Source organism: Astatotilapia calliptera, chromosome 10 (genome assembly GCF_900246225.1).
Source record: "Astatotilapia calliptera chromosome 10, fAstCal1.2, whole genome shotgun sequence".
Taxonomy (NCBI): Eukaryota; Metazoa; Chordata; class Actinopteri; order Cichliformes; family Cichlidae; genus Astatotilapia; species Astatotilapia calliptera.
The window spans coordinates 3,278,994-3,423,172 of record NC_039311.1 but is presented as its reverse complement, the minus strand read 5'-3'; the positions used below and the strand labels follow the sequence as shown (position 1 = coordinate 3,423,172).

The following is a 144,179-nucleotide window of genomic DNA, read 5'->3' as shown; positions in this document are numbered from 1 at the left end:
GTCAGTGTCCAGGACAAAAGGCAGGGCGGGGTCAGGGGGGGCAAGGACTGGGGACTCTGTCAGCAATCTGCGGAGGGTGTCGAACGCCTGCTGACAGTCCTGGGTCCAGATGAAGTCACGGTCCTTCTGCAGCAGGTGGAAGAGTGGTGCGGCTATGGAGGAAAAGCCCTTCACAAACCTCCTGTAATAAGATGCCAGTCCTAGGAAGCTTTTGAGCTGTTTCTGGTCTGCTGGTGTGGGCCACTCGGTAATGGTGTGAATTTTTTCCTCCAAAGTGCTGATGCCCTCACGACCCAGCTTGTGGCCCAGAAACTCCACCTCCCTCCTCATGAAGTGGCACTTGTCGGGATGCAGCTTCAGGCCTGCAGCCGCCACCCTCTCCAACACTTGTCTCAGGGCATCCAGGGCAGCATCAAAGGAGCTCCCGTGCACTAGAAGATCATCCAGGTAAACCAGACACCGTTGCCGTGGGACGCCAGCCAGCACACTGTCCATGAGCCTCTCGAAGGTCGCAGGAGCGTTGCAAAGGCCAAAACTCAGGACTTTGAACTGCCATAGTCCCCTGTTAGTGCAGAAGGCTGTCTTCGGTCTGGATTCCGGGGACAGTGGCACCTGCCAGTAGCCACTCCGCAGGTCCAGGGTGGAAAACCAGGAGGACCCGGCTACTAAGTCGAGGGACTCATCAATCCTGGGAAGGGGGTAAGAGTCTTTCTTCGTCACTTTGTTGAGTGGTCTGTAGTCCACACAGAAACGCATCCTAGGACTTTTTTTCTTAGGCACCATCACCACCGCGGAGGCCCACGGGCTATCAGATGGTTCTATGATGCCCGCCTTCATCATTTCACACAGCTCCCTGTCTGCAGCCTCCTGATGAGCCAGGGGCAGGCGGCGGGGGCGCACTTTAATAGGCTGGGCATCCCCGGTCTCAATGACGTGCTCTACCAAGTGTGTCAAGCCAACATCACTTTCTTTCAGGGCAAAAATGTCACTAAACTCTTTTAGTACCTGCCATAGACTCTCTTGCTGCTGTGGAGTCAGCCCCTCCCAGTTCTTTGACCAGATACTCCTCACTGCTGAGAGCCTCTCCTCCTCCTCCTCCTCCGCTCGCTGTTCTGCTGGCGGGTCTGCAGGGGTCTCTGCGGTGGAGGTGGACGCCGCGGCAGATGCTGTGCAGACCGGGGGAGGAATAAGCGGCACCTTCTTCCCATCAGGGAGTACGAGGAGGCCTTTGCCTAAGTCCAGTACACCACCAATGGCTCGTAAAAAATCCAGCCCAAGGATGCAAGCGTCCTGCACGTCAGCCACCCAGGCAGCATAAGACACACCGAGGTCCCCCACCTTGAACTGGAACACTCCCTTCCCTCTCATTGGGGCCAGATCACCGGTCACAGTCTTAAGTTGCACGTTAGTCGGTTGTACAGCAGCTCCGGTTGGGACAATATCGGGTCGGACCAGCGTTGCATTGGATCCCGTGTCCAGCAGGGCCGTACAGGACACCCCCGCAATCGTCACTGGAACATGGCAAAAGCCGCCAACCTGGGTCCAGCCCACAGTGATGGCCGCACCGGGTGGAGGTGGCGGTGGTGTGGGGATGTCGTTCTCCCAGGCCCGTGTACTCCCGCCTACACGGGGCCGTGGGCGTTTCCCTGAACCGCTGCAAGCTTGGGGCACTGCCTGATGAGGTGTCCGACTTGTCCACATCCCCAGCAGCTCTGAGGTCGGCGGTGTGGGCCAGCCCGAGGGGAAGGCGACTGCAGCGAAGCTGTCTGCACCAAACTGCACAGGCCCGCTGGCGTCTCCATCTGTTCCACAGGTGCTGACACAGCCCTCACCACGTGTGCGTTGTCAGCGCCCCCAGAGGATCCTGCAAGCATCTCCCTCTCCAACGCTAGCTCCAGGGCTGCACTGAGTGTGGCCGGCCGAGCAAGCTGAGTTTGCATGCGGAGCTCTTTAGGGCTCAGGGCCTGCAGGAACTGGTCCCGAGCTAACTCCGCCTGCACTGATGGTGGCATGCTGTCATACGCCCTCCGGCAAAGGCACTCGACTTTATGGGCCAAAATGCGGAGGGGCTCACCTGGCAATCTGTGTCTGTTGTGGAACTCCGACCTCAGCAGCACTGGTTGGTTATACTGCCCGAAGCGCCTCTGAAGTGCTCCGACCAGAGCATTATAATCTCCCCTCTGCTCCTCGGTCAGCAGCAGCAGGCATGCAGCTGCATCCTCACACAGGCACAAAGCCAATTGGAGAGCTTTATGTTCCTCAGACCAGCCAGCTGCAACAGCTAACAGCTCGAACTGTGCGATAGACACTTCCCATGGCATCTTGCCGCTGAACTTAGGCGTTTTTATATTCGCTGCAGCTTGCTGGGCGCCGCCATGTTTGTTTACATCACGTGACGGCGCGCCAAGCGAGGTCGACTCCTTCCCGCCGGAATCGCGGCCGCTGTGCGAACAGTTCCCGAGCCTAGTCAAACCTGGAGAAAATCCAGCCTCGGCAGACAGCCGCAGCGCCGTTTCCCTCACTCCATGGGCAGGCGCGGACGAACCTCCCTCTCCTCCCTCTCCTCCGTCTCCTTCTTAATCCTGCCCGGCAACATCCTCGTCTCGTAACGGCAAGCGTCGCCGGCAACAGGGTCTCGGGCGTTCTGGGGTTCTTTTTTCTTTCTTCACTTCTGACACCAATGTAACGTTCACAAGAACCAGACGGTTGGGGTCTCAGTTTGTCCGTGGGGTCTCAGTTTGTCCGTTTATTCGGCACATAAGCCAGGTTGTGGTGCCAAGGTTGCTGAGGTCAGCTGTGCTGGGAGCCTGCCATGGGAGCACTGGCTCTGGCCACTTTGGGGTCTCCAAGACTCTTCGCCGCCTCCGCCAGGGCTATTACTGGGGTCAACAGCGGAGGGATGTGGAGGACTTTTGCCGCAGCTGTGATGCATGTTCCTCACACAAAGGGCCACAAGACCAGTCCCGGGCTCAGCTTCAGCAGCAACCAGCAGGAGCCCCAATGGAGCGAGTAGCTGTGGACGTCATGGGCCCATTTCCTCGCACAGACAGAGGAAACCGCTATGTTCTTGTGGCCATGGACTATTTTACCAAGTGGCCGGAAGCATACAACATCCCAGATCAGGAGGCTGAGACGGTCGCTGATGTATTAGTGGAGGGGATGTTCAGCCGCTTTGGAACAGCAGAGACCCTCCACAGTGACCAGGGGCGTAACTTTGAGTCCAAGGTATTTGCTGCCATGTGTGAACGCCTTGGGACTAAGAAAACCCGCACCACCCCACTTCACCCCCAAAGCGATGGGCTGGTGGAAAGGTTTAACAGGACGCTGGCCCAGCAGCTAGCCATCCTTACCTCAGAACACCAACGGGACTGGGATTACCATCTTCCCCTTACCCTCATGGCCTACAGGTCGGCAGTGCAGGACTCCACCCAATGTACGCCTGCCCTGCTCATGTTAGGGAGAGAGCTGAGAACTCCTGCAGAGTTGGCTTTTGGGAAACCCCCGGACGCGCCAGAGGCACCACCGGGCCGGGACTACGCAAGGAAGCTGCAGGACCGGCTGGATTCTGCACATTCCTACGCCCGAGAGCAGCTGGCGAAGGCAGGCCTGCGCCAAAAGAGGAATTACGACATCACCACTAAAGGGAGGCACTTCCGTGCTGGGGAGCTGGTGTGGGTCTACAGCCCAAAGAGGAAGAAGGGACGGTGTCCTAAACTGGATAGCAGCTGGGTGGGGCCTTGCAGCGTCCTAGAGCGAGTGGGGGAGGTTGTTTACAGGGTGCAGTTGCCTCCTAGGGGGAGGATAGTAGCGCTGCACAGAGACCGGATGGCCCCCTACAGAGGACAGTCCCTCCCCTCCTTTCCAGAGGGACGTGTACAGAGCGTCCATGACCCTGCTCAGAGGGGCCCCCGACCGGGGCTGCGTTCCCCCCCTCGGACTCTTCACCCCAAAGCCCCGAAGCTCCGCGTCCTCCTCAGGGGCTCAGGAGGTCAAGGAGGGAACGTAGGCTACCGCCCCGCCTCAGAGACTGTGTCGTTCCCTCGGGGACGAGGAACTTATTGCTGGGGGGGCAGTGTAACGATGGTTAAGTGTTACTGGACAGTGACATGTTGGTTTTCTCTGCACACTGTTGTTGTTCCTTTAAGATTCATGTTTGGTTGGGCTGCAGGAAGTAGTGAGGGTGGTGTACAGGAAGGGGTGGGGGGACCTGGTTGTTCTGTGTGTGTGCCAGGCTGAAGAGAGGTGTAGTTCGAGAGCGCTTCCCCCTGAGTTAACAACCCGCTGGCTTATGTGCCGAATAAACGGACAAACTGAGACCCCAACCGTCTGGTTCTTGTGAACGTTACAATATATATATATATATATATATATATATATATATATATATATATATATATATATATATATACACATACTACTATATATCACTACTGGAACTTCAACATTATGCACTCCACACTGTATATAAATGCCACTTGTTTTGCACATATTCAACTCTGTATATTTTATATATTTTATTATTATTATTATTATTATTTTATTTTATTTTTTTACTATTTAATTTGTAAAAATGTGTATACACACACACACACACACACACACACACACGTAGGAAAATATTTAGTATACACATCCAGAAATGCATACACTATTATATATTGTACATATATTTATTAGTTTCAGGTTGGCCATTCTTGTATTTTGCTCGTTTGTGTTGTTGTGTTTGCACATCTCTGTTGCTTGTGGGGCTCGCACACAAGAATTTCACTCGCATGTGCTGTGCCAGTGTGCCTGCACATGTGATGTGACAATAAAAGTGATTTGATTTGATTTGATTTGATATACAGTGTTGGGGAGTAACGGAATACATGTACCGCCGTTACGTATTTAAAATACAAAATATGAGTAACTGTATTCCGTTACAGTTACCGTTTAAAAAGGTGGTATTCAGAATACAGTTACTTTGTTGAAATAAATGGATTACACTGCGGTACTTTCCTGTTTCATATTGTCGCGGGTCAGGACTGTTTGGGTTTTGTTTGACAGCTACGTTCTGTTGTTCCAGGCGGCAGCGTTACGGTTGCCATGGTTACAGGGCAACTCTCTCTCTCTCTCTCTCTCTCTCTCTCTCTGCGACTGCGTGTTTCCTGGGTGAGAGAGCGCCTTTTCGTTGTTGTTGTTATTGTTGTTGTGCTAAGCTAACAGGCAGAATGCTACAAGCATAGCTCTAAAGAATGTAGCATCATGGGCAGTGTAGTCCGTGTTGCAGGGAGAATGGACTGCCATACACGTTATGGGTCTGTGAGCGCGAGGAGGGAGAAAAAGGGGAGTGGAAAGGTACGAGTTGTCATCGAGGAAAAACGGGAGCTGGAAGCATGTAAATATAATAATAACCACTGCAGCCAAGAAGAGTGCCTGACGAGCCCAGTTGTAAGTAAGCTATTAAGACTCGACTGTACACCGTGTTCGTGTTTTCCTCCGAAAACAATAAGTTCCGTTGGAGCAGCCTTTCAACGCCTCTCTCTGGCTCTGGCAAGAAAAGTTGACCCACACAACAAAGTAAAGCTATTTTTCGGCTACGAGCTGACAGGGACCCCGCCGTATTAGGCAGAGGTCCCTTTACTACAGTTCGGAGTCGCGGACCTTCAGTAATAGTAATAAATCACACAGCAATAGTACATTCACGTAGTTGTAAGCAGCATGATAATATATTAATGTAACACTTTTACCACCGGCTCGTGTGACAAGACTCCCCCCTTATGCCCTCGGGTGCAGTCTTGACTCTACTTAAACATTCTGTGATAAAAGATACATCTCGAAAAATAAATATCAGTCTAAGGTTCATATGATTCTCGTGTCTACACAGACAAGCGGAGGCTAAGGAAATACACTTAACCGATTAAGGCTAATACATGTGAATACTCAAATGATAAGACACCATGCAATAAACCCAACACAGGATCTCAGGGTTAGAAAATGTATTAAACAATTGCAGGAAATTCACATCCAACCCTTTTTTTTTCTTCATGAAAAAAACACATATACAAAACATACAATAAACCCCCGGGGGATAGATTTTAGTATTTTTTCCCTTAACCTGTCCAATGTTATTCTTTCCCCAGAGTGCACTCTTAGTTTATTTTTGTTGTTGGCGCGCTTTAGTTGGAGCTCTTAATAATAACAACAATACCTCCGAGTATCCGTGATGTCTCCACCTCCTCCGATGAATAACTCGCTCGTTGTGGTAGCAACCGTCTCCACTCGCGGCAGCGAGCAACGAATCTCCGGTTCCTTAGATAGCAGCAAATCATCCACGGTTAGCGACTCTCAAACTCCGTCTCTTCGCTCCGGCGGAATCTCCGTTAGCCAGGACCGTGGCGTTAGCCTAGCTCCAGCTAGCCAACGTAGCCAAACGTGCCTCGTGCTTAGCCAAGCACAAAAGATACGGGAAGCCCGGCTCAAACGCTCCGAATGATTACCGGGAAGTCCGCAGACGGGTGATATGTTGTTGCCGAACAACTTTGGTGACATAAGCAGTCCCGAAGTCCATGCTTCGTCTATGCCATTTTAGTAATCCTCCTTTTTTTTCTCCTCTCTTCCTCCCGAGTCTCTTTCCCCCGGAAGTCATCTGCAAGTCATGACCTCTCGTGACGTAGCATACAAAACAAGTTACACTTCTTCTCTTTTAACAGACATTCACATTCCATGAAATTATGGTTTTTTAACGTAACTGATTTTTTCACACACTATTTATGCATTTTAATACAAACATTTATATCACATATCTATACCACTCTTAACCTCACCATGAACCGTTATTTTCTCTTCGACTTATTCTCATGAAAACAAAATAAATACCACTGATATTTATCAGAGTATTACACTCTCCCCCCACCAAAGAAAAGCATGCCCTCATGACTTTGTACCTTGAAAACATAAACCATTATGGCACAACAGGTGAGTAAAACACACAACTAAGCAAAGATGGGTGTGCCTATCCATTTATAAAAACAAGAGACATATTTCACTGTTGTGGCGGCTACCACACTGGGATGACCTGGTTCATCATAAGTTAACCTCAAAGGAGCCCTCTTCAACCGCTGAGGTCTGGCCTTAATGTCAACATCAAGATTAGTCTCAGAGTTAAATTCAGTGTCCTCTTCTTGCAAGAGAATGTCTTCAGGCAGTACTTTGTCTTTCCCTGTCTCCTCAGGATTCTCGCAAGTATCAGGTGATTTGGCTTCGGTGATCTCAACAGACTCAGATTCATTTACACTGTCCGTCTCAGGTTCCTCTACACATTCCTGTGTTACTCCCAGCCCAACTGTTTTTGGTTGTTCAGCTACGTCACTTAAGGAAATACCCAAATCCAGACTGAACGGTTCCAGAGTATCACTATCCATGTTGCACCTGAGAGGTTCAACAGTCAGATCACAAGTCCAAAATCCTCATCTTCGGAGTCAGTGTACTCTTTCTCATCTTTATCACTGGGCGTGACTCCTTCCCTTTCAGAGTCTTTATCTGCCGTTCTCTGCGATAGTGTCTTTTCCTTTCCAGGCTTGTCTGTGCATTCTTTCTGTTTCCTCCGTCGCAAGACTCTCCTTGTAGGGGTGAGATCCGTATGGGATGCAGAGTCTAGACATATCCTCTCCCCAAGAGGCAGTAAGTGATTTCGATGGAGGATCTTGATTGGTCCATCACCATCTTCAGGTTTCAACCGGAACACTGGTAGGTTCGGCATCTTGCTTTCCACAACATATGGTTTTGACGCCCAGCGATCGGCCAGTTTATGCTTCCCCTGTAACCCGAGGTTTCGTAGCAAGACTCTGTCTCCAGGTAACAACTGTGCGAACCTGATTCTTTTGTCATACCGCTGCTTATTGTTCTCATTCTGTTTGGCCGCGACGGACTCTGCTAGTTCATAGGCAGCCTTTAACTCCTTCCTCAGGTCAGAAACGTACTTGAGGTAAGTTTTCTGTGGTGTGCCATCACTAGAAGTCTCGAAACACAAATCCACAGGTAAGCTAGCTTCACGCCCAAACATAAGGAAATAAGGAGAGAAACCTGTAGCTTCATTTGGAGTGCAATTATAAGCATGAACCAAATGAACGACGTGCTGACGCCATTTTTTCTTTCTGTTCGGTTCCAGGGTCCCCAACATGTCCAACAACGTCCTATTAAACCTCTCGGGTTGAGGGTCTCCTTGAGGATGATAGGGCGTCGTTCTTGATTTTTCAACTCCAAGCGAACTCAACACTTCATGAACAAGACGACTTTCAAAATCTCTGCCCTGATCACTGTGCATCCTCCGTGGCAGTCCGTAATGAACGAAATACTTCTCCAGCAACACCTTTGCAACCGTAGAGGCTCTCTGGTCTCTTGTTGGAAAAGCTTGAGCATAACGAGTGTAGTGATCGGTAATGACCAGAACATTTTCTGTGCTGCTCGAATCAGGCTCTATGGACAAAAAGTCCATACAAACAAGGTCGAACGGTCCCTCACTTTGCAAATGCGACAAAGGTGCAGCTCTCTTGGGTAGAGTCTTTCTTTTTATACACCTCTCACAAGACTTGCAATACTCTTCAATCTCTGACTTCATCCGAGGCCAGTAGAACCGGTTTCTTACCAAGCCGTATGTCTTGTCGAGGCCCAAATGACCTGAGTCATCGTGCAGTGATTTCAGTACAGGGACTCTATACTTTTCTGGTAGTACCAACTGAGAACAGCGTGATTTTCCTGGAGGAGTTACAATGCGATACATCACTCCTTTCTGCATCTTTAACCTGTCCCACTCTCTCAACAGCAAAGAGCAAGTTGGTTGCTTGGTCTTGTCAACTTGGTTACTATTCCCATTACTCAGAGCTGTCCACACTTGTCCTATGCCGGGGTCTTCCCGTTGAGCGGTCGACAACTCAGCAAGACTCACAAAAGGCATATTCTTAACACTCAAAGAAGCCAGATTGCAATAAGCTTGTGGGATAGCTTGTGGAGAAGTGCCAAAAGAGTCAATGGCTCTTCCGGATCGCGGGTTTTTATGTTTCATCACCCCAGACATTTGACACAAGGCTCTCACTCCTGCTGCAGGAACATCGTCCCACTCGGATTTGGATATCGACCCCGATTGTGGCCGGCGAGAGAGAGCGTCAGCGTCAACGTTTTGGACTCCTGCTCTGTACTTGAGACTAAAGTCATATGTAGACAGGGCAGCAAGCCAACGGTGACCCGTCGCGTCTAGCTTGGCAGACGTTAGCACATATGTCAGAGGGTTGTTGTCTGTCCTCACCTCGAACTTGGTCCCGTACAGATAGTCATGCAGTCTGTCCACTACCGCCCACTTCAGCGCCAAAAATTCCAAATTATGGGCTGGATAATTCTTCTCCGAAGGAGTCAAACTCCGACTGACGAAAGCCACAGGTCTCAATCCTTCGCCTTGATCCTGGTACAGCACTCCTCCTAGCCCCTCCCGGCTAGCGTCTACATGTAGCACATAAGGTAGCTGAGGATCGGCAAAGGCCAACACAGGAGCTTGGGTAAGTCGTCGCTTCAGCTCCTCAAAGGCTGCCTCACATTCTCCGCTCCAGCGACCACCAAAGGGCTCTGCGGGGTTAAGGTACGGACCATCCTGTCTGCCCTTTACTTTCTTCTTTGCAGTTGAAGGGTAACCAGACAACAGTTGGTTCAATGGGTGAGCTACCTTGGAGTAATCTTTCACGAAACGCCGGTAGTACCCACAGAATCCAAGAAACGACCGTAATGCAGTCACAGTGTTGGGTCTTGGCCATGCGGTTACAGCTTCAGTCTTCTTTGGATCAGTAGACACCCCGTCTTGAGATATGATGTGCCCAACGTAAGTCACCGATGGCTGACAAAACTGACATTTATCCAGTGACAGCTTCAGTCCTTCGTCCTTTAGACGGTCAAGCACCTTCAGCAACCGGATCTCATGCTCCTCAAGCGTGGCTCCAAACACAATGAGATCGTCGAGATAGACCAACACCTCAAGCAAGTTCATGTCTCCAACAGTTTGTTCCATTACCCGCTGAAATGTAGCGGGAGCCCCTGTCACTCCCTGTGGCATTCTTTCAAATTGGAAGAATCCAGCCGGGCAAATGAAAGCTGTCTTTTCCTTGTCGGAGTCTGCCATGGGCACTTGATAGTATCCACTCCGAAGGTCAAGCACACTGAACCACTTGCTTCCACTGAGACATGCCAAAGCATCTTCAATTCTTGGCACCGTGTATTGGTCGGGAGTGGTGCGGCGGTTTAGGGTCCGAAAATCCACACACATCCTTATTTTCCCATTCTTCTTTCTCACGACCACAATGGGTGAGGCATAAGGACTGCGTGACTCTGTAATAACACCAGCAGTTTTTAGCTGCGCTAGATGCTGTCTCAATGCCTCCACGTCAGCAGGCGGCAACCGACGAGACCTCTCCCGAAATGGTTTGTCCTCTGTGGTTTTGATAGTGTGCTGGGTGCTCTTACTGCATCCGACATCAAACTCATGCAGAGAGAAAACTTCACTCCGCTCCATCATTTCTGTCACCAACCTTTCCTTCCACTCCTTAGGAACTGGTGAGTCTCCAAAGTTGAAAGAAAAGGGGCTCAGCTTCCCAGCGAACTCGACTTCAGACTCTTCTCTCCCAGGTAGAGATGACACAACGTCGACTGGAAACAGATGAGCTATTGGTGTCCCTCTGGTCAAGGTAATTTCCCGTGCTGACATGTTTCTAACTAGAACAGTAATTCTTTTGGCCGTCACACCAGTGGAGGTCTGCAACTCTGGTCTCACCAGGAGGCAATCGGGAAACCGTGACTCATTCGCAGGGTCATCAGGTGAGTCTACAAGGATTGTCTGAGTGCCCAGCACTCCATGAAACTTTGGTGCCCCAGCCACTTGGGCGACTCCCCCAGGCCGTATGGTGACAGGTTTGGCTTGGGTGAACCACACCGTTCCCCTCTGGTTACTGTCAGCATCAGGTGGTAACACTGAGATCTCACTGAAAACTTTTCTGAAGACTGGGTGAATGTGCATGGATCTCACAAAGTTTTCTCCTCCCTTTTCCCTGCAGTGGCTAAGCAATCGCCTCACAGTGGGTGTGTTGGTGCCAACAAGCAGGGAAACTTCACCTCTCACAACTGGGTCGGGACATACCAACACAAGTGCATCAATGGTCTCACTCACACCTACATCTGCTTCCAAAAACTCCAGCCTAAGTGACAAATAGCCATCATAAGGGTACTCGGCGGAACTGAGACCCCATATCGCCAACGTGTCGATAGACGTCAATGGCAGGTGTGTCAAATATCTGTCGTAGAAGGATCTGTACAGCAGGGTTACTTGAGAACCAGAATCGAGTATGGCTTTAGAGTAGATGCCTTCAATCTGTACCGACACTACAGAGCTAGGGCCCACTAAGCCTGCAGGTACAGTGTCTTTCACTTTTCCCTCTAAGGTGCTGCACTTGGTGGAACGTTTTACAACCACCGGGATGCCAGGCCGTTCCTCTTCTGGACCCCGCGGTAGTTTCCCGATTTCTTTGTCAGTTTAATGAGGCGCTTGTTGACTTTGAGTAGGTTTTCTTCACCTTCACATTCTCTCTTAAAATGTCCATCCTCCCCACATCTGTAGCAAAATATTCCAGGTTTATCCTCTTGATAGCCAGACCTTTGTGGGGTAGCATTTCTTTTATAAGGTGGCTTGGCAGGGACTTCTGGTTGTGAAATCTGGGTGTCTGGATGTGATGCAACCGTAGCAGCTTTATAACTAAGCATCTCAGCTTTCATGACACTTAACTCTTTTTTCAGCTTTGCCACTTCAGGATCAACTTCTTGTTCAGGTGCCGACTTAGAAATAGGAGTTACAGACTGTGACATTACTGGGTTCTTACTATCGTTTCTGCTTTGGAGCATGTCCTCTTCCTCCCTTACTTCTTTTAGCAACTCACTGAAAGAAGGGGGTTCTCGCAGCTTGTGAGTCATACGAAGACGAAGTGCAATCATGTCTTGTTGCAGTGCTCCCCTCACAACCTGCTCCATCCGTAATCGATTCATGTCAGACAGTGCCACGCCTCCTTTTCTGAAAATACAGTGCAGCAGTTTATCCAACCTCAACAAGTAAGTAGACAACTTTTCGCCCACATTTTGGTAGGTATGTCTGAACTTCACCAGAAGATCGGACGCACTCTCAGTTGTTCCAAAAGCCGTCTCCAAAACCTGCATGTAGTCATATGAAGTTGCAGTGGGCTGCTGGACTCTCAAGAATCTTACAATGTCTGCAGCTGGACCTTTCAGACTTTCCACTATTCGCTGTTTCTTTATGTTGTCACTGCACTGCCACTCATCTAGCAGATGTGTTGTCTGTTCTGCCCAGGCATCATACTCTTCCTCCCCATTGGGCGTAGGTTTCACACCAGAGAACATGCGCAGCTTACGATAGCTCTGAGAATCAACAGATGTGGTGTTACATTTATCCACTAAGGAACTGATAGCATGTATCAAAGCCGTGTTCACATCAAGGGGTGAAGGCTGAAGTAAGCCACCAACGTCAGTAAGAGTTTTACCTTCCGCATTCAGGAATGACATTAGCTTAGATTGAAACTCATCATTTTCTGCAGGAGCAGTGAGCACATGAGCTGGCCATGGACCCGCCTCCCCAGGAAGTCCAACAACATCCGGTACGGTTTGATTTTTTAAGTCAGTTGAAGTCTTGATCAGTACCAACTGTGTCTTAGAAGCTACATCAAGACAACGGTCAACTATCTCGGATTTTCCAAATACTTTGACCTGGCTCAAGGCCGATAGCAGAACTGCATCTGTGACATCGGGGTCCACATCACTCAAAACAACTGCATGTCCATAAGCTAACTGCTTCCTTTTGCACCAAGCTTCAATTTCAACTGCTTCCATTTTTCTTTTTTTTCTTTTTTTTTTTTAGCTCAAACAGTGAGAGATCTCACAATAAATGTAACCACACTTGACAATAAAAATAATTTCCTTAGCAATCTCAAAAAAAATTAGTTCCCTCTCTTTGGTGAATGACGGAAAACCAGGTCAGTCATAACAAAATTACATACGATCCCGGACGAGCCCCCAAAAATATAACACTTTTACCACCGGCTCGTGTGACAAGACTCCCCCCTTATGCCCTCGGGTGCAGTCTTGACTCTACTTAAACATTCTGTGATAAAAGATACATCTCGAAAAATAAATATCAGTCTAAGGTTCATATGATTCTCGTGTCTACACAGACAAGCGGAGGCTAAGGAAATACACGTAACCGATTAAGGCTAATACATGTGAATACTCAAATGATAAGACACCATGCAATAAACCCAACACAGGATCTCAGGGTTAGAAAATGTATTAAACAATTGCAGGAAATTCACATCCAACCCTTTTTTTTTCTTCATGAAAAAAACACATATACAAAACATACAATAAACCCCGGGGGATAGATTTTAGTATTTTTTCCCTTAACCTGTCCAATGTTATTCTTTCCCCAGAGTGCACTCTTAGTTTATTTTTGTTGTTGGCGCGCTTTAGTTGGAGCTCTTAATAATAACAACAATACCTCCGAGTATCCGTGATATCTCCACCTCCTCCGATGAATAACTCGCTCGTTGTGGTAGCAACCGTCTCCACTCGCGGCAGCGAGCAACGAATCTCCGGTTCCTTAGATAGCAGCAAATCATCCACGGTTAGCGACTCTCTCCCGAGACAACTCTCAAACTCCGTCTCTTCGCTCCGGCGGAATCTCCGTTAGCCAGGACCGTGGCGTTAGCCTAGCTCCAGCTAGCCAACGTAGCCAAACGTGCCTCGTGCTTAGCCAAGCACAAAAGATACGGGAAGCCCGGCTCAAACGCTCCGAATGATTACCGGGAAGTCCGCAGACGGGTGATATGTTGTTGCCGAACAACTTTGGTGACATAAGCAGTCCCGAAGTCCATGCTTCGTCTATGCCATTTTAGTAATCCTCCTTTTTTTCTCTTCTCTTCCTCCCGAGTCTCTTTCCCCCGGAAGTCATCTGCAAGTCATGACCTCTCGTGACGTAGCATACAAAACAAGTTACACTTCTTCTCTTTTAACAGACATTCACATTCCATGAAATTATGGTTTTTTAACGTAACTGATTTTTTCACACACTATTTATGCATTTTAATACAAACATTTATATCACATATCTATACCAATCTTAACCTCACCATGAACTGTTATTTCCTCTTCGATTTATTCTCATGAAAACAAAATAAATACCACTGATATTTATCAGAGTATTACATTAAGTAATCCAAAGTATTCAGAATACGCTACTGTCATTGAGTAACGTAACGGAATACGTTACAGAATACATTTTGGGGCATGTATTCTGTATTCTGTAATGGAATACATTTTAAAAGTAACCTTCCCAACACTGTATATATATATATATATATATATATATATATATATATATATATGTGTGTGTGTGTGTGTGTGTGTATATTGAACTGTTGCACCTTTACCACACTGTAAATAAATCCACTGTCTTCTCCAAAAGGAGTCCTGCATACGTGTCCTGTTTCTGCTGCTATCTTGGAAATTTGGAGCCAGAATAAGATGATCAGGTAACACTGACACACCTATTTAGCATCCATCAACTATAAGGATGCAATGACATTTTAGAGACTTTAATATAGTGTACAAAGACTACTGTGATGCACAAAGGCCATTGATTTTTGGTGTTGGGTTCTGTAAATGAGTCTGGTCATGCATAATCAGAGTCATGGAGAGTATTTGTGATTTATTATTGTTGACAGCATGTTGAGAATACCAATATCTTTGTGTATAAACCACATTTTTACAGACAAATCTAGAGGTCTGCTTTGAAAACACTGATGCGCCTTGTTCAGTCTGATCTCTCTATCCTCCTTTCAGAAACGAGCTACACCAGCTCCGTGGAGGAATGCACTTTTCAGAGAATCAGTATTAATGGACTGCATTGCATTGTCTCTCTTGACTGCCTGATGCTCAGAAAAACTTGAAACCTGATGTAGAATATTTGAAGGCCAAGAGCAGTGCCAAGTTTTAGGACAAACATCCAGAGGCTGCTGAGAGATAATGGCCTGTTGTTTGTTGCCTTGTTTGCTGCCATATTCCCCAGCATCCGACCTCCCTCTTTATTGTTTTTTTTTTTATGCGGGGGATAAAGCAGCAGGAGCTACGGGATGCAAAAACCACAAAAGTAAATAAATAATAAGATCTTCAGATTCTCTCGGTGTAAGTTCAAGTATAATCTTCCGGCTAGACTTGTAACACAACGCTTTATGATAATGTCTGAATCATCACTCTGATGTCCCAGTTTACTCTGGTAAAAAAAGAAGGAATAAAAGCCAGAGTGCCCTTTTACTCTTAATTCCCGTCAGCACTCCACCAGCATGAGTAAAAGGTTAGGATGACCTGCATTAGAGAAGAGGTACGCCTGCATTACCAACAAAAAACCTTACATACAGACAAAAACAAGGTCAGTAGAAATTTAAGAGGTGCCACTTTAACTAAGTTTCAGGCATAAATCATGGTTAATGTGTTAATTGCAGCATAGCATTATTCATCCTCACATTCCAACTTCCTGACTTCAAAGTGACCTCTCTCCTGCAGCACTTTCTGAAAGGTTCTAAACAAATTTCTGCTCCATGCAGACACCACAGATGGTGCTAGGAACATTTGGCTTCTTACCTCAGAAGGTAAATGATTAATTCTTCATCTTAACAATGATGGCAGTGATGTAGTGTTCAAAGTTCAACAACCTGGCACTTACTCTAGTTGCTGCCCCAGTGCAGTAACTATCTGGGAGAAGTAATGGGTTCTTTGTTGAGTTTTGAATTTAAAAAGTAGTCATTCCACGTTGTTGTAATGTGTAGTCCTACTTCACACGTAACGAAAACAAATACTGTATATACAAAGTAGGGCTGGGTATCGTCACCGATTTCTAGAATCGATTCGATTCCGATTCACGAGGTCCCGAATCGATTCGATCCAGGATTCGATTCAATTCGATTTGATTCAATTCGATTTGAATCTGGGAAATTTTGCGTCAGACACTCAGAAATATTATAATTCAGATCAGTACATTTACATATTTTTGTATCTATAAAAAGGAAGCTGACACTTTCCAGACTTTATTAAAGGAGTGAGCATCACAGCAGATGCCTTTGTGTCAAAGCAGCTGAAGATAAAACACAGAAAAACATGAAGGCGATTTTCCTGGCCTGGATTTTATAAAAATATTCTGCAGTACATCAAAAACGAAAGAAAACCATTAATCAACTTATGAACATTACCTCTGACGTTACAGCGGTTTTATTAGAGACACGGTTAAGCGTTTTGCATTTTGCATAATGTTAAAAAGTTTACATTTGTTCAGAAGCCTATTGAACGGCAGAAATTAGGTTTTCTTTTCAGAAGTAAGTAAAAGAAAAAAAAACAGCGGCCGACAGCGCTGTAAACAACGGTAGACTTGTGCGTAACAAGCAAGCGAATAATGCAGAAAACAGATTTTTAGACGGGAAACTGTTATTGAAGTACAGAGAGAGAGAGAGAGAGAGCTCTGCATGAAGTATGATTTTATCATGGTGGAAGCAAAACAGCAAAAGTCAGAGGGAATTCATGACGATGTTTTTGTGAAGCGTAGGTTGGATCTTCTTTTGCTGCTGGTTCGGTCAATATTGTTTGGAGAGAGATCAAACTAACAGCTTTAGAATCAGTGCAAAAAGGGCGTAAACACAAAGCGCGGACCCGCCGAAACTTCAGAATCAGCGAGCTGTCAGCTTTCAGCCCCGACCGTGTCCGTGCCGTCGGGTGAGAAAGGCCACATCTCACTGATTCTGATCCGTCGGCGGGTCCGCGCTTTGTGTTTACGTCTTTGTGCAGAATCCGTGTACCTGCTCTCATTTACTGTTTTAAATGTTTGGTGGTTGTTGAAATTTGGTGAGGTTTAACCTGAGATTCTGGCGTAAATAAATTTATATTAAACCAGGGGCGGAGCGTGGGGGTGGCTTACGGGGCTTAAGCCCGGGTTGTTTTGTCAGAAGCCCGGGGTATTTTGGAGTGTAATTTTTTCATAGTTAGATGCCTGGCTGACAACTGTATAAAACAAAAAGTACACACAATATTCGAAGCACATAGTGCACACTGTGGGAATTTACGACTGTGCGTGAATCCCCCCCTGATATTGGTATGATCCAAGCTCAGGCACTAAGCGACTGAGCGAGGGGGCGGGGGGAGCTGCTGCCCGTGAGTGCGCTGTTGGAGAGACGGAGCCAGCCATACTAAGGAGAGCTTAAGTTTGAGCAGGTACCAAAGCAAATCATTCGTACCGTACAAATAATGTAAATATGACGGTGCATCACGAAAGATTGATATGAAACTGATCACTTGACCAATATTATTTTACTTGCTCTTCAAGTGAATCAACAAATGGCGAAATGAAAAGCCGAACAAATGCTATTTTTTTTAGAGAGTCTTAGCTTACGTGTGTTTATTTCATATTTTCAGTTCTTACCCTCCCCGACTAAATCGGTTTCAGTTATGTACTGAAATATAAGAATGGACATTAGAGGGTTCTTTCAAAGAAAAAACTCAGGTAAATGTTATTTTATATAGTATGCTTTGTATGTTCAGTATATTTCTATGCAAAACAAGAGGGATTTCAGTACACAGCAGGATATTCACATTTGTAACCAGATATTTACATACACTTTAGGGAGAAAACATAAAACATTTTTACTGTACAACATCAATTTAGAGTAAACTTTTGTTTTAGATAAATATTGAAATATATTTTGAATTAGTTAAATGTCAGAATAAAGAGAGACAGAGCTGTCTATTTTTTATCACTTTCATTAAATTTAGGAGTACATGTACACTAAGTTTATTGTTAATTAATAAGAAAACTCCAGACGATTCCATTCTGAGCTGAAGAAGCTTCTGATAGGTTAGTAGAGTCCATGTGAGTAAATTGGTGGCACAGCTATAAGGCAAAACACAGAGCCTGTTTCTTTGACATGGGAAAATCAAGAGATGTCAACCAAAACACCAGGAAAAGAATCGTGGAGCTCCATAAGTGTGGCTCAATTTGAATACAATTTGGTGCCATTTGCAATTAAAAAACACAGACAGTTTCTCTCTTTACTCTTAAAGTTAACAAATATGTTTTTATATTTATCAATCTAAAAAAATAAACATTTAGTCTGATTTGATGTTACAATTAAAAAAGTGTTTGTGTTTTGATCTGAAGAGTTTGTAAATATCTGGTTTCAACTGTATATTTGATGATTGTCAGCACAAAGAGGGAGAGAGAGGAGCAGAGATTGAGATGGAGAATGAGGACAGAACAGAGATGAACAAGAGCAGGTGAGACACACATGTTAGTCAAATGGTTGCTTACTAAAAGTATCACTGTATCATAGGTACTCATGTATCTCGTACCTAGTGTTTCTTTTTAGGTTTGCTATTTTTCAAATTCTATATTTATTAAGTTCTGCAGGCTTGTTTGCACAACAAGGCTAAATAATTATATAAACTTTTCTCAATCTAAATATTGTACTTTGGTAGAATTAAATAAATAAGTGTAGTGCAGGTCTATGATGATTTTTAGTGCTACTATCATCTAGTTCTGATTGTGGTTATGTCTTGGTTAAGTCCTCAGTAATCCTGCTTTTGAACTGTTGTAGTCCTGTTTTAATTCTGGATCAGTTCTGCGTCTGGTTGAATTGGGGTTTAGTCCCTGTGTCTTGATACAGCCCCGACTTCGTTCTGTCTTGCTGCTCAATTAAAAAACTAGTTTAAGGTGTCCTGCATGTGTGATATATATATTTCCCTATATGAAGTCATTCTTTTTTGAACAAAACTCAAAACAGAGCCTATTAATCTTTCAGTCATTTCTACACCCCCCCCTCAAAAAAAAAAAAAAATCCCACATGCATACTACCCTTTAGGGCTAAGCCCCGGGTGTTTCAAATGTCTGGCTCCTCCTCTGTATTAAACAATCAATTCAGGATTTTAATGAATCGATATCACGTTATCCAAGCCAGAATCGATTTTAATCGATTTTAATCGATTATCAAAACCCACCCCTAATACAAAGGTATCCTCTTAAAAATTAGCTTGTTTTAGCTAAGCTAAGTTTTAGCTTACCTTAGCAATGCAGCTGCACTTTAGGGAAATGCCCCCAAAAAAGAATGCTAAGATGGTGCTCTTCACATATCATCACAATAGCTTAGTGTGTTAGCGTGCTATCCATCCATCCATCCGCTTATCCTTTTCAGGGTCGCGGGGGGGCGCTGGCGCCTATCCCAGCTGTCATAGGGCGAGAGGCGGGGTACACCATGGACAGGTCGCCAGTATGTCGCAGGGCCAACACACAGGGACAGACAGACACTCACACATTCACACCTAGTGACAATTTGGATTATCCAATTAACCTATCCCCACAAGCTGCATGTCTTTGGGAGGAAGCCGGAGTACCCGGAGGGAACCCACGCAAACACGGGGAGAACATGCAAACTCCACACAGAAAGACCCCGGCCTGATGTTGGAATTGAACTCAGGACCTTCTTGCTGTGCGGCAACAGTGCTAACCACTGTGCCACCGCGCTGCCTGTGTTAGCGTGCTAAATATTCCTAAATTAAGGTGTTAGCATGCTAACTATCTGAGTGGAAAAGACAGGCCCACATATCTGTTTATTAATGTAGCTGTCTAACAAAATACTACACTAAAACACTTACCAAAAATTTTAAATGCAAACTTGTATGGTCTGTACTTCACAGAAAGCAACATTATTCATGACACAGTTCCATTAATAATTCAATTCAGTTTTATTTACAAAGTGTTGAATCACAACAACAGTTGTCTCAATGCGCTTTGTGTTGTAAGGTAAAGATAGAAAAACAAAGCTTACAAAGACAATAAATAATAAAATAATAATCCAGTAATTACATAAAGTAGCTATAAAAATTAACAAAAGTTGCTCATTTAAAAAATAAATCTGTGGATGGATAGATGGTAAAATCATTCACCGTCATTTCCAGAGCTAATGTTACACAAAATGCTTAACAGTTACCAGGTGACGTTGATGACATGCATGCACAGTGTGAAACATGGACGTAGCATCCAGACTGGAAAAATCGAAACTAATGTCGAGGCACCTAAAAAGCTGCAATCTGTGAGAAGCCCTCTACAAAAAGACACAGAGTCCTGGGTTTAAAGCTGATACTTGACTGCTAACTCATGATGTTAAGTTGTCCACCATTTTGTAAGTGTTAAAATGTAAGATCAGGTAAAGTGTTCAAAATTGTGCCTTTTGAAAGATGTTGGGTGCAGCACTGAGACACAACTTTTACTTCTCTCTTTGCATGGCACAGCTCAGCGAGCAGTGAGGGAGTGTTTACAGACAAACACGAGTTGGTCTACAGGCAACTGGTGCAAACTGCTCGTAACCAAAGCAAACGCTGGGAGGTTTTTGTGCAGCAGCAGTCAGGGAACACATATATTTCCCTAGCAACCGGTGGTTGTGTCTCATCCAATAAGGTGTACAACTCTAAAGCAGTGTGTGGATGATGTCACATGAACAGAAGTCAATAGAGAAACAGCTGTCTGACCTGATCGCTCTAAACACGTTCATGGACTCACTCACTCTAGAAAATAGACAAAATGAGTTCATAAATCTAAGTCGTGTTTAAAAATGGAGGATTATCTGTGCTATGAAACTGTATGCTTATTGGCTAATGAGTTATCAATGACGAGTAGGTGATTTCACACTCACACCCAGCTTTTTTTACAACCAAACAAACAGTGATGCTGCAGTAGATCCATTCATCTTTTATACTATTTATGACATCGGCCCCAAACCTTTTTAGTGCCACGGACTGGTTTATGTCTGACAATATATTCACAGACCTGCCTTTAAGGTGTCACTGATAAATACAACAAAATAAAACCAGTACCGGTACCAAGAAAAAGAAGATTTATTCATAACACACAGGAAAAGACCCGGGGAAATCGAGTTAACGATATTTTCCTCTATAAACTTTAGCTGACTTTTACAGTGGCCTATTTTGTTAATGGCATGAGTTCTTAGGGGTGTCAAATTATCGCGTTAATTGCGATTAATTAATTACAATGCTATTTAGCGCGTTATGTTTTTTAATCTCGTTAATCTAATTTTTAATCTCTTGACGTCATTGATTTTGTATGAGAGTTGCTATGTTATAAAATCCGTTTTTATGTGCTGGGCTCCTTGTGCTTGACTTGTTGGGGGTGGAGTCACGTCGTGAGGTCAAGGTGAGAAGTGGTGATTAGCTTACAGTGTGGATATGGAGGCGCATCTGAGAGTTGTTGGCCCAATGAACGGGAAATTTGTATTTCATAAACGCCCCGACGGCACCATTGACAAAGGTAAAGTGGTCTGCCTAGAGTGTAAGAAGGAGTTTGCTTACCACCGAAGCAGCTCAAGTTTGGCCTATCACCTCAACGCAAAGCACCCAGCCGCGAGTGCAGCAACAGCTAGCAGTGAAGACGTTAGCAATATAGCAAGCCAGAGCAAAGCTTTTCACCAAACAAAACTAGAGAATACCCCTCGTATGAGCAAGTCTGCGACCGACAGGCTGACTAATGTTATTGCCAAGTGGATAGCGATGAACTGTAGGTCGATAAATATAGTAGAGGACGAAGGATTGACAGAGGTGTTGCAAATTGCGTCCAATGACCCGTCATACAAGCCGCCGTGCAGGACTACAGTAACGACCAAAATCAGCAAAATGTACGACGGCGAAAAGAAAAACAAACTTGAGATTTTGGCGGAGGATTCTCCCAACTGTGTTGCTATAACCAGAGATCACTGGACCTCAGCTGGCAACCACAGCTATTTTGGGGTGACTGGACACTTTATTGATAGTGAGTGGAACCTCAACTCATTTGCACTGACCGTCATGAGAACAGAAACCAGGCACTTTGCTGATAAATGCGCCGAACAGTTCCTCAAGGTAGCAAATGACTGGGGTATTGAAAACAAGATATCCACCATTGGCACAGACAGCGCAGCAAACATGCTGGCTGCTATGAGAGCACTTCCATATGAGCACATCGCCTGCAATGCTCACATTCTCCAGAGGACCATCACGGTATGTCTCGATAGCAGTGGTTTTGTCGGTGTACTGGCAAAGTGCCGCAAGATTGTTGGTCATTTTAAACAAAGCCCTGCGAGTACCACAGAACTTAACCAACAACAAGTAGCACTCGGAAAGAAGAGCGATCAACTTATACAGGATGTACCCACCAGGTGGAACTCGACTCTCGCAATGGTCTCACGCCTCCTATGTAACCGAGAGGCTGTCCAGGCTACGTTGGACCAACAGAACCACAGGTTGGTCTTGCCAACCGAAGCTGAGTGGGCGAAACTGCAGAGGCTGGAGCTCCTGCTTGAACCATGCAAGTAAGTTCAAATAAACACCTTCCCATTTTAATTATATAAACTACTGTTACATGTGTAAAATCAAAATTAATGAACATAACAAGGAACTTTTAAGGACAATTAAATTGGAAATCAGTTACACTTTGATTTAAATGAATCCAGCTAGGTTTATTTAGCAAACCTCTCCACCTCTGCAGGTATGTGACAGAGCTGCTGGGTGGTGAGGCCTACGTCTCTTGCTCTGTAGTGCTGCCTGCTTTTCGCCATCTGTACCGTGTCATGGACATTACTGATGATGATCCTGCCTACGTGGTGAAGTTCAAGAATGCCTTCCAGAAGGATCTGGCAGCACGACGAGCTAATGGCAACGAGATATGGTTCGAGGTGGCCACAGCATTGGATCCACGGTTTAAGGATTTGAAATGTCTTCCAAGAGAAAAGAGGGAACAGGTAGGACAATAAGGTTAAGCTGGACTAATGAGTCCAATTCATTATCAAATCAAACTTTTATTTATTATATGGAACACAAAGTTCTTTACAAGATTAAATAAAATTTAAAAAAAAAGCACTTAGTTTTAATCACAATCATTCATTCATTCATTCATTCATTCATTCAGGTGTGGACCATTCTGGAGAATATGCTCCAGGCAGCAGAGCCCAGAAGAGCAGATAGTCTCCAGCCCTCCACAGAGGATGATGGACCAGCTCAGAAGAAGAGGAGGAGCGAACTCCTTCTGGGGTTTGACTCTGACTCAGAAGATGGAATTGAGTCTGGAGAGCTGCAGCGCTACAGAGCAGAACCCAGCATCAGTATTGATGACTGTCCCCTGCAGTGGTGGTATGCTCACTCAGGAGTCTATGAAAAGCTGTCAGTCCTAGCACAAAAGTACCTGGCCTCCCCAGCTACCTCTGTACCCTGTGAGAGACTCTTTAGCCTTGCAGGCCACATAGTGCAAAAGAAAAGGGCAGCCTTGCTTCCAGAAAATGTTACCAGGCTGGTGTGTCTTAGCGACTGGCTGAGGAAGAAGAAATGAGACACATGTGGTCAGCATAGCTGCTGTGTCATTTGTAGCCTACTAGAATAGATTGCTTGATGTTCAGCACTTTTTTTTGTGATGGAAGAATACTTTGATGTGCTAACTTGCAGCACTGCAATGTCAGTTTTATTTTTCATTATCTGAAGCAGAGGAATTTCAGTGCTGTATTGCTCAGAAAAGAGCAACTCTGATGTGCTAACTTGCAGCACTTAATTTATTTGATTTTATTTGTATTTATTTTTCCACTTATTTTACAAAAGAATACAACAGTATGTAAATGGTTGCATCTGTTTAACGTTTGTTAAACAATAAATGACTTTATAAAGTCACTTTCTTTGTTATATCAGTCTTTTGGTCTGCCACAATAAGTTGAGGGCTTTCCTCAGCTATTTTTAGGTGAGATTAAAAAAGAGATTAATTAGATCAATTAATTAAAAATCATAATTAATTAATCTCTATTTTTTTTTAATCTCTTGACAGCACTATGAGTTCTATCAAAAAAATTTCTCCCCTTTAGCATTTGGCATTTCCCCAACAATATAATGTACTGCCATAATCTACACCCAGTCAATAAAACAAAATTTTCTTAAAGCAAACATCAGCAACCCAAAATCAGCAGCCAACGGATTAAGTCTGCAAAGCATCCCCTTTCTCTCCCCAACAGAGTCAATTGTTTGCCCCCCTTTATTCGTGCTAACCCTCATTCACTCATTCACACGCATTCACTCAAAAGAAAAACAATTGTCTATTATTTTTGGTCTGGATTGACACGCGGCAATCCTTCTAGACCGGAACTCCAGGTTCCCACAGGTGGCCTTCTCCTCAGCCAGTTGTAATCTGGAAAAGGTCACCTTATATTTGCTCTCCCGAAAATTTTTTTAGCGCTGTTAATTCAATCTTGCAGTCCTGCCTACAAAAAATGAGAAAAAAGAGAGCTGATTATTAGCTCATCAAAACAGGTTTTCTCTAAGTGCACTGTTACAATTTTAAAGGGCCCAATTCTAGACATGTCCATGTTTACTAAAACTCCCTCTTTTTAAAATAAGAAAACAACCCAAACCTCACTGACACAATCAACCCATCACTCAAACAACAACCCCAAAGATCTACCTTAGGAGGTAGAGCCATCAGAAGGTTGGTTATCAAAAGTATCCTCGAGTAAGATAGAGTTGCTCAGAGTTGTTCCCAATGTGCTCATCTGTGTGTGAATGTTATATAGAGAGCACTCTGAGTGCTCGCAGAGTGGAAAGGCGGTCAAGTAAGAACCAGTCCATTTACCATGCTAAAATGTGTTTATGTGAGAAACTCATAGATGGCTTCTTTTCTTTTTTGGCTAATCCTACTACTATTACAGTCAAACAATGCATTTCTTTGACAAGGGACTCCAAGAGCTGTCTGACTCACTTTACAGTTGAGTCCTTAGTGAGAAATGAGAGAGGTGACAGGAACACCAAAGAAGCATTACCTAAACTCTTAAATGACGGGTTTACTGCATCATGTTGGGGACAGAGGGAAAATCAGCAGGACACCATGACAGGAAATGTTGGGCTTATTGTTGAATTCACTGGGATTCATCTTCTGAAATATTTCAGTTTCCATTATCTGTCAACACATTATTCTCATTCAGGCTTGCTGCAGATATCAGATGCACAGTATAACTTTCAGTGTGTCTTCTGTGGAGTGATTCGGGGTGTGATCCAACTTTGAACAACTGTTCACTTTACTTCTTTGAGTAAATACTCAGTAATCTGCAAAGTGACGGCTCACTTCATTTTCTCCTGCTGTGCTGATTGAGCGCTGATTCCCAGACAGTCCCAGCACTCCCTGCTCTCGCAAACACATCAGTGATGAGACGCAAAGTTAATGATATACATCTTTATAAGAGTATACACACAACATCAGACTGAAGAAGAGGGCGAGCTCGTTGGGAGGGTGTTTGCATAAAGAGGCATACTGAACCCAGCTGCAGTGACAAACAAACCCATTGCAGTCGGTCACGATTTAAAAAGGTGCATTACCGTCACCTGCTGGCAGATCACTGTGAGGAAGAGCAATGACAGGCTAACAGCGTGGCAGCAAGAAGAGCTTGTTCTTCTTCTGAACTTGTAAACACAGCGGTTCTGCACATTAACTTAATTTACATCTTTAAGCTTTTTGTGGTCGCTCAATTCTTCCCACAGCTGGGAACAATCCCAGCATGCTTGTTTACTCTCTGACACATTTAAAGCTAAAATGTGTTGCATGTCTTTTGTATGAACATCATAAAAGGAGCTGCAACAGCACCGCGAGTTGAATTAAGGAGGAGCACAGCGGGTTGACAAAACATCTTTTGTCAACTTCTAAGTTAGAAAAGTCATCTTAGAGCCGAGTCTGCCTGGGCTGACAAGCTACAATGACAAGCTGAAGCCCAGTGATGACTTTCCCCCATACCTTACCTTCTTCAAAGAACCAAAGAGAACCAAAAATTCCTTCCGAACATCCAATAAAAGAAAATTAAGAAAAGTCCAACCAAAACACAGCGGGGGCCTGTGCTATTCAAGATATCCTCATATTTATCTGGGTTAGCTTACCTTTATGCTTCATCCATCAGTGGTGAACCAGGGAAGGTTCGCCACAGCTCTAAGTTTCCTTGTGGCTCCCAGTGTAGTTTACTGGAGTCTCAACGTCTTAGAAATGGTTTGTAACCCTTGATCAATGCAAGAGAGATACATGCATAGTCATAGCTTGCTGTCTTCCCCATGAATGAGGTTAGTTCGGGAAACAATGGCACCTGGACTGATGTACGATATGGTCTGTCTTATTTTGGAAAAACCTCCAAATTGAATGAAAGCATGACTGAGGACCTGTCATTTTAGGAGCTTGGAAGAGCATTCTGTGCTCCCATTTGTCAGTTGTCATATGAGGCCAGTCTCCAATATCTGGCATGTCCTCTATCGGCCGTTTTTTCAGAACATACTCTGGCTACTGGTGTGGGATGAACTCATGGCAGACCTCTCATTTGCATAGCACGAACAAAATGCAGAAATAAACTGGACCGAGGACATAAACAGAGAGAAAAAGGAAAAAATAAATAAAACAATAACTAAGACAGAAAACTGAGATATTAGAGGGATTATATCATCAGTTCTTGTCCTGTCTTTGTGAGTGAATGTGGCGTTTTTAAGGTTACAGTAGTGTTGCTGGGTTTGATAAGATAAGATAAGATAAGATAAGATAAGATAAGATAAGATAAGACTTTATTGATCCCACAACGGGGAAATTTTTGCTCAGGTACAGATATCGGAAGGAAATACAAAAATACAAATAAGTACAATCAGTGAAAAAAGTAAGATAATACACTATATATAATGGTAGCACACACAGTATGTGAGTATGGTTGGAAATATGGAAGACATAAACTATATAGCTTGACATAACTATTGTACCACTACTATTCCTATTTATAGACATGTACACACACACATGTACACACTAAATATACATATACATACATATATACCTGCACATGTCCGTACACATGGAAGGTCCATTATGCATGAAGTGGTGACCGTGGATGTTCACAGTGTCCAGTGACTTATGACATCGTGAATGAGGAGTTATAGAGTCTAACTGCTGTTGGGATGAATGATCTGTGAAAGCGCTCCTTCCTGCAGCGAGGGTGTTTCAGTCTCTGACTAAAGGAGCTGCTCAGCCCACTCACATACTCATGCAGTGGGTGATGTGGGTTGTTCATGATGGATGTCAGCTTTACTAACACCCTCCTCTCGCCAACCACCTCCACAGACTCCAGGGGACGTCCCAGCACAGAGCTAGACCTCCGCACCAGTTTGTCATTATATTGAGCCTGTCATTATCACTCCTTATTACATAAATGAATCTTCTTCCTTTAAACTAGAGCATCTCTAGTTTGGTCATGTTAAATACTACTACAACTGTAATACTGTTATTATTACAGTTTCTGCCTTGAAAAGTGTGCCACAAGATGGTGCCAGAGCTCTCTGCAGACAGCAATGCAGGTCTATCACTCAATCAGCTGGCAGTGCAATGTTCACAACACTCAGGCCTGAGCGATAACACCACTGACTCTGTGTTATGATACCGATGACCGCTATTTGAAGCTGAGGAACATCCGATATGGAAATTTAGCATGCCTGACAACTGAAATGCCTTCTGCGAGGTTTGCAGACTATACATGTGTTCAGTGAGTACAGAGGTCTGCAGTGTGAGGAGCTGTCAGTCACATTCTCTGCCAGAGAAGACGTGATCATCTTCACACTGAATCTCGATGATAAAGCGCCTCCTTAACACACCGAGAACACAGCAGCTCTGTGTTATCTGTTCCAGCCGCTAATTCTGACACAAGTCTGTCCTCTCATTCAGTCGTTCACATCAGACGGAGCCGCAGTGCTGTACCCTCCGTCTCTGCACTGATGGATGAGCGTCTGACAGGCTGTAGTCTGAGAAGCAGCAGCAGTAACGCTGCGTGCAGGCACCAGTGAGCCTGTGAGGGACAGAAACATCTGTATATTCGAGCTTTCTACTCCTGCGGCGTGCTGCTCGGTGCGCGTGGCAGGACAGGAGGAGGTACACGCTCGCCTGGCTGCGTGGCGAGCCGTGGCCACCATCATTGTTGTGTGAGACTGTGAAATAAAGATGAATCAATACACTGCAGAGATACACTGTCTATAGAACATGCACATATAGGGATGTGACACACATGTGGACATATACATGTGTATGTGTGTCTTTAGTGCAGGAGTCTGTAGGAGTTTGCTGGCCTAAAACAAATGTTGTGATTTTATTCTCTTCTTGGTTGTTGCGGTCGTGGTTTTCACATCATTTTCAATCACAGGTCATTTTCCATCTTAGTAAAGCTGCCTTTTAGAGAGTGAAGCAGGAAAGAAAAGAATGGAAAAAATGAATGGATCAAATGGATTAAAATCAATTTTGTCGATTTATTTAAAAAAACAAAAATGGCCTCTATGAGGTGTCCCGTTCCTCCCTGGAGCTGCCTCAGTACCAGGCTGTATACATACATGAATAAAAGATTGCTTACTGCAGCACAGGAGAGGCAGGCCAGTGTTACGAACATCAAAGTGGAACAGTTGTTGCGCTTCGTGACATTTTGTAGAGTTTACCGTTTGAAGGATGCTATTTATTCTGAATGCTATATGCTCTGATTTCGATATGCAGAAGTGAAAATCTCACTTTGCCAGACTTTTTCAGGTCTGGCCCTGACCTGGTGATGGGACGCAGAAAGCCTTCATTTCCACACGTGTCTGCTCCACAGAGCCCAGGGTGGCTCATTTCGGTTTCTGAACTCAGGAGTGCCACTCAAGCAGAAACTGCCTAAGGCTTTAGGAATGAAATGAAATACAAAATGAGATGCTATAATGTTGTTTTAATTGTGTTCTTTATATCACAGTGTGAAAAAAGGCTTGTTCAGTAGAACCAAATTAAAAAATAAATAATAATAATAATAAAAGTCATTTATTTTTATTTATGTATTTGTATTATACCTGCTAGCAGCTTTGTAAGGCTGTGTACTGACAGTGTTCAGCAGGTATAATAATGTTGGCAGACATTTGTTTGCGTCTGATGTGTGTCATTAGACTTCTTTTCTCCATTTTTGCTTTATTCTTCTAATGCACTGTATTTTAGGTGAGACAATATTTCTTACTCTTTAATATCTATTTGATACGGAAAGATATATCTACTGTATATATAGCATTTATGTTCAGTGTTGTTTAGCCTGTGGAATAAACAACACTAGATAACAAAAGCAGTGCTGTTTAAGAGCTGTTAGCTGCTCCGCCAGAGATACAATATCACTCAGTGCCTTCATTTTAAATAAAACTGTTTGAGGCCCAAAGAGGTCAGTGTAGCTGATATTTCATATGAAAGCAGGAAGCTCCATGTCTGAAAAAATAAATAGAAATCTGAGAAGTAGAACTTTGTTTTTCTCCCTGCCTCATTAATCATCCTAATCACCACACAACCCCTCTGATTTACCCCGTGATCCGGAAATGGCACTAAACTACCTGTAAACATGGCTGCAGCGGCGATGTGCCCCTCACACACTGACACAACAGTACTAACAGTCTACTATGTGTCTCATGTGAAAGTCTCAGGTTTTCATGATGCTGGTGCTCTGTTGAAAGTTCATGAACATGGATAACTTCAAAATCTTAGCAGCTGTGTTTTTTAAGCTAATTCACTGAGTATAATAAATGTCAACCATTTGCTTGCACCACAGGAAAACTCAGGGATCACTAAAGTTAGTATGAGTTATACTCCGGGGAACCTGTGGGGAGGCACGCTGAAAGCACTGCTGCAAAAGTGGCACAAAGAAAGATTTGAAACTGTGTCTTCCAGTGATTGTGGCAATAATTATATTATTTACAGGAGTTTTGTAATCCCGCTCCTTAAGGGGGAAATAACTGTGTAAATGAAAATAATAATAAAAATAAATAAAAAGAGTCTGAGCAGTCACTTTGGAAACAATACACAAAAACTGAAAACCATCAGAAAACTCCAAAACAAACTTTTTCAGAAGAAAATGTTGTGTTGTTTACTCTGCTGCATTTATTTGATCGCCTGACTTCTTTTTTAAAAAATCATAATTTTTGCTTGTTAGAAACTGTGCCTCATTTTAATTTATCCATCAGTGTGTTTTACACGAGTAAAGCTGAAAGATGGTAATTTAGGTTCGTTTTCATGCAAAGGAAATTCCACCTTGTCAATTGTGATCATTGGATGTCCTTTCAATCATAATATTAGATTTTTAAAAAATATCGTAAATTATAGTTTGTTTGTTTGTGCACTGTGTATCTTCTGTGGAAATGAGCCGCCTGAATTGCTGCATCATCGCTTGATATTACTCAGTCCTCCTACCACTATAAAGTGGGTGGATTCATCATCTGAGCATAGATGCTCATGAATATAGTTTTGCAAACGAAGAGTTTGTGTGTTTTCGACCTCATTAGCAACATCTGAGAATTTTTTAACCCCTCAGTCTGAGTGTGAGAATCCCCGAGGCCACTTCCACAGACACAGTCAGAGGATTGTGATCGCATGCACAAGCATGTTTGTGTGACTCATCATCACAAATCAAAGTTGCGTTTGCGCTGAGCGGGCCTCGGATTCTCAGGCTCAGCTTTTCCGACCCGTGACCCGATCAGCATCGTGCACATGCAGAGGAGTGCTGCGCACGAAGCGACGTCAACTTCACCCGTGACTGAGGAGATGGCCGGTCGGAATAAAGGCTGCTGTGAGGCTGCAGTGACGCGGCGATTGCAGCTGTGTGTAAAGTAAGCTCCTTCACATGTGCGCTTGATTAGGGAGTTCATGTTTTACAGCGAGCCAAACATAGAAATGTAAACCACAAATGACAAATCCAGAAAGCTCAATGCGCTCGTGTTTTTGTCTCTTTTCATGTCAGGAAAAAAAGCAGAGAGAGAGAGACAGAGGTCATGCAGTTCTTTGGGTTTATTTTAGGTGGATGTATCACTTCGCTCCCCCCACTTACCATATTTCATAGTTGCTGACACTCGGGAGGCGCAATCGACATGTATGACTGAAACTCATTTCCCATGAAGCATTTATGACCCCAAAGCACGAAGCTCTGATTTACTACTTAACCCTTAAGACCTGAATGCAGCATCTCTGCCGAGAAGGGAATCTTTTTACCTGTGCTGGTTTTCATGGTTTATTAATAAAGAACCAGAGATTTATTTTACCCTAAAATTCGACTTAATAAGTGAATCATTAACAAAATAATATTGTTTTTCCAAGATGATGTTATGGCTTTTTTGTTAAGTGCATTTATGTGTGTGCTGTTTCACACACTCAAAAGATGTTAAAATGATAAAAAAAAAAAAACATCATCAGCAAATGAATCTAAAATGATCAATAAATGTGTTTCAAACCTTGGAGGGCCACTTACCGTGCCAGATCTCTTCCTGAGCTTCCAGCTGCAGCTGCTGGCTTTCATCAGCCAGTAGAGTTTGTCCAGAGTATAAATGAGCACTTCATTACTACATGAAGTACAAACTGGTAAATGTCACTGAACACATATATTAGTGTTTTTCTTTAACATCACTCACTATCTGTATGAGTTACATCTGCCTTCAAACGCACTGAGCAAGTTCTGAAACATAAGAATGCAGGAGAGGGCGGCTCCTCTGTGTACCCTGCAGTACCTGCCTAACACGCTCTGCCTCCCACCCAACATGTGCGGTCTTTGTTCGGTACCGAACACGTTTGATCCCGACGCTGCGTTCCACTGATTTGTTAACAATGATCAAAGATCTAAAGCAGGCCTCGTCCTCGCGTCTTTGATCATAAATTCATCAATTCAAGCTCTTTACAGCACGTTCCCATATCAGCCCTGATGTGGGACAAGATTAAACTCTCTGTTACACTGCTTACTACCATCTTCTGTCTTCATGGAAAATATTACATTTATTTGGCACCATCGACTCTTCACTCAGCTTTATTTCTTTTAATGAAAATTTTAAAAAGACTTCTTTTTAGTTCCTACTGAAATTCTGAATTCCTACTGCGAAATCCTGCAGTGCAATTTCAGAGAGTAAGCAACAATAGTGTTGCTTACAAAGAAAACAATTTCATTGGAAATTCTAGGAGCTGGGATGTGATTATGTCTGCAGAAAAATAACTAAATAAGCTCTGTGTGTAATTTTAGCATTAAGTTCTAGTGAAACTCGTGAAATTAATACATGAACTCTTAAAATAGACATTTGACACACTGGATACTAAACGATGCACTTATGTAACAAAAAAAAGGCTTTACTAACTAACATTCTTTCACGTTTCTATTGTGTGTTTAACTCAAAGCACGTTTGATCAGTCATCATATGTTCATCAGACCTGGAATCTATTAAACATTTGCGCGTCTTAACTCGGCTCTGAATGCTTGGTTTTCCTTAAAGTGCTGAAACTTTAAAACCAAAGTCGGCACGAGTGGAAAAAAGACTAACGTTCACACACTTCCTTCATGTTAATGAGTCCTGATTTAATCTTGGTGCCAGTGTTTAACTCCCAGGATCAGGGAGGAGATGCAGAAACACTTAGAGAGTGCTGGCGTGTGTAACAAAAGCCATAGAATATCTGACAACAGCTTTATAACAAAATTAGTCATGGCTAAGCAGAAAGCATGTAATCCAGTTAGAACAGCTTTTGCCACGAGCTCTTTTATTTTGAAAATGCACTTCACAAATTAAATCACTGCGCTGTCATCAAGTATCTGTCAGTAATGCGAGCTCCTCATCAGATACACCTTTAGAGCTGGTCCGTGCTCCTCGCCGCGCTCAGCCGTACCTCTGCAGGCCCGGAGCGCTTCGGAAAGACGAGTTCAGGCGGAACGTTTCTGCTCGGAGTTACGGCTGCAGGATGATGGGAGCCGATGTGACTCGCAGCCAACGGTGGCCCGGGCCGAGCTCCGTGCTTTGTTCCCAGATCGAGGGGTTAATGGCTTTCCGTACTGGGCGGTGAGGGAGGAGAGGCGCAGCTTTTTTCAGGCATTCTCTGTCGGAAAATTAGGATGCAGCCTCTGTTGTCATAGCCAGGGAGCTGTCTGCCACTTTCCCAGCAGCCCTTGGGCCTGTGACAGGGAGATGGATGATATCTGCAGCCTGGCCGCACTGCTCCCCAAACACACACACACAGTTTGTCTCTGTTTCACACACACACAAACACCTATGCATGCACACACACACACTCTCTTTCTTGCACTTTTTTCCTTCCTTATTCTCATATTGTTGGCTTCTCTGACACACACGTACAGAGTGCGACTGTTTGTGTAGTACGCCCCTCTATTTGCTGCCTTTGGCAACAAAACCAATATCCTACATATCACGGGGAATCAAAATCGCACAAGTGAAAACAATGAAACTGTTTTGAGGGAAACTGCAGGATTCCTCCGCTGTTTGCTTACATGGAGTAAAAATATTATATTTCGAAATAACCGAACACACGCAGCATAATCAACAGAGGTGTTTATTAAAATCAGCAGAAAGAGCAGACGCTCCAACATCTACATTTAATGCTCGTGAATTCATGAATTGTTCAAACTGTGTACAGAGAAGTGCGGGATATTTCATTAACGAGGAAAATTGCGTGGATGTGCTTTGCAAACGATGACTTAACTTGCACGGCTCAGCTCACAGCAGTAGACGCTTTAATTAAAGAAGCTGGATTTGGATTGCAGCAGTGTATACAAGTCCATGCCCCATCCCACCACCTTCGTCTTCTCCTTTCCTCCACGCCGTTCCGTTCTCATTGTCCTTACCTGCTATCCCACTCTCCACCGTGCTGCTGATGTTCCTGCAGTTGGGATGGAATCCAGTGGCCATGTCACCTGAGCGACAGCCGGTGCATACTAATGAGGAGCCGAGGGGGCGCGGGGCTCGAGTCTGCTCTTCTCAAACTGGCAGGATTAAAAAAAAAAAAAGACAGGGGAAAAAAATGTCTCCTTCACCACTTCACTTTAAATCCCCCCCTTCCCCCTTTTCTCCACACCTTTCTTCCTCCTCTTCCCTCTCATCACTTTGGAATAACAGAGAGAATGGGAGCTGTAAGAGGCAGACGAGGGTAGAAAAACAAGGAGAGGAGAAGGGACAAACAAGGCGCTGCAAGCAGAGGACAGAAGTGAGGGAAATGGTGACATGGGAGAGGGACGGGTGGAGAGGAAAGGAGAATGAGAGCCGGTAGGGAGCAGGGAGTAAAGGGAAACATCCATCACTGTTTTAAGTGACTGCAGTGGGACGGAGCTGAGTAAAAGGTCGCCTGGTCTCTTCCTGAGCAGAGTGGGCACCTGGGCAGAGCTGAGCGCCTTCCAAATGACTCCGGGCTAATTATCTCGCGCAGGCCGTCTGTTACGGCGGTCTGACACTTTTACTGACTCACTCGTCTACTGCAAGCAAAACAAGGCAGTCACACAACTAAACTCTCATCTGCTGCTGTCTGCTGGCATAATGGATCAGACTGAATAAGACTAGAAAAGTAAGGATTTTGTTGATGGTGTTGCAGATGCAAGTGGTATCTGTCTTACCTTAAAGCATGGAGAATGGCAGACAATTGCCGGGGCTCCTAGACGAGGAGAGATAATGATAGCAATTTAGCATAAATGTAGGAACACAGAAACTCCACCAACCTTCTTTTACACAAGAGAATCTGTGAAACGTTAAGCCTTTTGTACTGAAAGATACAAATCCATCCATGCAAACTCTGAAGAAACACAGTTTTATTATCTAAGGATCCACCTGCTCAGGGGATCAGTGGATACACTTGAGGACACACGAGGAATTCCGAGTCATGGCCTGTTTCAGCATGAACAGAAAGCACGCTGAACATGTGTCTGCTGGAGTTACAGGCGTAGGCTTAACTGAATCTTTAGCTACAAAAGCAACGACGTGGCTACAGAAGCAGGAGTTCCAGTAAGTGTAAACTCAAACTGGACATCAGTGCCAAAGTTACCACAGCCCAAATGTCTGGCAGCCAAGGGGTTAAAAACATTTAGCCTGCGGTGACAATGCCGGCTAGCTATAGGTCACATTCAAGTCCCAGCCACTGGACAGCCAGCCGGCAAGACAGAGCGTAATTATCCCAGCCAGTTACAGTTCAATAACTCCATCAAGCCGCTAGCCAGATACCAGGTTTCCCTGGCAACGCCTCCGAAGTGAATCGCAGATCAGAGAGAGAGAGAGAGAGAATGGCGAGAAAATACGGGACCCGAGCAGGGAGCAGGGCCAGGAGACACCCTCGAATACTGTGGACCTGCGCACAGCACAAACACTCGCAACCAACCAGGTCTGTGAGCATTCCAGTTGGCTAAGCCGAGACCTCTGCTCTGCCAGGCCGTCAGTCTGCTCCCTCGGAGCTTTGTTGTTTGCTTTTTAATCATCGGCCCCACTTTTCCACAATCCTGCTCCGTGCCCACGGGCCCGCCGCGAAAATCCTCGAGTCTCAGCACAGATCGCTTGTCCTTTCAACAGACAGCCGCACCTCCCACAGCACTTACTGTAATCTGTAATAGTTAATGGAGTTTATCTCCCGTCGCCCTGAGAATAATAAAGAAACTTTTGTGCTTTCCATGCATGAGGATAATTACATTACAAGTGGCACTATGATTTATACTCCTTGATTGAATTAAAAACAAAATTGAATAGGCTGTGTACAAAAATGTGTGTATTTCTCCATTATTTGTGTGTGTCGCTTTGTCGCTAATGCACTTCTACGTGTGTGCGTTTAGGTGACTGTCTGGCCTCCTGCCGCAGTGTCTGGAAACTCAGACACTCCCCCCCTCCATTCTGTACTGCCCCACTATCGGGCATACCTGATACCCCCCACCCCCAAACACACACACCTACACACTGACCACCACCACCTGCGCCTCCTCCCCACCTTGCTGCGATAAGAGATCCTCCAACAGGAAAGCCTGACAATCGAAAACAACCAAAAATCAAAAACAAGCCATCTAATTCACAAAATCCACCTGCTTTCCATGTCGCTCCAGCCCAAATCCTAACGTGCCGAATAAATGTTAATCTGGCCTTATTGCTTTTAAAGCTGAGCGACGCGGCGGCGGAGTGTGTTACATGACCACCTCTGAACAATGGAGCGTAATCTCTCACACACACTCGGGCCATCAGCTGGAGTCTTTAGTTTATCTCCACCTATTCAAGGTCTGGATCAATGTTTCCTGCAGGAGCTTGAAGACTTGGCGAGAACAGAAACCTCATACCGACAGCTGTTTGTTTAACACGAGTGCAGATAAAAGCGCATCGCAACATATTAATATACGAGATCTGCTGATCCGTGCAGCAATTTCAATTATTTCGCTTTAATCAGTCCAAACATAATATTTAACATCCTGTGTCTAAACCGGCACCAGGAAAAGTCTTTTGATTGGCTCGGCATAAACACGGTGCATAAACGTTTTGTTTTTTTTAAAACAGAAACAGAAAAGAAAAGCTAATATTGCCCCTCGCTGTTAGATAGTGCAACCTTGACAGACACTTTCAGATCTACTATAACTGCAACCTGATTAAGAGTTCATTAAAAAAAGTTTTAACAATTTGAATCAGCTCTTATTTTAAATTAACCCATTTTTTAAAGTCACACTTTATACACTTCAATAATAAGTAATAACAAAACTGACACTGACAAAATAAAAGACTTTTAATGAGGAACATATTAATCCCAAAGTGTCAATGTTTTCCCTCAGCACAATGCCTACAGGCTTGGATCTGTTCACTTTCAATAAAATCACGACTTTTACAGCGTTAAAGCTTTAGCAGCATTTTCCTGAACGACACTTCCTGCCTTCGCTGCTACGTCCGATGCAGTGTGTGATGTGTGATGGCAGAATCGAGATCAATTTAGCGGTAGCTCATTGAGAACTAGTTTGACTTTGAACAAAGTTTGTATTCCCCATTGAGCGCAGTTACAAACCAGCTGGGAGCTGATTTTTACGGGGTGATATTTATTGGATCCTTGGTGGATTGCTCTGAGCGTGCTGCTTTGTTACTGTTGGAGGGGGGTGGGGGGGTGGTTGTTTCATCAGTGGGCTCGGGTGCTGCCAGACTTTGCTGCGTGTCAGACAGACCCTAATAAAACTGTCTGGCTGTTTTGTGGGCACCAGCTCCGCTCTGCCTGTGCTGCGTCTGACTGCTCAGCACTTGTCGCACTGTGCCTGCCTGTTTGGTATTCATGGGGCATGGCGCTCCTTCAGCTGTTGCTGGGGGCTCTGTGGCATAGGCACAGACTATTAGTTGGCATCGGCATTGTTCGCTATGAAACCAAATAGGGAGACGAGAAAAAAAAACATAATTAGGGAGAGAGAAAGACTGGAGACTGGGAGAGAGTTGGAGAGGAGGGCATTAGAGAGAAAATCAATTGTTTTGAACTGTATTCCTAATACGAGTAATTTAGCAGAAATTAGGTTTTCAGAAAAGCATGCCGTCTTGGGAAAAACTGAAAGTTTAAAAACCAGGTCAAGCTGTAATTGTAAATGAATTCACACCTTTCTCTGGCACAAAAGGAAAAGAACCGATTTTTTTTTTTTTATGCAGACCTAATTTATTGTAATTGCACTTCTATAGTCATGTTTATAAGAGACGGGTCCAGTGTTTTCATTTTCTATTCAGCATTCAATCTTGTCCTTTTCTCTTTAAGAGCCTGTCTTAATGAATTACGATGTCTGTCTGCGCTGAGCTACGCCTCCCATTTAAATATTGATTGAGATCATTAACCAATTTGGTCGTTTCATCTCACCACAATCGCAGATTTCAACAGAAATATTCAGATGAAGAGAGCAACTCGGTTTCTGTTGACCCGATTCCACATTTTCAAAGCGTGGCCATAGGTTTTTATTTCACATACTGCATGGTATCTTTCTTTATTTCCCCTGATTTGAACAATCGGGACCTTTCAAAATCAATTAAATATAGAAAGATATAAAGTCATTAGAGTATTTTTTGTTTATGTATCTGGTTTATGTGCATACTTCTAACTAAAAAAAAAAAAAAAAAAGTAGAAGTGAATTATAATTAGAAGAATTATTTTGAGGCTAATGTAGAAAATTTATATTCTAACAGTAAAATATTTGAAGACTTTCTGACATCTGGCTGAGAAATGTATCAATTGATGAAGCAGATAAGTGAAATTATCAACTATGAAAAATGTAAAGAAAAAAATGTTTTTGAACTTGTGTGTTTTAGCTCTCCAGTGCTCACAGCAGCAGCAGATGTGGCATTAGTCCTTTTGCTCCTATAGCGTCTAGACTTATCAATTTCAGAGTGACTGCTCTGGTAATGGAGGATCAGATATATTGGCTGTGTGGAGGTGGTGACAGGGGTTAATCAACATGAGCCTGGGGTGTGGTGGTTTGGACTGGTTGGTGTCCTGTCATTTCTAATCAGATCATGTGTTACTAGAATTGTATTCAAACACAGATGTTGACACAAAGAGAGATTACGGTGCCGGTTGACAGCCCAGTGCAGAATCGATGGGTATTTTTCGCTTTAATGGCGGCGGTACTGGCACCATTACGAAAGGCGTCCTTCATGATTTTGGGGGGAAAAACAAACAAAAAAATTTCAAACAAGCGCAGCCCTGCAGATGCAGTCGCATCAGTGCTGCAGTTTTCCTTAACGGGTTCATATACGATGTCACGGAGGAGCCAACAGAACATAAACCCTTCACATATGTGCTTTTTTTTTTTACTGCGCTAAGCTATTTCCTTTCTGTGTGTTAGCCATTCTCTGCACCGTCCCATCCATACATGCATTTTTAAAAGAAAATCAGCCGCTGATTCTTTCCGATTCCATGTGAAACATTCGGCAGAAAGTCGATTGTGCCGTCCGCCCGCGTCCCAAGAGCCTAACCCGTGATTTTTCATCAAGAGAGCTCACAAGTTAGGGTCTCAGGGAGCAGGTGAAGTACGACAGAGTCTACAGAGGAGCCGCAGTCAGCTGCAGGGCACTGACACCTTTCTTTCTCTCTTACTCACTCACACACAAATGCACACACACACTCACACACACACACTGTCTCTTCGTCAACCAGTGCCACTTAAACGTACCAAATTTCTATCAAAAGGCACCAAAAGCTACAAAGTGTCTATAGTTTAAATATAGTTGAAACTATAGGCACAGGCTGCAATTAAAAAACAAAGTAGCTCTGCACAGATATATGCTCCAGCGTTCCTCCGTTCTTCCACTGCGGACAACTTTTTTTTTCTCGACGGCTTGGTTTGATTCCTGTGCACACAAAGACCTGCAAAGGTAGACAGATTTTCAGGCATATGTTTAAATACACTAAAAAACAACAAAGCAGCAGACAGCAGCAGTGGCAGCAGTAGGCTGCAGAGATGACAAAGAAAGACAAAGCAGGGATTTCGCCGGAGACGGCCAGACCTAAATGATCTTCGTGGCAGTGCCCAGACAGAAGCAGAAGCAGAGGCTCAGACAAACAGACAAGCCTGCACTGCCTGCTCTGTGCTAACTAGCCTTTGTGCTGAGGAAGGAAAAGCCCCCTAGCCAAGCAGCTGGGCTCGCCTTTGTCCTAAAGAGCATCAGCTGATCATCAGTCTAAATTTCTCGCTTCCAGGGTGGCGGGACCAGGACCTGGCTGGCAGACTCTGCTCGACTGATGGATGCAGAGAGCCACCAGCAGCAGCCTCACCCTCTGGCTTTCCATCACAGCAGCCCCTACGGATAGGTACGGTTAGACACTGAATCCAAAAAAATAAAAAACGCACGGCACTTTGAGCTGCTCAGCATTACACAGAATGCGGGTAAATTTCCAGAAAAATCATCTTTTCACAAAAGCAGTACGAACGAGAGAAGGGCGGGTTCGTCTTCAGCACAGGTACCGAAACTTGCCTCCCTTCCCATATTTCACTTTCCACTGCTGACTGCAATACCCTCGACACCAGACTCTACCACCTACCAGCCCAACTCTGCCGCCACAGCAGCAAGCTTGGCGATAAGTTATCAGTGTCAGAAGGCACGGCGCTTCAGCGAGACAATTAACTGGAAAGCAGCTCCAGCCCGGCCGGAGCCAAACAGTCACAATCCAGACCTTAGCTGCACTTAAAAATGCCAAACTGCAGTAAATGCTAAAGCAATACTGAAAACATTCCCATATCGTTTTCACCGGTCGTGTACCCAAACACACCAGTGAATGCCCCCCCACCCCCCCCCCCCCCCCCCCCCCTCCTCCCAATCATCCCACAACTCCTCCTCCTCAGACCAGGAGAAGAAAAAAAAGCAGCCGGATAGATGTCTCTGACTGTCTCCTTCTCTCTGGGGAACGCCAGGCAAAGTGGAGGCTTCCGGAAATGAATGCGCCGCGCCACCCGACGCGTTGCCTCGCATGCTCACTCTTCTGTCTGCCACCGACTACGCCTTTTGTTATCCGCCTCTGAGCTGAGGATGATGAAGAACAGAACGAGGGGGGGGGAAAAAGGGCAGTGGCAGAAGAAAGGAGGGGGAGACGGTGGGGGGCGGCGCGGGTGCCGGTAAAGGCTGAGGTGTCCGCGGGAAGCTGCAGCCAGACGCAGGTCAGTGAGGTGGGACGTCTCCGCCACCCCACCCCTCACCCCCACCCACTACTCCCCAGCACACAGCATCCCTCCTTTCCAATTGCATTGTCAGCTCCATCTCAGCATCTCAACCCCCACCCCTCCACAGCACCAATACCACCACCAGAACTACTCATTCTCCTCCTACCTGCTCATGACGATGGGACATCAGCCATGTCGTGACACTGTTATCTACACCCTCTACTTTTATTTTTCTTCCCTGTCTTCTTCTCTCTCGTACCCATCGCAGGTCCGACGCGTCACGCTGCCGTTGCCAAACAAACAACGGGATATAAAAAAATTAAAATGAGAAACCCCAAAACATTTGCTCCCTCTAGCTGCCGCTGCCGCCGGAACCCGCTACTTTGCTTTCACTCATCCCCCTCCCCCATCTGACCCTTGCACCCCAAGCCCTACCTTCTATTACTATCTCCACCCCACCCCCTCCCACCACCCATCCCCTCCCATCACTCCAGGTCTGTACCTGTCTGCTTGTCTGTTTCTCCCTGTCTGCAGCTGCTTGCCCAAAGTGAGATACTGCAGCAGGAGTCTGCAGCGACAGCCCTCGCTCTTTCTCTCCCCCCTCTCTCTCTCTCTCTCTCTCTCACACACACACACACCCTCCATCCAGCCTTTGCTGGTGAACACGTTCCTCCCTGTGCTGATCAATTTCTTCTCTTTTTCAGCAGCACACACACACACACGCGTGCACACTGCAGTGGACTGGTTGGCCGTGGTGGAGGATGCACTGTAGCTATCCCACTGTCTTGTAGCATCGGTGCAGCTGGTACAGTCACATCCAAACACATGCACAGCAGAGGTAGCCACTGACACAAAATTACCATCTCAGACAGAGAGCACACAAATGGCATTGCACACACACAACATAGGCAGCAACAAACTAACAAGACCCCCACACCCCAAAAACCAGACAGAGAACAGTGAGACAGAGTGACACTCCAGCTGCTTTGCTTAGCTCTCTCTCTCTCTCTCACACACACACACACACACACACACACACACACACACACACACACACACACACACACACACACACACACACACACACACACACACACAGCAATGTGGTCAGCACAAGCACGAACACAAACTGTCACTGTCACAATATTGTGACCGAGGCTTGACAGCAGCGAGCGGCAGCATAAGGCACACGGCTGTTTGAGTCAGACACAAAAGCAAATATTTGGTCCAAGAATTTCCTCATCGTTCTTGTCAAGTGTTACATTTTCAGATCATGCTTTTTGGATCCTGCACGATCACACGCAAAATACAGAAACGTGTCACTGTGCCGCCCAGCACTACATCTATGTCTATGTGGAAATATACATAATGGAGCTCAGCAAGCATAATTTCGAGTCAGACTGATTAACTCGAAGGGTCACAAAAACATCAAACCTACTTTCAGCGTTTGCCAGAATTCTTCACTGTTCGTAGCCAAAGCAGCATTTGGTCATTTTAATGTTTAAAAACCTCAACAATAGAAAGAAATGTGACATACATTTGTCTTTATGTAATTAAGATATTTTGTTTGAGATACCGAGGGACAAACCCGTAGAGAGTACATTTTAAAAATATGACATTTTACTCATTCTCATTCAGCCTGAACCAGATCTGCCCTCGACAGCTTGCGCTAATCTCAAACCTTAATCACCTTCAACACCGTGGATAGATTAGGGTTACGACCCTGTGCCACAAAGAGGGGCCAGAGAAAGAGAGAGAGAGGTCTGCAAATGTTATCATTGATTGATTATGCCCTTTAATTCAAATGGAAAGCATCAGCTTCCCAACTCTGCTGCAGTGCAGGAAAAAGGCTCTCACAGCAAATGTCACTTCATCAAAGATGTCAAATTCGTCTGTACCTTTCCGTCCTGCAGAAACACACAGAAACATGGCGAGCTAAGCGCCGAAGAGGTGCACAAGTAAATCCTGCTGCCAATGTCAAAATCGTGGCCAGGATGAAGTCTATGGGGGATGGTTGGTCCTTGTGGATCGGCTCGGCGATGGTGGCGGTGACGCAGAGACGGGGCGGGGGGGATTTTGTTGTATGCTACAGCCAGTGGGGCCAGCAGGCGGCCATATAGGTGATCAATCAGCTCCATTACAGCAGTGTCACTGCCGAGTCTGGAGTTATCCTGCCCATCACCCCTCCACAATACACGCAAACATCGCCTGTTTCTAGTCTAGACTGGAAAATAGAATCCCGCAGCGTGATGAAACTGGTCCATGAGAGTAAACACAGTGAAAAAACAGATGAGTTTCTGCTGTGTATCAGTGACATATTCTCAGATTCAGAATCAGGGCATGCGCATGTATAATACTAGGATGGGATTCACCTCCAATCAGAGGATGCATAAAGTTGTTTTGACAGAGATGAAGCAGATTCTGATACACTTGCTTTGAATTGCATCAAGACACAGCTTTTCAAAGCAACCAAAAATAGGATCGGCTCCATTGTGATTGGTAAGTAGCTCGCACAATGAGCCCAAAGACATTATGCAGCAGACACTCGCAATGACACTGTTCATGTTTCTACACTCAGCTCAGAATATCTCCATGCAGCCTGGAGATGCATATCTGTGCTGGCAGATGCCAGGCGAGCATTAGACAGGTATCCCACTGATGGAGTTATCTCAGTCAGCTGAAGCAGCACAGACTGGGACCATGGAGCAGCACAAGTAGGAGGAGGGAAAGAGAAGAGTGAAGGAGAAAGATGGAGGCTGGAAGGGGAGGAGAGCGGGCGGCGGGGAATATGTGATGCACAGCACCTCGCAGCCAGCCAGCCAGCCAGCCAGCGGGACATTAATGACGATCATGTCTTGTCACACTGCTGTCGGCCAGTCAGCAGATCTTGCCCTTGTCCCTGCCCTTCTCCAATCAATTGCATCGATCTGTCCCAGGGGTCAAGGGGCAAGAGCGTATCAATAGGGGGAGAGCGGCTGATGCAGCAGGCAGAGAGGGGCGCACTCCAGACAGATCGATGACACCCCACCCCCATGTGTCTGTGTGTGTGTCTGTGTGTGTTTGGGGGGCGGGTGAAAGTAGTTATGATTATTCATTTGCCATTAACCCGAATGCATTAAGGGAATATGTTTCCTTGGGAAGAAATGGTGCTCGAGGCTGCTCATTTTTATAGGGAAGTGAGATTTTATGAGTTGGGGAGCTAGAGTAGCGTTCTGGCCAGAACCGACAGCGTTCTGGTCTCAGACGATTTGTTACCAAGGTTTCCACCCATTGGTGACGTCAAAAGCAAGAAGCCAATCTCTGCTCTCAGAGAGATTACAGATGTAAGCAGCAGTTGGCTGATTTTCCAATGTTTTGTGCCTGAGTGTCACTGTCTGCAATACAACTAAACGGCTCACAGAACTTTGAGTATCACAAAGTGTATTAGTCTCGTGTGATGGGTCTCTTGCTTTGAATATACAGTTTCTCTGACATCGAAACAAAAATGCAGGACAATCTGCAATCTGATCACAATGTAAACATTGCATCCACTCCACAGGCGGTAACATAAATTCACTTTAGGGACTGTTTATTTTTGTTTTGAGCTCAGTGAGATTTATCTTCATATGGAGCTTTAAAGAGCAGCAGCATTTGCTAGCGTTTAGCTGAACACATGCAACAGGAAACAACTATAAACTGGCCAAAAAAGAAGAAAAATCATCCAAAATGAATTATTATTCTAGGTTTCAGCAACTTTCCTTATTGCTGGTCTAATACACGCACTCTTTAGGTTTCTGGCTGCCTTCACTGATGAAATGTAGAGCAAATGTGATGCTCCATGATTGGCTGTCTGCGCAGTGCTGCCAGCTCTTCCTGCTGTACATCATTTGGACTGCAGCACACCAAATTCAATCAAGGCAATCTTTATTTTATTAATTCTTAAAGTCATCTGAAGAACCTTGAAGTTCCTTGCCAGCGTACTTCTCAAAGGGGCTGTTATAGCAGTGGGGGCAGAAAAAAATTAATAAATCAGCGACCTAAACCGGCCCTATCTAATCCCATAATTTATTTGTTTAACCATCCCATAAATGAAGGCCCAGCTGGAACCAATGACCAGCTGGACAGAAGAGTGCTGAGGCAGCATGATTCTCAGCAGCAACGCTTTCCTCGACACATCTGGAGGAACGACTGAAGTTCAGAGGTGAGGAAAGATGAGAAAATCGCAGCTCTTGAAATAAACACTAGTGAGGCACATCTTGATTCTGCATACTCTGTTAAATTTGTAAGAGCTAAAGACGAAGGAAACAAAGTTTGCATTTGTGATTAAATAAAGAAGCTACATTTGGTGCTGCCTGAACTAACTCTTCATTCCAAGCTGACTGGCATGAGATCCCCTCTGCGTTCCTCAGCACACTGTCCACTTTTCAACACTTCTTCTGACTCTTCTTCCTGTGAGTGGGTCAGAACAGCAGCAGCAGCAGCAGCAATGTGAAACCCGGTGGTGTGTAGCTGAATAAGGAGGCGTGATCTTCCTGACAGTGGGATTACAAAATGGAAGATAAAAGGCCTTCTTTGGTTTCCAGGGATTTACCAGGATCATATTCCCACACAGAAACCTGTTTGATGACAGTGACTCTACCGGCCATGCGATGCTGACAAGGATCGCTGGATTTCAACGGTGTTAGTTTCCCTCCAGATTTAATTACTGATGATCTAAAAATAGCCAATTAATTCCATTCAATAGCTGCACTGATAGGAAACAGGTAAGGGGTTTTCCACAACTGTTCACACTGGAAGAGCAGGCTAACTTTGCAGACAACCCTTCAGCCAAAGAAATTCTTCAACATCTTAACATCAAATATTTCAGAGTGGAACAGCATATCTGGCTAAGCATGAGCGCAATTCAATGGAAACTCTGAGCATCAAACAATGAAAAAGATACAAGCTCGTTGGATAAATGACAAAGGTTGCAGAAGGGCAGCCTGCTCAGCTTCAGCTCCAAACATTGTAACATCTGTGTCATCAATAAAAAAAAACCCTATCACAATGATGAAGAACTACAGCAGAATTTACAACAAAGCTCCAGCTCGAGCAGGCAGCTTGCTTACATCAAACCGTCCTGAAGAGTAACAATCTCAAGCTGATCTGCCAGGCCGTTTTTCTCTTGTGTGGTGCTTTGGAGTCATTTTACAAGCTGTGGCTGAATGCCAGACACAGATGTAGTCTGACGCAGTCAGTCAGTGGACAAGTCCACAGTAAACAGAGACTCTAGTGTCGCTGAGGCAAGCTTCAACCTGAAACTGGACCTCATATCACAAATGCACATAGTATGGAACTGTGGACAATGTATCACAAGACTTGGCAACAACCTATAAACATCCAACTGCAATAATAGAGTGGGGCTGCGTTGGGTAGACAGTTTTAGGAAGTGTTAGGTGTGTCAATTAGACCTAACCTGAGTCAGCTGTTCAAAATATGTGTGCAAATGGCAATCACAGAGCATCTGCTAAATATAACAAGTCTGATTATTATATTTTATACTTTCTGTTTACAGCGAACCCTCTGTGTATCATAATATTTGGCACGCAGCACACATTAGAAAGACGCCACAGCCGTGTTGAATAAAAAGGCCGACGTGTAATACTAGGCCGCAAAGATGAAGCGGCGGTTTGAAACACGAGGCCATCACGGCGTGAAATAGGTTCCACCACGCAATTACACCTCAGCGAGTAGAAAGCACTTCAAAATAAGACAATATGGCATATTTTTATATTTTAGCACCCTGTTTAACTCATACTGAATTTCACAACTGTTTATAACTGGAGCAACTCCTAACATCTTTTATCAGGATTGAATATGTTAGCACTTAAAAGGAAGATGAAGACAAGCAGTAAGCCTGAGTACAATGTGTTCTAACTAGAACTCTAGCAGGGCCATAGTGAGCTGGCAGGCCCGCCATGAAACAAAAACCACATGTGAGCCAGAGTTACATTATTCTAAAGATCAGCATCACTTTAGAGGTGCTGCATGTTCAAACTGCAAACTGATGTCATACGTGTACTCCAAGGAAAGCTAGAAGGTTGTACAGTTAACTCCCAGGGTGTAATTCTAAACCATACAACCTACTACCTCAACCCGGATGCACACATTTTCAACTAGGGTTCCTCTCGTCTATGTACTGAATAAAGTCATCCTCAAGCCAAACTGTGTCTCATCACTATCACCACATTTCAGGTTTACGCTTGGAGAAAGATTGAATATTAATATATGGAGCAGTTTAAAACCTAAATTATTAAAGAAAAAAAAAGGTTCAAGCACGACGATCGCACCACAATGACAAAGACCCACAGAGGCGAGCTTGTGCTGTCAGATTCGCCACAAGATCGGATCTACGGGTTTGTGCCAAATGGTTATGGCCAAAGTAGCAAAATAATTCAATAAAGGACTAATACTGCCTCGCAGCTATAGCAACACAGGTGTAAAAAAGCAGGACGCGTGTGCTGAACACTGGCGTTCATGCAGATCACGGCAGTGCCAGTGAATACACCGCAGCTAGCAGCAAGACATTCGCCCCACACGATCAAAGTTCATCAAACAGATGGTGACAGCATTGTGGTAACTTACCCATCGTGGCTGCATCTTGCTCTGAGGATGGGTCGCTGGGCCAGTGGGTTCTCTAGGGTGGCCATTTATTTATCTAAAAACAGGAAAAGAGAATTGCTTTTAAATACCACACAATGCTTTGCATCTGCCAGGACCTGCAGCTTAATGCTACGATTCACTTTTAACAATGACTCTTATCGTTGTGAGAAAAGAAAAAAAAAGGTTCACAGTTACATGTCAGTAACTGTTCTGACAACATCACATCCACACGGGAAAGAAGAAAAACACAAACACAAATGTGTGTATATCGGTAAGTTTCTGTGCCTCAGTTTGGGAGTGTCATATGTCTCTGCAGTTCCCAGCTACAAAATCAAATCCATAATAATAACAATCTGCTGTGGACTTGTATCCCAAACTAGCCCACAGAATTGCCAGAGCGGTCCTCCTCCTGGCCAACAGCAATGTGGCTGTGGTGAGAGCTTAGCTCAACTTAGTCAAGACCGCAGATAGCAGAGAGCAGAGAGCAGAGCCTGAGAGGGATGCCAGTGTAATCAAGCATGCCACGGTCAGCTACCATTAACTGTGCCAGTGCCACAGAGCCACAAACAACAGAATATTCCTACGGCCGCAGTGCGACAAAGGAAAACCTGGAATAAGAGAACAGAAAATGCCACTTACCTACGTCTCTACTATTCTGTCAGACTTTATGTTTCTATCTTTCTGTATCCACACTTTCTACTTGGGTGTGAGCTATGCGCAGTGGGTGCTAGGACCATTGGTTTATTACTTTGCTAAATGGAGGAATGATGAAAAGACCGAGGCACACTTCTAAACTGAGCTCACTGAAATCACGGCTTCAGTTCAGCGATGTGCTGTCCGCCATTTTCTCCGAAACAAAGTAGAAGAGAAAAAAATTGTATAAAAATGATTTGCTGGCATCATTATTCAAAGTTTTCCCCTTTTCTCCCTCCGTGTGTGAGTATCTCTCTCCCTCTGCCTCGCCTGGCACCATCACAAAACCTTGGCTGGAAAGATCACATGATTTCCTACCAGAAAGCCACAGCATTCCCAGTTAGTATTCTGCTGACACTGTAAAGACATCTTTTGTCTAAATCAAAGCGTGGCCTGCCCCCTCCCAAAATCTCGCACCTTCTGGGAGGGGGTGGGGGGGTTAGGCAGTGTAAAGGGCGGTGTTAGAAGCCATAGCAACCTCTACCTGGCAGGCTGCCCAACACACGAGCACTGCGGGCTAATATGGAGTGGAGCAGGAATGCTTATCGCCTTCCAAAGTCAACTCCATGGGCGTGCTGGTTGCTTAAGATTTCAGTGCTGATGCCAGATTTTTTGTTTTTCTTGACAAAGTAAATAAAATTGTCTAGATACATGACAAACTGACGACACGCTCACACTGCACCTCCTGATTGAAATAAAGTTCACATGCTTCTGTTTTAAAACGCTATTCATCAAAATCATGTGAGCTCTTTCAGTAAACACAAACTGGATCAAATTCGACACACATCAAATAAAACACTTTATGTGGCTTTGCTGGAAAGTATTAAAAAACATAAAAAAGGACACTCGGTAGTATAAGGAATCTTCTGCAAACTTCTGCAATGATTCTTTCAAGCAGACGAGACGAGCTCTGTCTGGGATATAGTGTATCAATCGCTCATGCATCATCAGCAGCGTGTTTTCCTGTGCCGCACACTTCTGCAGTTTAGCCAGAAAAGTAGCCAAGCACAGTCAGGTGGTTTGTTACCGTAACACAAGCATATGTCATAGACCTGTGACTCACTAAAGAGAAAGGTATCCGCCAGAGACCACACTACAGTTCTGTGCTGAGAGCATCTCACACGCCGGCCTCCTCACTCAGCTTAACGCCAGACTGTTGAGCATCTGCCTTACTTGCTCAGCTCTGACTTCAAGGAAACGATCAGTGTAGCAATGACTCCCGACCTCTGTATTTTCAATCACCGCGTTACTTTAATTTAACACAAAATGTGGAGAAATACTTCACATTTTGCACATAATCTAAAACCTTCGTTTCCACAGTGTAGCAGTCATTCAAAGAAAAGTTCACCAGTATGGATGGATAAGACAGTAAGATGCAGCGGCAACATATAAAATATTTCTGTGCATATCTTAGCCTTTATTTAAATTATATGATGCTCATTTTCATAGTGGATTAGGACATCGTTTGAAGTTATAACTGTAGACCTGCTGCAAGAAAGGACAATTTCAAACTGGCATTAAAATAAAGAAGAAAAACAGAATCAAATTTAGAGAGGACAGCGTGATAAGAACACAGGTGGAGGAGAGGCACAAAACATTTGCAGATGCATGCAAATAAAAACACAAAACAAGAAATGATCTGTTTTTTTAATGTTACCCATTTCATATTCTCGTGACAAATGAGACCAAGTCAGAAACACCGCACTGACACGACGGTACAGAATAAACGTTGAGCAAACACTTCGATCAGGCTCCAACCGATAGATCAACATCAAAGATGCCGGCGTAATGGGATTGTAATGCCAGTAAGCAGTCTGTTCTGAGCTGAAGATTAATGTGTGTTTCCCCCCATTATTTGTCATCAAGAGCAGCCTGTAGCAAACAACTCACCTTCACTTGATTAAATCCCTGGAAACAGAAAGAAGAAGGACAGCAGCGTGCTACACCTGTTGTCTAACTTGTGCAACGCTATCATCAGAATCTAATGTGGTTACATTTATTAAATCATGTGCAGTCAACACCTCGCTGGTGCAAAACAAGCACACAAACGTCGACACTTCTCTGTCGACAATTCAGACTGTTCACTTAGATCTGACGGTGCTATTTACTGATAGGAAAAGGCGGCATCCTGATGTTCTTCTTGGAGAAACTGCTGTGTGCCGTTTTCATCTTTCCCCATAATTAGGTCATCTTTATTAACCACCACACAATATCCATTTCACAACTCTCTCACACATACTATGTTGTGGAAAGGGAAAAATAAGTGCACAGGTCTGCATAGCTACGAGACAGCTAGCTCTGCGATGTAGAAGAAAATGGCCATGCGGCCACCTGAGCGCCTCATCTGATACGTCAGCCACGCTCAGCCAAAACATTCCCCCAATGAGGGGGTCAGTTCATGTCCTGAAAGGCAGAAGGCCAGGGTCAAAGTTCAAATGAGAACCAGAGGGGTGGGGGTTTGAAGGACTTCCCTTGGGTATGGAACGTACCATTATGAACCAGACAGGGGTGGAAAAAATCAACACTGTCATCGACAATGCAATAAAGTCAGCGGGGGAGGAAATGACATGATTTACATGTGCGAGGATATAAGAAAGGCTGAGAAAAGCTAGTGTTTGTTTTTATCGAATGGCCTGTTATACACTGATGGGAACCCTGTTATACTGTGAAGGCAACATACATCTGTGTAGGTACACAAACACTATATCAGTGGTTATGACGACCAAACCAGACTCCACCTGAGACATCCTTTTGTGAAGGAAAAAATAAGCATTACATCTTTATAAGCCTGAAAATGTAAAAGCTGTGTTAAGCAGCTATTCATTTAGAAACGTGGCATTTTCAAAGTGTATAAAACACTATACATTTTGTTATCTTTACCAAAACTTTGCATACTGGCAGCCAAAACTAAGCAGGAAGATAATTTGTGCTACTTTATTCTCTGCAGGCACACCAGAGACAGGGGGTTATTTTTGGCTCAAAGCTCTTATCTCCATTAATTTAATGTTGCCTCAAGCCGTGACAGAAAAACAGTCAACAGGTTAATCCAGACAGAGTTTGTGCAGTTCGCATTAATGAAACGTACCCATCCAGCCACTTCATTGTGTCTGAGTATGAGACTTGATCTTGCCAAGGACAAGAACCCAATACAAAGCCCAAATATTGAAATCTAACATCGTGCATGGAATATTTTTGGATAGCTCTGTTTGCTGAGTGTTTTAGTATACTGGGAAAACACCCTGCACACTATTACTGGCAAAGAAAGCGAACAGAGTCGAGGCAGTACACAGGATTTACTTTTTCTCTGTTTCCCCTGTAGAGAGGCCTCATCTTACTGTGCCCTGCTCTGGCGCCTCTTTCTCAGCGTTCAGCTACAAGGACTGACAAAGGAATAAGATGACTTAAAAAAAAAGCCAATTAGCTGATATGAACAAGTGAATTAAAAGCAACACGGTCAGGCGTGTGAAACCTGCTACTGCTGCTACGACACAGGCAAACACATGTATGTGTAAAGAGTAATAAGAAATTCAGCTTAATTAGACAGAAAAGCCAAAAGAAAGAGTCGAGCACATGCTTCTGAGCATTGGGGCTTAACATAGCAGTTGCTCACAAACATGGGCTAACCTGTTTGGGATTACAGAAATACTGCCGTGTTACTATTAACTTAGGGTAATGTTGCTTTAAAAGCTAACGCAGCTTTTCTGTGCAGCCAGCCACGGCAATGACTTTGCCCGACCCACCTGTCTGTTGATCCTACTGCCTAGCACCAGACTAAACACTGAGATTTTCAAAATGGCTTATTGGCTGCAACTGACTAACAGGCAGCCAATCAGTGCGCAAGGAGGCATGGATGGAGGACAAGAATCAGTCAGTGAGAGCAGAGGAGAGAGGAAGAGGCTGTGCAGAGACAACCGAACCTCGTACAAACTCAAGAGGGGAAAAGAACGCAAAGGCAGAAGAAAAGCTCGACAAATAAACAGTAAATTCAAAGTTACTCTGTGACAGAGATATGAGTGGGGGTTTTTTGGGGGTTTTTTTTGCTGCAGTATCAAATGTTGATGCAGAACAATAATAAAGTAAAAGGGCATTTGTTTTCTGAATGGCACTGAATTGATTACCTGGCTTCAGACAAGGCTGCTATCAGACCCTGCGTTTACCATCGCTAACAGGGATCAATAGCTAATGAATTCCAAACGGCCAAGTTTCAGAAGCATAAACGTATCCTACACGACTGCATAAAGTAACCTCTACGGATCAATGAATATGACATCACGCGCAGCCGGAGGAATGCATCTTTTTAATCGACCTGAGGGTTCTCAAATTAATTCAAATGACAATTAAAATGGATCGGACTGCGTGGCACCTTCGTCCTGGAATCTCACAGAAGGTTTTTATTGTGCGTTTGGCTCCCCTCACGGCCCGCCCCCGTGCTTTAATTACCGCTGTCTCCTATCAGGCTGCTCAGATGGTAAAAACAATAGAGACACGAAAGGCTCGGGTTACCATTTACATACTGATGGAAAGAGCACTAAGCAAACGTGTTGTCATTCAAAGAAATACACTAATGTTTGAACCCTAATGGTCTAATCACTGATGAGCTGGTGAACATTTATGTGATTTGTCACAGATGTTGATGTCTATTAAAAATCCGGTTCAAAAAATCCAATCAGTTTTTAAAATACAGCCACCTTTTAAAATATGATTCACACAGTGTGAACAGCTTTAAAATGATTAACTTGTACTTCAGTACATTCTCTGATCATTACAGGCTTTTCAGAACATTTTAACATCGCGTCATTCATGTTGTCGTTCACTAGAAAGACGCTGTGTGCTATGATCTATGTGCTCAACATTAAAAAGCAAAGGAACATTTATATGTAGGTGCATTACTGCTACTAAGGGAAATTATCAGGCACAACATCGGTGCAGGTGAGCTATAACTGAAAGGACTCGTAAACAAAATATCCAAAACACTTCACCCTGAAGGAGACACAAAGGGCGACGCTGCTATTGTTTATTAGTTTAAGTTTGAGGTTGGTACATCTCTTACAGAGACCGTTCAGTCCTGTGTTGTAGTTATAGATGCTTCTTTGTGCCACATAATATCATAGAGACAGGTGTGCAAATTTCACAGAACCTCAGAACATTATATGGCACAAATAATTTTGCGCAGGCTTTCTCTAGAGGTGCAGACCGTAATCGACTACTTTAAGGATGACTTCTCATTTAGGAGGCAGAGAAAGCAGTTATCATAATGATACCTTTTCTCTGTGTGTCCTCACCAAATGCTTTCTCCAAGATAATCCCCCTGCACAGCCGCTCATTATCAAAGCAATCGTCTGACAATGGGAAGGAGAACACTGGAAATTACGGGAATTAGTATAGGACTATGGAAAAATGATTGGTGATTCAAGACCTTAATTAGGCCCTTGCAAAACAATCAGACACAATTAGGAGGTACCAGTCAATAAGCCGAAAACTCAAAAGCAAGAGGAGAGGAATTAATATCTGATGATTTTTAAATGGCTATTGGAGCTCAGATGACTTTCACTCACAGTCGGGTACCAGACAGTTGGAAGCCTTCACGGCTCTTATTGTGGCAAATAAAGCCGGGGACTAGCAGGTAAATCAGCAGGTGAATCAGCCCTGCCTTCCAAAGAAAATGACCATTAAGGGGTAATCGAGCAACATCTGAGTGGGTCCGGAAACATGTCGGGAATCTAAAGATGCCCACGGTGCACCTTAAGAGCAGCAAGGTCAAACAGTAGCTTGAAACCGTTACGCTCCAGAAATCCTACGAGAAACAGCCGCGTCCGTTTCTCTGGGTGAATAATTTCAAATGAGCAAACATTACAAGTTTCGGATTGTCATTTCCCCTCTCATAATTAACAACGCTCAAGCAGTTAATTACTTCTTGCCAAATAGAAAATAATGCCCAAAATATTATTATATCACCATATTTCTCATGACAATCCACCACAACAGCAAACGCTTGAGCCTTTGGTTTAAACCAAATTGAGTTTTCAAGATATGTGTGCATAGCGATGCTTGTGCAGTGCAGAACGTGAATACTAAAGTTAGTTAAAATACCTTGAGCCGACAAACAGAACCTCTCCAGATAGTTTGCTCACAATGAAATGTGGCTTACTGACCTAAACTGCTTCATAATCTCACAAAGAAAGTGAAAATCGATGTTTTGAACGAGTGAAACATGGCCGTGCATTTGAAAGACGAGAATTAAATACACATTTTAGCCTGAATCACTGCCTGAAAACAAAAAGATCTTTTACCAGTGAAAAACCACATCTGTGCAGGCTCTAATCAAAGAAAATAAAGCTGCCACAATTTATCTTTTTTAACAGAATGCAGTTGCTCATTCAGACAGAAAAGGCTATGCTATTAGAAAAAAGTCAGACTGTAACTGGCCAAGTATAACACGCAAAAGATGTACTGCAAACATCAGTGGAACTGACATCTGTAACGCTGTATTATGAACTGGATTTATTCTGCTTGGCCTCTATGATCTCCAGCACACAACCAGATCCTTACAGCACACGTTGCCCTACAATAGACTGCATGATGCTTCCATATATGTGTGCTAGATCAGGGCTTACAGCATGAAATCACATGCAGCTGGTCAAGACAATAAAGACAGGCATCTGTCCAAAGTTCATGTCCATCCACTGGGAATCAAAGCATTTGTCTTTAATTATCATTTTTCATTGACAACTTGGACAAAAGCGTGAGGTGTGCTGACACAGCCTGGAGGTGTGTGTGTGTGTGTGTGTGTGTGTGTGTGTGTGTGTGTGTGTGTGTGTGTGTGTGTGTGTGTGTGTGTGTGTGAGAGAGTTGGTGGAGGAAATTCTGCCGAGACCAGCTGAAAACACGTGGCTCCTCTCACCCCAGAGCCATGTCGACTTACAGGGTGCATGTCAGTCATCTGTGATTGCAGAGCAGAGCAAACGGGATGGGACAGCATGAGGATTATAAGGCAGCCTGGTGTTTCCACTGGGGTCTCCCCTGCTGGGTTACATGGTCCCAGCTCCCTTTGTCTGCTGTTAACCCGTTAAATCCCGCGGAAGAGCCCATTCACAAATGTGTCACACACCCCGGGGGTGCATTTTGTGCGGAATAATGATCTTAAAGGGGTTATACGGCATTGTCACTGATTCCAACTTACCCGTTAACCCCCCCACAGCACACATGCATACTTCCATTTGTTTCCTGGCGTGTTTGTGGTTTTAATTATTGTCAACTCTTAAGCTCTTAACACCACCTTCAAACAACATTCCTTAAGAGGATGTTCCACTGTAGTCAATCATCAGCAACAGTTACTGGTGAAACACAGCCGCTCTCTACAAACGCACTTAAAAGGGATTTTGACCACTGGATTTTCTGAGCACCCTTTAAACTCGTTCTTTTCTATTCGAAACTAGAGTGCAATATTTTAACAATACAGACACAGCAGCCCTCCCCTGCCGTTGTGCCGAGCATACTTTGCAGCTAACTGTGTTTGCGTTATATGTTGCGGGTTCACTGAGAGAAAGTGTAATTACACTGCAGTAATGCCCTCCATGATTAATGATGTGGGCCTCTGAAACCAAACCATCAGGCCAATGGCAAATTACCACTATAAAAATAAACCATGATGTGAACAGGTCAGCCAGGCCGGAGCACAAAATGTCTCTTAGTGTGTATTTATATATAGGGTATGAGCGAATAGGGAACGAGCTCTAGTAACCCAATTAGTGTTGGTCCAGTGTCAGAGCCCAGCTCTAGCAATGCTCCGCGGCTCTGCAGTCACACAGAAAAATGTATTTTCTTGAACTTTTTGAATTTAGATGAGACATTTTTGAGAGGCAGAGATGAGCTCGCACGTATGCAATTAGAGGGAGAAAAAAACAGCTGGAACATCACTTCTTGTTGAATGAAGTGCTTAGCTGGACCGATCGGGTCGAGAGCTTGAAAAAGAAAAAAAGGGAGAGAAAGAAACAACCATTTCTTTTTAATTGCTGTCGACGCTGTCACATCATCGCTGCTCCGCTAGGGCACGTCTTCCAAATGAATATGGAATATACAACCGGATGACCTAATCCTTATGGCGCAAACCCCTTTCCAGAAATAACCCAACTTTGGCTAAATCTCAAGAGCACATGCACCTATACTCCCAAAGGCTCTCTGTAGTCAAGTTCACATTTCTTGTCTAACACTGACTACGCTGCTCAGCACATAAACACATCTGATTAGTCCTCCACAGCCTCCTCCACTACCCAACAACTCCTCCCTTCCCACTTCTCAGATGGAGAGCACTTGACTCTTGCCTAAATTGAACTCTTATGCACTCTACTTTTTTGTAGTTTAACTGAAATGGAGTATTTCATTGAGAGCAAAGCACTTGGACTAACACCAACCAAGGATTCTTGTGGTTATCAGTTGACATTTGGAAATGACTGAACTGGTGTCATAAATACAACAATATGGCAAATATTTACCCATGTGCAAAGACACTTGTCAAATTAATTTTCTATATCTATTGAAGTCCCTGCCACAAGTAAAACCACTACCAATAAAAACTGTGGGAGAAAGAAAAAAATCATCCTGCTGGTAATCACAAAGCCTAAGGACACCATCTTTTTGCGTTTTGCTCCTTTGCCGAAAGCTGCAATCGGATCACGGAAGTGAATCCTTGAGCGGTGAATAAAGAGCTACCTGTCCGGACATCACGCTACACCCATCATTATCTCAGCTGTGGCAGTGATTTTTGTTTTCGATGATTCATTCGTGAGGTCTGAAATGGAGTTTCACACCTGTCAGCACATCCTTAAGTGGCTTCTGTATAAATTCCAGCATCCACACATTAAATTAAATGAACAAAACACAACCTTTCAGTGCAGATAATCCATCTAAGTTTATTGCACATTCAAACACATAATTAATGAGCCATTAAGTGCACAGACGTGGGCCTTTTTTTTCTTTTTAAGAGTATTAAATTGAAGTGTGCATGCATCTTAGCATCAATCAGATGGAAGGCTGACAAACAGCCCCATTCTTTTTTAATAACAATAAATCAAAGCCTGCACATGGCTGTCTCTCTGAGACAGAGATGATCAAAAGCAGAGGGTGAGATGGCCAAACATCATGTCTAATGTCTCAACAAACTGAGGATCAACTGTTTCCAATTAGGATTACAAAGACATATGAAAAAAAAAAACTGAACCCATCCACCCTGCTCTCCTTTGCACACATACAAAGAAAAATAACAATATACAAAGCATGTTTGTTGTGTTTAAAAGCTCTAAATTTAAACACTGAATCAGTTTCTGCGGGTCTCAGTTTGTCCCTTTTTTCCACTGCTAAACAAGATGTGAGTCAAATGCTCGCAATCGTACAAAGCTCCGTGCACCGTGCTCTGTGTTAGTTTTAATTTCTCATTTCTTTCACTGCCGTTTAATCCAGTCACATCAGCTCCCCGAGCAGGTGAAGTCAGCCAAAGACTTTCCCACGGTCTGAGAGCAAATCCAACGCCCCAAGCCCTTCCTGAGGGCCGGCCATCTGTTCATTCTGTTTGGAGTGTTTTAAGGGGTAAAGCGTCAGCTGCATGACCAAATTCAACGTTCCAACACAGCCCGCCTTCGTAAAGAAAAGCCCAAAGCATCCATTCAACTCGGCACACACGCACACGTGCACACGAGCACACAGACACGCACACACAGCTTGTGCCCAAACACAAACAAATCAACAAATAAACAGACAGATGTGACTCCTCACATTTGACTGGTTTGCAATCCAAAACCGTCACACACACGTTGTGCTAAAGTAACAAATATGCACATTTCACTAGAGCTGATTTGAATTTGAAATCACTGCCAAAAAAAAAAAAGAAAGGAAAAAAAAAGAAAGAAATGAAAACGTCTTTCCTGCGGAAGAAATTTAAAAAAGGTTATTTTGTTTCCATTTTTCTGCTGCTTTGGGAGAATCCTCATTAAGATATCGGACCATATAAACCTTGACCTTTGCTCCCTCTGAGGATAAATCATTTGTGCCACTAACTTGTACAAAACCACATCATTTCACCACCAAAGCCGCTAAAAACACACATCGGGCGCATTTGTGAAAATCACTGCAGCTCGCGGGAAAAAAGCAAACACCTTACTTTGAATTAGGATTTCAATCATGTGACGCATTTCTTTCTTTTCCAAGCACATGCTGCCACCCCCATCCCAAAGGCCCCCCCCACACACTCTTTTTGCACCCCTCAAACAGACGTGCTATCATTTTATTTCCACACTGAAAGAGCGACTCTGCCGCTGGTGGATGTGGTCCTCGCCCCGGCCTGACGCATTTTTAAAATGCGTGACATTGCCTCTGTGGGAGCATGAGAACGGAGCTTCCTCAATTGTAGGGTCCCCATACCCGGCCTGTAACCATGGAAGCAGATGCCTGCCCTCCCGGCCCTCCTTACCTCCTGTCGATCGCGAGCTGTGAGCTGCTTCGGCAGTGAAAAGAGGCTGTGCCTGCCTTTCTCCTCGCTCTGACCGAACTTGCCCCACTCCTCAAAAGGAGCCATTGAACAGGTCACTGGTCTAGACTTGTTTGCACGGTCCAGAGAGCAGCCTTGATGTAACCCTTGCTCTCCCCTCTCTCTCTTTCTCTCTCTGTTTGCCACACCAGCCGCCCAGCGACTGCAGACTGTGGAGGGGCGGCAGGGAGAGGTGGGTGGGTGGGGGGGGACACTGGAGACGTGGATTTGAAAAGGAGCCTGTCCGATTTTGCCATTGTGCCTTTTCATTCATCGATCGAATGAATATCGAACCTTCTGTCCCCGCGTGTGTGAAACAGATAGCTTAGCCAGCATTTTTTTCCCCTCTCTTCTCAGGTTTGTGTTGTGGGCCCAGAGCTGTGATTCCTTTTCTTAATACTTGTAAGAATATCTATCTATCTTTTTTTTTTTTTTTTTGCAAAGAAAATGTCATCTTTAACAGTTGTTGCCAAGTTTATTCCTGATGTGGTCTGGTATTTTGCTAAAGTGATGAATGCAGAAAAGAGCTGAGTTGCTTTCTTCACCCCTCACTGATCACTGGATGATCCAACATGCTTGATTTCTATAGTATTCTCTAGTATTATATTTATATTAGCGTGCTATGATTACAAATGAATTTTTAGTTATTAATTAATTAAACTTCTGCAAAAAAAACCTGTCTAAAAATAAAAAAAACAAAAAGGAAAATTGGTTGAATCGAAAAAATCTGCAACTAAAATTTATAAATAGACATAAAGCACTTAAATATTAATTGTTTAATGCAATTGCAACATTTGTAAAACAAATGTAAACTATTTACATGAATGACTCCAGTCATATGTAAAGGAACAAAACAACTATACAAAATAGAAAATTGAAAAAATATGAACTGCTCAGTTATATTCTGAGGAATTAGCTGTACGTACAAAATAAATAAATTAAGTAACACATACATTACTGCATTACTTGGCTCATTATTAGACCCAATGACAATATGATTTCAAGTCAAAACCACTCGACCTGTCAAGTCCTGGTAATTAATTAAATACAATCATTATGTGAAGGCAGCTAAAACGATGTGCTTTTATTAACGTCAAGTGTGTGTGTGTGTGTGTGTGTGTGTGTGTGTGTGTGTGTGTGTGTGTGTGTGTGTGTGTGTGTGTGTGTGTGTGTGTGTGTGTGTTTACATATTGAACTGCTGCAGTAAATGGTTATGGATGAGCATATGTGCACTTGACTGGGCCAAAGAGAGAAGGCAGTGAGAGGCTTGATGACAGTAAAAGGTGGCACGATCAATGTCAACATATCAGCATTGTACAGTCATATAAGGTGATTGTTGTGATTCATAAAGAAAAACTCATTTTGTTATTTCACATATGGATTTATGGTTTTATTTGATTATTTTTTATTTTGAAAGTAGAAAAGTAATTGTTAGATTTTTTTTATCTCATGTACTTATTTTACAATAATTTATTTTTGATTTAACATTATTAATAAGTGGTTTGAATTTATTTAATTGTGTTAACATCTTTTTTTTAAATATTTTAAATGTTTAAAAACAATACTTAAAAACAGTTAATGCTAAAAGAATTTTTCTAACTGCATTTAATTGGATAAAACATGTTACAAAAATTAAGTGCAGAAATGTACCACTTCGCATTGAATTTAAAAAGCAAAAGGTTCAGAGAGGAGCAGTTATAGACTACACGCTCCATGTGACAAGTTGCTATGTAGGGGCCAATCAAAGGGGGCGATGGGGGGAACAAAACAGGGCAGAAAATGAGCAAATTCAAAGGCAGGGGAAGCAAAGCAAAAGAAGCAGTGAAGTAAGGACGCAAAGGCATTGTGTTCGCACAACAATTGAGGCTGATCCCACAGCGACTACCGGGCCTTCCTCCGAAAATACCGCTGCTGCCAGAGCCCACATCCTAACAGCACAGAACCAGAGCAGCTGGAGGTCTCGCCCTGCTTGAAGAAAAATCTGCTTTCATGTGAAATTAAATGTTATAATTAAACAGACAAAAAAAAAGCAGTTTGCCAGCTGATTGCAAACAGTGCATCTCCTCTGTAGTCTGGGTTTCTATGATTAAAACTCAGTTCCAGTTTATGTTGTGACAAAAAATTAAACTAACAAGAATAACTCTTAAAATGTTGATTGAAACAAATAATAGCTGCTAACTGCGTGATAAACATCTCACTACAGATACAATGTTATAATTTCAAAATTATTAAATTGCTTTAAAAAAATTATAATTTATTTTCAATCTTATTTAGGAAACATTTTAAAAAATTACAAAAGAGTAAAATATGCAACATAAATTCATTTTCATTTAATTGTTTTTTACATTAAACATAATCTGAAAGGGAAGATAAACTAGATAAATAACATGAGACAAGGCCTGAAAATAAAAAGGACATTATTCATCCTGGATATGAAACAAAAAAAAAGGCTGCATGTAAAAAACAGAGCTGACTGATGTTAGCAGGAACAATGGCAGAGATGGGACCATGGGGTGGAGGGGAGGGGATTCTTCACTGAACCTTTATACGACACAGTGACGGGGACAAGTCGGCCAAATCTGCCACAAAGACAAGCTCAACATTCCCGTCTCATGTTACGCACTCACACGATCCAATCTTTAAAAAGACACAACAGAATTATGAAACAATGTGAAAATAAATACGTCAGGGAAGCCTTTTATATATTTTTCCTTCAAGTTAAAATATTTTTTGAATTCTTTAAATCAATTATTTCTGGAATGTGTGTCAAAATACCCCATGATGAAATAAAAACAGAAAAACATCTTTTATTCCTTTTGATCAAGTGTGTGTGTGTGTGTGTGTGTGTGTGTGTGTGTGTGTGTGTGTGTGTGTGTGTGTGTGTGTGTGTGTGTGTGTGTGTGTGTGTGTGTGTGTGTGTGTCTTCTCTATCATCTGAAATTATCCTCTCCTCTCTAATGGATCCAAAAGCAAATAATTTTTCCACTGTTCATATAGAACAACTGGCAGTAAATGAGACAATAAATAAATGCGTTTGATTTCTCTGCACCACACATTTACCAGCACACACTCAACCAAACAGCAGCTTTGGCAGATGTTTCCTGGAACACACAGGTAAACCAGCAACCCACCATCACCATCATCCTGCCTGGAATCGGTGGCAGCTGAATGCCAGAGTGCTGCTCCACCACGTCTGCTCTCACAGCTCATGATGAGGCAGCAGAGCTAACCAAACAACCAAAACCCCCTCGATCGCTGAGTGACCCTGTCAGATATTCCTGTAAGAGATTGTGACTGCAGCTTACATATCTAAAAAAAACTACCATTCACTTTAATGTCAGCTGTGCACAGGAGAACAGAAGCAATGAGGATTACCACTGTCATAAATTAAAGGTGGACTGAGGGAAATATCATATTATCTTGTGTGCTAGCTAATGCTATTCCTTTTAGGGTTGTCAAGGGGAGAAACGTGACCAATTCCTAGGCACTAAAATATCAGGTGATGGCAAAAACTTTAATAATTAACTTACAGAGAAACAAACAATAACACAAAGATTACACTGGATTCTATATAAACTGTAATAATATAACTTTAGAGAACAGTTACCACCTCAAATCTAGATTCTATCCAAAAGAAAGTGCAAACTCTGAACCGACTTCAGATGTGTTGTCCCTTCTCAGGGCCACAAAGTCTCCCTCCCTCAGGTCAAGCCCATAGGCTGTTACACAAAGCAGAGGGCATCATAATCTCCTCACCCCCCAGCAGTCAGTCCTGCTCAAAACCTACAACACTAAGCAGATCCACAACATTTTCACTCTGTCATCTATCTCACATTGTTTCACTACATTTTCACTGTGGGAGGGAAAAACAAACAAACTCACATTTCTTTTGTTTTTTAATGAATCAATCACTTTATTAATTGGGTGATTAAGTTAAAAATGTGCAGCAATTCGCTGGGCATGTCTGTAGGTCCCAGCTATGATCATCGTATATGAAAGGCAGCTGCTGCATTTGTCACAGAGAGGCTGGGTCTAACCTCCACTGTCACCAAAGTCAAACACTAAGCTTTCCAAGGTGCTTTAGAAGGTGGACTGGAACAAAGGGCCCCTCACCACAACCACTACCCAAAGCACTATTTAATTAGGTGTGCAGCAACAAATCCTCCCTATTCAGTGGCTGGACACTTGTGGTATTGGAGTGTAGTGTATCGGTGGTGAAAGCCCCATAACACTAGAGGAGTGTCCCCTCCCTCACAAAGACACACACTAACTCACTAATGCCTGTGTGTTAACAAGCCCATCGTCTGCTCCTCTAACTCTTTGTCTCTGAATGGGTGCTAATGGAGAGACAAAACAGCACGCACACACACTGAGGCCCTCCTTCAACACATTGCTCTTTTAACAGACAGAGGCTGGACCTTGGTGTTAAAGCGGACATGCCATGCTTCAGCAGGCAAAATATTTAACTCTGCCTAAATTTAACCATAAACTTGGAAAACAGAACAAAACGGCCACCAGGGAGAAAGCGAAGATAATCTAGCAGATGAAATGCACAGCAGCAGAACAAATACTTTCATGAAGGAAATTTAATAGCAAAAAAAGTTTAATTTCAGGTTAAATATTAAGCACAAAATTTTTTTAAATAAATGTTATTAATTTATCTTAAAGTAGGTGCTGAATACTTGTGAAAAAATCGTTTAATATCCTAATAAAACCGAGTAAGAACAATGAATCGGTTCTTTCTACTTTATCTACTTGATTTTATTTTTTTAAATGTCTATGTTATTGAAATAAGCCTAATTGCAGTTATCATATTTTAAAAACATTATTTAAAAAAAGAGAGAGACGATGCATTACTAAATGAATTAAAACTCTACAGCCACGCTTTCAGGGACTGTCTAGTTTGATAAAAGACAAAGTAACTCAGACCAGGGTTGAATATGGGTGGTGGGCTCTAATTCTTGAGCACAAAACCAGCATATCCACCGAGACAAATCTTGTTTGATGGATTCCTGCTGCTAGATCCAACTGCAATAGTTCGGTCTGGGAGGCCCATTGTACCAGACGTGCCCGGGAAGGAAACACACTCAAAATTTATTAGAAACGGGACTCCTCACATACAATATTAATTCACAGACAGCGTAGAAAAAGCATATTACCTTAATCCAACCGATGCCTGTGCATTTTCTCAGGGTTACAGTATTACATAACACAAAACCACAAAAACCTTAAAGCTAAAATTTTCTTTTCTTTTTTTAATGTGAAATATTTTATATTTCACATGGAAAATTATATTTGTGTTTTAACTGCAGCAACTCTAACTCTGCATTTATGTAAACAGACATCTATTTGTCCTGTTTAATTGTAAGATGTAGGGAAATATTGTAATAAAATATTTTAAGCATCTTTCATTGGCCCAAAACTAAATGGAAGCATAAAGTCAAACTTCCTTAATAATGCTAAAGGAGGCCCATCATCATGACATCCGTTTTGCTGGGAAAAAGAGGGTGAGTGAGGATTTAATAAAAAAGAAAAAAAAAGGATTTGCGAGAAAGGAAGAAAAAAAAAGACGAGCGTATTGCGACACTAACGTCTCCCTGGGATCTGGCGTGGCTGTCTGTATATGTGCAACACAGAGACAGTGACAGAGAATGAGACAGCGTTCTGTCTTCCTAAGTGCTCGAGTGTAACTAATTGTATGAGTACAATTATGAGCATCTGCTTTTTCATCTTTGGTGGAAGCGCGCGTGTGTGGACGAACACGTGTGCGTCGCAGCTGAAAATGTGCTCGGCTCTGCGGTCTTAGAGCAGAGGCTGGGCAGTGCCTTTAAGGCAGCGCTGGGTCAGTCCAAACACACTGGCAGCTATTCATGGCCCAATCAAATTGATGTGAGATTCTGTCCCTCATCTGCCCCTTATTTCCATATGAATGCAGAATATGCTAAAGCAAAAAAAAAGAAAAGAAAAGAGAAATCTACAAGATCCTTGTCCCATGGAGCCACTGCAGGGAAAACAGATTTGCAGGGAGAACTCTACATGCTCCTTTACTGCAGATAACAGGAATCGTGGCATCATAAGCACTTTTAGACAGAACAATAAAAAAGAAAAAACTCCTTTCACACACGCATCAATGCTCTCCTCACACACATTTCAACAAAGCCAAGGTCAATGCTGCAGTCTGTCCTAGCAGCTTATGAATCGAAAACACACACATATTCAGAGATGGTCTATCGTGAATGGACACAAACACGTACACAGGCATAAGAACAGATCCACGGAGGCTCCATCCCAGCCCCTCTGTGTTAAAGGCTTCAGCCAGACAAAGGGTTTGTCGTCAAAGACAAACAGCGGGAAGCATGGAAACGGCAATGAACGTGATGTGGAGACGGATGCCTCGGCGCGAAGCCACGTTTGACAAACGGCAGTGGCTTAAAAAGAAAAAGAGGAAAAAATGTGCAGATGTGCATACCCTGGATGTCCCGTGTTCCCTCTCTGCTACCTGGCAGGCACAGGTAAAGGCAGCTGTGTGAAGAGAACGCCATCACGTGTTTGTACGTATGTTTCAGACAGACGTCGGTCTCCTAACACACACCAGACAATGTCACACACTCCTATTGTTCCACTCCACCGCTTGGCCCGAGACAAACCCCAGTCCTGTCTAGCTGTTTAAAGGTGGGCTCAAGCTCAAAGCGAGGAGGCCATCTATTACCAGGAGGGATGAGGGGAGGGGAGTCAGAGACCCCCAAATAGAAGGTGAGGTGGGGTGTGTGTGTGTGTGGGAGTGGGGGTGTCTCAGTTGGCAAGGTTCTTAACTGCAGATGAGCACAGGAGCTCAAAACCTGCCACCTCATTCTGACGAGCAGACGATGGAGTGCCGCATGCAGCAGTCGGTCTGAAAAAGCTGTTTTTGCCTGAAAAAATCCAAAAATATAGAAAATCTGAACTTTCTCTGGGAGTTGGCTGCTGAGTCAGGGAATGAAGATGAAGCGAACAGACTAAACCAGAAATTTAACATCATCAGAATAAATGTCACAAAGCCTTTCAGACACATTTCTTGAGGTAAAATGCCTAATAGTGCAGAAAATTAAAGTAATCCTCACAACATTTAGGGCAATTTAGAAGATATTACTGGGTTTGTCCAGGCTCAGAAATGGGCCTTTGGGGCGCGAGTACAAATATACTAACAAACATATATGACTGGGGCAATGAGCTGTGTTGGCTCACTTATTTATAAGGCAATGCATTTCCTGTTATTTCTGGATATATAAAACAAAAATATATTTGTTAAGTAAATAAAAATACGCACACAAAAAAATACTAGTACTTTAACTCTGGTTTTCCTTTGCAGGAAGGCCGTGGTTTTTCTTTTTTGTTTTTCTAAAACAAAAATACAACCATTTATATGACAGAATAATAAACACCTAACATGTGCAGTATATTTGGCTTTATTCTTTAATTTAACTACAATTCCAATTGAAAAGATTTGATTTTATCTTTATGTTGTCATTTTTTATTTCAAGCATTAATGCAGCAAAAGTGCTATTTTTAAAGAAGATGTTTCTGTCTAATCATATTTTTGTAAGTTTAGGGAAAATATTTACGTAAATGTGAAAGAAAAGAAGGTTTGCCCATGCTGCTGTTTTGGAGTTGGCTCATTGTTCTGGCAATGTGAAAACGCTCAGCTGTATGATGTTTCAAGCGAACATGGCAAGGTTTAGAAAACAGGCTTTGTTTATGCGTGACATTACAGCAGTGATTTCTTTTCCATGCACACATCAGTCCGGTCTGGTTACCATCAGCCCAGCATCAGCCACCTGTGCTCAGGCTCTCCTGTATTTACGTTGTGATAATCACAAAGCGGGATCTCGACCAGATTGTGTGTTTTATCTACAAAGAGTGCCTCCTCGCTCTGGGTCGCAAAGCGTCACAGGACACTCGAACAGATTAAAAACACGGACTGTTGGTACAAGATTTCGAATCATCGTGTCAAAGCAGAATCAGAGGAAAAAGCAGAAACCAGAGTTTTTGGAGCAGGCAGGAACTTTCTGGCAGCGTCCCACAGGGCTGTTCTGCTCTCGACTAAGTCATAGTGTGCGACTCTCTCCAGCAGCTCTGCCAGCTACACAAACAGTGAGAGAGAGCATGACATCACCCCTCTATCATCCACAAGACACACTCAAGGCTCACAGTTCAGCAGGTTCAAATGCTCGATGCAGATGGAAGCAAAGAGGTCCTTCATATTATAGCCTGCCTTTTTAAAAGTCACCCTCTGCCTCCCCACTGTAAGGTCTGGCCTGCTTGATGGGTCCATTATACTTGCCAGTAACAGTAACATTGCTGCTGCAGCGCCGTACCATTTATACCAGCTCTGAGGGCACGAGTACTCACTGCAGTGTTCACCTGAACGATAAGCGTTTCCACTCAGACAAAGCTCCACATTATAGGAAGAGAAGAAGTCAAAGCCTCATCGTTTCAAACTGTGGCATCATCATCTGCCTCTGTATGGTCTGTGAATCTCTGAGCTTCATTAAACCAGCAGCAAAAACTGACACAACCGTACACTCGTGTGTTCACTCTGGTGGTGTTGGCAGGTTAAGAGGTTCACGGCTGAAACGACAACAAAGTGTGGCTTGCGACGGCAAGGGTGATGTCACTTTTGGCATGCTGCACCATTCCCAAGGGTGAGAACGGCAGGTACAGCGGACCCTAACACACAATGGAAGTCATTAGAAAGGGGCTACGTTACACTTTAGTTTGAAGCGATTCCCGTGCCCGTCTCTGCTTTCCCCTGCTAAAAGTCACTAAACTGTTGACGCACACCAGTTTGATCGTTTTAAATCAACGCTGGCAGTGCATCTAAAGGGAATCTCTCTGGGCCATAAGATTCAGCAAGTACTTGGAAGGTGTTACCTACTCTGTGGGCCCACTGCAGCAAGCACGAGCAACCTCAGCACCAATAAACACAGACACAAATCTTCCTTCCCCCCTGGGCAGCTCAGGCTAGAGCCATCAATTCCCACACGTGGTCACCACGTCTCCATTCAAACACATTTCATTAGACTCGCATCGCACTCTGCAGCAGGTAGCATGTGGCAATGATTTCAGACTTTGTCTGCTTTTAATAAACTGACCCCGAATGATGACTCGAACCAGTGTAGTGTTTGTTTTTGTAATGGTTGACTCTTAAAACGGGCTGCCATTATCACAATGTAAAACTGTCATGACCCTACAGTACATTTTTGTAATTTACCTGTAACATGTAAAACATCAGCTTCTCACAAGGAAAGTACGAGCTCGTCTAAGAAGATGGAAGAAGATTAAAAAAAAGAAAAACAAAGTAGTCCACCATGTGGCCCACAATCTATTCATTGCTCCTGTTTAATGTCTTTTGGATGCATAATCCTTTCAGTTTCAATTGCAAATTTAACAGTCCCCAAGGCCCAAGCACCAGACTGGTCAATACAAAACCAGACAACTAATTACCGAGCACACCGTGCTCTCCTATATCCCCTCCTCCTTTCTTCCTCCATTTTTCTCTCCCCAGTTTCTCTCCCTCTCTGTCCAGCAGCTGTGGGGTTCATGTACACAAGAGCAGCAGTCAGGCAGTATTAGGTTTCCACTTCCCAGATCTCCCTTAAAAGCCTGTCCCATAATGGTCCTTCAGCCACACAAACACGCATAAGGTTTCAAAAAACAAAAAAAAGGAGAAGAAGCGCAATAAGTGAATATGGAGACATTTAGTTGAGCTTTTTGGCAAAAAGATTTCTGCTTTTCTTTTCTAGCTTTTCCCTCCATCAATTTTCTTCAGTGATTTTTCAGTGAAATCTTTTAAAATTTGTTAACGACAGGTTAATTGCTTTGATCGCACTGTTTCCTTATGGTTGAACACCCCAATAGTAAATTAAATGTTTAGTGAGAAACAAAGACATAAATGTTCATAATGTCCAGCAGTTAAGCAGTAGCTTTAACAGCGTGTAATTACCACGTAATTGACACTCTGTTTTCAAGCAATAAATTAGAGTGGAACGTGACAAGCTGCTTAGCTCATAAAAAATACTAAAAGCTGACCTACGTCTCAGCTCTAAAGTGGTTAGCAAATATGGGAGTGTCTAAATAAATTAGTGATGTTAAAAAATCCCTTGGTGGTTATTTTAATGATAAATTATTTAAGTAAATTATTAATTCAAGCTAAATATACTGTATAGCCCAAATCTCTGAACAGCAGATTAGACAACAACTATACAAAGTCATACTAGAAAGGTAAAACCTAATGTTGTACTATATCCAAAGAAAACACAATTACAAAAACCTAGATGATAATTTGACACAATGAAACTGAAACACAATTTTGTTATTCTATATAAAAAAGATAACTGATGCCAATTTTTATTAGAGGTGTAGCATGATTATAGATTGGCTCGCCTTAGAACACACGTGTATGGTGCAGAAACACTCAGCTGACCATATGACATACGGTGCTTGTGCTGTTTTTAGTGCAGATGAGAAAGAAGTTATCCTCTGCTTCCCATGAGTAAATATCCCGACTGTGACAATGATAACACGGTCATGATAGCACTCTCAGCGCTAACCCAGCCTCATGTTGTGCTGTGTTGTGACTGCTGTCCTTTGCTTTACGGCCTTCCTCTTTAAACAGACCCACTCTCGAGGCTTTGATCATGACCCGAACGCACACCAGCAGCTCAGCGCTGCCCCTAATTTGCTGATGGGTTTAAAAAGTCCCTCAGTTAAGATCACTTCCCTTAGATAATGGGAAGAGCTGCCCCCCCTGTGACCTAAGCGGAGTGTCCTTTGTCTCACTCCTAATGTTTGCCTTAGCCCATTGTGTCTGCATTATCCAACACCTCCACCCCTCCTTGTACCACAGCTTTGACGCGACAACCCTGCTGCACCACAAAGAGGAAACGCTAAATGTATGGAAACCATTTCCCAGGGAGCCCCCTGAGCTCTATATGGACTCCCCTCCCCCAACAACCCCCCCACAGCACTTATATGCGTGCCCGCCATAGAGAGCACGGTGGTTAAAGAAGCCAAGCTGTTTAAAATAGTGCAGAGTCGAGGGGCTGGAAACACTAGACCTGACATATGCGCACACGCACATAAACACACGCAGACACACGTACGATGCCACAAAGAAGTCCCGCGACCCTTTGTCTGCACAGAAGAACGAACTCCTGTTGGCTCAAAGACAAGCAGACAAATTGCCAATGATCCTTTGACCCAGGAAATGGGCAACTGTCCAGAATAAAATTGCTGAAACACTAAATAAGATAATAAATATGTAAATTGGATTAGTGAAAGTACAAAGATGAGCACTTTTTCAAATAAGGTGTTCAAATAGCAAAACTGCAGAAGCAGTCTGGTGTGAGCACCTCACAGTAAGCACTGGGATGCTGTTTAATCAGCGTCCTAGACGCGGTCACTCCAACAACCGCCTTCTGGTATACAGTAGAAACACAATGTTTGACTTGTGCTCTTTTATTTCCCTCCTTACATTTGTGCAGCAAAGGACAGAAAATATCAAATGGGCAAAAACAAATGAAGAAAAAAAAACATCGTATCAATAACTAAAACCTTTTAATGGCAGGTATAAAGTGAGCTGGAGGTGAAAGGAATGTAAAATAATCTTGCATCTTTATATCCGTCTTTCTTTTGTTCTTCCTTTCTGCTAAGTAGCACAAAGGACAGCTGGGTAAGAAATGGATCACTGGTAAAGAGACACAGCCTCCATCACAGACATGACATCACCCCCTTTATAAACAACCCTTTGGGGGCCATTTGTGCCAGAATCCAATGCTGCATGTGTGCTCATGTGTATGTGTGTATCTACTCTTGCTTTGCTTTTTAGATAATATTTTTTTCACATCACTTTAAGTTCAAAGACCGACATGTTGTTCTACTTTTCTTCTTCATGTGGTAATAATAGGTTGAACTGAAAACTGTAACCATGGGTATTAATTTATCACAGCGAACAATCCCAAACACTAAACATCTGTGTTATTTTCCATTGGCAATGCTCAAGACTTCGCTCAGGTCATTAATAATTCAATAATGAGTGACTTATGACGCATATCATCTGTCATCATTATTGTAGTGTTGAATGACACTTAGCATCCTCCTGCACTTCGTGCTATTTGTCAAAGTAAGTTATGCTAATCGCCCATAAAGTCATGACTTTCTTTTACCATATAAGTAAAGAGTAAACAACCCCTATGACTTTCCTCAAATACTAAAAAAATATCCAATGACAAATTATTGCACTTAAAAATGAAATCTCTGTCCTAAGAATACGTCCTAACATGTGAACTAACAGTTTAATGGTGCATCATCCTCGTGGAGGGCTACATGTGCATTGTGTACTAAAGGAGAGGGAGTGTCAACTCTGTAAAACAAACAGACTTGTCAAACTGGCATGCATAAATAAGTAAACCTGCATCTCAGAGTTTGGGCACATGCTAAAGGACGGGAGAGTTTTACTACATCCAGCAGGTGACCTTTTTAAGAAACATAATGTGATGTTTGTAACATTAGCCAATCAGAGAAGCAGATTCCCACCTTGGACAGAAACTATGGTGCAAATAGAATAGAACAGAATGCAATAGAATCCGTTCATTTATCATTGAATGGGTGTACTAACAGTTGCACGCTCAAAAGCTTCTGCTGGTGCATGAAAGAGTGTGCCAGTCATTTTAAAAGTTTGGCTTTAACGGTGGTTCCACCCCAGTTTGCAATTGTGCTCATATGGATGATCGTGTTTTTTGGACAGTGTTATTGGGATGAGGCACGAGCCACCAGCTTGATTAAGAAACTGAAGATGTCTTTCTGTGGAAGTCACGATTGCACCAATCATATCAGTAAACACTGAGACGATTTGCTGGTAGTGTTTTGCCATCTTTACAGTCTGGCCAGTAGACCACATGGTCCTCTCTGCTGGGACTCACAGATGGAATATTTGGATCCCCGACCCAAAAAACTGGATCATGTATCAATAAAGGCATCCTAACCTGTTCTTTGCTTATTACGTGAGTAACAGTTAGATGGAAAGCTAAAGTAGAATGGTAAAATCTAGAGCAGGGCGATATGACCAAAAATATTTATCATGGTACACATTTGAAAATTTGCGATAACGATATAACTGACGATATAATTGACACTAGACAAAATACTTTACAACTCCACAACTTTATTAGTGCAAAAAAAAAAACCATCAATGTATTTTCACTTAAACAAGCAGCTGTTTTTTCTGTGCATTAAAGTTATATAAAAATTTAACAGTGCAAATGCAAATTCCTCGCTGACAGTTTAACCAAAAGGCATTTCAGTGGAAACTGGCCGACACATCCTCAGCATAACCATGTATAATATCCACACAACTTAAAAAGAGGTTATACACACACAATACGGTAACATTATGTTGAAGCGCAGTACGTATCACTCCGCGAGGCTCCGCCTACGACAGCCGTAATGCTCCGACAATCCATCAAGCGGTGCGGCTTCGTAGCTTAGCAAAGTCGTACTGAAACATTTGACAGATTTTCGAGCGCCGTGTACATAAAATCGTTTCGAGGTCAGTAAACACGACCAGAGTTCATACATAAGGCACACGGGATTATAAGGGACACTGTCGATTTTCAGAAAAATCAAAGGATTGATTTTAAGTGTGCCGTATTTTCCAAAAAACACGGTAATAACGACGGCCCGCTAGCATGCGCTACCAAAAATAGTGCTTTGTTGTGTATCTGACGGACGAAAGCTAAACCAGTTCCACACCAGTGAAGCTGCAGCATTTTTTACAAACCAGTTCTGGTTCATCCGTTTCATTCAACGATCCACTTTCGCTCTTATATTCTCCGTCGCCACCATGCTTTTTCCGCCATGTGCGTATGAAAACAAAAGCACTGCGCATGTGCATTTTACCCATATTCTATCGCCATATTTCATTTTCTTATCATTGCCCAACATTATACCGGTATTACCGTGAACGGTATGATATGGCCCAGCCCTAGTAAAATCTCTTTGAAACGCTGCAGTAGTTTGGAGCCATTTCATGCTCCTTTTTTTCTATGTTTGAAAAAGTTTTTTATTTAACTGCAAACTTTGGTCAAGACAGTTGACACAACCGAACAGGCTTCTCTCTCTCTCATTAACTTTCAGGGAGAGACAGCAATTACGAACAGAAGCTAGAAGGTCTTTGGTTCATTTTAACACTTGCAGGGAAGATTTTATTCCACTTAAAATAACAGAAAGTGTTGTTGTCAACTCAGTTAATATTAGTTCACTTCACCATGGAATGGATGGCAACCTGTCAAGGGTGTACCCCGCCACTCAGCCAGTGACAGCTGGAATAGGCCCCAACCCTCCTGTGCCCCTGAACTGGATAAGTGGTTAAGAAAATAAATGAATGGATGGATGTCAGCTCCACGCCCGATGTGTGTGTGTGTGTGTGTGTGTGTGTGTGTGTGTGTGTGTGTGTGTGTGAGAGAGAGAGAGAGAGAGAGTGTGAGAGACAAAAAAGGAAAATAGTATAACTACAAGAGACTCTCACTTTGAGCTGAAATGTGATAAATGCAATGATTTTTATGTTGTAATTACTTTTTAATTATTCCTGTTTTCACTTACTAATTTACTAGCAAATACAAATCCAGTAAGTTTTTATTCTTGGATATAAATTGTGACATATCAGATGATAAAGTTATAAAAGCAATAATTTTGAATTTTTCAGAGTCTCAAAATGAAGAAAACTACTATTAAATGCTTGCATCAGGAAATTGCCTAAGCCCAGATATCAGTATCATAACAGAAACGCTGGATTGGGCCTATTTTTGCAGTCGAATCGAGGCCAGTGTCACTAAGGTCTGCATTCAATTTGTATCTTGCTTTTATTTTGAAAGTTCTGATCAGAAGTGCTGTTTTTGGGACTCCTTTGTTGCTCGCTGCTATTCTTCATCTGCCATACTGTCTCTGGTTTACAATAAACTCTAATTAATGATCCAAGGAGTCATAACCAATCATGCTTTTGTCTACATCACACAGAGAAGGGAATGTCATTTAATGACGCAAACTTTATGACTTTAAAGCAGATATGCCAAGTTAAGATTGTTCACAATACATGATCGTCACATTGCTCAGGCCTAAGAAGCACCTGTAAAGCTCCTCTCTTCTCGGCCTTCGGGGATACGAACTCCTGCTCTATGAACAGCTGCATTGTTGGAGGAGTTATTTTGATCATATTTCTTCCTGGAACAGCATGAATTAACTGTACGCCACACTGTGTGCCTACATTAGTCAGCAAAATTCAACTAGAAACTGTCTCCTAGTTAGCCATTCTCAAAAACAAACAAACAAAGCAATGACGACTAAAAACTTCTTACTGTCCACACTTGCAACAGCACGAGCCTCCCTGAATTCAGCCTGGTGATATCCAGGCTTTGTTACAACAATTCATGTGTCAGAGGTAAAAACTGGAGCAGCCTGCTTGGTAAACAGAGACAAACAGGGCTTCCACTCACTGGTTTTACATGCACTCTAGTAATTTGATCATAACCCGAGTAAGACAATACTCACATTATTGGGACTGTCATACAAACATCTTAACAAAATTATCTTACTTGCATTAAGGCCGTAATCGGAGTAAGCAAAACTCGATTTACAGAAGTAATCGATTTTTAGATGAGCCTGACCACGTATAGAGCATATAGCACAGTATGTATACAGCTGCCACACGAGTCATAGAGTGAAGCACATGCAAGGTGCTGTGTTTGGAAAGAGAAGGAGCCAGGTGAGCAGCAGTGAGCAATAAAACACGGTTTTCAGGCAACATCACATAGATGATTACCAGCACACAGGTTCGCACAGGTTGCATTATGATGAGGTACAAACATATTTATCTGAAACATAAGGGAGACGTGGCATAGCTGAGATGAAGTCAGTGGGAAAATGCACAACAGCAAACAGGGTGGAAGACGTGGGTGGAAGGGCTTGTTTAAAGCTTTTAAACCCTTATAAGTAAGTGTTTGATCTAAGGATTCAACGAATGCAGTTCTTAATGAAAGTTCATTTAGCTAAATGCCCTCTGACAATTCAAGGTGGATGCTGAGTGGAAAGACTTAAGTTTTAGAAAGATTTTAGTATTTCATATTTATTTCCTGTTTGTCTCTCATCTTATGGATTTTAACAAACAAACAACTTAGGAACGTCGCAGACAATTACCTTAAAACCCTTGAAAATCATAGTAAATAGTACAGTGTGGCACTAACAGGCTCTGAGAATGACTCAAACACTACTTGGCAGGAATACTCAAATGTAAATCATGCAACTTCTCTCCTGGTTGAGTGGCAGAAAAGGAAACCACCTCCTATTTCCTGAACCAGTCGGATCCCGCCTGCGTTCTGGGTTTCTGTTTTCATCCTGAATGACACCTCTGTCAGTCACATGACAGTGGAAGCCTAACAGCTAATAAATCACTGCTGCTAACTGAGCTTTTCCTTTTCACTGCCTGCGCACAAGAACCAGGCTAATTTATAACTAGAACAGGCTTGCAGGAGAGGCTAAAATTGGCCCGGGGAGGTCAGGGAGGTTATCTGACGACATGTCGTTACTTGGCTTAAAAAACAGCAGTGGAGATTGCCAGCAGACATACTACTGGAAAACATACACAAATGCATCCCAGAGAGGAGTAGAGAGGGTTTCCGATTAGACGATGAACTGCACCGTACCAACTGATTAATAGTCATAGAAGACAACTGCAGTCTTCTTCACTAGCACTGAATTCTGGGAGCTGAGAAACTCAAGTAAAGTTTTTTGTCATTTTTACAAATCAGATTTTTACTTTATTATTTAATAAGTGCATTTTATAATTTGTAAAAAAAGAAAAAAAGTAATTTTAATCCAAAAATTCTGCCATTACCTCCTAAAAAGGGTCAAAAAATATTTCTGAGCACAGCTGGAATTTTTACATTATTTTAATATTTGTTCAAGCTAACACTGGGAGAGAAAAGCAAAAGCTGCAAGTGTGTAAAGAGCCATTCACCAAGAAGAAACCGATCGACAGCATCATCCTCAGTGCTGAGCAGTCACTTTAAGTTTCTATTTACTCTCATATTACGCTGCTGAAGCTGGAAATCCAACTTTCTGACAGACTTTTTTTCCAAGAAGATGTGCAGTTCTGTGCTCCTTCACAACACTATGACCCACATAATCAAAATAAAGAACCAGACCCTGCAGCACAGCTCGTGTGCATGCATAAAGGAGCTATGGTAGCAGCTAGGCTTCATCCTGCATACTATAAATTCAACTGTGTTCAGAGAACGCCATAAATAAATTAAAAGAGGCACATCTGAGGCTTTTAAAACGTGGCTCTAAAAACTACCTTTCACAGGAGAAATAAGCCCATTACAGCCAGTCGAGACACTCAATTCCCATGTTACTGAGATGTCTAATGAACAAAGGGAACGAGGGAGGCACAGAGTGAGGCGGTCAGAGAAACGGGTTCTGATTTCCTCAAAGAGTGAGGTCAAAAACCCCAAACTGCCAGTGAACCATCAAGGTGAGACACATAAATCACGGCTCTAAAGTTCAGTAGCTTCCTAAAATGAGTTTCTTGCTCAACTCAGCTAATTTCTCAAGACTCTCACAAACCACAGCTTTCTCTGTGCAAATGAGTGAAAAGGCTTACTTTATTAAACTGACACTTTACATAGTTTGTCAGACCCTTAAAGAATATTTGCACATCAAAAAAATTAAAGTAAAATAAAATGTGAATTTTAAATGATGCTAGTGATATATTTCATGTAACTGATGATTTACATTCAGGAAACAAGAAGCTTTTTTTTAACTGCACCAACATTTGTGAGTTTAAATGAGCTACAACATTACTTAAAATAAATAGGTAACAGTATTCTTTCTAAATTACAATTCAGAGGATTTTTTATTTCAAACTAAATCTTAAGTCCTATCATATATTATTATCAACTAATTATTGAGCAATAACATATCTCAAATATATAAATAATGTTAATTATTATAAATGTTGGTCCAGTGCTTCTCACATATGTGAAATGTGAGGTCCCCCTAACATTTCACACAATGGAGTTATTCGGGGGGCTCGCAGTAAAGTATTACTTTCCCTGTAACCTGCATTATTTATTCCTTCAACAGCACTACAACAAAAAATCTGAATTCCTCAAGCGCTTCGTCAAAGGCCGATGAAATGTGGATCGAAGCTTAGCCCACCGTATCCACTGCAAACTTAGGAACTTCTCTTTCTCTCTCTCTATGATTTTGTATCAAAACATTTGCTCATTGTCTCATTTCTTTTCTCTTGTTCATCACTTCGTTCCTGTAAAAGCAGTGACGGTGTAAAATACACGAGACATGAACAGTTTTGTCGGTTGGTGAGGCTGACGGTGTCTCAAATACTGTGCGGTGTCTCACAACTGCACTCCACCCCATTTAAAAAACAAATTTAAAAATTCCAAACTCATAAAAAAGTGAAGCTACTGAGCAGCTGATAAATTGAATTAGCTAAAATAAATGGCCTCCACAGCAAGCCTCCTTGGAGTCGAGCACGGGTCCCTGGCTACAAACGGACACATGTTTCACAGAGGCGTAACTAAATGACTAGTAAAGTTTTCACTACCATTGTTCTGTCCGAGCCGTTCTCTTTGACCTCTTCAAAATCCCTTCCCCCAGTCAACTGCCCCCACCCCATCTCTCCACCTCGCCCCCCCTCCCACCAAATAAAATAAAAAAATGTTTTAAAAATCATTAAAAATCATTGGGACACAAATTCAAAGATCTAGCCTCTCCTGTCACCAAATTAATTTAAGACTGACAAGAAATATAAGGAAAATCAGGCTTATTTTGTTAATACTTGGGAACGGAGTTTAAAGTCCAACTAAAGAAGTTAAAGCAGGCAACAAATGAATCAATAGAGCCATGAAGAGTGCTCCTGAGATTTCAGGCAGATGGATTCTTCTTAGGGACAGAACTTGTCAAAAGTGCTAAGAGGAAAGCACTTACCACACAGATCCTGACGTCCGAGCCCAAGAACGAAAGCTTCCTATCTTGTCTGTCTCCAATCCACTTCCATTTTTCTGAGTTACTATATTGCAACTCCCACCCCACGGAGAGCCGGATAGCAGAGAGTGCGACAGAGAGAGGGAGAGAGTCAAACACACACACACACACACACACTGGGGTGGGTCGGTGGGGGGGCTTAGTCCTGGTGTGGAGATGGAGGGGACCATTGCAGCTGTGCACTTCGTCAGTATCTCCTCAAATCCAATCCTCTGCTCCATGTGTGTCTGCAGCACCGCGGAAAAAGGCAACGGAAACAAAGTGATCCTCTTACACACAGCCCAGAGAGAGAGAGAGAGAGGGAGAGAGACGAACAAGGCGAGGAGCAAGAAAGAGTGCGAGAAACATACGCGGGGAAGGGTAGGGAAAGAAAACAAGTGAGCTCGTTTGAAGGCCGAGGAAGCTCGAGTATAAGCAGGTTCAAGTTTTCAGCGTTTTCTTTTACTTTGCCACAGAATGCCGGCCGAGTGGGAGGGAACAAGTGAGAGCTTCTAGGAAGGCAAGGAAATAGTGCATAATACCTTCCAGCTTCCTTCAACCCCCCCTTCTCCCTCCCTCCCTCCCTCTCTCCCTCCCTCTGTCGCTTTTCTCTCCCTCTCTATCAGTCTTTCTTTCAGTCTCTCAGTCCAGTAATAACCCTGTCTGTGGCAACCCCCCTCCACTGGGTGCAGGAATGCAAAGCAAGAGTTTCAAGAGGCCCAGTTAGACAACCTCAGAGTCACTGCACCTTGACCCGCAGGTCAGACGCAGGGCGTGTGTATATATATATATATATATATATATATATATATACACACACATACGTGTGTGTGTGTGTGTGTGTGTGTGTGTGTGTGTGTGTGTGTGTGTGTGTGTGTGTGTGTGTGTGTGTGTGTGTGTGTGCATGCGTGTGCACACATTAAGGGGTGTGGAGCTTTTAGTTGTGTCTGTGTGTACCTAAATCTGTGGGGCAGCTTTACCTCACAAGATCATATAACCATACCTGGACAGCCACTTGACAGAGATAATACTGGTGGACACTTACACCACTGCCGCAATCAGGGTAACACTTACTGCTGCTACATGGCAACAATGACTGCCTTCACTCAGCAAGATTAATTGTATTAAATTGTTCTGGACCTTTCCAAATGACCAAATAACTCAAATTAAAACATCCACTCGTGGTGCTCTTCTGAATTAATCTGAAGAAGCTGCTGTTTCTGGACAGCCCACAGTGTTGGAGTGAAGCACATTCAATCACACAGGTTTACAAAGGAGTGTCAATTTGGGAATTTATTTACACGTGTATGTCATAATTTCATCATTTGCTGTTTAAAGTTCACTCCAAATAGCAAATATCACAAACAACACACACATGCAAAATGAAAAAAAAAACATTAATGGGATCCCTCTTTCTTTTTTTTTAGCAATTCAAAGATGACATGAGACACGGCTGGAGCTGAAGTTAGCTTTTGTTTTTTTACTTTCAGATTACTGGCAGTTAAACAGACACACATACTCTGGAGTGGACTTGGTTTTGCTTGGACAGTGTGCTGAAACAAGCGTTTAAATCCCGCCAATCAGGCAGGTTTGCATCATTTGAATGAGACAAGCTGGTACAGTCCTCCAGTCGGTGCCCAGTATTGTCGCTGTCCTGCATGTTTAAAACCTATTCTTCTAATTCATTCAAGTGTTCCTATTAATACGGGTCCATCCTGCCCCCTCCCAGTCTATTTGCCAATCCCTCAAACGAACACAGTTCCCATAGCTTATGAACAAAAAACACTGCATACAGAAAGTTTACCATTGTTTGTTTAAATCATTAATGCAAATATTATAGATTTACTTTTGTTTTGAAGACTTCCATCTCCGTATGGACACCTTTTATCAATAAAAAGTACTAAAAGTCTCCATGAGCTGTTTGCAATACAGCTGTTATAATGGATAGTTAACAAGGAAAGTTGTGAAAAGCCTCTCACATACACTCAAACACATCAGTGATGGAACAACAAACGCTAAAAAAAAGGATCGTATCACTTACCAGTTGACATTTCATATTTGTGCATCAGTCTCCATCAGCAGAATAGCACTGACTGGGTGATGAAAGGCATACTTTACTTTATGCATCCACTTATAAGACCCATCTGTGCTCATATCACAAAGTAAGGTTTAATGAGGTTACAGGACCCCACATAAAAGGAGACGGCTTGCTCAATTGGACACTTGAATGCTTACATAAAACCCAGGTTCCATATATTTGCATTTCTGAAGAAGCTTGCATAACCATGATTTTGTTTTCAGATGCAAATGATTTGGTACAATATATATATATTTGTCAAGGTGCAGTGACTCTTTATATATATATGTATATACAGATAGATAGATAGATAGATAGATAGATAGATAGATAGATAGATAGATAGATAGATAGATAGATAGATAGATAGATAGATAGATAGATAGATAGATAGATAGATAGATAGATAGATATACACATATATAACCCTAAAAAGATTTTAGCTTTGCTGCTAACAGAAAAATCACCAGGTAGAACAGGAAGACACATGTCACCCTGTCACCCTGTAAAACACTCACTGCCTTCACTAAGTGCAGGCCAGTTGTGCTAATGTGCAGTCGCTTCACAAAGAGGCAGAAAAAATCCTGTTAGCGTGTGTGATGATAAATATTTAGAGATCGTGAAAATAAACAGATATTATCGCACTATATTTGAGTCCATTTTAGTCCTCTCGGGGCGACAATGAAAGCAGAAGAAGGATTTTAAAAGATTTCTGTTAAAGCAAAGAAAGCTGCTTATTAGTAAATGGTTCACAACGGAGACTTTGTGAGAGGGAGACGCAGCCCCTAAAAAAAACATTTTTAAATTCTAAATTTTTCTTATTTGGAGAAAAAAAAGTTTTCATAAACTGTCTCTATGTGCATTAGGGCTGCCACGATTAGTCAACTATTAAAATAATTGTTTGTGGCAGCCCTGATGTGCATGCAGTTTTAATGTCTTGGTTACCACTGAAATCAAAGTACATTTAGTCAATATTCCAAATACACACTGGCTGGAAGCCTTCCAATATGGCTGACAAGTGAGCTAACTATTAAGGACCTAATACAGGTTTAGTAAACCAAGAATATTTTCTTGTGAAACTTTGTAAATTTTAAATTTATTTTTAATCATCATAATAAATATTGACCACTTTATTCATGATAATTATTTCTGGATCTTTACCCTACAATATGAAGCACCTTGAGGGTGATGTTGTTGTGATTTGGCACTATATGATGACCAAGCTAATTAACTCCTATCATCAGTGCTAGACCACAGTCATTTTTAAAACTGTGAGCACAAGGCAGAAGAATAAAAAAAATGTGTTATTTATCACCATCTTCTGAGTAAAATGTAAAATACATTGTTACAGGTTACTGAATTTCTATGAAAAATGATATAAAATAATTTCTGTTTAACGCCTTTTCATGTGTTTTTGACCAGTGATGACTGTCTGGAAGATTCTGGTCTTTTGTCCAATTTGGTGGAACCACTTTGGGTTGTCTCTTGGACCTCATCCTGCCTTGACTTTCACTGCTTTCTCTGCATAATTTCATTCACAAACATCAGTAGCATTGTTCTGCTGACAGAATCATCATTCACCTAGAAACCAAACTGACAGCTGTGAGTCACGAACACTGAATGAATATCAAACAGAGCAAAGCTAGCCATCCTTTACACAGTAAACGGCTTTGGATTGTGCCATGTTACCTACAGATGTAAACTTCTTTGAAAATTATTTGTTGCCCCACAATTTTTCTTAATGGAAATTTAGAGCTGGAAACAGCTCTAAATGCTAACCACAATAAAGAAAGAATTAGGATAATTTGAACACAAACTTAAGGTAAGTCGTGTTTGACATAAGTACTAAAATTCCTATATGTGCCAAATAAAAGGATATTTAATATACTTGCCAGTAAATAATATGATTGGACGTTGGTTTAAATAGGTGACCATGGCTCAGGAGGTAGAGTAGATCATCTACTAATTGGAAGGTTGATGGTTTGATCCCTAGCTGCTCCAATCTGCATGCCAAAGTATCCTTATGCAAGATACTGAACGTGTGAAAGCACTTGTGTGATGCTACCAATGTTACCAATGTCCAGTTTCTTCATCCATCCATTTTCTTCTGCTTATCCAATTCACAGTTGCACGGGGATCAGAGCCTATTCCAGCAGTCACTGGGGTCAGTTTCTTCATATTGGAGTTAAAAATGAAAATAAAACAATTTTCTGCTGCTTTTGAATTTTCAGCCTCTTACTAAATGCTGGTCGCTCTTCTCTCTGCTAGTCCTTTTCAACAGCATGTAGAGCAGGACATTAATACATAGCCTACAGTTAAACCTTATTGTCCTATGGTGAGTCTGCCCAAACTGGATTAGCTTCAGCTCTAAATAAATAATAATAATATAGTAGCATTTTAGAATAATAGTAAAAACGCTGGGCCAAGTTTGAAGTTGTATAGAGCTGCATTGGGATTTTTGTTCTCCTTCTCCGTTCTTATTCTTCTTTTCACTCTGGAGGTAGCTCAGATATATCTCTAGCCTGCTGCTGCCCTCCACAGGTAACGAACAGCCACACAATTCAGTCAGTGTTTCAACTGCATGAGAAAAAGCAATAAATAGTCCCAATACTGTTCACATGCATGTGCTTCTGGAGGAATTTAAATTCATACAGCTCATAAAGCACGTGGGCTGGATAGATATTTACAAAAATATAAGATATGCTATTATAATTCAGATCCAACCTTACTGGGACTTAGTGAAGCTAAACTGTGTGCTTAACATTTTTATTCTCTCATTATCATTTTATGTAGAGCATGCTGAATTTCCTGCGCTAACATGGGCAGGAAACATCTGACAGCATCTGTTTGTTTGATCCTTAACGTGTGACGCAATCACTGTTAAGATTTCACGGCAGCTTGGAGGTGTTCAAACCTCTCACAGCCCTCCTCTGCTGTATGGGAAGTGTTTAAATACTACACGCAGAGCGAGTCCTGATCCATAAACAGTCAAAGGAATGTGTGGAGCAGTCTACACAGTCTGTCCCTTTGTTTCTCACAAACACACATTAGCAATATCTTAAAGTTTCTCTGTCCTTTTACTGAGCCAATCCAGGGTTGAAAGGGGGAAATATCCAAATGCCAATAAAAATGAAAAACTTACTTGTTTACATGAACGATGAGCTCAGCACCATGATACAGCAGAGATGCATCACTGTGCTCTCCATGCTGTGAAAACAACGACATTTAGTGAGGGCAGATTAGAGGATGTCATGTGTGGTATCTTAGTACAGTGCCTCAATTCACTTCATTCAGTATTCAGCTTTTAAAGTATCTCACACACTCAAACAGTGTGCGGAAAGCCGTGGGCTACAATCATTTATATATTATTCTTTCTATTTTTGTGGCTCTTGAAAATGACCGAGGACACCTGAGTTATACACAATAATGTTTGGTGTTCCGGCCTAAAAGAAAGTATGGTGTCAGGGAATTCATATTTTAAATCATTCACTAAAATCCCAAACATTTAAGGGAATGTGTGCCTGAATAAGTAAAAACACTGGAAGAAAAGATATCAAAAAACTCAAATGAAAAATATTTTGCATTTTTCCGGAACTTCTCAACCCTGTCTCCCAGTAAATTAAAGAAGCCAAAATCTTCAACATCTTCAACAAAGATGATTAGAACAAAACAGAAAGTCAAGACAAATTTCCTTTGTTTGATTAGACCAGAATGTATCTTTGACAAATTCAAGTCAAAAATAGCAGCAAATAGAAGGAAAGAAAAGTTATCTGATGAAAATGTATTTATTTAAAAAGATATTTTACTGCTAACAGCAGCTGGTTGAACTCACCCTGTAGTTTCCTCTGTTGTTTTCCTCCAAATGAGGGAGAGGAAGGATCCAAGGCTTTCTTGGCTGATGCAGCATTTTTCCTGGCAGCTTTGATGCTGCTTTTCATTGTAGAAATGTATGGCCTTTGCTCTACACACCAATATCAACCTTTCAAATTAATTCTACCCATAAAATAAAACTTTATCGTTAAGCAAACCATAGCTAATGCATCCGGTAAACTAGCTAAGTTTTAAGCTAAGCTAATTAACGCAACAATTAATAAAATTGTAATTTTGATGTAAATTTACACTTTAATTAGCATCCAAAGAACAAATAAGATACATAATAAGATGTTAAGAGTCTTTCAGAGATGCAGGGAAACACTGAAAAAAGACGTGAAAAGTGCAGATGGTTAGCTGCAGCTAACAGGTACATACATCAACCTGACAGTCACAGAAGCCAGAGCAGAGGGCCTGGTGCAAAGGTGCTGTATGTAACTGTGAGAGAGCCCAGGTAATGGGATAGACAGTTTGATGGATAACTGTACTATCTATGATAACTACTAAGAATGAAAATAAATATGTATCCTGTAAACCTGGAGGTTCTTATTCTGCAGTTTTGTCATTCTGAGTCATCCCTCCTGTCTACCAAGTTATTTTTTCACAAATAAATGTGCTATATTTTCTCTCTCTCTCTTGTTCTTTTCTGTGGTTCAGACATGTGTGAGTCACTTCATTTGTGCTTGGCTATAATTTTCCATTAGTGCAAGAAATCCCATGTACACTGTCCATGTGAAAATATTTGCCAGTCTTTTTAAATTCAAACTACAGATGTAACACAAAGGGTTTAAGTCGGACTCAGAGTCCTTGACTAAGTCAAATTCCATTCAGTGGCTCTGGCTGGACTTATGCCAGTGAGGCGTGGGACCCCTGGAGGTGTTCTGTGGGGTCTGACTGAGGGAGATTGGTAGAGGATGCTTTGGGGCGTTTGCAGAAGTAGAGTTTTAAGTGCTGAGGATAAATTTGGCAGCGCGTTTATAGGTTCTTGAAAATTTAGGCTATTTTTTGTTACATTATCTACAATTACACGGGCTATGCAGTAATTTTTTTTTTTACTTTAGTGACCTCTGTGGTTTTACATCAACCTCAAAAAATAACCACTTGCTAGTACCTGATTTTAAAAAAAGGATAATAATATTAGACACTATAAAAATGTTCAAATCAATAAAAAATACAATTTTTACAATCTTCATATATAACCTATGATACAGTAGTGTGCGCAGTACACATTTAAATGTGCTATGACAGTAACTGTTAGCAGTTCCGATAATGTGTGGAATACTATTAATGATGTGTTAGAAATATTTACAACAGGAATGCATTTAAAGCTCACAGGTACGTACATGGGCTCCACTCCAGCAGTCACATTGCGGCCTGTGAAAGAGGTGTGAATAAAACATAACTACGCCTACTAATAACCTTTTTGTCAGACCTTAGTGAAGCAAACGGAAACTTTTTTTCATTTAAACACATATGCACATAATGTCAGATTAGTGGTGAGGATAATTTGTCGTGCTGAGAGTTGCAGGCTCTTCCCAGGATTGGACATGTTTGGCGAGGTGTGAGTGTGTCTTGGAGGCCAGGTCAACGCCTTGAGCTCATTGTCATCTGTCTGTAGACATGTTTTGATCAGAAACCATAGCAGCCACACAGAGATGGTCGAAAAAATCCTCCCCCTCACCCCAACAGTTGACAGCAGATGGCTGCCCCTCCCTGAAACTGGTTCTGCTGTTAAAAGGGAGTTTTTTCTTCCCACTGTTGCCTAAGTGCTTGCTCAAAAAGGGTCATATGATTATTGGGGTTTCGCTGTATTATTGTAGGGTCTTTACATTACAATATAGAGTGCCTTGAGGCAAGTGTTGCTATGATTTGGCACTATATAAATAAAACTAAAAAACCAAATAAGGTTTTTGCATGTCCTGATACACAATGCCAAAGGTAGTCTGATTACAAATGTTAGTCAGTTAGTAATGTTATTGAAACTGCACTTGTGTCAGGCCACAGTAGCTGTGCAGCCATGGGTCCTGCTGAAATGGGGGTATAGCCTGTTACTGGATCTGCTTTTGGATCACCAAATTCGAAGTGAAGTTGGAGAGTCCCGGTTATTCTTTTCTCACTAGCTGAATTCTTTTTCATAACTTCAGGTTTTCTTCAGCTTGGCCTGATGCATGTTGCAATAATTCACCGGTGTGAAGAAAAAGAGGAATAAAAAAGAACAGACTGTTGAGCTGTTTAAAAGCCTTTTATTTCTGCCTCCACCCTTCATTTATTCTTCATACCTACAGAGTGCCCTGGGTAGTATATCCAGACTCCTTCAGAGCAGGATTAGGTATTTGTATATATCCAGAATAGCCTAAAAACCTTCCATAAAAAAGTGCCTGCACTCAAACACTCAAACTCCCTTCGCTTTGCAGAATGGTCCAACAATCTGTTTTCTGCTTATACACATAAGCCATCATAAAAAAATATCGATTTTGTCTTAATTATAAGCTTCTTGCAGACTTGTAATTATAAATGGCCCGGTCATTTAGGTAGTTCCCAAACGTAGTGAAAATCAGTGTGTTTAAAAGCTACTATAATTAATACATGTTGGCTTGGCAGCTATCGTACCCACCATCAGTCATGCAGACAAGTTTTTCATAGCTGCTGCCAATATCAAGTTCCCTGTCATATGCATTAGTCAAACTGTTGATATAAAGAAAGGTTCTTTAAGGACAGCCTCATAAATACCTTTAACATTGCTTATTCTCTCCTCCTGCCAAACAGCCAGAGGGTTCAAAATAAAACTAGATATGCTAAGTGAGCTGGCAGGAAGACAATGGTCTTAGTGAGCTCCTCGGTGATCTGGGCCATGAGCTGGTGGGGGGAGGGGGACAAATTAAAGAAGAACACCGTGGACTGAAAGGGCTTAAGGTAATGATTTATGGTCCCGGGATCCAGCAAATGTTTCGTCATGTATTAATAGCATCTTCATTTTTTCCCCTTTTAATCGACTGGAAGCCAAGACGCTCTTTTTGCTGATTGTGACTTTGCCTAAATGGGAAGCTGAATGTTAAACATCTGGAGTACTCACTGCGGCCTCTTCACTGTGCATTTGTGACTTCATTTCTTAGCAGCTGCTTCTAAAAAGGAAAAGGATTCACTGCCACTTTAGCCTTACCTCATAGACACCAATTAAAAACTTAGTGCAGGAGATTAACCGGAAAAACTAATGTGCTTTACTGCAGTGACTAACAAGTGGCAAATTACAGTCATGAAAAAACATGTAACAACTGCCACTAATGAACGCTGATGTGCATTTATTTAAGTAACTACAGTCATAGTTTGTACACATTATTCTTGAACACATTTTATTCATACCAGGCCTGTTTTACCTTACTGTTGGTTAGCAATGTGTCAAAACTACGGTGTCATTTTAAGTACAACGACACAAAATTAAGCAACGACAAAAAGAAAAACACAAAAACATCTCAGGAAATACAACATTAAATAAAACACACACGCAACATTTAACACAAGAACAACGCTACCAAAAAGACGATATATATTAGCAAGATATTATATCCTCACTACATACGACTCTGGATACTGTAGCTCCTGTGAAAACTAAGGCCTCAAATCAGAAGTACCTGACTCCGTGGTATAATTCTCAAACACGTAGCCTAAAGCAGATGACTCGTAAGCTGGAGAGGAAATGGATGTCACAAATTTAGAGGATCATCATTTAGCCTGGAGAAATAGTTTCTCTTCAGCACTGTAGCCAGGCTGACAAACATTCAGAGCTCTGTTGAGCCAACCATCCCTTTAACGTTAACTAGTAATGACTTCATGAACTTCTTCACAAATAAAATTTTAATCATTAAAGAAAAAATTACCAATAATATTATAATATTATTATAATAATATTATCTACAGCTGCTTTCAGTACCACTGATATTCATTTAGACTCTTTTTCTCCAGTTGATCTTTCTGAGTTAATTTCAATAATTACTTCCTCCAAACCATCAACGTGTCTTTTAGACCCCATTCCTACAAAACTGCTCAAAGAAGTCCTGCCATTAATTAATTCTTCAATCTTAAATATGATCAACCTATCTCTAATAATCGGCTATGTACCACAGGCCTTCAAGCTGGCTGTAGTTAAACCTGTACCTAAAATCTCTAGACCCAGCTGTCTTAGCTAATTATAGGCCAATCTCCAACCTTCCTTTCATATCAAAAATCCTTGAAAGAGTAGTTGTCAAACAGCTAACAGACTCCAATTTGTGCATGTAAATGGAGAGTCCTCTTCACACACTAAGGTCAATTATGGAGTTCCACAGGGTTCAGTGCTAGGACCAATTCTGTTTACATTATACATGCTTCCCTTAGGCAGCATCATTAGAAGACATAGCATACATTTTCACTGCTATGCAGATGACACCCATCCAAAATGCTGCAGCAAGAGTCCTGACAGGGACTAGAAAGAGAGAGCAGATTTCTCCTGTATTGGCTTCCCTTCATTGGCTTCCTGTTAAATCCAGAATTGAATTCAAAATCCTGCTCCTCACATACAAGGTCTTAAATAATCAGGCCCCATCTTATCTTAATGACCTTGTAGTACCATATCACCCTATTAGAGCGCTCCGCTCTCACACTGCAGGCCTACTTGTTGTTCCTAGAGTATTTAAAGTAGAATGGGAGGCAGAGCCTTCAGTTTTCAGGCCCCTCTTCTGTGGAACCAGCTTCCAGTTTGTATTCGGGAGATAGACACTATCTCTATGTGGCGGGAGGTGTGGTCCCGGGTGCGGCTGCAGGGGAGGAGTGGTGCAGTGAGCTCAACGGGGCGGTGCTGGAGATGCCGGTGAGAACAGCTGATGGCGATTTGGACTGATGGTGGTTTCCTTCCCTTTTTATAGTGAGACAGAGAGGAGCGGAGGGAGAGGGAAATCAGCTGGGACCGACAGCTGTCAGACTGTGTTCAGTCATAACCTGGGAAAACTATAAATAAATGTGGAATCTGGTGATAAAGACCTGTGTGTGTGTGTACCTGTGTGTAGTGCATTTCACACTCTACTTTTAAGATTAGGCTTCAAACTTTCCTTTTTGCTAAAGCATATAGTTAGGGCTGGACCAGGTGACCCTGAATCCTCCCTTAGTTATGCTGCAATAGACGTAGGCTGCCGGGGGATTCCCATGATGCATTGAGTTTTTCCTTTCCAGTCACCTTCCTCTCTCACTATGTGTTAATAGACCTCTCTGCATTGATTCATATCTGTTATTAATCTCTGGTTCTCTTCCACAGCAGGTCTTTATCCTGTCTTCCTTCTCTCACCCCAACCAATCACAGCAGATGGCCCCGCCCCTCCCTGAGCCTGGTTCTGCTGGAGGTTTCTTCCTGTTAAAAGGGAGTTTTTCCTTCCCACTGTCGCCAAAGTGCTTGGTCATAGGGGGTCATATGATTGTTGGGTTTTTCTTTGTATGTATTATTGTACAATCTACTGTGCAATATAAAGCACCTTGAGGCGACTGCTGTTGTGATTTGGCGCTGTGTAAATAAAACTGAATTGAATTGAACTGAATAAAAAAAAAAACTATTGCAATTTTTGTATTTATTTGCAGGGTGTTTTTACAAGTTTGAAAAGTAAAGTTTTGTTGTTGTTTTTCAGAGTATTCACGATTGTTGTTTTTGTAATGTTGTGTTTGCGCTCGTTGTCATTAGCATAAAGATTTGCAGCTTTGCAGCAGCCCGTACAAATGTCTGTGACACAGCTGTTGGTCAAGTTCCCAGAGGTAGTCGTTTCTGGAGATCTATTGTCTCATTACCCTCTCTGTCTTCTGTTGGTTTTCTGGTTCCTTTGCATTTTCAGTTACTTCTTGTCTTATTTTGAAAAGCTGTGCATCTCCAGTGGAGCTTTGTTGTGTTTGTTTTCACCTATGTGTCACCTGTTTGCTCTCTCGTTGTCTGTGTTTCATGAGCCTCTTCTTGGACTCCTGTTTCCTTGTAACTGCAGGTTGGACTTTGTGTTTAACTGGTTATTGGATCAGCCATTAAAGGCTCACTTTTTGTTTATTTAACCTGCCTCTGTTATCCTACACTTGGGTCCTCTCTCCTGTGAACCCTGACCCTGATTTTAAATACATCTTTTCTTCAGCGCTAAACCAGCATGAACACAAGTAGCCTTCAATTCTTCGTGCCAATGTGTAGTTAGAGAACACGTGAAGAGTCAGGAGAGGTGAGATGGCTCCCTTCTTTCTGAGTGGACACGTGAAAGTCAAGGTAGAATATTAAACAAAACAGAGGTGAAAAATGATGGAGAGCGTGTTCACTTTTGAGGTGAAAGTTCAATCCAATCGAATAAAAAATTTGAGGAAAAGGGCAAACAGACCGCAGACTGCCACCTTTACAGTGAGATGCTTATTTCCTAGGCAACAGAGCCGAGAGCAACAACATAACCAGTCCCACAAGAAAAGATTTACGCTCAACATCACTCATTACCACGAGATGTTGATAAGCGATGCCCACACTGACGGCCCAAAGAAGCACATCTCAGCAGACTGACAGAGGCTGCTGGGCTCTCAGTAATGAGGGAGCCAGACAGCCGCCTCACCTCCTATTTGTCGACTGATGGAAGTCTTGTTTGGCCCAGCTGCGTCTCCATGGAAGTGGCACCTTGAGGGGCTGCTCTCCGCCCCACCTCATCCCTCACCCTCCCACCAAGTTTCTCATCACATCCTGGTGAGAGGCTGGAGCTGCTGTGAAACACCAGCCCCTTGGCACAGAGCCCAGATGGAATTATTTCCCCTGCACGACTTTTATCTGACCATAAAGCACAACCCAACAAGGGCAGAACCCTCAGAAAAGCACCATTAAATGCTGAGTGAACAGAGAGCAATTTAAAATCCCCCCTCTTCTTCTTCTTCTCCCTTTTTTTCAGCCTCCCTTTCTTTACCATAAGCTATTCTCAAACCTGACTATAAAGAAGGTGGCTGTTAATTGATATTCAGCTTGGGGGATTAAAGACCTACGTGGACAAAGCTGTTAAATATGTGCTCAGAATGGCGATGTGAAGAATGCTCTCTGATGCTTTCTATTCATGTGACGGCTGCAAATTGCCTGCAGTGTGATCTTGGAACAGCTTTTCCTGAATCAGCCCTACAGCAGCAGAAGGCTGAGCCCCTGCGCTCCACATTTATTTATTTATTTATTTATTTTTTCACATTTCTACAGTTAAAACTCTTTGACAATGCCGACTCAGCTGGAAGACGAGTCTCACAGTTGGTGAGGGAAGCTTGCGTAACATATACGAGCTGTTTAAACCCTAAACTGTCTATCAGCTTCCAGGGGTTCACTCACTGTCACTGCAGTAGCACGACGGGGTGGGAGTGTGTGAGTTCCTGCATGTTTAGCGTGGGAAGCAAAAAACTGTTGGTTGCAGCTCATTTAGTCTAACCTGCATACATTTAACAACACGCTGAACAACGACAAAAGTAGGTAACATCAAAGGTGAGGATAAACCAACGCTGAAACTCTAATGGGCAAATGAGGCTTGTACGAAATGACTAAATGAAGATATACGCTCTGCGTGCACACAAAGGCTCTCGAGACATGCACCTGCTGCTTCCCACGCAAAAAAAAGTTGGCAAAAAAAGTTGAGAGCAGATGTAGGGATGCTCTGACCCATACTGGAGAAATTGGTGATGGTGGTGTTGAAGAAGTGAACTTCATACTTCATAGCTCAGGTGGTAGAGCAGGACAGCTACTGATTGGAAGGTTGGTGGTTCGATCCATGGCTCCCCTATTCTGCATGCCAAATATCCTTGGGTAAGATACTAACCCCCAGTTGCTCTCTGATGTAGCCATCTGAGTGTGAATGTTTGCTAAACAGCACTAAAGAAAAAGAAGGAAATGCTTGTATGGGTGTGATTGGGTGAGTGAGGCATGTTGTATAGAGCACTTTGGGAGAGTAGAAAAGCACTAAATAAGAATCAGTCCATTTTACCATCTCGCAGCTTCTTTTCAACCATTTATTCAGTAATTCTCCTAAAGTGAGGCCCTCATTTTTACTACCACCAGATAGACTTTGTGGCTCCGTGATGTAGTGGTAAACATTTGCCTTATATGTGAAAAATAGCAGTTTGATTCAAGGAGACACAAACTTAGCCTCAGGAGGTCATAAGCTAGTCTACTCCTAGTGCTGATCCCAAGCCTGGATAAACAGCAGGGCTGTGTCAGGAAGGACAGGAAGGTCATGTCTCTGCCAAGTCAAATATGCACTTTGGCAACCCCCTGGAAAATGAGGGAGCAGCCCAAGTCACCTTTTCCTAATAATACTCAAACATCTAGAAAGCAGAACGAGAGATAAAAGGATTCTTTTCATATCTTTAGTAGAACTACAAGTATTATTAGGGGTTTGGGTTCTGTTATCAGTTATCCTATTCCTACACTCTTACAAACTGCCAGTTGTTACTCCCATGTCCTACTGTATGTACACCATATTGACAAATTACTCACCCATCCATCATCATTGAATTTCAATCACTTGCACGGCCACAGGAGTATGAAATCAAACACCTCGGCATCTACAAACATTTGGGAAAGAATGGCTCGCCCTCAGAAGTACTGCGATAGGATGTCACCTGCAGTTCAGCTGTGAAATTTCTTCACTACTAAATATTCTACAGTAGGCTGTTGGTGGTATTATAACAAAGTGATTGAGAATGACAGCAACTCAGCCACGAAGTGGTAAAATCACAGCGTGAGGTCAGCAGATGCTGAGGTCTGCAGAGTCGATCGCTACAGAGATCCAAACTTCATGTGGCCTTCAGATTAGCTCAACAACAGTGTGTAGAGCAGTTGCACCCAAGCCTTCCATCACCAGGAACAATGCAAATGCCACAACTGGACTCTAGAGAAGTGGAGATGAATTCTCCAAAGTGGCAAATCACGCTTCTTTCTGATGGAAGAGTTCGGCTTTGTTGTTAAACCCTCTGGATTAAGAATCAGAGTCACTAAAGTTCATGTGCACATGAAAGTAGATGAACAAATACTTTTGACAATGTAGTGTACATTTGAAGTATCATTAAGAACCAGCAAGTATTTTAAAGTACTGAAGATTACGCACTAAATTCAGAAGAATTACATAGAATTCTATATTAAATATCTACCCGGTTCCCACCCAGTCTCATATGTTGTGATTTTGTTTGTAAGACACTGACAGTTTACAGTACATGGACAAAAATGTGAAGAGCATAATGTCTAACCTGGTAATTACGTGACATGTTGATAAAGAAGGCAGATCCATAGATAGATGAACGATAGATGTTAGTTACATTTGTTACAACCACTGGCTTTATTTTTATTCTTAGACTTGAGTGCCTTTGTGTAATAGATTACTATCGTTTACAATCAAAATCACTTTATTTTCTTTCCTCTTCCTTTGTATCAGCTTTGTTTTGAACCGTGTGTTTCATTTCAGATGCATCAGAGTGCCCAGCCTTCTTTGACTCACTGGGTGGGGCGCTGGAGAGTGCTTCATCTGGAGACTCCAATGCAACACTGGAGGGGTGTGATTGGGAGGAACAGCCTGATCTAAATCCAAATGGTGTTTTATTGTTGGTCTTCATCATGCACCGGGCGTGGGATGCTTCTGGGATGGTGCTGAACTCAACTGAGGATATGGTCAGGCAGTGGAAAGAAGACTTTGAGGATCTCCTCAATCCCACTGACACACCTGTAGTGGGAGCAGAGTCAGTGGACGATGAGGAAGACTCACACATTGTGGCTGAGTAATGCTTCCTAAAGCCCTGTAGGGCTGTCCTGGCTAACATGTCTGCAACATTGTGTGGAGGTCTGCGGCGGTGCCTCTAAATGGGTAACTAGAAGGGGATCACACTCCGCAGCCTCCCCAGGAAGATCCGTGCCAGGGTGCTGGACAGGAGAATCCGTCCATCAGTAAAACACGGCATTTGGTTATTTCCACGCTTCAGGCAGTCACTGCAATCACAAAGGTTTTGTTTGCAAGTATGAAGAATATTATTTAGATTCATAATTGAGTTTGTTTGTTGAATTATTGAGTCTTTACAACAAATGACATTATTATTTTTGTCAAACCACTAGAACTAAAAGATCTCGATGGCCTCCTTTCACTCCATTGTGAGGCAAAATCACAAAAATCGTGTCCTTGTCCAAATACTTATGGTCCTGACTGCATAATTAGACAGACTTGGCAGAGGTGCATGCATATTGTTTCAGCTGTTTTCCCTATTAACAACTGCAGGTCATGAATTGGGTCTGTGGGGGCTTAAATTTGGATGCAGTTGGAAAACCAGTTGAAACCACTAATTAAGCCTGTCCATCAGTATCATGGGCCACATAAACTGCCACTGTTTCTACTCTATAATCAAAGCAGAGCTTGGCTTCATGCCCCACTTTAAGTCAATAGAAATAATGAGCAAAATTAGGGGATGCCTCTGCCAATAATGATAATTAATGCCCCATAAACATTTGCAAACCAACAAGGTCTACTTAGACAGGTCAATCAAAAGGCCAACTCAAAGGTGGTTACACACAAACCGCACATGCACTGTGATGCAGATGAGAGCCCCTGCCTGCTGTTTCTGCAAGGGTGAAATAAGGATAACACACGCAGCAGAGAGAGAGAGAGAGACTCATATTGCTTCTCAGGTCCTATGACAGAGGTTAAAGTATTCAAAAACAGGGGTGGATTATTGATTTTTACATAGAAATGAAACACTGTGGGATGAGATGAAGATCAGATGTGATGAAGAGCACAGACAAGGTGGCCTTGTCTGAAAATTTCAGAGCAGAGGAATTAAAAGATGGTAGTTTATTTGACAGACTGGTTTGAGCATGTTAATGTATTTCCACGCTGTCTAATATTGATTCCTTATTTGGGTTTGTGTGACAAACGAGCCTCAGTCTGAGCAGCAACGTTACGGAAACCTGGTCTTACTATAATATATTAAAGTGCATAAGGGGAAAAAACCCTGATCAGATTATTCACTTTAAACTAAAGAACAATCAAACTCATGTAAATAGTGTGAGCTTCTATTTATTGCCTATGAGGGCTCATTTTTTTTTGGGAATCTTTCACTTTTTCTCTAAGTAGTGCACTGTGTGTGATACAGTGGAAACAAGTCATCTCAAGTTATTTTGGAGAATTACTTTTCTTGCCCAGCAGTTTCCCTGTCCACGTGTGGCTTAATCTTTCCTTACACTCAAAGTGTGCATACCTCATTCCCTTTTGGTTACAAAAACCATCTTCTTTACAGTTTTCTCTTCTACTAATATTAACAGTTTCGATGCTATAAGAGAAACGCCACTGGCTAGCACATCGGTGCCAGAATGATTCTGGCTGCATGATGCATTGAGTTTTTCCTTTCCAATCACTTTTCTCACTCACTATGTGTTAACAGACCTCTCTGCATTGAATCACACTTGTTATTAATCTCTGTCTCTCTTCCACAGCATGTCTTTATCCTGTCTTCCTTCTCTCACCCCAACCAATCACAGCAGATGGCCCCGCCCCTCCCTGAGCCTGGTTCTGCAGGAGGTTTCTTCCTGTTAAAAGGGAGTTTTTCCTTCCCACTGTCGCCAAAGAGCTTGCGCATAGGGGATCATATGATTGTTGGGTTTTTCTCTGTATGTATTATTGTAGGGTCTACCTTACAATATAAAGCGCCTTGATGCAGCTGTTGTGATTTGATGCTGTATAAATAAAATTGAATTTTGAACTCATACCGGTGAGCAGACATTAAAGCTGAGTGTTGAAAAGCATCATTGATCATCAGCAGGACTTGGAAATAGAACCGTGAGGGCAAAGACAACAAACTGTTCAGACTCTCATATTTATGTTGTGGTCCTCTGGAATGACCCAAACCCCAGACTGGACACTCAATTAGTGAAATAGGTATTGATCCCCTACATTCTGGCACACACAGATAGGCTGTGTGCGTATGTGGTACACAGATTGCAATCAATCCATCAGTTACTCAAGATGCTTATGATCTCGTTTTGTGTATAAAGCACACCTGACAATAGAATTTCTTCCATTCTGACTCCTCCACCACCATGTGCAAAACCAAAGAGGTGTTAAAGGAAAGATTTTAGACCTGCACAACACCATCAGCAATTGTGATTGTATATATCAGTCGCCTTCAGTCTGGAGCTCCATCAAAGATCTTGCCTGAAGGTTAAGGATGATCATGGAGGACAAAACTACACAGGAGGAGCCTGTGATTCCCCTGCTCAGGAAGGCACATGTACAGGCCTGTCTTAAGTTTGCCTGTGAATATGTAAGTGATTGAGAAGGCTTGAATCACATGCACACACAGAGGTTGAAAGATTATGGTTTGGGGCTGTTTCTCTGCTAAGTGTACAGGAGGACTTCACCGCATTGAGAAGCCAGTGGGCATTGCTGTGCACCATCAAATCTTTGATAAGAAACTTTTCCCCTGAACATAGAAGATGAATCATGGGTGGGTTTTCCAGCATGACAGTAACCCAAAACATACCACCAAGGCAACAGTGGTCAACTGGAAGATGTGAATTTCCCCAGTGAGGGACAATAAAGGATATTTCTATTAAAAAAGATGCACATTTAGGTCATGGAGTAGTTGAGCCAGTATGCAGACCTCAAACCTACAGAAAATCTGTAGAGGGAGCTGAAACTTCAAATTGCCAAGCAGCAGCCATGAAACCTAAAGGATTTAGAGAGTTCCTGTATAGACGAGTGGACAAAATCCCCCCTGAGATGTGTGCAAACCTGGTGATGAACTACAAGAAACATCTTACTGCTGTGCTTGCCACCAAGGGTTTCACCGCCAAGTATTAAGTTTGTATGTTTTGCTTGGGGATAAAATACTTTTTTAACTTAATGGCATCCAGTAAATGTTTATCTTTTATGCTTTGTGTTTTGCTTCTTTCCTTTAAAATAAAACTACCATAAAAATGATAGACTGTTCATTTCCTTGGGAGTGAGCACGGGTACTTAAAAGGTTCTAAACACTTCAAAGACTGTCATTCATAAGCAGTGAATGTTCTTATTTAATGTTTTAAACTTTTGACAAAGACTAAGTCAGCGTGCCTGTCAATAATGTGCCATGTGCCAAAAGATCAGGCTACAAACTGCCCTAAATGCTCATCATTTTCTACCCTCGAGTTGAGCCAATACCAGCTTGGCTCTGGTTTCCTGATATGGTCATTTCCAACACGAGAAGGTGGAGCTTTAAAATACTGCCCCCAGTCTGTGGAAGCTAGAAAAGGGGCAGTCAAACCGAATCAGGTGGGCTTCTGTGACAGAGGAGGTTAAATTTCCAGTTCACCCTCTGAAACAAGCGTTTTTAGCTCTGTGGAGGCTGCATAAAGGTCAGTGTTTTATATACGTGCGTGTGTGTGTAATAAACTCGAGCAAAACTACTCCACAGCAACAAAAACAGTGCTGGAAAAAAGCACAATAGGCCGCTTTAATATGGATCCGTTTGACTCGAAACAGCTTGAGCTCTTGTGCAGGATCAAACATGTCAATATGGCTGACAGTCAAACTGTTTCCACTTGTAGGTTCTCCGTGCAAACGGCTTATGTACAGCAGCACTGGCTCAGCCATCAAAGGGCCAATGATGTGACAGGCCTGTGGCTGAAAATGTGGCTCATTGATTAAAAAGAAAGAAAGAAAAAGAGTTCAGAGGAGGCAGACACAACTGTAGCAGACTGTCAGCTAACAGCCGAGCACTGGTTCAGACAGACGTGCAGGAATGCACGAGCAATTGGAACTTGTGCTTCACACTGGGCCAATGACAGACACAGCACAAATGCAAACCACTGGAGTGTGCTCGCCAAGCTGCTTTTCAGCCTTCACCAAAGTTATTTGCCTTTATGCAAAAGTTTGGCTTATTTTATGATCCTGCACAGCTGTTAATATCAATACTTAGGAACCGGTATATTGTAGAAACCTAATTCTCTACAAATCATTCCCAGTGTAATGAAATGAATCTGTTTTTTTCCCATGCCTTATAGACTGCATCATCTTGTTGCCTTACTACGGCAGAGTCCACGTTGTGATCTGGATGGCGTTAAATCTTTAAAAGGATATTGAGCTGATAAATAAAACGTGTCACTTAAATTGAGTTTCGGACAAAGCTGCGCTCCTTCACCGATGAGGTCAGGAGCGGGAAGCTCGAAATAAAATCCGAAGCATGGTGCGGCATCTCTCAGGATGACGTGCATCTTGAGATATGCGCAATGCTGGGAGCGATGTTTGGGAAAGACTTCTGAGAATGCTTCCTGGCGTCATCACATGGGCTGTTTGCAGTAATCTGTGTTCCTGGAAATTAGTATTACTCCAGGAAATTAGACCTAAGTCACATCATTAAAAAGCTCCACTTTCAAGCTGCTAAAACAGAGTCCCCGTTTCGTATTCTTATTATTGCGACCACATGCTGCACGCTTTGGAGTTTGCATCCGCACATTAATGAAAGCCTGCTTCTAATAAGCTGCAGAATAGCAGCTGAAGCAGCACAGCAGGACAGCACGGAGGGGCGAGACGAAGTGAAGTGCACTGGGATTTTTGTGCAAACAAATGAAAAGTCAACATCAGGCAAAAACATGTTTATGTGGCCTAAAAGGGCCATAAATAAAATTTTATTCTCTCAATTTATTAACAAGCCACAGGAAGTCCATGACCGTCTACCACAGCACTTAAAACATCTCATTCTGGCGCAGTCCACAAAGACATGAGACCCATTTGAGATCCTCTTGAGCCGCTGATAAATCTGGAGGCTCTCTTCCTCGCTCTGACTTCCTTAGAAAAATAAAACAAAACGTGGAAATACTGTACCAAACTGGAGGCGGAGCGGCAGGGTGATCCTTTTCACACTGAGAAGGGTGCGTTAGAAAGGGCTATGAGTGCGTTCGGGGAAGCTTGAATCAAACGGCAACAACAACAATAATAAACTAGGAAAAACCCTCAAACTTTTTTTTGTGTGTATGTTTCGTTTCGTTTTTGCTAAGCTGAAGCAGAACATGTTTCGCTTTCAACCACTTCAGGATCGCCACCGTTTATCCATCAACTTCTTCTCTCACGTTACGTTTCCCCCTCCCAGCAGTCTGCCCTCTCCTCCAGAGCCCTCTATCGTGTTTTGCTTAAAATAAAAGTGAAATAATATTTATAATGATAAAACCTATAGCAGCAAAAGAGTAACAGAGGAATAACAGCTAGAAGCGAGTGACCCCTGGATTGATAAGGAAGGCATGGGTTAAAGAGAGGTCCATGAATTTCTGCCCGGCGTGTCGGGCCTGCGATGAGGGAGAGGCACCTCGGCGACCCTCTGAGCTCATCTTCCCTCGGTGGGCACCCTGCCGAGGGCGGCCATGATGCGGCTGAACCGTTCGCACAGCTCCAGGGTGGAGTAGGTGGGCAGCTTGGGAGGGTCGTGGAAGCTTTTGATCTCCGTTGAGCAGTCCAGCAACTTTGGGAGGAAGTCTGTCAGCTTCTCCTGGAGGTTAGCTGCAGTCAAGAAGTGAACAGACAGAAAATAAGGAACTGTCACCATGCAGTGAAAATCAGATTTTCAGGGCCATTTCATTAGTTAGAAAGGATGTCACGGTCACTGAGATTTTTAGTAGATCGATTTAAAAGTCATATATTTAAGGACGTTTTTCCTTCCCACTGTCTCCAAGTGCTTGCTGTTGGAGGTTTCTCTCTACTATTTTACCCCACAATATACAGTGATTTAGAGCAGCGGTCCCCAACCCCCAGGCTTCGGACCGGTACCTATCTGTGAGTCGGTACCAGGCCGCGAGAGTTGAGGCTCGTGTGTGAAATTTATGGTTTTCAACGTTTTTATCGTTAACTCTGTTTCCCTGGGTTTTTTCCCGTGTTGTAGTTGTGTGTCTTATTTTGAAAGAAATATTTACACGTTACCATAGCGACCAGAAAGCATTAAGGGGAAGAGAGGAGGATGTTACTCTCGATGTTGTTGGTGCATCTTAGGAGGACGCTGCTAATAAAGTTACACGATTACACAGTGAATTCGCGTTTATTATTATATTTATAAAATACCACAGTTTTTGTCTTGGTTGTATCATTTTGTTTTGTTGTATTTATCCGCGACACCTTAAAGGCCGGCCCGTGAAACTATTGTCTGACATTAAACCGGTCCGTGGCACAAAAAGGTTGGGGACCGCTGGTTTAGAGTGACTGTTGTTGTGATTTAGCATTTATCTTACAGCTACAGTGGCTACAGGTAGGTCCAAGTGTTTATTAGTGCAGAGTTCTGTGTTGTATTGTCATGACATTGAAATGCCATCATAGGAGAAATCATAATACAATACACTAGTATTTCTATCTACTTACAAACATTAGTATTGTATAAAATGTTATCTTTAGGTGATCTTTTTCTGTCAGACTTGTGCCTTCTGATACGTGACCTGAGCCGCGGCCTGATTATGGCGATCTTCGGCAGGGGTACGAGGGAATGCACTAGTAACCTAAGCCTTCAACTCTCCGGAAATATCTAATAGGCTAAGTGTGTTTCTTCTCCCTTAAGGACTCACATTCCATCTCTTGGCCCAGGTAGGAGCACCAGCGGTTCCTCATGTCCTCCACCGCCAACAGGTCTCTCACTGCGTCGTGGACCAGCAGCAGAGGGATGCAGGGCACCACCAGCTCATTCATGATGCCCAGGCCTGTGGTCACCTCAGGCTCTTCTCCCGACTCAAACATGGCGGCCGCTTGCTCATTTAGTTTCTGTGGGGCGGGGGGGAGGGACACTGATGAGTCTTTTATATCAAAGCTTTTATTAGTTACTCACACATTCATTTTGGACTAATATCATAGCTTGCTGTGTGGTACAGACCACCCAAGAAGTTTCTTTTGGAGAGTAAAATTCTCTTCTTTTATTAGTCTGTTACTTAGGACTAATGAGCAGCTGTGTGTGTGTGTGTGTGTGTGTGTGTGTGTGTGTGTGTGTGTGTGTGTGTGTGTGTGTGTGTGTGCGCGCGCGTGTGTGTGCACACTGCACTTTGAGTTTTTAGCTGATAAGTCAAAATGCCAGCGTTCAAAATGCAAAACCACAGGGTGACATCACTGTGGCTACATCCAGTTTTTCTATATCATCTATCAGCAGAGGGGGTTTAAGAATACTGAAACAAAAGGGCACATTTAATGTTTTTAAATAGATTTACAAAAGCCTGAGGAATCTGTGAGGTCCACTAAATGGGATGAATGGCCTGTTTTCAGCGTCTTTTTTCTGCAGGATGATTGCATTTGTCTCTGCCTATCAGGGACCCTCACACTGACATATGCCAGCTCGCCCAACGTCAATAACCCCACAAACATCGCTGCTGTTTAGATTTCTATCTTCATTCATTTCCAAAGTAATAGGAAAACTGCATATCTTAGTTTTATAGAAATCCCTCAGTCAGAACATGGTATATCAACCTCAGATGGAAACTAGCGAGCTAATTTCCAAGTCCTTTAAACCTCGTAAATCCTCTTTTTCATGGATGCCATGATGTCAAACTTCACTGTAACACCCCAGAGAGAAGCCACATTGAACATTTTGGGAAACGGAGAAGAGTTTGGCCCTGGAAATGCCTAATGACGTCAGGCTTAAGAGGAGGATTGACGAGCAGGCTGCTAGAACAAACCTCTTGTTGCTGTCGCAGCACTGGTGTGCTCCCGTCCCTCTGACTTACACAGAATCAGTGCCTCACACCTGTCCCTTCACACCCTGCTCCCTCACAAATCAACTCCCCCGTAGTCTGAAAACCTCAGCAAAACTTTCTTTACTCTAAATTGTGTCGTTTCCTTTTCTTCTGTTAGACGAGTACTCAACAGTAATCCCAGGTATCATTAATATCACAGAATATCTTTAAGTCGCTGGAACTAAAGGATCCTGACATTTAACAGGTAAGCTTTTCTCTCTGGTCGAGGCCTCAAACACCTTGCTGTCACACACAAACTCCCTGACCTTGTCTCTGAAGAAACGAGCTGTCTGGAATCAGAGACTGCAGGGTGGAATTGCAAAACATCCAAATACATTGACTGTGTCAATGTTAGCAGTGTTTTCAATTAAAACAAGAGCTGAAGGTAAACAGCTGAGTGCACACAGCTAGACGTTCTGGCCAGAGAACTAAGATGGGCAATCGCCCTGCACAGTCCTGAGGTTTGAGGTTAGCTGAGGACACGCTCGTGTCTCATGGTAATGTGTTTACACTCACTGGCCCTCCTGCTTCCTATTCCCACTCCAGTGATTACATTACAAGCACAATGCCAGTGTAAGGTTACTGAGTGCAGCAGCGAGAGGGCTGCTAAAGACCAGTATGAGGCTGATCGGACCAAACTACCTCCAGCCCTAACCAATAATACCCGAGCATAGCCTGGAGCTTGGTGGGAGTGAAATGAAAAGGGGCTCACTTCACAACGCTGAGAGGATTTTCATCTGTCAGTATCAGATGAAAAATCTTCAGTGGAATCTTTTGTGGGCTGCGAGCAAGCCAAAGCAATATCTCAGCAAAAGCAATTTGATTATGGTGCTCTGCTCGGTGTCGGAGGGGAACGTCTAGCCGTGAGAGTTTTGCTGAGTCACTTTAGCAGAGGATGTTTGACACAGAGGAAAGGGAGTGACACAGAAGAGACGGAGATCACAGAGAAGAGCTGCTTGATGCAAAGGCTTCCGTTCCAAGCAGCTTCTTTGAAGTCGCTTTGTTTAAGTCGGAAAACACGGCACACAGGGCTCACCAGCAAACACTCTCGACGGTAATGGCCGAGCAGCTCCTCGTCGTGCCCTCTGTACAGGCCTTTTAACAAAAGCTCCTTGTTGTACTGGTAGGCGTAAATCAGATACATGAGAGCCTCCACATAACTGGAAAGAAAGATATTACATTCAGATAAAACTGTAGCAAAGACACACTGGCGGCTCACAGAGTAACACAAAAAATGAACTCGGTGAACCCACTGCACAACTTTAAAGCTGGGGAGCTGCACGATTGTAAGCTGCTGCCCCCTGCAGGTAAACACCAAGATGGGAAATTACATGAAAATAAAGGAAAATGCGAAATCAGTTAAATCTCTACGGAGACGCTGGGTTTGTTTGTTTGAGGTTTTTTATACATTTGCTAAAGAGGCGTCAACATACTTTGTCTTCTGGAAGAGCTCCAAACCGGTCACCATGAGGATGGTGGTTTCACGAAAGTTCCTGTAGTCCTGATGCCATATCTGATGGAGACAAGCCAAAGTCAGATTGTCCAGCCAGTATGAATCTGCTCAAATGTACAGTTTTAGACGAACAAAAGACAGACGGCACAACTTCTGACCTCATATTCATCCATGTTGACCTCCTCGGGTTTAATCAGGTCCAGTTTGGCACGTGCCACATTCATAATGCTCTTACATCTGTGAGAGGAAGAGGGACGGGGGGGTTACTGAAACGGAGCTGGTGAGTCATCGTGAGGTACTCCAGGAGATAAAACGCTCCACCCTGCCCCTAGGCCTTAACGTGGCTTAATGAATCACTCTTTAGTGCTGAGAGGACTAGTGAAGCACTCCTCCAGAGGCTCCTATTGAGGCCACATTCACACATAAATCTAATTATCTCGCTCAAAATAGAGGAGAAGGGAGAAATCAATTTTTCTCTCATGAATATGGATCGAGGCCAACAAGCATAGCTGAAAAGTTTTAAGAAATAGTAAGGGACATTACACACCCTAATGACACCAAAATGTCAGAGTTAAAAGAGGGGGGATCTTGATATACAGCAGTGGTAATTTGAAAAGAAAAAGTCAGTATTGGACATGTGCCTTGTATGATTTGTGTTCGAACAAAAGGCAGAAGGCGTGCAGATCAGAGAGGATTAGCAGCATGAAAGTGTTGCTCTGATGAGACACAGCCAGTCTGTGCTGAGAGTAAAACGGGAGCTCTTACAGTCTCTGCTACCCTCTGCTGGTCACTACGAAGAACCGATTTCAGGTAACCAACTCGATTCTGACACAGCCAGGGGAAAAAAAATGCAACATGATCATTTTTTAAATTACAAGCTTGTGGCAGAGTGAGGACTACACCTCTCATCGAAGGCGAGGTTCCTGTCAGCAAACTGTGTGAGCAGAGTCCTCTCCAGAATCTTCTTGGGTGCCTGGTTTTGGATGAAGTAAACGATGATGTGCTGTAGTCGGTAGTCATTCTCAACCGGCGTGTCTTCTTGGGCAAATCTCAAGAGACGTCCATACTCCATCTTGATGGCCTGAACAAAGAGACAAAGGAAAAATAAGCTACTTGTCACTGTGTGAGAGAGAAGTTACTTAAGTAAATGACAGCTTAATTTAAGCAGCACACCTGAGTGCCGCATGTGTACATGTAAGCCCCTAAAACTATTCCACTATCACAAACAGAATCCAAATCTGTGGGAAACACTGCAGTGGTCTGAGGAACAATGTTACACTGGAACACAATAACAGAAGAGGAGGTGAAGGAAGTGAGTGAGAGCGGAAAGGAGAGAGAGGTTGTACCTTAAAAAAGGCCGCCTCGGGCCCATTCTTTTCATACACGCTGCTGGATTTGCCAATGGCCATAATTACACCCTGCATGTCGGGGGTCATCATCGCCTGCCCAGGAAGCAGGAACCATGTTAAACAAGGCCCTGGTGATGAACTGAGCAAGGTCAGGCACTGTGTTATCTGCTCTAACTTTCTACAGCAAGGCGTACCATAGTCAGGACATGCCAAACATCACTCAGCAGTCCATGCACCGGTTGGTTAGACGGGCAAAAGTCGGCGGGGATGCGACCAGTCAGTTTAAGAGGCGGAACGCGCAGTGCTCACAAGGATAATGTGTAAAAACCAAGACAGCCTTATGAAAAATGTGTGACAGACAACCCAGAGTGCAGGAAGACAGGCTGGAGCAGCAGCCCTACAGAGGATATTCAGCACTCAGTACACACTGACCAGCAAACTACCGCCAACATTTACAGAAACATTGATTCCATGATAGCTGCATGAAAGCTATCTGTTCATTTTTACCTCTGCCAAGGAGGGTTGATGTTTTTGGTAGCACTTGTGTGCGTGCGTGTCATTCTGTAAACACGGCAGCTCGAGAAGATTTGAATAAATGCTGATAAAACTTTCTTGGGGTGTAGGTGGGGTGGAGTTAACAATCCACGTTGAAAGAAAGGAGGAATATCGTTCTCGTTAGAGATACTTTAGCATCACATTATATAATAAACTCAAGTTAATCGGTCCGGTTATTTATCCATCACCTATTCCGACATAATGTTGGTGTAATCAAAGTCATGTCTGTCATGCTACATACAACTTCTTACACTGTTGTTTAAGAAGAACAAAACACAACACTGCCTCCTTAAAAGTACATAAGATTTAGCTGCCTTGGCGGAGGTTTGCGCTCTTGTGCAAGTAGCATCATACATATAAGAGCACATGTGCATCACAGTATGAAGCAGCAGTCTCGCCTGTCTCCACCTGACTTTGTGCCGCGATGTCGATGGCTCAACGAAAGACTTTTCACAAGAGTAACGCAGAGCAGCCAACAAAGGGGCCAACCTTACTGCACTGCATTGTGAAAAACCTTATGCTCTATGGAGCCAATACAATTGGGCAATGAACCTCTCATTCTATAGATCAAACAGGCTCAGACAACACTTGATGGAGCCAGAGCTACCTCATCATCATACCCCCCCTCCTCTGACTCAATGACAAATGTCCCCACATTAGGAATGGCCACCTCGACTGTGCGCTGGCCAGGGGACTCATCCTCTGTGACCAGGTCAGGAGGGGGGGTTACGGGAGTGTTCATCTGGACCTCAGGCTCAGGGGAGATGGGAGGGGGAAGAGACTGGAGAGAAAATGGGACAGATGAAACAGGAACGATGGAGGACTGATGGAAACAGAAGGAACATTATATAGGGCAAAGGTGAAACAGGAAGAGGAAAAAAGTTTTAATAAAACGAGCTCATTTTATATCTCCGCATAAGACTTTTCTAAACTATGCAAGTAACTCTGAATCCTTGTTAAAACTCAGTGGGCACAGTTGTGGAAAAGTGGGGCAGAAAGTTGAATAAACATGACACAGCAGTGTTTCCCCTAGGTGGGAAATAATCTTTTTGAGTTGCTGTAATTGTTCCTCCTCTCAGTACTGGCTGTGGAAAATTTCTAAATGGCTTATTTTATGTAAAAATTCACACTACAGACTTCAGTGGGCCAAGATGTCAAGCAGGTATCATCCATGGTGCACTTTAGGGCTGCCACAAACGATTATTCTGATAGTCGACTAGTCACCGATTATTTTTGCGATTAGTCGACTAATCAGATCATCATCCATTGGACGTAAAACGTACAGCTTATTGCACCAGCAGCATCTGCTCTTATATAACTATCATTAGCTTACAGCTTTAAGTGTTTAAGGTCTGTGCTAACTAAAAATAAAGAAAAGATGATAGTTTATTAAATTTTAATGACATTTGCAGATTGTTTCGATGAAGTTTAATAAACTCCTTGCTATCTAAAATATAACAGGACAACGGAGTAAACTCTCGAGCATCTCACACTTCTGATAATCAGCTGTCTGCTTGACTTTATTCAGCTGTGTAAAAACTATAACTTTAATCTCAGCCAAACCGATTCACTCAGGAACAAATAAAATACTGAAAAAGAACAAACAATAAATTTTTTAAGTTATTTAAGTGACTTATATATCATGTTTAACCTGAGTAGCGAAAGACGGCGGTGGGTTTGAAAACGATTTGCCGGGAGTCCGGTGTTCTCACGGCTCTAGGGCTCTAGTGAACCTTGCCCCCGGCTAGCTATCGAGCTAGTGACTAACAGACGTCTCCGAAAACGTAGGAGCGCTTTTGAAAATATGCGGTGTCCTGATAAACTGAGCAGATATTTGAGGTTTACACAGCTACATTCTCGCCTAAAAATATGTTAAACGTTTATTTTGTGACCCAGAAAGAATAATAAGAGTAACATTAAAACTAACTAGCTGCCGCCATTGTTGGAAACTGAGCAGGGCCGCGCTATGAATTCTGGGACACAGCTTCTTCTTCTTCGGGGTTTAACGGCAACTGGCATCCTTGTACATACAGTGCTGCCATCTTCTGTTTCAGTCCGTTATTACACTCTTAAATCCTGCTACTTATTCCTGCGTCTTTTGTGATCTTACAAAGCTTCAAATGATGTGTCAACTATTAAATCAGTCGTCGACGATTTTGATAGTCGACGTAATCGTGGCAGCCCTAGTGCACTTTACTTTAAGAAACTTAGTGAGCCTGTGAAAAATGCTTAACCTACCCATGTGATGCAGGGGCAGTAGAGTCCCACTGTACAAAAGCCATCCGACATTTATAAGCTAAATGCTCCTTTATGTTCACCAGCTGGTTTTTCTTCGTATCTGTGCAGCTTGGTGCTTGTATGTTTGGTACGGGGGAGGTTACAGTCTATTTTTTTTAAACCAACTGCCTGAGTGAACCAGGAGAACTAAACAGACCAGCGATGGCTCTTTGACTTCATCAAAATAAGCAACATATCTAACACAGAGGCATTCATGTGATCCACCGTTAATATGAAAGTACCGATTAAAGCAGTGTTTAAGTAACAGCTCTCGACTGACATAGCTTTTTGTTGAATACACATATGAATGTGACTTGTTTAGAATCAGAAAGCGCATGCATGACTTGTTGTGAGTCTTCTGTAATGTGTGTCTTTGCATGTTTTACATACAGCATTTAGTAACGCTTCAGGGCTCCTCTCCTCCTGTTCAGCAGCAGCCCTGGAGATGGCCCTCTCTGTGTCCTCCTGCAGGTGCTTGGAGTCATTCGTGGGTGATGGCTGCTCCATGTATTCAGGATCCTGCTGGGGAACTACAGAAGGAGCACACCACCATCATACAGAAGCAGCAACACTTCAGCACAGTCTAAGCGACAAAATCTGCAGTTCTTTTAATGGCCACTTCAGGCTGGCCTCAAAGCACATCAGTCTCCAATTAACAGCATTAAAAACACACTGACAGTGCAACAATACTTTCATGCTGCAACAAGCAAATAACAATGCAAGCATGTTGACTGAGAGCGCTTGTGTGTCTGTGTGTGATATACACTTGCACAACCAATAGAAACACAGAACGAGGTATATGTAGTATCTATCTGTAGGTATATGTATAAGATCGTGACACAGCAGAAGCAGAACACAAAGACCACCTCAACACAAATACTGGGTCACTCACTCAACCTAGTGGTTAGAGCAGGGCAAGCCAATCATGTGTGAAAGGACTTTAAAGCAGTGACACCTCTGCATCATTTCCTTATGTATATGACTCCATGCTTTTATTTTGGTGAGGTAACCAGAATGTGATTAAAAAGTGCTTTTACCTGAATAACAACAAATAACTATGCGTCACTGCCTAAGGGTGTATCCCATAATTCAGTACAACTGAAATACATGTACAGTTTTTTGTAATAACTCTATTCTGTTTTGCTATAAATATTGTATAATTTCACAGCGCACATTGCCAGCTCTTTTCCAGACTGTTTTACAACTCTTCAGGGAACAAAAGATTTGATATGTACTGCTGTTTCTTAATAAAGCATTCTACTCTCTATTGTGAGCGTTATGGCTCTGACCTGCATTGTCTGGAGGGCTGGACTCAATACTCATGGGCTGAGGGGAAGAGGAGGAAGTGGAAGTGCTGGATGCCGTGGAAGCAGCGGCGGCTGCTGCTGTGGCCAGTGCCAGCTTCTCCTGTTGGGCCTTGCGAGCCTGCATGATGTCCCACTCTTCAATCTCCTTATCAAACTGTTCATTATCCTCCTTCACATACTGCTTCAGGTCTGGCGGCAGTTTGTCCATGCCGCTGAGGATCTGCCCCGTTTCTTTGTCAAACTCCTCTGCAATGGAGAGTTAGGAAAAAGAAATATGAAGGTTTCCTAAATGTCTATTTGGGAATCAGTTCAGTTCAGAAGTATCAGGTGTAGCTTGGTCAAATCAGTATTTTGTGGCATAAAAGAATGTTTATTGTTTTATGAGCAAAGACAAACACATTTAGGTATCGATACAGAGAGAGGCTGATGACACAAAGTAATGTGATATAGAGCTCAAAACCCCCAAAGACAATCCAGCCAACATTCTGATACGAGTCACTTTTCTAATATGACAACCAAAAGAGAGATGCAAGCACCGGAGAAGAGTTCATTCTTACCTTCTGTGAGAAATGGCTTCTTGTCATTGATGTACATGAGACAGTAGGCACTAGCATTGCGGTAGCCTCCAAAAGAGTCCCTGACAAGCTCCTCCCAGGATGACTTTGTCACTGAAATATCATTGTACTTCATCCAGCAACGCTGATGTGGGTCATAGATGTAAGCCCAGTAGTGGCCTGCATTGGCCTGGCCTTCATGGACCAACACTGCGTGAAGCCGATATGGAACCTGCAGAAACGCAAACAAGGAAATGTGAGGGTTGGGTTTATTTTTACAAGTCAAGGTGAAAGGACTGGGTTGCTCACCTGCATCATAGATTTGTCCGAGTACATCAGCTCAATGGTTCTGTGAATTCTGGTAATACTCCCCTGCAGATCTGGAAGTAGAGGATCATATACGACCTATTAGCATGTGCCAAAATAATGGCCAGCATAGCGGTAGACAGATCAATCACGCTGAAATATACTCGTGCTATCACAACTGAGTGCAAATGACTGGATACAGAAGGAGCATAGCCCTACCACGAGTGTCATTTTCCACTTCACTCCTCCAACGGTGCAAGCAGCCCTCAAGCACTCTTAACTCTTCTTCGGTGATGTGGCGTGGGGCAGGGTGCATGGGGAGGTCGGGGGGTAGACGGGACTGCGTGAAGGGCTTATGAATGGGTACTCTCTGCTGCTGGGCTGCAGAGGGAGCAGTGGCAGGACCTGACGCAAGGCCCGAGCTCTCCAGAGGAGGTAAGGAGTCTTGCTCAGCTGAGCTGCAGGGTTAGAAATGTAAACTTTATGACATCTCTAAATAAAATAAAAAAAGTTCACACTGCAGATATTTTATAGTTTGAAATGACAGCTACTGCAACAAAAAACAAAACCATAAGAATCAAATCAAAAATTCTAAATGGATAGTTTATTCCATGTCCCTACAGCCACATTTGTCAACAGGAGAGCCAGGCCCTCTGCCTCTAACCGTCTGGGCTCTCTCTTACAGTGAGAAACTCTCTTACACTGCCATTTTGCTCGACTTTGACGTCACATCATGTGTTGCGTGACACAGCCCTCTCTTGTATGTCCCACTTTCCATATATTTTCAAAAACTGTGGAAGGACTGGACAAGTTTGTTCTGGTAACTGTGACTGACTTAATGTGATAATATTAACCTTTTATCATGTTTTGTCCCATTTGTTTTTTGCACCATCTAATCTTCAACTCGTTCATCTTCACCTTCTTTGTACAAATCTGACACACACTTCAGGCTTTTTTTTTTGTAAAACTCGCCTTGGTGGTGGCAGTTGTTGTCCTGTTGTTCCACCAGGGGGTGCTGATGTGTCAATATCTTCCACTGGGGAGGTACACACTGGTTTGCTGGAAGCAAACTCCATGGCATACTGGAGGACATCTGCCAGAGGAAACCTCTTGGGACCTGAGCCGTAACTCAGATACCTGAGAGAAAAACAGAGACGTAGCAGAGATGGAGGGAGGCAGACGGAGCAACAAAGTGGAAAGGGCAGAAGATGAAAGGGTGCAGTTTGAGTGAAAAATGACTGTGGCTGTCTGGCAAGTTCTGCTGACCTTGGCTGAATAATGGGGTATCAGTGGACAAGCCATACCTCTCCAGTCGCTGTTGGAGGAGCGTCAGATGCTCTTTCAGCCGTCTGATCTCCTCCCTCTTGATCCTGGTTATTTCCCTGTTCCTGTCCATGTACCTGACAACGCACACATATCACACCAGGAGCTTCAGGATTGCATATATATACACTAGAGGCTAACGGAGGTGGTAAAAAAGAAAGCCTGATTACGTTACCTATCCATGTAGAGCATAGAGGGGAACTCAAGCTTGTTGTGAATCTTCTCAGGACGTCCAAGTGCTTGGTTGAACTCAAATCTTGACAGTTCAAAGGTCAACACAGGAGGGAGTTCTGTGAACCAGTGCTGTAAGAAAATTGGATGTTAATGGATTTTGGTATTCAAAAACGATCGAATACAGACCCTCAGATACTCAGCAGCATCTGATGAACTGGAAATTTAAAGATCACATGTCATGTTCTCATTTTTAAAATCAGACATTGGATCTGTATCAGAATGTGAAATGTCCTGGAAAACAAACTGATCTATACTAACTTTGTGTTTCAAATACTTGAATGTATTTGTTCCCACATTAGAAATGGGGTACAATGTCATGCAAGATAAACAGGTTAGCTTGCCGTACTGTGATGCAAAGTAAAGCACTGTGTTGGAGGAAAATCTTTTTTGTCACGGTCTGCGGAGGCAGACCGTGCGGAAATGTGTGTGGTGGACCCAGGAGCGAACACAAGCGAGGATGCAGGAATGGAGTTAAACAAAAGCGAGCCTTTTATTCTGGCGAGAGAGAGCACGGGCATAGTGGGCTGGGGAAACATGGAATGAAACACAAGGAGGGGAGATGAGGGCTCACAGATACATAGAGGGGCACACAGGGGATAAAAGTCACAAGGGGAAGTCAAATAAGGAACAACACAACAGGACAACTCAGGAAACATGACCTAAATAAGGAACGAAATACAAAAATACAAAAAACTAAGAATACTGGGCCCACATGGCCCAGGACCATGACATTTTTTCCCATGCTGAGCCATTGCAACCAATCTTAAGGGTTGTTAAATATATCTGAGTTTAATACAAATCCTTGGTTTTGAGGTTTTCTCTTGTCTAAGTTTATTATTTCCCTTCCCCGTGCCTTAAAGCCAGCTTTTGTCTGATTGGCTATTTCTACAAATAAAACAGCTTGTTGTGGCTTGAGATGACCAAGTTAGTTGGCTGAGACTACGTCCACACTAATGCGTTTTTGTTTGGCCTCCCGTCCACACTGAGACGGCGTTTTTGCTCATGGAAAACGCAGCGTTTTTAAAATGCTCTCAAAAACGCATACATTTGAAAACGGTGCTTTCACATCACAGTGTGGACAGAGAGACTGTAGAAAACCATGACACATTTTAGTCGAGTGATGCAGTCAAGTGACCAATTAAACTAAGATAGCGGAGGGCGTTACACAGCAGTTGTTTTGTTTGCTCTCAGTGTTGACAGCCCTATTAAAGATTAATATCAGTCTGTATGTGCTCCAGAGAGCTTTTCTTCAAATTCTTCAATTCTCACTCGCTTTTGCAACTTTGTACTTTTGTGTTACTCGCAGCAACAACTCCACCTCATTGTTAGTCTATTTAAAAAAAACGACTTCGCGCTTTCCTCAACATTTTGCCGCGACGTTTCAAAGAGCCGGAAAGTAAATAAACAGCAGAAGGAAATGGCACAGGTCGAATCGTCTCACGTTTCACGCTTGCGCAGTACTGGAAGGTAAGTGTTTTTGGCCGTTTCAATGTGGACGCACAACTCTGTGAAAACGACTGAAAACGACAGTGTGGATGCGGAGCATTTTCAGACGAAGTAGCCGTTTTCAAATCTATCTGGGCTAACGTGGACATAGCCTCAGTCACCAACTAACACATTGTGTGACTTTGCACTTCTCATCTCTCTTAAGTTAAGTAATCTGCAAACCCTGCTACTGTGTATGATGTGAATGGCATTGTCTCCTTTCATTTCCAATGCTGATGGCTGGTGTTTTTTCCAGAGGGCTGGGTGCCATACTCATCTGCAAACCTGCTGGCCTGATAATTAGCTGCTCCAGGCAGCTCTGGGACAGCGCAGTCAAGGCTACAGCTAAGCTGAGGTCAAACCCAAAATAGTACAGGTGTCACATAAGGGCAAATCAGAATCAGAAACTTTATTGTCATTGTCATGAGAGGTTAGCCCTTTGGAGAGGAGCCAGCACATAATCTCTTACTTTTAACCTGATTGCTTTCTCTGTGCCACTGAGAGGTGAAGATGGCAAATAGAATTGTGGAATATATATATTGATGCAAACATGTAAAGCAAATGTTTCATATGCAGGTGTTTTTATTTAATGTGGCTTTCCAAGATGGAAAGATCAGACGGATATTAGAGATTTTTTTGTGACGTATAAAACACTTTCTGATGGAAAACCAATCTAAATCTAAAGTTCTTCTGCGGGAGCTTAACTGTTAGCGAGCTCTGGCACTTACTTCTTGTCCAGACCTGGCAGAATTCTCTGCTGAGTGCAGGGACTCGATCTCACCCTCGATCATTGCTGCCTCAAGACACTCGTGTAGGTCCTTGAACCCGTTGACCTGCAAGGGGTACTGTCCAAACATCTCTGTGTTTTCAAATTTTTTACCTGTGGGATTGCACACATACAACAGACATGGACAGATGAGTGCACTTGAAAGAGCGTCTGAGAAAAACCAGAGTGCACACTAAGTGCCTATTGTGTGGCCTATGCCCCCAAAACGCAACAGTAGAGGTATGAACATCACTTTGCAATATCACTAACATGATTCAAAGTTATATCAAATTCCAATAATTACATCACTTCAGGGATTAACTGTGTTATTCTGTAATTACAGAAAGCAACAGTTTTTTATATTAAATACTGGCCCCGTACTGGGAACAGCAGGAAGTATGTAAATCTTTTATTTTCTTAATGCTTTGTATTTCCACCTTTGTTCTGGATCACAGACTGAATCCTCTTCAGTAAGCAGAATGTCAGTGCTGCACAAATTTCTGAAGGGATACTCGGCCATTGTTCAGACTGGTTTTGTTTTTTAAAATCTGCTATCTGACTCACTTTTTTTTGTCGCTATATGCTTCTCTTTAAATTGTATTAGAGTTCACTGGGGTGTTTATTAACTAGTAGCTCTGAATAGTGTGGCTGGTTTTGCATGCAGTGTTAGGAAAACATGTTTTGAGAATGCAGTGCAGCTCCACATCTTTCAGTTATGGAATTTTGGGAAAATAGTTTCAAACTGGAAATAACATAAACGTCAGAGAAAAAAAAAAGTTATACTAAAATGTGAAAAAGCTAGACCACAAAGTGTACATAAAAGATGGATACTGTATTACCATAGAAGTAATCTCAACCAAAGAGCCACATCTTATTCCAAAGCATGGGCCATAATTTAATGACATACTCAATTAATGGAGCGCTATCATTTAAATTATAATACATAAATGTTTTAGCTATTGCTTAAGTCAGGTTGGTCACTTGCTTTAATAGTCTTCTGGTGCCAGATGTCATTTTATTAGGGAAGTGTCCATGATGAGTATATTATATTATCTCCCAACATTCTGCATTAAAGGTGTTGGAAATTTTAAAAGAAAGACAAAGGTGCATGGTACCTTTTATACTTCTTTACATCCGAGGTGATTTTTACTTGTTCAGCACCCACATCCTCACAGTGACTAGGGTGAGGAAGTGACTTTAAAAAAAAAAGGTGCAGGACTGGAGTTGCTAGGGGACATGCAGATGAGGCATTAAGGTCGTTTTGTGAACAGCAGAGTCCATGGGCCCAGCTTTTGGTGGCTCTGGGCCAGTACTGTCATGCGTAATAAGCACAATGTCAATCAGCCGTCGAGGTCTTCCACAATCAATGCAAACACTCTCCTCTTTTGCATGGATCACATCTCATTAAGACAAGGTCACCTTTCATTACTAGGGGCAAGGACTTGCTTTGCTTTGCGGCTGCTGCAATCAGACTATGCTAACACTGTATTTCTCTGTGATACGACCAAGTATGCCTCTTTTTTTCTCTTTATTGGTTTCAATTAAACACCCCGTCTCACCTTCATGGACCCCCACAGCAAGGAAACGACCATAGAAAAGTTCCACCATTGGGTTCTTTGGCTTCTCACCCTCCCTGGAGAAAAATCAGGATAATGTTACAGGCCTCACTTCTTCACATTTCATGTAAACAAGGAAATTTTTTTATTGTGCCCTTTAAAATATGTCACATTCTAATGTCGGAATCAGATTACACAATAATCAGCCTGATTATGACACAACCCACATGAAGAAAGCCGCTGATTTGGTTTGGGAACAAAAATGGCTGCTTTGTGCAACTGTTTACCTCAGCTGTTTGAGGAAAAAAGGGAACCCTTGTGACAGTGTTTTTGCTCATTCCCTACCGTTCAGCTCTCTAAACCTGACTCTAATAGTCTAATCTGTCATATCACTTGAAAACACTGTGTAGTCTGAGACCGGCACAACATCAGCAAGTCAGACAACCTGCCTGACTATGGGGTCACTGTTTCCACAGCAACCTCTGGATCCAGGTACAGCTGAGCTTACCTGTCTTCTTCTGCCTTCATCTGGAAGGCATCCTCCAACCAGTCCAGCAGCTTGTGGGTGAACTCACTAACATCCTGCTGTTGAGCGAAGCACAGATAAAGAGTAAACAAATAAAAGTACAGAAAACCAATAATATGGAGGTCATTCAAATCAATGTCATCTATCATCTGCGTGCACTTTGGATGTAAGAGCAGCAGTCTTATTGGAGAATCTCGCAACCTGGTGAACTTCAAAGGTAACCCGTATGCCTCGAGGGCACTCTCTGGTAGATATCAATGTCATCTAGTAATTCAGGTTAATGTCTATCCAGCCTGAGTAATACGAAGGAGAGACATGACTGATGAGCACACGGGCCATGAGGCTGACCTCAGTTAACCCCTGGCCTAGCAAGGATGTCTGCGTAAGAAGAACAAATGCACCGTTTCGTACATTTTATGCATGTCTATCACATTTCGTGGATGAACACACAAATCAGATAATTAATGGCCAACGTAACTTTTGTGGCAGACTTCAGAGGGGACGAAGAAGGTTAATAGTCACTAAATAAAGGCGGATAAGTGTTTGGGGTTTTCTTTTCCAATATTCCCGACTGATGCAGTTAATACTATAATACTATTGCCGCCAGCGTTAATCTCGTTAAACTGACGTTAACGCCATAACCGCATTAACGCGGCAAATTTCCATTAGCGAGTTATTGCGGATCGCTGACAGCACTATATAATAAATTTATACTTTTATTAATATTCATCAGGAAAAGGGTGGCGTGCCCACTCCGGGTCAGGGACAAGACCCTGCCCCAAGTGGAGGAGTTTAAGTATCTCGGGGTCTTGTTCACCAGTGATGGGAGATCGGCAGATGGATTGGTGCAGCGGCTGCAGTGATGTGGACACTGTACCAGTCTGCTGTGGTGAAGAGAGAGCTGAGTGTAAAAGCGAAGCTCTCAATTTACCGGTCAATCTATGCACCTACCCTCACCTATAGTCACGAGCTGTGGGTAGTGACCGAAAGAACGAGATTGCGAATACAAACGGCGGAAATGAGCTTCCTCCGAAAGGTGGCTGGCCTCTCCCTTAGAGATAGGTTGAGAAGTTCGGCCATTCGGGAGGGGCTCAGAGTAGAGCCGCTGCTCCTCCACAGCCAGTTGAGGTGGTTCGGGCATCTGACAAGGATACCTCCCAGGACATGCTGGAGAGATTAGATCTCTCGGCTGGCCTGGGAACGCCTTGGTGTTCCCCCGGATAAGCTTTGGAGAGGGAGGTCTGGGCTTCTCTGCTTGGGCTGCTGCCCCCGCGACCCGGCCCCGGATAAGCGGAAGAAAATGGATGGATGGATGGATACTTTCATTATTCACAAAAACATTATCTGCCAAGCCATAGTTTTATGTCAGAGCTTCACATGTAACTGACACTTGGAGCTCAGATGTATTTGTGCAAGCTCAGCAGTTCATTCCTAGACTAATTCATCATAATCATCATCAAATAAGAGACAAAAAGAGGGGGATATTTCTGCTACTACTGTATGGAGGATATTAGTGCTAATGTAATGGCAGGATCCTCTGCTGCCTGGTGGTATTGGCATCGATCAGATGCCAATAATAAGATGAATGGACTATGGAAGCAATCGCCCAACTCTAATGCCTGACATCTAGGGTGACTGCTAACACCGCCCAAACTTTTGGGACTCCAAACGTTAGTCAACAGTAGCCTGCCTCCATAAAGTGGAACTGAGAATTACTCTAAGTAATTTGTATTTGCATATTTATCACAATTACACATTTGAGATGCTTAAACTAATTTTAATATTAGTAGACGTTAACCTGATGAAGCACAAAATGTAGTTTTTAAATGATGATTTCATTTATTAAGGGAAAGAAAGCTATGTTAGCCTACCTGATCCTGCATGGACAAAGTTGTTGCCCATAAACCTAAATGTGCCACCCTTACCCCAAGAACTGCAAGAAAATGTTTGTGATAACTGACAATGAATCGGTCACATCGCTGTGGAGGAATTTTGGTCCACTATCTCAGACTGAAGTCTGGACTTTGACTAGGCCACTCCAAAAACTTAATTTCATGTGTTTTTTTAAGGTGGACTTGCAGGTGTGTTATGGATCATTGTCCTGCTGTACAACCCAAGAACACTCAGGGTACAAACTGATAACTGGACATTTCCTTTCAGACTTTTCTGGTAAAGAGCAGAATTCATGGTTCCGTCAATAACAGCAAGTCGTCCAGGTCCTGAACATCCTGGTCCAGGTAAAGCAGCCCCACACCATCACACTACTCCAACCATGTTTTCTGCTGGTAAGAGGTTTTTGGGGTTTTTTCCAGATGAAATACTATATCAATTTTCTGCCAGGTGTAACAGAGCTCAGACCTTCCAAAAAGTGCAATATTCATCTCGTCAGTCGACAGAATTTAATTTTGTTACGCGGGTCATTCCTGAGAAGGTTCACCACTGTTCGACATTTTCTCCATTTATGGATAACGGCACTGGCAAAGCCTTAAACTCAGCTGTCCAAAAATGTGGTTAATTACAGTTCTTTCATGATTTAACAAAGGGGGCAATTACCTTTTCACTTGCCAGGTAGACTTAGCTAGCTTTTCCCTTAATACATGAAATCATTATTTAAAGGTTTTTGCATTTACTCTGGTTATCTTAATCTTTAATGCTCTGAAACGTGTAAATTTGACAATTTTGCAAGAAAACATGCAAATAGTTTTTCACAGCACCGTAAAATTTGAAAAATGCTTTCAGTCGCTTTGATTCGATGGACTAAGAACATAATCTCTGACCTCCTTGCAAAAAAGGTCTTTTCATTGGAGTGCTATTCTGCAAAGCAGGTTGTAACAGAAAGAGGCTTACCTGCTGTGACTCACTCGACTTAAAGGCATCTTTGAGGATTTCCACAGCTCGTGATGGATCTACATATTTCCTCTTAGAGCCCACCATGAGAGAGAAAAGGTTCCTCAGCTCCTGCATGAAGGGCAGGTTCCTGTGCTCCTGGACAAAGAATACAATCCGTGTCAACAATTGAGTGGATCAAACTTACTGAAGACAAGCAATCTAGGTCATAAACAAAAGGCATTTTCTCAATTATTATTAAAAAATGAAGGCAAAGCTAAAGTATCAAAAGTATGTTTCCATTAATATCCAAAAACGAATGCTAGGTGTCATTTTAAATGAATGGAGAGACTAAACTGGCTTTGATATCCATGTTTTTAAGATAAGATAAGATAAGATAAGATAAGATAGAACTTTATTAATCCCTCGGGTGGGTTCCTCTGGGAAATTCGACTTCCAAAAAAAGCACAGCAACGACCGAAGTTACAGTTACAGAATTGTTATATATATATATACACACACACACACACACACACACATATATATAAATACAGAGACAAATATAAATAAAATATACAAAGGGGATAAATAGAATAAATAGGAATAAAAAATAAAAATACAAGTGAATTGCACATTTCAAGTATTGAGTCTATTGCACTGTTGACTATTTACAAAAAGTATTGCACAAGGGGCAGCACGGTGGCACGGTGGTTAGCACTGTTGCCGCACAGCAAGAAGGTCCTGAGTTCAATTCCAACATCAGGCCGGGGTCTTTCTGTGTGGAGTTTGCATGTTCTCCCCGTGTTTGCGTGGGTTCTCTCCGGGTACTCCGGCTTCCTCCCACCGTCCAAAGACATGCAGCTTGTGGGGATAGGTTAATTGGATAATCCAAATTGTCACTAGGTGTGAATGTGCGAATGAATGTGAGTGCGAATGATTGTCTGTCCCTGTGTGTTAGCCCTGCGACAGACTGGCGACCTGTCCAGGATGTACCCTGCCTCTCGCCCTATGTTCCTTTTGTTCCTTTTCAAGCGTTGTTTATTTCTGTCAGGCACTTGACATAATGCGGCATAACTGAGCTGCAGTTTGAATAAAACTGTAATATTTTAGTAATATTTTAGTAATCTGTCAATTACCTCTAATTAGCTGCTATGCCAAGCTATGCTAAGCTAGTTAGTGTTCCACCCTCTGACACGCTGCTGACATGTGGTCAACATCAAAACAACACAGCAGTGGCCAAAACAAAACTCTGAGGTTTCAAATATTGAGAAGGCTTCATTGGAGCCATCTTCTACCGTTCTTTTAAAATTTACATTTTAATATTACTCAACATAGGTTTGTGTTCATGCATATTATTTTAAATATATATATTTTTTGACTTTGTAATAGTTTCAACTGTGTTTTTCATAACATGTCAAAACACAGAGAAAATACATACAATCTTTAAGTAAAGAAATTATACATACAGACTTTGAGTTCCTTATCTTTAACATCAGCAATGACAGCGCAGTGACATAATGCCAACAAGATGCAGGGTTTGAAAGCAGACTACAAAAAGCTCACTTGTTTTTTTGTTCAGGGATGTTTATGTAAAGATTAGATTCCAGCCTGTAGCAATGTAGCACTAAAGCAAAAGGTCAGTGATTAAAACAGAGGGAAGTGAGATGAAGGGATGACCACCCCAAACTATGCTTCTAGAGCAGAGGCTTAGACCAGATTAGCAACAGCCGACTAAACCTACGGTGAGGGCTCTGTAAGAAAAAGGTGTGAAGACATCCTGGGAACTACACTGCTAGTACATCGGTGTGTGTGTGACAAGATGAATTTGAAACAATTAATTTTTTTTTTTTAAAAAGCTCCTGGATCAATCATAACACATCTGCTCTGCATGCTGATCTCTATCCTGGCAGATAAATACCAAGACTTCAAACATTTCACGCCAGTCGGCACTTCTTACAGCTTGCTAGCAGTCAGTTAAGTTAACTGTCAGGGGGCAAAATGATAAGCTGGAGTGACCTTAGGGCACGATCGCCAGCTGTTGAATGATGGCAAATGTTTCTAAGAAGGTCAAACCCTCAGAGCTAAAGCACTGCTAGCTGTGACAGGCTGTAGTGGCACTGCTATTATATAAATGGGATATGAAGCAGGGCAGTCAACTGAACTTGAAAGCCTTGGACGACATCATGCACAGACTTAATAATCGGTGCTTCGCTTTACCCTGTCGGATCTGAAGAGGTAGGGCTCTCACCTTTTGATTACGAGGCAGGTCGTGGACTCTGGCTGGCGGTGAGTAATTGAGCACCAGCCTCTGGAACTCGAGCAAGTTGAACAGAGACTTGAGGTTGAAGAAGGATGAAGAAAAATGAGTGAAATCTTGCATACAGGAAGGTATGTATTACTGATGACAAATCTGCAATATCTGTGTGATGCTGTCGTATCAATATGCACCAAAATCTCTGAGGACTGTTTCCAGCATATAGTTGAATTTATACCACAAAGAATTAAAGAAGCTATGAAGCCAAACGGGCTTCTAACTCAATATTAACAAGGTACACCTAATAAAGTGGCCAGTCAGTGTACACTTCTATGATAAGCTGATTTATCCATGAATGTCTTTTGCATTTGTCACACAGAAAAAGTTTTACAACAAGAATTTGACTAAATCTAGTAAACATTTAAGAATATTATGTGATTAATATTAATAAGACACAGCCTGTAAGTACTTAAATATGTAAAACAAACATTTACCATGGAAGGGAATGGGATATACTCATACCCTTTATTCCTTTTTTCATATATGTTATTACTATAGAGACAAGAACATGGTCTATCAGAGATATCATATTTCATCTATAATTATTTTCCCCTTTCATCCTCATCCTCTTCTACCTCTGAGACCGTTTCCCTCCACTGCTGGAATCACTTTCAGCTCACCATTAAATTATATTAGTGAGCTGAATTATATTAGCAACAAGACAGAAAAAATGACTTTGGTTAAAATTATGGATCACAAGTATGTTGCTTTGCCTAGTGAGATTTACAAATTTCACCTGCAAATTGTGCTTAACTGGGTGAAAACGATTTAACGTTTCACCAGAATGGCGATTCCCTCTAAAAGAAACCACATTTGGTTCACATAATAGAATTTAATGTTTTATTAATTCAGAAAACCTGTAAATAAACTGACAACTGATCTGTATTTGCCTGACGTGGCTTCAAATCTTTGTCATTACACAGAAGCTTTAGCAGTGAGCAGACTCCTTGGGTCACGTTGGGTTTATTTTCTACAACTTCCTAAATAAACAAATGCTTTCATTGAAAGCTCAAGTTGTTTACAGTTACATTCTGACTTCCCTTCCAGCTATCATGGCCCACCCCATTAAATACTGTGATAAAAGACACTAAAGAGGAAACGGTCACTACATCAGATTCTGGTGCGACTTGTTACAAATATGAAAACTATAAATATTGCAGAGCACGCAGCAAATTTATTGATGCTTTGTAAATGCATTTTTTTAATTAAAAGCCATTATAAATGTTTCTTTTTTTTCTTTTTTTTTTTTAAAGTCCACTGGAGCTCTTTGAACATAAAACATTATCATAATTTGAATTTAGAAAAGAGAAACTTGTTTACTCCTGTTCTTCTAACTGCAGTGGTGTCAGGTTTAAGGAGTACCTTCTACTCCACAGTAGGGGTAAGATTAAACACTGGTGCCAAGCACCATGTGATAGTGTATCCAATGTTGATCTACCGTATTTCACCTTAGGTCACATTTTACCACTCAGTTCCCAGCATACAAGAAGCTGGGTCTTGTTGACATATTCTTGCACCCAGCATTAAGGATTTAGACTCTTTAACAGTCTATTCACTCCTACTTAAGCTGACTGCTGCAGATTACAGCAGTGATATTTGCTTCATAAGCAGGGATGCATTAAGGAATCTCAAGGCCAAGAACTCAAAAGCCTTCATAAATCTCCTTTAGCAAAAACAATTTTAAAAAAAGTTAATAAATAGCAGTAAAAGAAACAGCAAAGAGTCCAGCTGACAAACAAAAAGGGCTTTCAATTTGAAACAATCCTGTTCACTTGCTTTTGAGCCCTCAGGAAGTACATGTGTCCACTTGTGTGTGCCTACCTGAATGACCGCGCTGAACCAGCAGGTATTGCCGACATTTTTCAGACCCACAGGGCAGTTGTCTATCCTCTTCCTGTCGTGTGGGTTGGGTGAGTCGCTCCATACCTCTGTGTGAGTGCGCTTCAGACTCGCTTTGTTTTCTGCTATACTGGCCTCCAAAACTCTGGAAAAGCAGGAAGGAAATAAAAACAAGATAGAGGGAATGAACTTGTGTGTGGGTCACTACATCACCTGCTGCTGGTTATTTACTCTGCATCTCCCAAAAGGTCAAATTTCTTTCGCTCTACTCATCTGCTAAAAAACTGTCGGACAACAGAAAGGCTCATCCTGATGGCCACTGTGCTTCAGTTGAACTGGGGTTTAAAATGCAAAATAACCTCCACATACTTATTACATAGTAGCGCACCATCAAGTACCATTCTGGATGGTGGCCAAAAATATATAAATAATAAAACAAAATTATTGGTCAAATAGTCACTGCAGTATTACTCCTGAGAAATAGACGGGTTGTGTAACGCATGAATTTTCTCTCTGATATAAATTATTTACTATTAAACAGATAACATATGCTGCAAAGACACAGCAACTATTTGACCTGACCTAGTTCTATTTATTACAACAGGGATCATGTGTTTCACAATACAAGAGTAAGTATAGTACTTTCATACTTCTTCTCTTGGCTCTTGACGGAGGCGGTCGCACTTTCTTTCCTGCTTGGCTTCTCATGTCTATTGTATAGTCTCGCTTATTCTCTAACCCTAAGAGAGTCTCCCAGACTTGTTCTCTAAAAACCTAAAGAAGAATTATGGATTTGATCAACTGGTCCCTTAATGAAATTGACAACTCCTGGGAGAGCCCGATTGTCCTGCGGAGACATTTGCTGCCGGATACTCGATGGTCGGTTGCGTCAGGTGTCTGGAGACACTCTTGATGGAGGACATTAAACGACATCTACCAATTCGGAACCATGATAACAGAGTTCTGGCTGACTGGAGCTGGCTCGGACCGGGCTTATCGAAGAACAAGAAGCAGCTACAGCTGTTCAAAATTCCACAAGGCTGGCCGACATGATAGACGATGGGCAGGGCTGTGAGTACTCAGACTGTGTTTTTGAACGCAATATGGATAAGATCTTGGAGAAGCTCATGGCTCTGCTATATGGATAACATCTTTAGGAAGAACAACAGGAATTGAGAGACCTGTGACCAGTGACGGACATTAGACCAATTGTAAAATTTGTTCACACTAACCAAAACAACTACCATCTTCATCTCATGCGGCCCCCCTGGCACCAGCTGGATGCTCAAGGCAAAAGCTGACAGGAATAAAAATTCTCCTTTAGATAATAAGACTGTGGTGTGACTTTCTCCCTCCTCATTCAAGGCCCCTTGCGTCGACCGAAGATTGTTGACTTTTGCCTAACCGGGCGAAGGGACACTCTCTCTTGGCTGAACACGGAACACACACACACACACACACTCCTACGCACACATATGCATGTACACTGACACAGACCTACACTCACCCCCCACCCCCTTCAAATGCCTTCGAAGCTTATGTCTTCTATGTAGTGAGTTTCCCACGCGTGGGACTAATAAAGGTTATCTTATCTTCATCACACTCAGGGAAAAGATAGAGACCGTGTGGGTGAAGTAAAGTGTGGATTTCTTAAAATATCGTTTCCTGTCAAAGTTGTTGTCAGTCGCTGATACCTGCTGATGGCCTGCTCTTCATCAGTGATGCCCGTCTCCCTGAATGCCCGGTTGGATTCCTCCAAGCTGAGGGCAATGGCCCTCTGCAAGTCATCTTTATCATCTCCAGTCAGGTCAATCACGTCTGCATCAACAAAGCACACACGACAGCAATTTGGTTTGGATCAACACTAACATGCAACCATCATTTACACTCTGGATACTTAGTGTCCTGGACTAAAACTTTGTGTTGGTCAAGTGTGGTGTGTTGAATAACACAATAATGATGTGAAACATGCCATTTTAATACAATTATCCAAGTTTCTCACACATTTAAATTCTAATTATGACAGGGTCCGGATACATGTGCACGTGTAACAGGAGGCAAATGTATGCTCTATTATATTAGTTATATGTTAACAACATTCATGAAATGCTCATTTTGCCAACTGAATCAGCCAGCTACCCATCCAGTGACAACCCTTGACCCGCAGACATAGTCCAACCACACTGGTAGCTGGTGCAGGGTCTGGGTATAGAGCATCTCCAGGGCTATTCAAGACTACTGTAGCAAGTATAGTCGTGGAATATGGACTTGGAGACAGTCCAGCCATGCTATGAGAGACTGGAAAAAATCCAAGTTGAATGATATGAAGGACTGCAACAGCAGTAACTTGTTCAGCAAATCATGTGATGAAGCAACCAAAGATGAGAAAGGGATGCTTGTTAGCAGTGACTGAAATTTGAAAATAAGAACAGGATTGTTTACAAGTGCATCAAAATGCTAAAATCCCCTTAAGTTAAATATACTTGATTAGCTTAGTCAGCTCTTAATTTATGTGAGTGTTGAAGTGAGCATGTCTACTTGTGGGACCACTGGATGTTGACGTGCTGTTCTGAAACTATAACAGCACCAAAACTTGAACCAAGCTACTCACTCGTGTCTGCCTGGCTGCCCACGCTGATGTATCTGTCGCTGGCCACCTGGGATGTCTGGTAGTAAGTGGTCTCATCTTGTTGAGGAACCTTGGCATTCTTCTCTGTCAGAAAGGCCACGGCTTCACCCAGGTCTCCATTACTCACCTGCAGCAACAGCATGTTTAGGTTAATGTCTCCATGTAATTTAAAGAAAATTATTAGCTGCAGGGAAAGACTAGAGAACCTCAAAAATGCCTGCATTTAATACAAAGTAAAACTTTGCTCTGGGAGAAATGACTGCACAGTGTAACTTGTGTCAACAGTCCCATTAGAATAAACTGACTGAGTTTAAGACAGAAAACTCTCACATTTCCCACTGAAAAAATATCTACTGTAAACACACAATATCCCTGACTTTTCCCGTTTTTAGCCTGTGTTTCAAAATGTACCTGCAGGGCCTGCTGAAGCAACTGTACATCTGTGGTGCCTGTGACCTCCCTCAACTGGTTTAGTAGTGTCTGCTGGTGCTGTTGAAGAAGAAAAATCATCAAGAGGGTGTTGATAACAGAGCCTGAAAATGATGGAAACTATATTTTACAGGTCCAACTTCTTCTTCTTCTTCAAAACACAAAAACCCCGTCACTGGCTTTCCCCCCTTAACTGGGATGAAAAGCCAGCAACTCAGTTAAATCAATAAATAACTTACTCTTAACTCATAAGAATGTACAGAAGTGTATTGGCAGCTAGATGATTTACAAAAAGCACAGCATGTTAATCAATCCCATCTAAGGGTATATGGGAAGGCTCGATATTTAGTGGGAGTTGTTTAATCATTTAATGATTTTATCATAATGGTCTCCGGGAAATTGTAGTTGGCATCTTTCAGTGTCCCTGCCACTTCATGGATAAAATGATTAAGAAAAAAAAATAGGCAGATTAACAATAACAAAATTATTCATTAGCTGGATTCCTCGGGGGAGGGCACAGACAAACATTGCACTAGCTGTCCACACCGTTCCTCAGAGACTGATTCAAATTATCAGGAGTGTTTAACTACCTTGAGCGCTCCTATCGCTCACCTGGTTGAGCAGGTAACACATATGCAGGAAGCCTGCAGGAGCATGGTTTTGACTCTGTCCCTTACCATTCACTGTTTCACAGTCCCATGTACTCTCGACTACGCTGTCCAATAAAAGGTAAAAAAAAAAAAGGCCAGCCCAATTAAAGAAAAAAGTGTTTAACTGAGCATTGATTAATCAATAACAACCACAGCCACACCAAAGTCACTTTTGCCTCACATTAAATGATCTTGAACAGTTCTCTTACATGATATTAGGCTAACAGCTGCAGTCAGGACACTATTTATGTAGACTGTATTATAGTAGTAATAATAATTACAAAATGAATAATACGCTGTCTGTCTATCTATAGATGGATAGTCTATTACAGACAGACAGATGCAATTCTTTAACTCAAATATAGTAACTTTTTAAAACTCAAAGTTCAAAAACGATTTTTAGTTATTTTCTGCTGGACCTTGCTGCAGCCCCCTAAACAAAAAAAACAACAACAACAACTTCCCACTATAAGTTTGCTTTCATTTGATTGGCTGCCTCTTGAAAACAACAACAGCAGGTGGTTGGAGCTTTGGCGTGTGCCTAAGACCACATCAGGCAAGGTTTCTGGATTGTGTTTGTTGCAGTAACAACACAGTGTGAAAGGCAGTGCACCTGTGGTAAATGAAATTATTAATATCATGTAAATTTTGTAACGATAAACAACTTGAACATCCGATACAGACGTCATAAGCCTCGACTGAGAGGTCTACAGACTGTAGCTTTCACAGGTGGAACAGGCGACTGACAAGAATATTCGTTTAAAGGGCTCTTTCATGATTTAGGACTCATTATTGTATGTTATTTACACACTATAAGCTAATTGCACAACAAACACCCATGGCAACGTTGTGCACCACCTATGCGAAAAACATTTCTAAACACTTTCAATGGTGTTGCTCCAGCTACGACACAAAAAGCAGTGAAAAAGAGTGATGTCTGGGAGCACGGCATATCACAAAGCAGCAGGTGTTCTGAGCTATGCTGTTGCACAGTAAACAAACCAGGACAACAACTCCAATTACCAAAAATACTGAATTCTTAATCTTAGATATCAGAGCTGGAAAGCTTGTTGATGCATCGTATACTAATACCATGTAGTTGTGTTTTTGTAACTGCAATACACTACAGGAAGCTATGGGGGCAGTATCACCTCTATCGTCTGCCAAGACTGCACTCAGTACTAACGAAGAAGGACATAGCCTGAGCAGCAAGACAGGAGGAGAGAGAATTTAAAAAATGTGAAAGCATTTAACAGAAAACTAAGAGCTAAATGCAGACTGTGCAAAGTGGAACTTTCCTAACATGACAGCACTACTGCAGTGCACGAGTGTATCAAACACCAGCACCATGGAGCTGTGACCTCGAATGTGAATGGGTCCATTTTAGTGTGTCGCGTTGATACTTTGTTTATGTTAATATTGTACAGTTGGAAACTTCCCCGGATGATGGTTGCTAAACGAACCCCATTTCAGTTTAGTTAGCTAATGAGTGAAATGCGATAGTAAACCATTAAACAGGAGTAGTTACGCTGTCTCTTTGTTTTTGTTTTTTCTCATATTAATGTTAGCGTTTATTCTGAATAATAAACCTCTTCCACCTAATGTTAGGTAGTTAATCTGAGGGTTGGACAACACCACCTAATTATATACATATAATCAAATACACTGTTTAACTGGCATTAAACACTACACCATCTGAAAAACACACTGGTCATGGTCTTTTCTGATTCTGTTTGGTTGTTTTACTAGTATTAAGCAAAAGCGTATAGATGAATTTGCCCTGTAAAGAGGCTCATGCACCTCTCAAATGGAAGTCATGACAGAAAGCATCTTTAGCAGGTTTTCAGCAGCTGGGAACATCATCTCAAAGATAAGAGCAAGCCTCACTCCAGAGCATGTCCACTGCAATCGTGAATTCATGCACTGACTCATCTGTAAGTTATGGAAACGTGTTATTTTAGACTGAGAAAAAATCTTTTTGATTTAATTTGAAGCTTTATTTGACCTTATGGACAGAAACCATTTTATTTTCCTATTTGCACTTTAAATACTTTTTGTTTAAATACCACTAACACTTTAATTTGCATTATCCTTACTAATTTCATTTGTATTCTGACACTTCTATTGAGTAATGTTAAAGATACATTCAAATTCATATGTTTCCTGAATGATTATTTTCATTTGCTGTGGGACGAGACAACAGGGTGATACTGACAGGTGGGCAGACCTGAGCAGGTGAGGTACTGGAGTCTAGAACAGGAGGTTTTTTGCCCACAGGAAGCAGAGATAAGAGTTCTTGAAATAATTGCTGACTAATTAACAAATTGAATCATCATCAGAATGCATGATGATCAAAAGTAGGGCTGTGCCATATCATGACATCCAAAATAACCCAAAAGTTTCAAAGTGTTAATCAGGTATTATATACTTCTACGTAAACATTTCCAAACACTACAAAGTCTACTTGTGTGCCTACATTTGCTCTGTCACTACTATTGTCTATAATGCTGCTGGTAACTTGTAGCAACAGATTCACACTTCAGATTAGGTAGTGTGTCATCAATGACTGCAGCTCCTTAGAAAAGGAGGATGGAAAACTCCCCTCACTTGGTTTCTAGTAATAAATGCTACTGCCTGAAGGCTGCAAACACCAATAAACTTAGGTTTGTTTTTTCCTGTGTCGTCATATAATTACCACAAATTTCACTGAAATGTCATGATAGAATTTTGAGACCAAGACAGCTCTAAGACTAAGGCTGTTCAGTAAAAAACCTCAGATTTGCACCAGCCATATCTTATTATCCTCAAGTAAGATACTCACTTCCTCCAGCTCTAAGGAGGTTTTTCTCTACAAGGCTGGAGGCTTAACTTCTGTTTCTGATGGATGTTATGTGATTTTCCCTGTGCTTCTGTCAACCCTCAAGAGTAAATGTTTTTGCAGAGTCAGTCAATGTAGAGAATGAAGGAAAGTTAACACCTTGCAGCAACAGAATATACAACAAGTCCAATTTGCCTGCAATAACCTTTCAAGTTTATAAAACGAGAATACGCAGCTGACAGGAATACACGCTTCCTATCAACCTTCTAGAGGAAGTGATACTCTGACTTTTGGCCTGTCACTACAGAGAACAACTAATCTTACTTAAGCTTAACAAGTACTAACATGCGAGGACCAATGTCTAAAATAAAACATGAGTCAGAAACTGCTCATATGCTTCCTCACACCCGCTTCAGTTGTCATAACATTTAAACAATATTTGTAAGTCCACAGTGAAGACAGCTTTTCTCTAAGGCTTCTGTTACAGCAGGCCTGTTGTGAATGGTAAGGCATGGTGAGTGGTAAAGAAAGCACTGATACAAAGGTAGTCGTAGTGCGGTGGCTCATGCACCTATCCTAATCTAATGAAAACAGAGCTTCTGAAAAGGTTGTCCCAGAGTGAAAACCTTAGGAAGCTCTCATTTCTGTGTTTACATATGGATAAGGAAAATGAAGCTCTTGTCTTGCATTCCTTAAAAACCTATGCACCTGTCTTTTTTTGACGTAAGAACTCTGTACCTTGTTTTTGTTGTTCCCGTTAGGCTTTTGACTGGCTGACATTTCACCACCTGTTGCTATGGCATAACCATGACATCCGGTTGTTCAGTCTGACGTCACTAGCCGTGTCTGGGTCTAAACTCCGCTGCAGGTCCATATATCAAACGATCACTATGGCATTACTGAGAGTTGAAAAACTGTCTAAAGTCTTTCATCTTTAATAAAATGATCAGCGTTCTGCTCTACCAGGTGTAACAATTGAGTTTAACATCCAGGCATCCATGAAAACGGAATTTATGACATTTAACGGAGTTAGAAGTTAGCAGGGAGTTAGCTCGCTAGCTTCTATCTAAATATAATATAGCATGTCCTGACTGCGGGGTTTTGGAAACAAATTAAAACGTACAGCTCTGTTATCACTTCCAGCATAAATGAAGACAGAAAACTAAACAGCAGTGACGTTTGTAGGGTTACTGAAGTTGGGCTAGCTGGTATATAATGATGTGCTACGTGACCGCTAGCGACACAGCTATGTTAGCATAATATAAACAAGCTAACTTTTTTTCCACTCGATAAAAGTTAACGTGAGTGTTCTCGGTGGTCAGAAACAAATGTAATCGCATGGCAGGATGCTGTAAACGGACCAAACTTCAGCCAGGAGAACAACTGAGATAATCCATCCACAATACGAGGTTAGTCATTCATATACTGCTGCATGGGCTGGGCTGTAGTTACATCCTAAGGTTTTAAAAACTGAGCTTAAATAAATGATTAGCGGTAATAAAAGCCGAGGGAGGTCAACAGTGATCACTGACTGTTTTAGGAGCTTTTTGAGATCAAATAGAAGAAAATACATAACATTAAACATGTTAACAACACAAAAGCCATATTAAACACAGACTACTTTAGACCCGGAAGTAGGATTCGTCGCGTCATCACTGAACAACCGGATTGTTCCTTTGCATTTTCACATGGATGTAGATTCTTTTGAAAATGAAAGCAGAAAATCCTTGTTTAAAAACAAAAAGATACCTATGTACATGTGGAAGCAGCCCAGGACAAGAAATGTGAAGGAAGTTGCACCTGTGACAGATATGGGCCAAGACTACCACAAGAACAGTTGCTCAGACACGCACACACGTTTTAAAGCAGATTTTTTTTTGTTTTTTTTAGGGGGGGGGGGACACAACCAAAAATGAAGAAAAGAAATTGTACAGACAGGATCAGAAGTCTTTTCAAATTTTCTCATCTTGCTATCTACAGGTCTCTGCATGAAAACCAGCACCACACCCTGAGTGTTGATGGAGCACAACTGACTACAGCGATATCCCAAAACACACTACTCTGCTTTCAAAACAAATCAGACCCAAACTACTTTATACATATACTCCAATCAGAATCAGCAGAAACCCTACATATTTATTAACACAAGACAAACAATCTATTACAGTTAGGGCTGCCACGATTAGTCGACTAGTCACGATTACGTCGACTATCAAAATCGTCGACGACTAATTTAATAGTCGACGCCTCGTTTGAAGCTTTGTAAGATCACAAAAGACGCAGGAATAAGTAGTAGGATTTAAGAGTGTAATAACGGACTGAAACAGAAGATGGTAGCACTGCACGTACAAGGATGCCAGCTGCCGTTAAACCCCGAAGACGTAGCTCTGTCCCAGAATTCATAGCGCAGCCCAGCTCAGTTTCCAACTGTCACTGTCGCTACCCGAGCCGTAGCGGAAACCCGATCGGTACCCCGCATGCGCAAATCTTACGTCACTTCCTCTCTTTGCCAACATTGCGACATTCAATATATTTGAATGACACGGTTAGCGCCCAGTTAGCTCCTAGCATTTCTCAACAGCTCTGCCTCCTTTTCGACTACGGGGACATTTAAACAATGGATACCTCCGTATACAAACAAATTCACACTTTTCTCCTCAACAGAGAGCGTCCCCCGATTGAACAACAGCGCCGTAAAATAAGAAGAATGGCACCTAATTACAGAGTTAATAATACAGACTTTGTAATATGTCACGTGAAGATTCATCAGCCAGATGAAGTGTTTACTGACAATTGACAGTGATAGCGGACATCATCATCACTATTCCAATCAATCCTCTCCACACAGACAAGCATAAACACACTCGACTATCACTAAATCAAATTTAGCACACATTTGTAATGACGCTAATTCAGTTTACAATAGGGTTCATTCACTCAGTCAGCAGGTGGCGGTATCCTCTTACACTGGGGAGTAAACTGCCATTAAACGGACAGAAGAAGAAAACCCCTGCACATGCGTGGTACGGATCGGGTAGACCCGATTTGTACGGTCCGACTTTGCACATGCGCAGTAAGGATCGGGGAGTCCTGATCCGTAACTATCTTTTTGTTTTTTGTTTTTGTCTACATTATATTGAAATGTTTCATTATTGGAAACATTTTAAGAGATACTTATTATCCTTAACATCTTAACAGATACTCTGACCCGTAACTATCGTAAAACGCTTCGACCGGAAGTAGACACCTTTCGCGCATGCGGGGTACCGATCGGGTTTCCGGTACGGATCGGGTAGTGACACCAACAATGGCAGCAGCTAGTTAGTTTTAATATTACTCTTATTATTCTTTCTGGGTCACAAAATAAACGTTTAACATATTTTTAGGCGAGAATATAACTGTGTAAACCTCAAATATCTGCTCAGTTTATCAAGACACCACATATTTTCAAAAGCGCTCCGACGTTTTCGGAGACGTCTGTTACCCACCAGCTTGATAGCGAGCCGGGGGCAAGGCTCACTAGAGCCCGTGAGAACGGCAAATCGTCTTCTTCTTTTTTTCTTTTTTTTTTAGTAAGATACTCTACTCAGGTTAAACATAAATAAGTCACTTAGATAACTAAAAAATGTTATTGTTTGGCTTTTTTTTAGTATTTTATTTGTTCCTGAGTAAATCGGTTTGGCTGAGATTAAAGTTATAGTTTTTACACAGCTGAATAAACGTCAAGCAGACAGCTGATTATCAGAAGTGTGAGATGCTCGAGAATATACTCCGGTGTCCTGTTATATTTTAGATAGCAAGGAGTTTATTAAACTTCATCGAAACAATCTGCAAATGTCATTAAAATTTAATAAAGTATCATCTTGTCTTTATTTTTAGTTAGCACATACCTTAAACACTTAAAGCTGTAAGCTAATGCTAGTTATATAAGAGCAGATGCTGCTGGTGCAATAAGCTGTACGTTTTACGTCCAATGGATGCATGATCTGATTAGTCGACCAATCGCAAAAATAATCGGTGACTAGTCGACTATCAAAAATCATTTGTGGCAGCCCTAATTACAGTACACATTCAACAGCTGTTGTTGTAGTATGATGTCAGCCACTAATAAGGTCAGGCTGCTCAATAACAGAAAAAAATTCAAGTGTGAGCCATTACAGAGGCTCAAGTATTTAGTTTGCCTAAGACCGTAACTTGTGTAATGAGCCCACCATATGCCTGATGGTGCTTACTCATGTTTTAAAGGCTGGGGAGCTGATTTATTTGAACACAGCAGGCCTGCGCTGCAGAGCTCCTGGACTGTATGAAGTGTAGTAAAGCATCGCTGCAATTACATAAGACTTTTGCAAAAATATGATTTCTTTTACTCTGGATCCGCGGAGCAAACATCTAACCTATGATTAAGCAACATCACTCAAGTGGTTACATAAGTAACCAGAGCTATGCGGTACTGGGCATGGTGGCCACGGACTAAATCGCATAACTAGGCGTCTAAGCAGCGGATCTTAATGCACTTTGGTAAAATGAGAGCGGTGTGATCAAATGTAACATAATAATCTGCCTTCCCGGTTATGAACTGTCACACGCCTGGCTTGCAATCCGAACACTCAATCCCTGCCAAGCATCGTTGCTCGGGTGGGTTTCCACCTTCGCCGTTGGACATGCTTTGTAAACAAAGGTATCAGATATGTGATGAGTAACATAGGAAACATTTGCTCACACAAACAAAGAGTAAGCACTTGATCAAACTAAACATTAATTTATTTGGTGGTGAGGGGGGGGGGGTAGTTTATCAGAAGACTTCAGCTAAAACCGTCAGAGAAATCAAAGATTTACTTACTATGAAGACGTCGACAAGCTAACGTTAAATCTGTCACTGTCACTTAGCCTTGTTTATTTTAAGTGACGAATAGCCCATATTGCTGACGTTACCATGCAGAGCATCATGTTATAATATAGGAATAGCTAGCTTCTGTTAAACGTAACCCAGCGTAAAGGACGATGTTGGGGTTTCAGGTAACTTTACGTGGTACCGTTAGCTATCGCTAACGGCTACATTAGCACGTACACTGGCTAGCAAAATATTGAATAAAGCACTGACCCAGGGTAACGTAAGGCCCAGCTTACATGCAGTTATGTGGGATTTACAAACGGTTCTTCACAAAAGGGTGACGCACGACGTCTTTAAACAACAATTCAAGGTACACCCTACCAACCAAGGAACTAATTCACCCACCCTCTGCGTTCTTTGAGCTCCTAAACTATGTAGGAATACAGTTAAGCTAAAGTTAGCTAGCCACCAAGTTATCATATGGCAGCTTACCTTCTGAGAATGCTGCTGGAGGACATTCTGCTCCACGGTCATGGCCGGTTCAGTGGGAAATTTTGTTAAATTCAAACCAGGAGTAGCAAAATGCACGATATACCGTTCACCAAAGCGATATAAAAAGGAGATGCTACGATGTCCCCTCCTTAATCAGCGACATTACGGACGCCATGGCAGAGTGACTAGCGCAAGTCGTCAGTAGGCATGAAAACATTGCTCTTCGCTGCCTGTGAGCTGGGATCGATTACTCAGGTCTGTTGAACTGCGTTACCATCATGAACGGGACTTTTGGGGGAAATTAATGCAAACTACAATTATAGCCAGAAATTTTGCGATTCATTTGAACCACATTGTTATTGCTTAGCTTCAGCACATTTCTTAATGCACCAAATCGCCAAGGAATTCTTGATATTTTGTTTGTGTTTTAGTGTACTTGAAAACAGAATTTTTCAAGGAATATATATATATATATATATATATATATATATATATATATATATATATATTGAAATTAAAATGATTTTAAAACAATCGCTTTTGTCGCTTTGTAAGATAAGGTTACAACTGGTCTTCTAATCGGAGGGTCGGGTGTTCGATCCCTGCTTCTTTGGCCAAGATACTGAACCCCAAGTTGCCCCGATGCATCATTATGTCTACGAATCTTAGACAAAGTGCCCAGGTAGAGTAGAAAAGTGCTAGATAAGCATCAGTCCTTACACGAAAATGTGACATTATAATGATAGACAAGTTCCAAAACTATGCCTTTAAGTAAGGCATACCTCCTTCAACTTACATTCACAGTTTGTACAGTGACCCATCCAATTTCCCATTATAAAGTCAGGTAGCAGAAAAACATACAGTCACTGTTATAATCCTTGGGTGTGAAATACACACACCAGACTGTTAAAGTGTTTGTGTTGGACATGCTCTGACTTCATAGTTTTCATGTGATCCACAAGACTTTTTCTCTTAACCATTGTGTGTGCCACATTCTGGGCAGCTGCCTTTTTCTTTTTCCTCCAAGGAGTTTATGTTTTTGGTACTGTTTGCATGCGTGTCATTCTGTCTGTAAACTCGAAAAGTTTTGAATGAATTCTGATAACTCTTTGGAGGGGTGTAGAGTGGGGTCGTGTTAACAATCTATTAAAATTTGGCTGACATCCACTGAGGTCTTCAAGGTCAACTTAATGATTTATCAGTCACAAACAGACAAAAAGCCTTATAATTTGGAACCTTTTTTCTTATAAGCTTGGTGTATTGTCAACCTATAAGTACAAAGACTTAAAATCTGACCTCTGACATTTTCTTCAAGGTCAATAGATTGACCCGAAGCTCAGAGTGCTAATAATCCTATACACAGCTATTTAAAAACTATGTTTCTTCCTGTCATTGTTTGCATTGAAAACATATAGGCATATAGGGAACTATATATGAAAATTCTAAATATCACGTTACTTTGAACCTCTGGCCTCTTCTTTGTGGTTAAATAGGGTCAAATTTGGATAAAATGTCTGTTATCTCTCAAACTTTGCTTAAAATTCTGCTGCCTATTGGCAACATTTAGGAAATGATACTGGTATACGGTGAGTTTAAATATCACATTATAGTTTGAATCTGAACATTTGACCTCTGATCACACTTTTATGTTTCACATCTGCCGGTTGTGTTAAAGTATATTAAAATGGATCTTTAGTAGGTGACAAATGACAAAGGCATGCAATTTGTTTTTACTGCACTAAAAACTTCTTAAACTGCATTTTAAAAACATAGAAAATAAACTCAATATATAGAAAATTTATAATATTATTTCATTAAAAGTAAATATTGCCTAGACTGAGCTACCTCAGCAGTGGTTTGCTCTATCTGAGTCGTGTTTTTGTTGTTTTTTGTGATGTATTAGTATCAGATTCACTTTAATTCTCATATATTGAGAACTGCCTTTCCCTTTAGTATGCCTCCATGCTCGGTGCCCAGTGTTCACCTTCTACTCCTGATCCTTACCTCCTGTAAGATGAGAGGAATCATTTGGCCTCAAGGAGGTGCTACTTTACAATTATATAACAGTCAAATTTCCACACCCGGGGTTTTCACTCGGGGTTCTGGAGCAAAAAATGCCATCCCCTTCCATGAAAGGATGATAAGGATAGAAAAGGCTGCTTGTCAGGCTAAAGATGACTGACAACATTCCTGGTTTGTTCATTTATTAGGGGCAGTTATGATCATTTTCTCCTATCACAGCAACATTTCAAAGCTCATGACATCTGTTACCTTTATGGTATTTCATAGTTTGTGAACGCCAGCGTGGGGGTCTTGCAAGTGTAAGGCACTGAATTCAGCTGTCCACATTCTGTCCTAATTATTCAGACCGAGATAATAACACCAACATCCAAACACTGGGCTTTCAGGTCTGTCAGCTGTTATTAATTCAGTGCAAGATGGAAGAGAACAGTCCTCTCACACAGAACTGGGTCATCCTTTAGATGTTCAGGAATAGCATTGTTGTAATAGTTATAACTGTAGCTGTCAGCATGCTTTGTTAACATGAACTGTGTCATCTAACTAGTACATATAAATATTAATGGGAAACATCAGAACTTTATGATGGCACTGGAAGAAGGATCTGGCAACAGAACTGAGGATGTAAACAGGATTTGATCAGTGTACATTTTGTAGTTTCATTATAACAATAACTGCGATTTAGCTCAAACTGAGTTTGAATTTAATTCATATCCATAAACATATAGTAATATAAATATATAACAGTATTAATACATTATTTTGTCATAGCAACAAATCAAGGTTGTGCTGTTACCCCATGCTATTCAGCTTTTCTCCCAGCAGATGGCAACATCCTCCTTTGGAGCACCAGCTTGCATAATCACAGCCCCACACAGCAGCAGCAGAAATGTGGAAGAAGGAATGAAACATGAAAATGATTCCACTTGCCAAATCAAGTAGCATTATAAATCACAGAGTCTGTTTTCATTTTTCAGCACGGTGCCTTAATCAATATTTTATACTTCTATGTGCAGTGTGCTGAAATATTCACTGACCACCACAGAGTGTGTGAAGGTTACCTTAAACACCCAGGGCAGCCTCTTAAAACAGCCTTCTTGTCTGAGCAGACACATCACACAGTTTGACCTCAAGGCAAAAAGTAGAGCTATCAGTCAGAGAATCGGGGAAGCTGTCAGGAAACCAATCAGAAAATAAGTTGATGAATCAATTGGCAAAGTCAAACAGAAGCCGCTGCAGTCTGAATAGATCCTTGGCTGACAAGCTGATGTCTGCTTGTTTGTTGAAGATCAAAACAGATCCCGAAAGTGAGCCCGAGGGCTGTATGATAATAGCTCCACTCGCACCAGGACATTGAAAATCCTCCTTCTCGCTCTGCCCGATACAGTAATCCAACAACAACGCATGTACATTACAACTGTCCTTTAATAACACAAGGATGTAGCATTCATGTTAGTTCATGGGGCCCATATGGTCTAATCTGAACTTCAACAAACATTTTATAATAACGTATTTAAAGTTTGATCCAAACTACATGCAATATTTTCACTCCTGTGTAGTGATGCCAGTGCTACCAGCCTAAGAACAGCCGAGCATTTAATTGACAATTTGGCTCTATAAATGACTCCACTGTAACTGCCACACTTTGCAGACACGTCCATCGCATTAATGACTTCATAAAGGAGTAAAATGTTGATACTTTCTTGCATCTTGTCACAGAGATACAACTGGATTTACTTATTGAAGCCATTTAAATATATTTAAATTTCTAATATATGTGAAAATGCAACAACATGATGAGCCCGTGCTCCAGGACATAGACCTGCCTTTTAGACCTGCCACACCAATATGTGGGATAAAGGTTTACCCCGCATACTGAATAAAACAGTTACACGTTATTGTATTGTAGAATTCAGTTAATCCACGAACGCACCGATGAGATTTCACAGTCAGTTTTGCTTCTTTATTTTAGCAAATTTTCTGGCTATACCAGCTCCGTGGAACCTGAAAGATAATAAAAAATAAGCAGAACTAGAAAATTAATGCTTAAAAATGTTTTGAGATGTGCCCATTTCCCCCCAGGATCTCCCTCTTTAAGCAAACGAACCAACTATGGTGCTTCATGTGTGGCTAAAATAAGACCCTTTGCAAACAGACCAGGTTGGGTTGGCTTCAAGCAGACTTTCTGTATACACATTATATTGCAACAATGTTTTGGAAACAAAATGTTGAAATACCTGTATGGTTATGGGCCATGTGCTGCTCTTGAGTCTGCTTTTGTACCTGCCAGGTTTTCTTCAGTTTTTTTTCCTCAGGGGTTTTAGACACGAGCCAGTGTCCAAGAATGATTTGGTTTAAAGTCTATCTATCTATCTGAATTTTTTTTATGAGTCCATGACGTCTTTAAGAAAAAGAGTCAGCATAAAATTACATATAACTGCGAGGAGTGCAGGTTTTCCGATCGCACTGAAACACATCATTTGTTTTAAAGGCTTATTTGTTAATACAAGCCATTCAGTTAAACCTCATTTCAATCTTAAATTCACTAATGTGAGGGTAACTTATAAATAGGAAAAGAAAATACAATGCATCTACGGAAGCTGCAAAGGAAAGCAGACGGCCAATCAGTAAATCAATCAAATCCAGTCTTTGTTTTTTCATGCAGCAAACCTCAGTGGTTGTTTTCAACACTACTCACTTATTGTTCCCCAACAGCAAATTTATATGTCATAAAACATGAAGCTGTAAAAACTGATGGGTCATCTGAAAGCATTTTTCTTCACACTAAAGCAGGACCAAGGTTCTGCTTTAGTGTGGAATATATGTATATATATATATATATATATATATATATATTATTATTATTTTTATTTTTTTCCTGGAAACAAGCAAGATCCGTGGACATCTCAGGATTTGATTTTCTTATTAAGTAAATTAGAATACAGACTCAATGGGACTACCATAGATGTTCCTATGTGATATGGAAATGATCAGGTGCCTTAAACCGTCGCAGCACAGCAGTGTCTACAGGCAGTGAAGACATATCACTGCATTTTTTCGGGAGCTGTCGTGCCAACAATAATACAAAGCTTGTTTCATTTTAAAATAACACTGATTGTGTTTTTCCCCTTTGCTTTTTTGAAGCTTAGAGTGCAGCAGGAGCATTGATTTTATGACAGCGTAAAGAATGAAGTAGTTAAACTCTGTCGTGGCTCGATGTCGGGTATCCTGACAAGATCATTATTTTTGAGGATTTCAGCCATTTTCAAGGTGTCTTTCCCAGATAATGGGCAGGACTTTCACCACTTCCCAAATAAACTATGTTTCAAATTCAGTACATTTTTTTATAAAGCTTAACAAAAGCAGCATTAGTCTGTGTTTTACTGCTCATCTCGACCTTGTTGACAGAAATTACATGAGGATTGTTTAGTATCATCTTCTTTGTGTACACAATTAACTGTCACTCCCTGCACGAAAAAATTATTTGGATTCACGTAAAAAATGGAAAGCATTTCCACGGGACTGATTCTGTTGTTTCAACTTAATTTACTTGAGTTAAGCCAACTTAATTAATTAATGATGAATTGACTTATTTACTGTAGTTGAGTCCAACTTCATTGAGCTGATCCAACCCATTACATTACATTAGCCCAACAAAAATACTTAATGCTAATAGAAAGTCATTTATTAATGTAGAAATCTTTTCTGTGATTATTTTAAGTTCCAATTAAGGAGGTATTTTGTGGTGTGTTAACATAAAATTTATCATGCACACCTTTTTTTCCCTCCAATTTATAACAAATTCACATAGTTGTCCTTATCAGGGTTGCCGGGGGGCACTGGAGCCTATCCCAGCTCTCACAGGGCGAGAGGCGGCGTACATCCTGGACAGGTCGCCAGTCTAATGAAGACAAACACAGACAACCGTTTTGATTCACACTCACGGGTAATTTAGAATCACCAGTTAACCTAATCCCACTAACTGCATGTCTTTCGACTGTCGCAGGAAGCCAGAGAACCCATGCACACTCCACACAGAAAGGCCTCGGCCAGATGGTGGATTCAAACTCAGGATCTTCTTCCTGTGAGGCAACATTTCTAACCACTGCGCCACAGAGCTGTCACTCAAAGCTTGAAAAAAAAGTAGGGAAGCTATGATTACAAGGCTTGATACAGAATTTTCTTCACGTTTTTGTCCTTGACAGGTTAAACTACAATAAATAGCAATAGCATACACATGGTGTGTGTATGCGTTTCTGCCTCTTATAACCTCAGTGAATAAATTTTGTGTGATCTTATGATATTGTGAGTCCAGGCAACTAACCACTGTTGCTAGATTGCATCACGTCATCTCAAAAAAACAAGTTTGTTCACCATAGAAATCATAGAAACATGAAATTATCAGCATCATTTATTGACCACCTGAGTGTTGTTGCTGACCATGCTTCGAGCAGGTTACAAAATTTAAATAATCACAAACTGGTTTCTTGAGCTGCGTTGATACTAGCATGTTAAAAGGACCAATATCTGTAAGTGATGCTTCCTGCATCTTGTTGAATCTATGACATCCAGAATGAAGGCAGTTCATAATGCAGACAATCATACAACAGTTCTGAACAATACAATTAATCACACTCTTTATGATGACCCCATTTTCTTTCCATCTAAAGCAGCGGTATCCAACCCCTGGGCCCCGGACCATTACCGGTCCGTGAGTTGTTTGGTACCGGGCTGCGAGAGTTGAGGCTCAGGTGTGAAATTGATGGTTCTCAGGGTTTTTATCGGTTTTTAACGTTATTATTTTTATAATATATAATCCACGACACCTTAAAGGTTGTGAAAATATTGTCAGTCATAAACCGGTCCGTGGCATAAGGTTGGGGACTGCTGACCTAAAGCACATAAATGCAGCTTCAGAAATTCAGAACTCCAGATTGAACAAACGTGGCAACATAGTGTCTGCGTGCTGATAGGTGTGGTTAGTTTTAGAGGTGATTCACTTAAGTTGTGCTATTTTCTGAAGCACAGTCATTTCATTTCTATTTCATACAAAGAAAAAGTCCAGCTGGCTGTAAATTGCATCTTGCAAACATTAGAAAACATTAGAAAATCAGTTTATGCACTTTAAATATTCTGGGGGTTTTTTTTTCTTTTGTTTTTTTTTTTTTTTACACCAAAACCCAGTGTGTGCTGGCGTAATGTGTTCGTAAATCTGTCCCCCAAATTTCATCAGTCACATCTGATCTGTTAAAAAGATGAATACCTGCTGCCAGTGAGGCACTGCCTTGAACTTGACTTCTAATGACCAGAAAGGGATGACCTTTGTGAATGAGAGTCTGTTGGAACATGACCCTTGGGCTCCCTCTTCAGTAAATGCTTTCCTAATTGGTTTATAGTTTCATTTACTAGCTTCAAGTTTTATTTAAAACATGATCTTAATATTGTAAATTAAGATAAATTAAGGACATGTATGCCTTACCTTGTAACTGCAAGTTTCTAGACTGTGTCCCCCAGTTCCTTTGTTAGCTCTACGCCTCACTCATCCAGCCTTTAAACAGTAACATGGCAAAAACACCCAGCTTGAAGCTACACAGCAAGATTTTCCTAAATAAAGTAAGTTATTGACAATAAAAAAAAATCAAGATTCATTTGTCCTACAAAAATGGGCATCTATGCTCCATCTGCAGTTGCTGTGGGGCCCAGTTTGAGAACCACAGTGATGAATGAAGAGTCGTGGGATTGTCAAGATCATATATAACCTGGTTACCATGACGTAAAATGTCATATTTAAATGCAAAAGAGAAAAAATTCAGTTTCTGTTAGTGGCCCTATAGTTAAAGTTCCTCACAGTCGATAAGATTAATCTCCTGTGAAACATAGACATCTGTGCAAAATTTCATAGCAACATCAAGACTTTGTCGTCCATAAAATCCTGCTGCTGGCAGGCTGAAAAAACTCAACACTAAACAAACAAGCTAATGATTAAAATATGAGGCATGCCACACGAGTACAGGGGCAGCATTTATAATCTGGAGCTATTATATTCCCATATAAAGGTAAACTGGTGTTCCTCCCCGTGTCTTATGGATCGTCTTCCCTTCTAAATATTGTATCATGCTGTCAAACTAATAAGTGCTCTTAACATAACATCTTCACTTTCTGAAATGCAACCAAATCCCCTCTGACTGCCAGATACAGCTTCATTCTGTTTTTTTCCCTTTATGACTTCACACTGAGTTGAATATTAGAAAGCTAATTCAACAGAGTTAAGTTTGGCAGGCTTCATCCTAAGTCTGCACAAAGTTCACATCCCAAGCTGGTCTTAGCCAGACTGGTTGACACTAAACTGCCCTTTCTCACTGTACCGGGGATTTTGAGAGATGTTTACTTGAAAAGTTCATGACCCTGCAGATCAACCACAGTGTCACGATTCATACAGGAAATTAGCGGTAAAAACGTTTCTCGAAGATGACATCGTTCACATGAGAGAGGTGGAAAATAAAGAGATGGCAGTTCATTGTTTGCTGTCACTCGATTTCAAACGGAGAAAATTAAGATTCAGATCAAGCGTAAGCTTAATCGCCTATGAAAACAGGAATGCTCGCTCCCGTCATTACTAATCGAATACCTCAGGATGTGTAAGCGAGAACTTCTTTGAAAGGAGAAACTTTCTGAGATGATCAGAAGCAATACAAGACGCCGGCAGACAGGAGACTGACACTGCTAGCTCTCCCTGGCCAGTTTGTAAAACATTTACCCTTGTGCTTATCTGACATGGCAAATACCATCCATGTTCTTTTAGTGTCAGCCAAGATCCCTCAAGCTGACAGCCTGCTCTGTGGACTACAGGGACTCTCACTCATCATGAATATTACATCGGGCCTGTTTACAGGCCTGCACATGGACATAAGTAAGGAAGCTTTATAAAACTGCCATCGCTGATCAGAGCTGCTGTATTTTCACTTGCAGTGTTCACCCTCTCTGCAGCCTCTCTGCACATTTGGGCTATTAGTCATTCGTGAATAATTACCACATCATGTATGAGGACTGGGAGGCCATGGGAAACAGTGAGGGTCAAGAGGCTATCGAGCTCAAAAGAAAAGAAAGGGCTTGAGCCATGCCGCCACTTGTCATATTTACATGAGAGATTGCGAGAGTGGCCTGAGTGTATTGCTGGGGAGCGGAAGCAGGGAGATGTGGTTTGTGGTTTGAGTGCATATGTGTGCAGAGGAGGTGTCGGGGGGGGGGGGGTAGGAAGAGAGGGGAGGGGGAGCTACAGCTGCGGGGGCCAACAGTTGATCCTGTCCCGGGAAACAGGATCAGCCAGGTCAGGTCGAGGGAGGTGAGGCAAGAGGTCATGACCCTGGAGGGGGGTTAAGGGAAAGACTTCACAAAGAGGTACATCTTCAAAAGCCTCGGGGAGGGAGGGCTAGTATAAGGTTGTGAAATCAAGCGTTGGGACCTTTTTTTCCTTAGTGCATGAGTTTCCCCAGGTGTTTCGCTTCAATCCTTTTGAATACTGACTTGTGGCTCTGCTCATCCAGCCGCTGGAGAAGCATCACCTCAAGGCAAAGTACAGAAACAGTTGGACTGGTATCTGTGAGGCATATCAGCCTTTTATTTATATATTCTACTTTAATGACACTCCAAATGGGACATGAGACCCATAAAATGCTAATTAGATCGTATGTGTGACAGAGTGTGTGTGTGTGTGTGTGTGTGCGCACGCGTATGTTTACATAACATTTGAGGTCAAATCACATGCTCAAAGTTCAAAGGCTTCGCTAAGAAAAGGGCGATGAAACATCTGGGAGCGGATTTATCACACCCATCACTAAGACGACTGGTGACAAGTGTTAGCTCTGTATGGCCTCCATGTGAATAAACAAAGCACATAAAGAGGAAAGCATCTCATTTACACTAAAGTCGTCAGGCTTGCTGTTTCGAACAAGTTCCCATGCAGATAAACCCTTGGCCCAGCACGTTAAGTGCAGTCATTAAGTTGTTTGTCAGAGACTAAGCATCTGCAATGCCAGGAAATCATTTCTGGACATCTCGTAACTATGAAAACGTCTGTCGTGGGACTTCCGAGTGCTCGGTCTGCAGTTGAGTTGCTGGCGGCCTTATGTGCAGCGTTTACATCCTTTTGGCCTCATGCTGAGGTCAGGAAATCAAAGAGCGAAGCCACAGACAAACAGTCGATTGTCAAGTTTTACACCTTGACCTCAGCTTAAACTCGCAGCCGCCTACTTTAAGCTTGCCGCTGCTCCGGCAATCAGAGGAAATCGAGAGGTTACTGGTAGTTCAGCCTTGATAAGAATCTTGAAATGGAGAAGTTCACTGAGGGGAAAGGTTACTGGGAGTTTAAAGAGAGTGCAGTCAGTCATGGGGAGGATTAAATAAAAGGGAAGTCAGGGCTGAGGAACTGTGCTGCAATTTCAAAAGTGCACTGCAGACAAAAAGCTGTCTGTTCACTCGCTGGACTTCATATTCAGACGGTGCAGGG

General features: G+C 42.4%; 2 protein-coding genes and 1 long non-coding RNA gene across 11 annotated transcripts; 1 reads left to right on the top strand and 2 right to left on the bottom strand.

Annotated features, from left to right (window-relative positions):
- Positions 1–21,351: 21,351 nt before the first annotated feature.
- On the top strand, positions 21,352–23,482 carry LOC113030904 (zinc finger BED domain-containing protein 1-like). The gene is made up of 3 exons (XM_026182696.1): positions 21,352–22,469; positions 22,646–22,898; positions 23,066–23,482. Exons 1-3 carry the CDS (start codon positions 21,352–21,354, stop codon positions 23,480–23,482), a joined length of 1,788 nt encoding a protein of 595 aa, XP_026038481.1.
- Positions 23,483–33,483: 10,001 nt separating this feature from the next.
- LOC113030718 (uncharacterized) lies at positions 33,484–78,023 on the bottom strand. Of its 3 annotated transcripts, XR_003273639.1 has the most exons (5): positions 54,427–54,437; positions 48,978–48,981; positions 47,178–47,250; positions 34,557–34,594; positions 33,484–33,932 (listed from the first exon to the last, which is right to left on the bottom strand). It is a non-coding gene; the product is annotated as an uncharacterized LOC113030718 (long non-coding RNA). The 3 variants fall into 3 exon arrangements; XR_003273638.1 differs by lacking the exons at positions 48,978–48,981; positions 54,427–54,437 and adding an exon at positions 77,446–78,023; XR_003273640.1 differs by lacking the exons at positions 48,978–48,981; positions 54,427–54,437 and adding an exon at positions 58,351–59,032.
- A 20,009-nt stretch (positions 78,024–98,032) lies between these two features.
- Positions 98,033–133,928, bottom strand: usp25 (ubiquitin specific peptidase 25). 7 transcript variants are annotated; one of them, XM_026182371.1, is made up of 27 exons: positions 133,655–133,928; positions 124,846–124,923; positions 124,417–124,561; positions 123,500–123,623; positions 121,788–121,950; positions 119,901–119,987; positions 117,674–117,811; positions 114,809–114,885; positions 114,304–114,377; positions 112,707–112,858; positions 110,435–110,562; positions 110,241–110,336; positions 109,909–110,073; positions 109,156–109,394; positions 108,940–109,010; positions 108,634–108,862; positions 108,059–108,322; positions 107,160–107,299; positions 105,100–105,273; positions 103,935–104,030; positions 103,491–103,669; positions 102,747–102,825; positions 102,569–102,648; positions 102,389–102,436; positions 102,172–102,295; positions 99,984–100,176; positions 98,033–98,934 (listed from the first exon to the last, which is right to left on the bottom strand). In XM_026182371.1, the coding sequence occupies exons 1-27, from the start codon at positions 133,694–133,696 to the stop codon at positions 98,762–98,764; spliced, it is 3,558 nt and encodes a 1,185-aa protein (XP_026038156.1). In that variant the 5' UTR covers positions 133,697–133,928; the 3' UTR covers positions 98,033–98,761. The 7 variants fall into 7 exon arrangements, with proteins under 7 accessions (XP_026038156.1, XP_026038158.1, XP_026038157.1 ...); XM_026182373.1 differs by having other exon boundaries at positions 105,163–105,273; XM_026182372.1 differs by lacking the exon at positions 102,389–102,436 and having other exon boundaries at positions 133,655–133,927.
- Positions 133,929–144,179: the final 10,251 nt, after the last annotated feature.

Bases quoted from the DNA above. Each gene is read 5' to 3' on its own strand.
- LOC113030904 (XM_026182696.1), top strand. From the start codon at position 21,352: ATGGAGGCGCATCTGAGAGTTGTTGGCCCAATGAACGGGAAATTTGTA. The intron at 22,470-22,645 runs GTAAGTTCAAAT...CCACCTCTGCAG, and splicing joins CTCCTGCTTGAACCATGCAA to GTATGTGACAGAGCTGCTGG. The intron at 22,899-23,065 runs GTAGGACAATAA...TCATTCATTCAG, and splicing joins CAAGAGAAAAGAGGGAACAG to GTGTGGACCATTCTGGAGAA.
- usp25 (XM_026182371.1), bottom strand. From the start codon at position 133,696: ATGACCGTGGAGCAGAATGTCCTCCAGCAGCATTCTCAGAAG. The intron at 110,563-112,706 runs GTAAGTGCCAGA...ATTTTCTTACAG, and splicing joins CTGCCAGGTCTGGACAAGAA to CACTGGTTCACAGAACTCCC. The intron at 102,437-102,568 runs GTATGTTGACGC...GTTTACCTGCAG, and splicing joins GAGCTCTTCCAGAAGACAAA to GGGGCAGCAGCTTACAATCG.